Source organism: Leucopleurus acutus (genome assembly GCF_964270905.1).
Source record: "Leucopleurus acutus genome assembly, chromosome: 6".
Classification (NCBI taxonomy): Eukaryota; Metazoa; Chordata; class Mammalia; order Artiodactyla; family Delphinidae; genus Leucopleurus; species Leucopleurus acutus.
In genome coordinates this window covers 44,371,428-44,494,379 of record NC_139149.1, presented here as the reverse complement: position 1 = coordinate 44,494,379, position 122,952 = coordinate 44,371,428, and the positions used below count along the sequence as shown (strand labels likewise).

At 38.2% G+C, this 122,952-nt stretch overlaps 1 protein-coding gene across 1 annotated transcript; it reads right to left on the bottom strand.

Annotated features, from left to right (window-relative positions):
* Positions 1 to 6,134: 6,134 nt before the first annotated feature.
* Positions 6,135 to 101,453, bottom strand: GPD2 (glycerol-3-phosphate dehydrogenase 2). The gene is made up of 16 exons (XM_082841922.1): positions 101,161 to 101,453; positions 83,019 to 83,190; positions 70,350 to 70,474; positions 68,749 to 68,846; positions 67,577 to 67,740; positions 37,477 to 37,641; positions 36,504 to 36,648; positions 29,659 to 29,852; positions 20,416 to 20,550; positions 19,978 to 20,153; positions 19,280 to 19,411; positions 18,179 to 18,337; positions 9,872 to 9,984; positions 9,708 to 9,786; positions 9,414 to 9,512; positions 6,135 to 6,530 (listed from the first exon to the last, which is right to left on the bottom strand). Exons 1-16 carry the CDS (start codon positions 101,260 to 101,262, stop codon positions 6,405 to 6,407), a joined length of 2,184 nt encoding a protein of 727 aa, XP_082698048.1. The 5' UTR covers positions 101,263 to 101,453; the 3' UTR covers positions 6,135 to 6,404.
* Between the last annotated feature and the right edge of the window lie 21,499 nt (positions 101,454 to 122,952).

Genomic DNA, 122,952 nt, shown 5'->3' with positions numbered 1-122,952 from the left:
TTTGGAAGAAGCCATGATTTTTTAATAGTGTTCAAACACAGTGCAAAGCACACACCTTTCAGGACATAAATGACTACTTTGACATATGAAACCCAATGAAAATTATATACATTATTTAAAGAATTTGGCACTCTTCTCCTTTTGTTAGACTAGCAAATCACAGAATGTACTTTAATATCAAGCTATTTTTGAGTTATAAAACAGATGATATATTTTGTACGTGAATTAAATTCTTCACAGTACCAGAGGAATTAATTTGTGATGTTATGCAATTTTGATTAGCCTGCTGTAAAATCAGAATTGTTTACCACAAGTGTCTGCATTCTGACTCTTACAGTCTTTCCAAACAAATAATGAAATGAACTGGGGCCGAGGGTGCGGGGGTAGGGAGGGCAGAGTAATTTATGAAAACATGGTACACCATAATTTTGTCATTTTTCTGCAATAAGGATGGCAAATGATTCATGGGATAAAATGAAATATTTCTCACTGTCATTTCAACGGATCTAAGATTTACAGCTTCTTAACTTGGACAGGAAAAACTCTGTATGCATAAAAATGAATTGTAAATCAATTAATGATGAGGATGAAAAACAAAAAAAATTGATTTTAAGCAAAGAAGAGAAAATCTAACAAGCAACAAATTAAAAGGGAGAAGCAGCAGCTATTTACTCTAAGACCTTTGAAGGAAGGAGGGAGTGGAGAGGAAACTGCTTGCTTAAAAGAGGGCGTTAAGGTCAGGTTAAAGGAAAGTGATATGTTGATCGACTCATTACATTTACATCACTTAGACAAACAGAGGAAGGTAGCTTTTAAATCAAAATCAGATATGCCTACATTAGATTTTTAAAAGAAATCACCAAACAGTTAGAGCCAGTTTTATAGTATGAGGTTGGATAAAGAAATCCTATGACCATGAAGAAAAAGCAGCCTCCAATTCAAGATTCTCCTTTACCTACACTGTTTTTTAATAGGCACCAAGGCCAAAAGAAAAGGAAAAAAAATACTTTTCCACTTCCCAACTCCTTGAAACACCACACCGAAGGAAAGCTAGCAGCCAGTGAAGGAGCAAGCCCGGGCTTTACAGGAGTCACTGTACCTGGAGAATGAGAGCAGATTCTGCTTCAGACACAACAAGGTGGGCTTGAAGGGCTCAGAAGCGGGTGGAACCAGTTGCACCACGTGCCATGCTCTACTATCCAAGTGACACTCAATCCTCCCGTCTCTTCCACTGAAACATGATATATTATCTACGACTACAGGATGCGCACCTTAACCGACATAGTTGCAAACAACCCCAGTGTGAATGTGGGGAACTAACAGGGAACCGATGGTACGGTTTGCTAAGCGACGCATTTCGATGCCGCACGTGGAGAATGAAGATAGCCCTGATCCTTTTGCAAAAGTGGTATTTTGTTTAGATCAAATAAATTTTACTATTCTGGATCAAGCATTTAACAAAATGCCAGGGTACTTATTGATTTTTGACAAGGCCCCACCACCGCCTTAGCACAGGACCTGCAGGACTATCTCTGGTGTCATCATGGCTTACATACCTCACCTTGTGTGCACGTATTTCACAAGTGTGGTAGCTAATTAGACACCTAAAATACAAAGTACAAGCACGGAAGGCTCATCAACTCCACCTCCTATACAGAAATACTCTTGTTATGAGGGTGCCAGAACAATTTAAAACTTCTGTGGTCTGTTTCCTTCCTAAGTCAAATGTCATCAGGTGAAATCTGCCACCGATGATAATGCAGTGTTGACCAAGACTGCAAAATGTCGATGTGAGTATCCATTTCTCTTTCTTTGATTACCATAAATTCATTACCATAAATTTTGAAAACTGGCAGCAATGTATTTTGACAAATTTTATGTTGACAAATTTTAAAGTGCTATAAAATTTGATAAGCTAAATCAATGAACAATGTTTTGAGCTGCTATATATTTTTTTCCAGGCACTGAACAAACAGTTCATTGTTCCAGGTCTGTCTGGGGGCCAGTTCTCTGGGTTATTCTATACAATTTCAAAGAAACTTCAGAAGCTCACACAGGCCTTTGAGCACGCAAAACCAAGAGGCAGCGCTTCTAAACCACAAATGGAGACGATGTTCCATATACATGTGTAAATTAAAACATATAAAATAACATAGGCACTATAAAATTTATGTTAAAACTGGTAACAGCTTTACTGATTTACTGACAATGAAAATATATAGCATTTTTTCTGTCAGAGCATTTATCAACACTTGGCAACCCTACACTAACTTGACATGTAAGATGATCAAAATGGATTATGTAATCTTTCCCATTCATTTCTATTGATTTTACTTATGATAAAATTCATCAGTGTGCCTGCAAACGCTGAGGCTGAAAGGCTCTGCTTGACAAAAAAAAAAAAGAAAGAGAGGAAAAAAAGAATTCAACAGAGTTGAATAGGATGAATGTAATTTTAGAATAGGATTGCACAGATACAGAAGTCGTGCCCTAAAGCCTCCAGCAACAAATTAATACAAATAAACCTGGCAGTCTCATAAAATTGCATTGGTCTATGCAGGGATTCACTTTTGAGATAAAATTACAAAATTGCAAGTGAAAATAATTAATGTGTGAGTGCAATTAAAAATACAGTTTGTGAAGATATTTTCAAACTTTTTAAACTTCAACAGTAATCAAAGTTATTTCTCTGACTGCAAGTAACATCAAAATGCCAGTAATTGGCCCATTTTAATCAGTTTTATTGATTCATGCTTTCAGTTCTTATTCAGTTAAAAACAAGGCACATTAAATACATCCTCTTATTGCTCTATAAATGCATGCAGCTCATTCTGTATATCAAGAGTAATAAATAATGGTGATAAAACACCAAGACAGTTATAAAAATGACAACCCAGCCTCAAACATAGTATTTAAGAGTCCAATCTAGAACAATAACCCAACACAATACATAAAAAATGCCACATATGAAAACATGCAGTGTGTATATCGACTCCAGTACTGGGTTTATACTTGATATTCTTTAAAAGCACAGTAGGGCTCTTTTACTCCCTAAAAAGGATTGACAGAATGCAAAACAGTGCAAGTTATTAGCATCGTTGACTTCAATATTATTACATTCATATGCCAAAAATCTTTACAAATACATAAAAAAAGGAAATCAGATCAATGATCATTCTTACAGTATGTTTAGGAAAAGAATGAAATTTCTGTTGTACAAAGGAGTAAGCTACATATATTCTGAAAAAGACAAAACAAAGCTAGAAACTAAAGCAAAACAGGGAGCATGCATTTAGTAGTAGAAATCCTAAAGTTACACTCAGTAGAAATTGATTGAAAGCAAGAATGTTGCAGCAGCATGAAGGATATGAGGCAGACAACCCTGGCTTAACAAATAATCCAGCGGTATCACTATTGTTATGACTGTGGGAAGGGCTACTGAAGGGAGCATCCAGCTCTCCACCACAGATGGGGGTTCCTTCACCTGAATCCCCTTAATAAAGCCTCTTTAAATAAATCACTTGATAAAAGACAATCTCTACACACCTCACACCCAGCCCAACAGAATCAGCTGATACCATGTTTATACAAAAAGAAAATAATTCTTTTGTGCTTGGAATAGATTTTGAATCACACTCACACCTCCCCCCCCACCCCATTTCTTCTCTCCTTTTCTGAAATCAGGTAGAGAAGCTGCACAGGTTTAATTAAGAACTTACACAAAAATGCAGGGGTGCTTTATTCACAGTAAAGACTTGGAACCAGCTCGTTTCCAAGATGAGTCTCTGGGATCGGTGAAGGAGCGTATGTTTTAGAATTAGCAGATTTTAAGCAAAAGCAGATGTGCTCAAAAGAAGAAAAGTGCGTTTTTCTTTGTCCTTAAAGGAACTTCACTCATAAAAAAGCATGCAGAAACAAGGCCTCTTTTCAAATACAGCTCTGCCCAGGCCAGTCAGGTTATAAGCCTGGTCCCTACTGTAATGAATTCAGCGAGGATACAAGTCATCGTTGTCTTGATTTAACTAGAAAAGAAGAGAGAGAAAGAGAGAGAGCACAAATGTACAGTATTGTGGTACATCACCTCTGATGTTTTAAAGGACAGCTCTTCTATCTATTAAGGGTCACTGGGCTCTAAACAGTGAAGTTATTGTCTTGATAGAAAAACACTAAGTTACAAAGCCATGTGCTTCTATTATTAAAAAAGAAAGAAAGAAAGAAAGAAAAAAAGAGAGAGAGAGAGAGAGAGAGAGAGAGAGAGAGAGGGAGGGAGGGAGGGAGGGAGGGAGGAAAGAAGGAAGGAAGAAAGGAAGGAAGAAACCAGTGTAAAAAAAAAATTCACACCTTAAAAGAAAAAACTTCACAGTGATACCTGGGAGGTCACTTGCTCTGTTTTAGGTTTTCCTTTAGGAAGTGGCAAGTCTAAACTTCATTTAAAAGCAAAATGAGTTAAGGTGCTATCTTCACTGTTTATTTCAGAGGTAGGGGTAGGGGCTTAGGTGAGTGAACCTCCAGTGTGTGTATTGTGGCAGACAGGCTCATACCGCACGTGAATGAGGCATGAAGATATTCTACATTTGACATATATAGAAATATTTGTCAACATTTGACATATATAGAAATAATAGCACAAAATAATAGCACAAAAGTGTTTATGAACCAGTTTGAAAAATTAAGATCTCGAGTCTGCACAATGAAAACCTTACATTAAATAAAGGGTCACATTTCCTATTTCATACACAACGTGATCTTAAAAAAAAAAAAAGTAGGTAGTTAACTTCACAAGAGGAAGCACAATGAATAAACATTCAGATGACTGGCTAAAATGCCACCAAACTATTATAAAAGCATACCAAATTGGCCCTTTAAATTCAGTATATTACATATTTATTAAATTCTGGGCAGATTGATTTCTTTTAACATTTTTATTGGACTAAAATTGCTTTACAATGGTGTGTTAGTTTCTGCTTTATAACAATGTGAATCAGCTATACGTATACATATATCCCCATATCCCCTCCCTCTTGCACCTCCCTCCCACCCTCCCTATCCCACCCTTCTAGGTGGTCACAAAGCACGGACAGAGCTGATCTCCCTGTGCTATGTGGCTGCTTCCCACTAGCTATCTATTTTACATTTGGTAGTATATAGAGAATGGTATGCGCAGATTGATTTTTTTGTCTTGTTTTGTCTTTCTGTGAGTGTGTATGTGTATGATGGGAGAATGCGTGTGTGTGTGCTGAGTGTGGTTTTCTCTATTTCTTTTTGTTTGATTGAGAACTTTTCTGTTGAGTACAGAAGGAGAAAGGCTTTAAGCAATTAAAATGATCTTGAACACTGCAAGTTTGTGGCTTTTTATAAATAATTGTAACTAAAGTTAACTAAAGGCTATTCCTATCCTCTTTTACTATCCGTTTACAAATACTCCCCCAAATGATGCAATAACCTGAGCAAAATAGGTCATGTTTGACAGTATCACATGCTCCAAGATCTAGGATTTGGGGATTGAAAATTGTGCTATAATATGTGGATATATAAACACAGGTTTTTAATCCTTAAATTTATTACTACTGTAAAGATTTGAGAAATTTAGTCCCATGCCAATGTATCCAACTTGCCACTTAAATGCTGGTTTTAAAGTAAGAAAAGCAAGGATCTTCCTGGCAACTGTAATAGTCAAAGAAAAACCAGCAGTGACTGGGGAAAAAAAAAATGAATTGCTGAGATGAAACTATCACTGTAACTCCCAGCAAATGTCAATGCTATCCTTATATCTTGTACCTGTGATTCTGGAAGCTTTCAGAGTTTCTCTGAGATTTGCTCTTATAACCAGATCTAAACTTTTTCTTCCTTCTCCAGTTTTGCCAGTCACGCTCTAGATATAAAGTCTGGATGAGGAAGGCAGACAAGCTGGAGGAAGAAGGGGCTGAGGGGTCTCCAGAAACACTATCGTTTTAATAGGTCGCACCCCACTCAATTTCTTTTAAGAACAAATACTATTAACAAGCTTAATGTCCAGAGCTTTGTGCAAATCATGAAATATTTCCAGCTTCTTTTTTCAATTTCTGCCAAAATATTCTGCCTCTAAAACTGACTTAGACTAAATGAATAAACAAACAAAAAGGGAGCATGTCCAGTCTAACAGGTCACAGAATAAATGCAAAACATTAAACCAGTGTGCATTGAAAATGAGAAAAAAAAGATAAAATACACTTTTAAGAAGCTAGATTGAATGGCAAATACAAATAAAGGGTATACATTGACATCCTAAAGCTTTGGAATGTTTCCCAGTGTTAAAACAAGGCAGCTATCCATATCCACTGTTTTAGAGCGGTGTAAGTCGTCTCTGGTTTGATACATGATTATTTGTTGTTCCTGTTTATTGGCTGTGGATTTACTGCTCAGACTCACAGTCCTCCACAACTTCGGTCCACGGGGATGGGAACTCTTCTGTCGAGGTTCTCTTCTGCAGTTTTCATGAGTATAGCAAGCCGGCTTCCAGACACCCTTCCTTTTTGAACAGCACTCATCAGCTTAAAGAGAAAATAGGCAACAGATTCAGAAGGCCAGCCAGCTTCCTCCCTTCTCCATGGCATTTTAATGGTTACCTTTGCAGCAGGCAGGGGTAATTAAGTGCCCCCGTCGAAAACCGCAGCAGGTACTACAGCTCACTTAAGAAGAGTACAGTTTTCAAACATTTCAAAAAGGGGGAGAGGGGCAGGTATTTTGCCACGGCTGCAAAAACTACACCTATCTGGCGAATCAGCCTGCCTTTAAATGCAAATCGAATGCATCACTTTTTGCCCCTTAATGTGCTCAGAGCATATATTTTTTGGAGCAACTCAAATATTGAATCTTTAATTCCATTTTTAAATCTGAAAAGGGAATCTCAGGGATTGAACAAAGACAAACCGTGACCTATATTTAACTACTCTTTTTTAGTGTTACTGTACTTGACAACTTCAAGTCCCCCAAATCCAAATTCCTTAAAGACTTTTTAAAGTAATTTACATTTAAGTCCTTGAAAATGGACCCAGAGATCCACCTTAAGAATTAAAAGCACTCCACAGCCCAGATTTTAGCTAATTCATTTTTATCCAGTGGATAAAATCAGAATTAGTCTTGAAATTACATGCAGTCAGCAGGCAAACGCCTTTAATCTGGAAGGCACTGTGCAATTATCAGCACGGGGAATTTTTTTTTTTTCCTATTCAAGTTGATGTGGTTTTTACTATTTTCTTGATCTCACTTCCTCAATCTTTCTTATCTATTTGTTTTTTTTAAAGAACTGATTTAGTCATTCATCAGAAATATATATATATCTGTAAATCCTCAAAATATTTTTAGGGTTATAGTTTTTAGCCTAAAGAAATACATTTCTTAAAAAAGACTCTGAATAAGGGTCAGAGGCATCTGCCAAGGGGCTGGATCAGAATTTCATGACCTTATTAAAAAGCTGTTTCACAAGCTATTGCTTATTAGAGATGGACTCCTACATGCAGAAGTGTCATTAGAGCCCAAACCTAAAAATAAAGTCATGTAACCATACAGTATCTATAGAGATCCTTCCATGAGGATTATTAAAAAAAAGTCTATATTCAAAATGGTGTTTAATGGGATAAACATGGGCGCTTAATCTTCAGAGAAGGAAAATATCTTATGAAAAATGAAATAAAACCCTGAAAACATACTTTGCATCTGATGAATGGTGTAACAAAGAATGCTGATATCTACAGATGGAACAATTGATGGTTTATCGTCTTGCCTCTGATTCCATAAAGACTTTCAAAGTTTATCAGCGCTAACAAAACTGAGAGAGCTGGAGTTTTTTTTTCTTTATCCATAAACATTGTGCGATGTACCAGCCTTTAAAAACTCAAAGTCTTCTTCAAACATTACATGTATCTTGAAACCATATTACGAGAAAAAAATAGTATTTGGGTGTGAATATATCTCATAAGAAATATTGTCAGCATTTTTAAGTTGAAAATTACACTGTATATTTGTACTTAGTAGAAGCATGAATGATCTCTTTCATTTAGAATTGGACAAGAAATACTCAATTATTAAAAAGACTCTACAAGAAAGCCTGCAGATGGTTTAAATTATTTTCTACGTGTTTAACTCTACTGCACTCAAAATTACTTAACACCCAAACCACATAGCATATCCATAAAATTAGACTCATTGTTTCTAAGACCCCAGGTCCTTGAACCCTAAATGCTGTTGTTTATTTACAACGTATATGAAATGAAGCATTAACTATTTATCTTAAGAAAAGTTTTCTAAAATCCTGAGACAGACAAAAAAAATTTTCTCACAGAAAAAAACAGACAAAAAATGTATGAAATGTTTTTTTATTCCCAAGCATACGTTTTAAACTCAATTTCAAACGTCCACTTAGTTAAACAGTAAGCTAAAGAACTAAACATTCTTTTTTGTAATGCTGGACACAACCTGTGAAAATTTTCTGCATTTAGATTCAACAATGCTCTTATCTGCAGCTCATCTCCAGAGAGACAATTACCATTTCCTTTGCCTTGATCTTGTTTGTTTAACTTGACACAGTGAAGAAAGGGCTGACATTGACCAAAATCCCCAGCATTAATTTATTTCATGTTCAGCATTCATCATTGCCATGGTGCAAGCAAGACCTGGCATTCATTTGAAATACCTGCCCAAGAAGTAGTACGGAAAAAAACTGGCTGCTTGGAAACCAATACATTCTTCGTAAGAGCAGAGTCCTATGGACAGTTACAAATAATGTATGGGTTTGTTGAGTTTCTTTCTTTTAAGGAACTTTTAGGAATGATGTGTAGCATCCAGTATGAAGTTAAAGTAACAAAATTTACTTCCTTCCTGGTTATGATTAAACAACTGAGCCTTGAGCAAGTGGAAAATTAGAAATAGAAATGCTTGAATTACGTGGTCTTGACCCAGGAATATAGGTTTCCTTTCTTTTGCTTTTCAGGTTCATTCTAATGTAAGAATATAATCATCGCATGTTGGGGTCTCAAGTGAATATGATTCTCAAATGAATACAACTCTGATTTCTTTAAACTTCCTCGATTAAAAATATACTTTCCACATTAGAAGTAAAGAAGGGTCCGGTGGTGGTATCCCACGGCATACTCTTTATAAAGCACACTTCTGATTTAGTCCTTTAAGCCATCATTAACTTAGATTTAATCTAAATTGCCCAGCGCAACAGAATGTGTCTTATAAAAAGCAAGAGAACATGCACCACATAAAGCCTTATCCTTAAGGGCAGACATATCAACCTTTGCTGGCTTCAAGCTTTCTTCTTTTTCAGAATGAGGTGACAACTGTGTGGACTTCAAAATCCATTCCTGAATATAAACTGATGACCAATAGATAAAAAGCAAATACACTTGTTTCCTTTCACCACAACTCACCTGCAAAAACTCATTGAGTTCAACCTGTCCATTTTTATTCAAATCTACTTCATTCAGAATTTCATGTAGTGTATTTTCATCCATTTGGACACTGATACTCTAAGTAAAAGGAAAGCACAAAATAATGAAGTTTCATTAGAAATTATGCGTATCACTTTATCAATGTTACCAGCCTTTCAAAAATTCAGAGAGAAATATTACTTATAGAAAGCACTAGATGAGAAAAAAATTATCTAGCATAATCTTTACATTCTTCTGCTATCAAAGATGTTGAACCAAAAAAAAAAATATTACCTCTAATACACGCTGAACATCAACAATGGTAATAAAGCCTTTCTGGTCTGCATCAAACTTATGAAATCTCTTCTTGTACCTGGAACACAACATTGAATAATGGAAAAATATACTTAGATAAGTGAAGACAAAAAAAGAGAGATACAGAAACTTATTAGAAGTACCTGTCAATGTCCGAAGGCAGTAGGCTAATTTCAGAGTGATCTGTTAACTGTTCTGATCGAGATTTATAGCCCATTTCATAATACAGAAACTTCCTGGCTGTTTCAAGTTCTTCCTACAACACAGAGACACACAAAGTTCAAAGATTTATGGAAAGAATTATTGATTTTTTTCTTCCTTTTTTTTTTCCACTTGGTTTTCTAAAATGAAAGCTCATCTTCATTTTTCTGGCCAGGTCAATTTTTTATTTCCTCCAGTTTTACTGAAGTATAATTTTATTCAATAAAATTCACCTATTTTGGGTATGCAGTTTGATGTATATCCCACCACGATCAAGATATAGAACATTTCTATCCCCCTAAAAAGTTCCTTATTTCCCATTTGCAATTGATTCCTGCCCCTGACCTCTAGCCCCAGGCCACTGATTTGATTTTGTCACCAGAGTTTTGCTTTTTCTTGAATTTCATATGAAAGTGTTCGTATAGTTTGTAGTCTTCTGTGTTTGACTACTTTCATATAGCATGACAATTCTGAGATTCATGTTGCTGCATGTTTTAATATTCTGTTTCTTTTTACTGCTGAATATTCTTCCACAGTATTGACTAGCAAAATCTATGGGTGATTTGGTGACAAAAGAGCAATTAAAAAGTGAAGAAGGCATCCAGGACTTGAACAACGATTATAATGTGGCATGCGGTACCAAGACAGACATCATGACGTTAACTAATTCTAAAATGTTGTCACTAGGATGCTGGTAGTTGGGTGGAAGTTACAGAGTCAGGAGAAGAAACAAGCTATTCTATTGAATAGTTACTCTTCCTGTTTTCAATGATCTCGGCCACAACTGATACTACCTATTGCTGAGAACACTGTCTTCTTAGATTTCATCACGCCAGTCTCCAAACTAAGAACTTCCAAAATGACTCTATTGTGCTGTATATTGTTCACAAATATCTCTTTCCTCTCATAAACACACACACACACACACACACACACACACACACACACACACTTCTCCCCCCATAAGTATACTTCTCAAACCCATTGATGTGAGTCTGGACATGTGATTTACTTTGGCCAATGGCACATGAATGGATATAATATATGCCACTTTTGAGCAAAAGCTTTATACAAAATTGCAGTTTTGCTTAGCCTCTCTTGCTCCTGTACCATAAGAAGGGCATGAATCAGAGAGATCTGAAGCCAGTCTGAAATATGAAGAAGAGCCACAGCAGCTAACATGCAGCCTTCAGGTAATATGAGTGAAAAGTAAGTGCTTGCCATGGTAGACCAGTGAGCTTCTGAAATTGTTATACAGTATAACATAGACCATGTTTACGAACACAAGTCTTAAATTCCTCAGACTTCCCCTCAAAGGATCTGACTAAATCAATTTGTAGACCCAACTTCTGGCCTGCAGAATAGTGCCAGTGCCAAATGAAACAAGGAAAATAACACAATAGCACATACTCTTGCAGGAAATGTGTTTATATTTCTTTGTTTATGTCAGTGACAAGTCCCTTTGCTCCTTTTTCTTTGGCAGATAATTTTTTTCCTGAGATTATCCCCTTCCTGCTTTCCTTTCTCTTAGGAGACATATATATTTTAAAACATAAATATATATATATAATATATATATTAGCTGAGAGAACTTTTTAGCATTTCTAACTTTTCATTTTGCTACGTAAGAACATTAGGAATTTTATTTTATTATATATGTTTATTATATTACATATTTATTTTATTATATATAACATAAAATATTTATTTTATTACACATATACATGATATATAAGGTATACATAAAACTTGCCTTTGAAGTCACCAAGGGCATTCTTCACTGGCAGATTACTCTCTTCACACAGGAAAATCCAACAGTTATAAATAAAACTATTCTTCTATTGCACCAATTTTGCCCAGTCATTTTCTATAAAACTGGTTCAACGTTCATCTCCTTGGAAGTGGCATCTCTGATACTTCCCTCCAAGAACAAGCTGTTCCTCGAGTCATGTCCCTTTATTACCTATGTAATTTATCCATACTCCATATTAAGCAAGGAATCATGGAATTTAAAGCTGAAAGGGCTTTTTTCCCTAGAAGTCACCCAAAGTACCTCCCTAACCCCACATTTCCTTTACAACGTTCCAAAAATAGAAGCCTGAGGTCTCCATCTAAAGAAGAGCTCTAGCAATAGGGAGGTAACTCAATTCCACTGAATGCAGCCCATAAAGGGAAGACTCCAACTGCCAAAAATATTTATGCTGAGATTAAACCAATCTCTGCAATTCTTAGAATTTGTTTGGGATTAGTGCAACTTTCTTACAGTAATTTTTGTTTGTTTGTTTTTAAGTTGGGAGGGGTTGTTTTCAATGAAATTCCATGGAAGGAAAATGAGAGTTTATTTTTTTTAATTTTATTGATGTATAGTTGATTTACAATGTTGAGTTAATTTCTTCTGTACAGCAAAGTGACTCTGTTATACATATATATATATATATTTTTTTTTGTAGAGTAGGATCCAAGCTTTATCTTCAAGATACAGTATGTACATATATAAATATGTGGAAATGCAATGTAAGGACATGCAAAATGGTGGGGTAATACACAGTTTGTAATTTCTTCTTTATCTTTTTTTTAATATTTGAATTTTAATTTATTTTTTATACAGCAGGTTCTTATTAGTTATCTATTTTATACATATTAGTGTATATATGTCAATCCCAATCTCCCAATTCATCCCACCACCACCCCCTTCCCTTACAGTAATGTTTTATAAAGTCTAAGTTTTTTTTTCCTGTATCACACCACAACAAATATCTAAGGACAGAGCTTTCCTCTTTAAGAATTTTCTTTAAGTCTAGAACTACTCTCCTGCATGAGACATGATTTTAAATCCCATTACCATGCTGAATAATTTCTCCCAAACCACAACTAGTCTGTCATATAATAAAATGATCAGAACACAACATAATACTCCAGCAGAGATCTGGCAAGTACCTAGAAAGAAGTAACTCTCAGCTTCATCAATCTAGAGATATGATTTCTATTAGGCAGCCTAAGACTGTAATTGCATTTGGGGGCAGCCATGATCCACTGTTACCTGCTGTGCATTCACAGTTAACGAAAATCGTATTTCTTTTTTGCATGTGCTACTGTTAAAGTCTTGTCAAATCTATCATGAATGGATGGAGTTGTTTTTCTACCTAATGTAAGGTTTGCCAATTATGTCTATTATATTATACCTAATGTAATCTCCCCCATTGCTTCAAGTTGTCACCAAACATTCACTCTCCCTCCAGTTCCTTACAGGTACACCAAAGATGCATGCTGTCAATGTCGTAATCTAGGCACCTGAACCACAGTAGACTAGGTCAAGACCAAAGACAGAATCCTCATGACCTGCTATCAAAGCCCGCTTCTGAGGATAGTGATCATTTGGTTACAAATCCACCAATTTTAGAAGGTATCACACGCAGCTTCATAAAATGCTTCATGGAATCCGAATACATTATGTCTATAACATTTCCTCGATCTAACAAACTTGTTACTCTTTCTGAAAAGAAAATATGTCTGAAATGATTTCTTACTACCTTCCAGTGATCACTACTTCTTGCTAAATGCTGATAAAACAAACTTAAAATGCCATAACCTGGAAAACTGCCCAAGACCAATGCCAAGACCACTAATTTATAGGTTACAAACTATATTTCCCCCCCTTCTCCCTTTTTGGAATGAGGTACTACATTTGCCTACCTTCTGTCTTCTGGTGCTCTTCCTATTTGCCATATTGCCATAATCTTTTAAAGCTCAACAGTAGTTAAATAAATCCCACCTGCAAATTCTCTGAGTACCCTGAAGTATAACATTTCTGGGTTGGCGTACAAACTCATTTAGAGCAGCCTCCTATTTGAATGTCTGTTTCCTCTTACCAATATTTATTTTGTTCTTCTCACAATGAAAATCATTCTCCTTGACAAAAAAGGAAAAAAAGAAAAACAAATTGGTATTGAACTATGAGTTGAAAGGTTCTCTCCCTTCTCCGGCGGTCAAGGATTTGGTGCTAGTCACCTTGAGCAACGACCTAGGTTAGGCCTTACTTGCATTCTTTCCATTTTTACCAGTTATTTTTGGTGTTTTTAGTATTTTTGCCAACACTCAGCCAATTCCTGACACTGTTCATACACATCCTTATCAGTCCTGGATACCCCTTCATTGTTGAGTACGTATCTTCCATCTGTTTGATATTTGGTGCTTATTAGCTTGCTTTGTCCATAGTCACTCCATTTTTCACTTGCTTCCCCTTTATTCTCCTTGCTGGAATCAATTTTGAAATAATTTCTTATTGTGAGACACCCTCAATCTACTCGAGTGGTCTTCTCTTTAAAGTCTCTCAATGAAATGCATGTTTTGTCTGAGGGTTATAAAGTCTACCTTACCAAATAATATGGCAGCATTTCCCAAAATACATCCTAAAGCAATACTAGTTTCCCTTTCTACCAGCCCTTCCAACAAGTGAGAGTTGGGTCTGTCTCCAAATAAATTGCCTTTTGGAAACTGACAATGCACATAAGCATTTTAAAGGCACCAAATTATCTGCATTAAAGGAAATGGTTTCATTTGTTTAACTCAGAATTTCCCAAACTCTTTTGACCATGTAGTCATCTTTTCACTGATGTTATATATTGATATTTATTTATAATTATGTATTAATTTATATACTTGTGTAAAACACAACCTGACAATGACACATTCTCTAAATGTCTTCACCAACTCCTCTGTCAGTCCCCAAGTCCCCTAGACAACGCCTTCCTCCCTAACCATTTCTTCCAAGTTGGCTGCCTTTGGTCTTGAGTAACAGTTCTCTAAATCTTTCTATAAATTTTGGGAAATATACACACATTTCCGAGGTATATATGTGTTGTAACCACTCAATTAAATTTGAAGATCCCTGAAACTATGAGCTATTTATCATTCCCCTAAAATATTTGGTATAATGCTCAGTGTACAAGTCACTCATTAAGTACTGACCGGTAAAAACAACCACAATTCATCTGCAGAGAGTTATTTATCACCTTGTTCCTCTTTCACTTTCGCAGGTTAAGTAATCCCAATGCTTTTAACCTTTTCTCAGAAGTCCAGCTTTCTAACCTTTAATTCTTTTTTCCCTCTCCTTTGTTCTCTCTAGACTGTCCACAGTTCTCATTAATACTCCTATGTCTCAGATACTGAGTAATAACTCTAGGTCTTTTATTTCTGTTATTTTGTTTGTTAAGGGGAATGGGAGAATATTTCTGAGTACATAAATCTGCTCATAAAATCTAAACTGAAGTTAAATCTAGTTTCCTCGGGAGGGCTGAACACAAGCAGTTTACAGAATTTTCTTCCTCCTTCTTACCTCCTACAGCCTGAATTCCTGGCACAAAGTACCTTCCTGCATATTCAGATCATTTCAACCATAATTTTTACAGGAACACATTATCACCAGTCCTTCTATATGGTATAAATGATTGGCAGTAGCACAAGAGTAAGTTTCATTCTTGTGTTGCCTCAGTATAAAGCTTTATTTATTTATTTCATTTTTTTGGAATTTTATTTTATTTATACAGCAGGTTCTTATTAGTTACCTACTTTATACATATTAGTGTATATATGTCAATCCCAGTCTCCCAATTCTTCCCACCACCACCACTCCCCAGTATATAGCTTTAATTGGCCAAACCAAAACTCAAAACAGGAAGAGCTATAAACCAGTCCAGCCAATGCAAGAGGCAACAGGGTGGGGTGGGAAAACGGTATGTTCTGGGATCAGAAAACCTGGTTTCAATCCCAGTTCCACAACCTACTAGTTGTATGAACTCTCACGGGGACTTTCTCCCTAAGCCTGTTTCCTCAACTATAAAATGAGGGTAAAGGTTATGCCTGTCAGTGTTGTGATAGGATTAAGGAACTCTTTTCAAACAGTGATTTCTACCATCAGTACACTACATACATGGCATTAAAATTACTGGAGGAGAAAATTTTAAATGTAGGGCCATGGTTTCACCCCTGAAGACTCTGATAGTCAAGCCTTAAAATCTGCCTTTTTCCCTACCATTCCCAGGTGACAAATATGTAACCATCTTCAGGAATCTCCACCACATTGAAAACGCTTTAAGGACAAGACCTATGCCCGGTCCTTCCTTACACCTTCAGCATGTGACATACATGCTCAGTAATGTTCATTCACTCATTCAATACACATTATTTAGGGCCTTTTATATGCCAGGCACTGAGGGTACAGAAACAAAACAGATCACATCCCTTCCTTTGGGACGCTTACTTCCGGGAGGGGAGGCTGACAGTAAATAAACAAAATACATGGTATGTCAAGTGAGAATTGATGCTAAAGAGAAAAATAAAGGAAGGAGTAGAAGATGCCATTCGGATTGGGGGCTACTCTTTTATTCAGTCCAGTGAAGAGAGACATCCCTGGAGTGGAGACCAGGAGGAAGTGAGGGAGTAGGCCATGAGGACATCTAGGGAAGAGCATTCCAGGGAGAGGGATCAGTAGGGCTTGAATAAAGAAAAGCAACTCAACCTGTGGGTTGGAGAGAGTGAATAAATGGGAAGAAAAATGAGGGGGATCAGAAAGGTGGTGGCCAGATTACAGTGGGCTCCTGTCATAATAATCCATGTAAGAGGTGCTGATAGCCTGAATCAGGGTGACAGCAGTTAAGAAAGGGTTGAAGTCAAGCCATTATTTGAAGACAAGTATGATAAGGTTTGCTGATGGGCTTAGATCAAGTATGAAAATAAGATTTAGGCCCAAGCAACCAAAGAGTGGAATAGGTATTTACGACATGGAGAGGTCAGTAACGGCAGTAGTTTGAGGAAGGCAGGAGGAGATCTGAGAGAGATGGTGCTGTGGACTGAGTTGTATCCTCCTAAATTCATATGTTGACAGCCTAACCTCCAATGTGATGGGATTCGGAGATGGGGCTTTGGGGAGGTAACTAGCTTTAGATAAACCTCATTGGGATTAGCACCCTCAGCAAGAGCTCTCTCTGGCTCTCTGTGTCCCCCAGAAGGCATCTGTTTCAAAGCCAGGAGCAAGGCTCTCGCCAGAACCCAGCCATCTCACCTGGCACTCTGATCTCAGATTTCCAGGCTCCAGAAATGTGAGAAATAAATGTCTGTTATTTAAGCCACCCAGCCTGTGGTATCCTGTTATAGCAGCTTGAGTAGACTAAGACAGGTGGTGTTAAGGAAGGAGGGAGGAATCAGCTGTGTCAAGGCCACTAACTGGTTGCGTAAAAGGATGACGAGAGCTGACAAGCACGTTGAGCAACATGAAGGTGCCTGGGGAGTGTGACCAGAGCCACTACAGCAAAATGGCCACGAAAGAGCCTACACGGAATGGGTTCAAGAAAGACTTGGCGGGGGGGGGGGGGGAGGCAGGAACTAAACCAATGAACACAGAGTATTTTCTGAATAAATACATGAAAATGCCTCTGCGCATCACAACAGTTTGGTTTAATTAAAAATCATGACGGTCTTCTGTTTATCACAAGAAGCCCAGGGCTGTATATGTGGGCATCTGAGTATCGCTGGCTTTCTTTTTTTAATTTGGATATAAATATAAAATTTCAAATGACACAAATCAATAAGCATTTGGTGGTCAGGCCATAAAACCACAATTTCCTACCAAAGGCAACCTTGCAGGAGTGTGAATCTCACTGTAGAATATATTCTAAGAATGTTTTCAGTGAAAACCAGAAAAGGTTCTACCCACAATTGTTATTATCTTACTTTTTCAGGAATTACGACCACAAATTTGAGAACATTTTTCTATAAGGGATTTTCCAAAAACAACCAGGAAGAATATTTGGTTATAAGGATATTTGTTACAAGAATTTGTTAAAACAAGATATTTGTGACAAGAATAGCTTTCCAGTTTTCTAAGGCCTAGCAATATTAAACACACACACACAAAAACTGGCAGGCAATCTAAAGTCACCATCAAAAGCTATGCTAGCCGGGCTTCCCTGGTGGCGCAGTGGTTGAGAGTCCGCCTGCCGATGCAGGGGACACGGGTTCGTGCCCCGGTTCGGGAGGATCCCACATGCCACGGAGCGGCTGGGCCCGTGAGCCATGGCCGCTGAGCCTGTGCGTCCGGAGCCTGTGCTCCCCAATGGGAGAGGCCACAAGAGTGAGAGGCCCGCGTACCACAAAAAAAAAAAAAAAAAAAAAAACTATGCCAGCCTCTACCAACAGATTAAGACATTGCATGTCTATAATGGAAATTGGTTTTAAAGACTTCTATACAATACCTTTTTTTTAGAATCACCCCAGCTCAGTTCTCTGCCCATCAGTTCAACAATCCTGGGTAGGGCCTCCTCTGCTGCCTGGACATTTAGAAAGGCCAGGCGAGTACGACGTGAGATCATATCCACTGCAGTGCAGGCATACTCCTTAATCCCATATTTCACCTGAGTTTGAATTAAAGTAAAATGATTAATTTAGGCCTTTTTTAAAAAGGGGGAATAAAGCTTCACTTAAAATTCATGCTTAGGAATTCATGCTTTTTCTTTACATATCTGGTTCTTTAGCAGGCATGATACATAGTGACATCATACAAGTTCCCCATCTGCCTGCCAAGAAGATTTGGAAATTGGGACAATTTGGATAAGAGCTATTAATGCCTTCTCCTTGAATAGAACCTGGTGCAAACATGTATATTGCATCACTTTTCATTTACCATGCACAGTAATCACCTCGTTGTTCATACATGACATGGATGTTAATTTACATAGCTGAGTAGGGAGGAGATATGGGGATATACGTATGCATATAGCTGATTCACTTTGTTATACAGCAGAAACTAACACAACACTGTAAAGCAATCATAGTCCAATAAAGATATTTAAAAAAAAAGTTATGGTCTCATCTCTTTTGGCTATCCAAAGTTTTCTGTCTCAGAGTAATAAGATGACAGAAATCTTGCCTTCAATCAACAACAAAATGCTTACTTGGACACCCATGTTTTTAAAGTGTGGTGAATTATAAATGAATATAAAGTGTCAAGTCAAGATACGGCATCAGGCAGTGCGTAAGTGGTACAAACTTGAGGAGCTCCAAGTTCTCAAAAGGGGCAAACAACTGTGAACCGGTAAGATTTGAGATAGCTCCATGGAGGAGAAAGAAATCCATATTTTCTATTATTATTGTTACCACTATCAATATCACTTCAGAGTTGAAATTAAAATTTTGTAAATGAAAGGAACTGTGCTGGGCAGACGTTTTCCTCCAGGTTTTAGCGGATGTACGCACATTAAAACTCAGCTATATATTATTTCTAAAGAGGATGAAAAGTGAACAGATGAAAGGTATCCCCTGGCAGACAGGAAATTCCCATATGGCCATTCACGTACCTCTGCTTCAATGTATGGAAATTCTGACACAAGACGCACCCCAACAATGGGCCACCGCTTTCCCGTCACACTCGCCATTTTGGCCACCTCAAAAGCCTTGTCGCCATAGGTGGCAGCAAGATGCTGGGCCACCTAAGGAAACAAAACTGCATCAGGCAGGTCCTCTGAATATCAATAGCTTCTAGGTACAAAGCAAAACAATGTACATGCTTATCTTGTCAGTTTTTTTTTTTTTTTTTTACAGCCTGTAACTAAAAATCCTAGGAGAGTGTTAGATTTTGATTCCGTGGGAGGAAAATACTTTGGCTCCAAATGCTCAGGCCAGCACTAATGCTACTACACATGTGTTACTGTATCAGCGACTGATGAAGCTTCAGCTTCATTCTGCTGCAGACATCACATCTGAAGAACAGCCTTCCTTATGCTCGAGACAGAAAGGATTTGGGAGGTCCTGTCTGCTAGGAACAAGCCAAACAAACTCCAGATTCTAAAACAGAGACCAAAACGTGCATTGCTTTTTAGGTGACTAAAGCACCTAAAAAGTGCTTTTTCCCATTAGTTCACTCCCACAATACACAGACAGAAACAAACCCAGCAACAGGAAACTCGAAATCATGGAGGCCACATGGCTGCCGATTCTGTTACTGGCAATAGTGAGATTAGGTCAAGAGTAAGATGATGTGGCAATGCCTGCCCACCTCACTTTCAAGTCCATAATCCTGGACAAGCCTGATGTAGAGTGTAGGGCTCCAATCTTTGCCCCCTTGAAGGAAAAGCCCAACTGTTTTACTTGGTCCTGCTTTCAAATTGTGGGTCTTGACTGCAGCATTTATGGTATCTTCTGCCATAGATCGATAGGTTGTCCACTTTCCACCTACAAATACATTGATAAATAATTCATTAGGTTACCACCCCTTGTTTTTCTTATAATTAACCATTTATCAACTTATCAATATCAAAATTCACCAGTTTTTTATAACAAATGTGGCAAAGCAACGCATAAGATTTTACTCAGAATCATAAAAAAAAAAAAAAAGTCCCTGTTCTTTAGCATTAAAAGGGATTCTGGTATGAGAATTTAACTCAAGCTGCTTTAGATATAAAGCACACCCAAACAACAAGGTAATATGCCATACCTGCTATAGTGATGAGGCCGCTCTCACTGATATCCACGACGTGATTTCGGGAGATGGACTGTGTATCTGCAGACTTGGGATCTGTAACAAGTGGGCGAATACCACTCCATGCTGCCAGGACATCCCCTCTTCTTACTGGGAAGGATCAATGCCAAGGGTTAAGAGGATTACTCAAAGACGTCTCAACAAAACTAAAATGATTAGAGAGCAGAAAAGAGTTCAGTAAAAGGAACACATGAATATGTACTTTTAAAGGGAGGGAATATCGTTAAATATAAGAACTAAATGAGTGGGTAAGTTACAAGAAAAACTCAAAGAATTGTTTTGTTACAAAGATAACCTGGACGAAAAAAGTAAAGAACTGGAAAATCACTGACATGGGTCCCAAAGAGGAAACAAAAGAAAGAAATGTTAGCAACCCTCAGCTGGGACAATCTGCAGTAGTTACAAAGAACAACAACAAAGCAGAAACAAAATAAAAACAAACCAAAAGAGGGCCTCCCTGGTGGCGCAGTGGTTGAGAGTCCGCCTGCCGATGCAGGGGACACGGGTTCGTGCCCCGGTCCGGGAAAATCCCACGTGCCGCGGAGCGGCTTGGCCCGTGAGCCATGGCCGCTGAGCCTGCGCGTCCGGAGCCAGTGCTCCGCAACGGGAGAGGCCACAACAGTGAGAGGCCCGCGTACCGCAAAAAAAAAAAACCCCAAAGACATGACTTGTTACATTTCCCCCCTAGAGTATATCTTACTATCTCTTCTCAGGGAAGACAAAGATACTTATTAGCAGCAGAGGGCAGTCAGGATTTCAGATCCCACTCACCCCTTGGTCCTGTGTTCTTGTACAGCGAACCTCCTATACATTTAGACACAGCAGACTCTGAAAAGTACTTAAATATATATCTAGAGAAATCTCGTGTAAAGAGTCACAAAGACTCTTCGATGTGACTCGTATATTGGACTAGTCAAAAAAAAAAGAGAAAAGAGGAAAAAAAAGCACCTAAAAAGTACAGGGGAAAGATCCTAAAAACAAGTAATACTGCATGACAATCTCTCCATCTTGATCTCAAATGAAAAAAAGATTTCTGGTAAAGATAACTTCAACTAAGGTAATCTGACATATTTTAGCTTAGCTCCTTAAGGACCACACTCTAAACATGACTATAATCCGAAAGAAGAGGTACCCATACACCTCTATGGGAGTGTTTAATCAAACCCATATCCCAACACTGAATCTGAAACAAAGGGAGAGTAAACCTCATAAACTGGTGAGGAAAGCCTAAGGCTTGCAGTCCTGTTAACTGGTAACTCGATGTAGGGATTCCATCCCTAGATCTGCCCCTTTGAAGGGTGCATCCTCTTCAGTATTTTTAATTCTGATGGCCTCCATGGAATGGGGGTTAATTCTTGCTCCACACAATTCCACAAAAGTCTTGTAAAACCTCCACATAAATCATGCAATATTTTAATCTTTACAAAAAGCTTTACTAGGAAATTACCACTATTTTCCATTAGAGTTCAAATTGCCCTCAGAGTCAAAAATAAAACTTAGCCAACCACTTAGAACGTCATTGTGGTCACTGCGAAGTCTGCAGAGTGTGTTCTCTGAAATTCCTTAGGTAGCCACGCTGATCAGGAATTTGGTTTCAGTTCTTACAGCCTTCTGACTGATCTTAAAATTATTCTGTGGAAAACTAGACTTTCTAAATTTAAAGCACATGCAAATAATCTTTGTGGCAAATGCTTTACCTTTTCTGGTATAACAGGCAGAAAAATACATCTATGAAACTGTACTGTCTGAAATGAAAAGACCAAACTAAAACACTTGAGTTTTTCATTCATGGAGGAAAATTAAATAAAACATTATGTATACTGATACCATTTTTAATCCTTACTTTTGAAATTGCTACTCAAAACAAGAAAAGAAAACACTAACAGGAAGAGTTCATAACATGTCAGGAACCTTAATTTATTTTGCTTGATATCTTAGCTTTCAGCTTTTTAGCCTGAGAATTATATCAGATGAATGTTGGGATTATATTTATTTAAAAAGATTCATTTAAGGATAATCAAATTTTAAATCATATTTCAAGTATGAATCAGGCTTTATAGCCTGCAGCATTTTTATGTTATTAGACTAAACTGTGGTTGGATCAGGTGATCTATCATCTATCAGTTTTCTCCCAACCTTGAGATTTAATGATTTTTATGGATTATTCAAAATGCCATTTGCTGCTGAAGAATAAAAGCACTTTTTATCTCTCTACCATCCAAATTAAGTAATGACCAGTCAGGGCTATGGGTATAACCTAGACCCACAAGGCACAGCATAGCTAAACACATGAAACATGAATTCTAACCTCTTGTAGAAAAGACAGCAACAAACTAAACAGGTTTCTCTCTTTATTACTTATTCACACACAGTGGAAACCTTGTGTGCTGTTAAACTCTTATTCAAATTCTCTTCAGAAAGCGATTCAAAAGCAGTGGACAGATAGCATAGAGAACCTTCCAAAATTGCCAGGAACTGCTGCAGCCATATTGTAACCATGGGGGAAACAACCATAGCATGAAGCCTACCTGGGGGGGGGGCGGGGTGGAGTGAAGAGAAATAAGGGCCCTTCGCTAAAGACATTGCTCAATCACTAAATTAATCACCTCTTGAGGCTTCTTATATCCGGAGATCTTCTTTTACATGATAATACATTATTTATTTTATAATAACAAAAAATACAAATTCAATGACTCTAATAAATTGAGTGCTTCTCTAAATGTCTATGTAAATACCTCTAGCTTCTGTAAAGCAGCACTGTTCCATAGACTTTTCTGCAGTGATGGAAATGTTCTGTATCTAACCTGTCTGATTCACTAGCCACTAGCTGCATGAGGCTATTAAGCACTTGAAATGTGGTCCATGCAACTGAGAAACTGAATTTCAAATTTTATTTCATTTTAACTAAATTTAAATAGCCACATGATATGCACATGTGTAGGCTATAATATTGCATAAGGCAGTTCTAGAGTAAAACCACCAAGTGGTAGATCTCAGACTTGTCCTGGTTGATCATCAAGCTGGGTATTTCCCCCATGGCACCTTGCCCATGTCTTCAATGGAGCATCCTTTCAGTGAGATTTGACTGTGAGAATGTAATCTGCTGTAATAGTATGAGACACCCCACCTCAAAATACTTTATTGTCGTAACATGTTCCATATTTACCATTTCAAAGTATCCTCCTCTCCTACTAATCTCATCAATTCAAAGAAATGAAAATATTTGTACTAAATTAGGTACTCCTACCCTCAAGTTCTTACCCAGAAATCGGTTCTATCATTTAGGTTGTAGCCAAGAGTAGACAGTGAACATCACCTACTTTAACTCTCCATGGTATAACACGTGAAGAAAATAACTCAACTCAAGGATTTTATGCCTCAGAGCTCAAAGATTCATCTTGATTTTCCTGGTCCTCGTACCGTCAGGATGGCTAAACAAGATGGCATTACTGTTGCATCTTCCTCACCATGTTGAAAGTCTTCGGCAATATCAATTCTAGTATTTCTCAGTACCTCAAATACTGTATCAAGTAGGAGTCATGTATTGTGATCAATAAATATGAAATGGCATATTAAAACATTCTCTGAACTTTTTATATCAAACAAGAGCTGACATTACAAAATCAAAAGCAATAATATTTTGGCCTCTGAGTCAACATGCTAGACTTAAGGTGTCTAATGACTATATATTTAAACAATTGGATATCCTCTTTTAAAACAACTGAACACTTTAATAAAACAAGATGACAGGAAACAACACTACTATTAAAATTGAGAAAAATTCTCATTAAACACCACTTATGAGAATGGCTCACCCAGCTGATTTCTTTTTTGTTTAACATCTGTATTGGAGTATAATTGCTTTACAATGTTGTGTTAGTTTCTGCTGTATAACAAAGTGAATCAGCTATATGTATACATATATGTCCATATCCCCTCCCTCTTGCGTCTCCCTCCCACCCTCCCTATCCCACCCCTCTAGGGGGTCACAAAGCACTGAGCTGATCTCCCTGTGCTATGCAGCTGCTTCCCACTAGCTATCTATTTTACATTTGGTAGTGTATATAAATCCATGCCACTCTGATTTTTAAGCGCCAACTGCCCAGATGTTAAAAATCCCATGAGTACTACAGAATGTATAAAAGTACTGGTCGATATTTTCAGAAGGATAGTAAGGAAATAAAATAGTCCTTCTGCCATCATGTTTAAGAATTATTTTCATTACTACCCTGATAAATAATTCACTCAGGTTTTAGTGTATAAAATATATAAAGAATAAAATATAAATAGTAAAGTTGAATAGACATTTTTCACAGCTGGCTGAAAAGACTAAGTGCTGTGTAATTGTTTCCAATGATAATTAATATTTTTATTCTTAAAAACTTGGCAAGACAAGTGTTGGTTTTAAGTTAATAGAAAATGGAGCCCACAGGAAGTAACAATTAAGAGCTAAATGTGCACTTTTGCTTCCCATCAGTTATTTAGCCATACATTTTGGGGTGCTCTTTCTCCTGTTTGCCACTTTCAAAAAATCAATGAAAAGCATGTGAAAATATCTACGTGAACACAGGGGAAACAGTGTCAGAAATCAATACCTTCTCTACCAGCATGTTTAACCTGCAGAAATGAAGTGTTAATCACAGAAATAAGATACCATATTACATTTATAAACTAATGAAACTAGAAAAAGCAAAGCGCGTGACACTATAATTAAACAGCTGGAAGACATCCAAGCCTGTGTAAGTTGATAACCCTGGTACAATCTCTGGCAGTGAAAAGGCAGGTCTGCAGTGAGTTGATATGGCCAGCTCCGTTGTTAATTGAATAACAGGCAATCTATAAACACTACTAATTGCATATGTGAAAACCTGTGTACAACTAGAGAAGCTGCTTAGAGAAGCACTCCAGAAAAACTACATGGATAAAGCACTCTGCAAATCTTCTGTCTTCCTCAATCCCTTTAAGTCACAGCTTAGTTTCGCCACTGCGTCCTTCTGATTAACCTCTACACAGCGGACTTAATGATACATTTTTCAAAAGATCATTTTTCTTCCTAACCCAATACACACTGCACAACTATCAATTACCCGTTTCAGAAGAGAACAAACAAGTAATCTAGAAAATTCAGCCTGTGAATGGAAAGCTTTCTAAATCGTAAAAGAAGACATGGTCTTATTCCCAACAGGCAAAATGCTTTTCAGAATTGTTCCGATGCATTTTGCAGAAGTGTGGCAGCCGCTGCGAACAGCATGGAGTGTTAAGATTTGACACTTTTTTTCTTCTCAAGAATATAGCCATTTGGGGAGGCTCAGAAACTGTTGTCAGAATTTTACTTATTCATCCACTTAATAAATCCTTTAAAAATGATTGTTTCAACCCTGGTGAATACAAACCATTTCAAAAGTATTTCCTCTAGGATCTACACAAATTTTTTATTTTTAAAATCCGTAGCGAAGACTGCTTGGCCCAAGGGATTGGTTATGAGAAATGAAACCTCCTCTACTTTAACATTCAAATCCAAATAAGGCCAGTCGAGAGCAAAGGTCACTATCATTTTGAAGGTGTCTGGCAGCTTCCATGAAATGAACTGAGAGGCTTAATCCACTCCCTAGTGGATATAATATCACATCACGCGACAAACCCGGGACTACCAATTGAAATACTGCATAATAGTTAGAAGCACAAGTATTAGAGCTAGACTGACTTGCATTCAATATCATGGCTCCAACATGAATGGGCTATGGGAAGGAAACAAAATCACTGGGCCTCAGTTTCTTCATCTACAAAATGGGAATTACAAAATAAAACTAACAAGGTTGTTACGAGGAATCAGAGATAATATGAGCAATATGCTTAGCAGAGTGTGTAGCAAAAAAAGTGCTCAATAACAGTAGAGTTTTAAAAAATAAAGCATGCATAACCCACTGCAGACAAATGGAAAGATTAAAATATGTGTAGCAACAGCAGGTAGTCAAAAAAACTGAATGGTGCCTGAGGCCGAGTTTCTCTTTCACATTTCATCAGTATAGGAGAGAGTATTGGGTTTCACCTCAATTCCTTGGAAAAAATACAAATTTGAATGTCTTTATTTTAGATATAGACATACTCTAGCTAACTAGCACTCTACCAAGACTGAGGGTAATTCCTCATATACTCTGAGGCCTTCAGTCCAGTAGAAATAAGAATGAAAAGAAACCATAAAGAATCATTGCTGATTCAAAGGATAAGTTGATAAGTAAGAAAGGTGTGATAGAGGGTGAGCACAGGGAAATAAATGAAGTACATGAAAGAGCTGTCACTTCTGCTTTTACCCTGGATATTTGCTACGTGGAGAATTTGTAATCTCAAGAGTCCCGAGAGCACCAGAGGAAAAGCCTGATTTACAGTGTTCACATATTAATTTCAACCCACTTTTACCAAAAATCAAAACTGACAAAAACTCTTTGTTAGTTTCACCAATTAACCTGACTACCAAAAGGTATGTTAACCGAAAAGACCTCTATAGACCAAGTAGGTCCCAGCAGGTATTAACAAGTCTCCTACCTATTAATAAGCAGAATAAAAGTGATGGGTACAGGCTCAGTCTCTGTTCCAGTCCAAGGCTCATTTCACTGATGGAAATCCCCACCCACGATATGGACACAGCAGCCTTTTGGAACCTACACCTCTTCCCAGCACATCCCGTATAAGCAGTTAGATTTCTCGTTAGTGCATTTGAACTTTAAGAATTTGGAAACTGTCAACTATAGCTCTCTGCTGTTGAATTAATTTTATCTCTTGCTCTAACAATCTAAACTTCTTGTTCTTATGGCCCTATATAAACCCACTTTTAACAAATAGCATACCCAGGTAAATGTGAAATGAAGCAGGATTCATTAACAATAATCAATACATTAAAATACAATCATACCCAGATGAAGCTCCTCCTACTTTGCAAAAGGTGGGAAAAAAAGCTGAAATTGAAATGCATTTTGAGTACTTAAGTATGGATATTAAACAGGGCATGACTATTTCTTAAACAACTATGTTTGAGTATTGTGTGTGTGTGTGTGTGTGTGTGTGTGTGTGTGTCTGTGTGTGTGAAAGAGTATAAATTTAGCCACACAGATTTCAATTACGTACATTTAATACATTTATACTATTATAACTATCCAAAGAGAATCTACTCAAAATGAAATTACATCCATTATTTGAAATTAGAAGAAACTAAAACTATACAGTATGGATCAATCAATTAAACTAGGAGAATCCCCTAAACCATTTTTTAAAGCAGTTTGTTTGTAAATGTGTGATCACATAATGAAAAAAATTCTTTAGGGAAAAAGGACTCATAGATGCTACTGAGTCACCTTAAGACAAAAATTGTGTCTTTGCATGTCCTCCATTGAAGCCAACATTATAGGAGATTCCTGATAGAAACAGATGAAGACTCTTTTCAAAAAATCTTAAATTTTCTACCTTAATATAGAAAGATTTTCAAATTGCTACCAGCATCAAAAACCCTGAAAGCACCTATTACTAATTCATTTTGATTTAAAACAGTCATGAGTGGCATACCAGATATATAAAAAGCTTTGTAACTGAATAAAGAATCCTTACCTGTTAGGAGCTCCAAGTAAGAATATACCTTAGACTATTACCTATTGTATAATGTTGTGATATACTAGACCAGCATTCTAGGGGACTACGAAAGATATCTGGCTTCTGAAGTATAAATAGTATTTTGCCAAAATGAGAAGTTGGGGGAAAAGACATCCCAGAGCAAGACTTCAACCTAAGTAAACAAGGCATGAAGGTTTAAAAGTGCATGACCTGATTTGGAAATAGTAAGAAATGTAATATGATTAAACTATTGAATGCACATAAGTGGAGTAGTTGAATATAAACCTGCAAAGACAAGTCGTGGAAAGCCTTAGATTGCATATGAGATAGTTTAAAATTTTTCCTGAAGTTAATGATGAGATATCAAAGGGATATTTTTGTGCAAGGAAGTGATGATCAGAACTGTGTTTTAGAGAGTTCTGGTGGAAGGACCAGACTAGGTGGGGACAGAGACCTAACATATGGAAGGAAGTTAGGGGGCCAATGCAACTCTAAGTGAAAAGTGACACAGGTGTGACCCAGAGCAATGAAAGTGAGAGGGGATTTACAGGATACTTCAGAGTGAGCATTGATGGGAGTTGGACTGGATGTGGAAAGAGAAGGATCAGCAAAGACAAGCATGCCATTTCTAGGCTGGGTGACTAGTCGGCTGATGAGGCTATTAACTGAGATAGGAAATAATGTTGGGAAACTTCTGAAACTAGCACGGATAAAAAAAAATACATTATACCATCTATGTCCACTGGAGAAAATGCTATGGCATCCAAGTTAAAAGAAGGTACTATGGGGCTTCCCTGGTGGCGCAGTGGTTGAGAGTCTGCCTGACGATGCAAGGGACACGGGTTCGTGCCCTGATCCCGGAAGATCCCACGTGCCGCCGAGCGGCTGGGCCCGTGAGCCATGGCCGCCGAGCCTGCGCGTCCGGAGCCTGTGCTCCGCAACGGGGAGAGGCCACAGCAGTGTAAGGCCCATGTACAGCACAAAAAAAAAAAAAAAAAAAAAAAGAAGAAGAAGGTACTATGATATCCAAGTTAAAAGGAACCATGCTCAGGTTAGCACTGGAAAGAAGTAAACTTTGGCTTTTTCAATTAAAACAAGTATACTTATTCTTCTTAGCTAAATCCACTGTTAATACTCCAGTTTCCACATAATAACAGCTCACTAAATTTCTTAGAATACATAAACCTCTATCCTCTCATTTCTCTGATTAATTATTTCCTATGGATATCCTAGATCTGTAAATCAGATCTTCCCAAGCTCTAGAAATTAAATAGCGATGCAAACATTTCATACTCTTCTGGAAGAGCAAGGGTGTTTAAAGCTCCCATAATAGCACTCCAATCTTGCCATTAGAAAGGACCAGAAAAGGATGGTATGTGTTTCATGTGGATGTGGAAAGTAGAGGGAAAAAAGGCAACTTCTTCCTATTGTGTTATAATTTGGCCCTCATAAACCTTCTAGAAGAAGTGGTCAGCACATAAGAGTTAGAGGCGGCCAGGTGTGAAGATGAGTCAGACTGGACACATGGCAATTACCCAGTGAGAGCTGGAATGGTTTGGGAGATATAAAAGTGGGAGGGTAAACTTCGTAAGTTACCTTCAACGTCACAACTCAAGTAGTTACGCACTTCATTCAAAATGAAGTTGATGTCTTCTTCGGAAGGAATAGGATGGTGTGTGACGTCAGTTGGAGTGTCGGTAGTACCAGCGATAGTCATCTTTTGCCAGGGTAAGAAGAAAATAACTCGCCCATCACTGGTCGCTGGGTCAAGGAGTCCCATGCTCTCTGGGCTGGGATAAAAAGAAGGGTCATATATTTCTGAAATTAGCCGAAGTTTGCTCTTAATCTGCATTCTAAAAACTATTTTATTCCCTAATTCTCATATAAACAAACATGAACTGTTACTTTTATTGCCACTACCCTAATCTAGAAATTCCTAAAGGAAAAAATAATTCTGGTAACACAAAAGGAATGGGGCAAGTGTGACAATAATAATAATATTCCACAGCAGAACTCAGGCCCCCCAACTCAGTAATGCAAGGTAAATTAAGTAAGTGGACTTCAATTTCCAGTTGTTTGGGTTTTTATATCCCTTGGACCATTCACATCAGATAATGTCAGCAGGATAAATGTCTATAATTTCTTTCATGATGGTCAATGAAGGACAGCTCTTCAACCTTTTTTCAAGTCTATGAAAAGTATTTTCCTGGGCCATTTGACATCTGGCATGTCTTTCAGTTTAAGGTCTCAGAAGTACATGAGAAAAGTGAAGGGTCTAACTTTCTAGAAACTAAAATGTAATCAAAAAGTTCTTTACTCCGCTGTGCCTGAATAAGTTTGTACCACTTCACCAAATATGAGATTTCTTACTTTATTTCAATTTTACAGAAATCTCAAGAAGCGCATCCATGAGAAAAGGGCTCAGTTTTCTACTACTACCTAAATAATAGTGTACTGGGATATAAGGTCAAAAAGTAGAGTAATATCTTAGCAACGAAAATCTTTAAGTAGGCAGAAGATGCTGGTGTGCAATGCTGCTAAATCAAGGTTCAAGGACGCCTCTTCTGACAGACGATGTAAAACCTTCAAAAATATTAATCAAGAACTTTTCTAATACCTACTTAGTATTGTAAGACCAACTTGTGAAACACACTTGAAAGAACAGGCAAGTGTAAATAAACGTTAACAAAATCTGTTCAGCTATATTATTAAATCATTAGAAACTCTTGTTTTAATGTATCCATGAACCATTCTAAAATTGTGGAGGTCCTGCTAAAGCAGCAGAAGGAAACTGCAAGTGTCCCTTTCAGACAGCTGAACACTACTGATCTTCAGACAGCTGTTTCAATTTGACTGACCTCTCATAAGGAGCCAATGTTAAAGGTATTTTCTGTGAATATATTTTTAGCTTCTATTAATAACATTTCTTGAATAGGAAATATAATTCTATTTGGGTTCAAGAAATCCCTCTTAAACTCACATATTTTAAGGGACATACGGTCAACTATTTATGCTTATCATTCCCTTAAAATTGAAAAAAAAAAGAAACTCAGATTCAGATGTGTAAGGATGAGAGTCTAAATACTGTTTAAAAGCAAAACAAAACTGGCTTTTTTATGAAAAAGAAACCTACAGTCAGCTTAGCTCATGTATCTTCTTCATTTAAACCATAAAGAGTACTAATATTTCTTTGCAAAGACCCATCAGCCCCATGAAATGCCTGCCATGTCCACACAGCCTTGCAGAAAGAAATCACTATCTGCAGCCTACATGAGACACAGGAGAGAGTAGGCCTCAGTTATTCTATTTAGCACATGTAAAAAGCACCACAGAAGTGTGTCAATCATTTAAACCTTCAGCTAAGATCTCATCTTCACTCAGGGTTACTTACAGAAAATAATTTTACCTTTTAAAAATACATTGAAAACTACAAATATCGAGTATTTTCAGTCTCTGTATGCCTATATTTTTTTTCTTTGTATTTGCCATAAAACTCTCTAAAGATCTTAAAAGAAACTAGTTAAAATATGTTTTGTAAGCACCGAATTTGATCCTGGGTTGATATGCCCTTAGATTAAATAAGTCACTTTGTGATTAGAAATTAACTCACGAGTTCAAACTTTTAATTTGGTAAATAGTGCTATATTGAAACAAAAGGATAAATTCCATATTCTAATATTTAAGGAACAAATTCCATGTTGGTATATTTTATATATCATTATTTTATGGACCGGATATCATATTATGTGTCTAACTCAATGAACTTGATCAACATCAGCATAAAATTATAATATTCAGCAACTGAGACATGAAATGCTGTTAGAAAAGCACAACTACTGAATCCTTCAAAATCTTTCAGTGCAATAAAAAGCAGTTTAAAGGGTGAATGTGATGGTTACCAACACACACATAACTGGAACCTGTAGAGAATCAACTGCTTAAGTGAAGACATATGTGTCAAACATAAAATTAACAAGCACAGAGGGAAGCCAAAGCTATTAATGAATGGTATAAAAATTTAAGAATCCACTTGAAAATACCTCTCATCGGTTCTAAATTACCTAATTCATAACTCACCTTTAGGGAAAAGTTTGTTTTCTTACAAATGATTAATTCTGCAAGGTGGCACAAAAGTTTGAAAATGGCTATCAACTATAGTGATGGTATATACAATGCGGTGAGGCATAGGTCTTTTCTCAATATGTATAATTCACTTGACATCAGCAGGAAAAGCTGGCTGCTAATTTACGTGTGTGTCTAGGATTAGATCTAATGAACATTTTTCTCATGCAGACCATTGCCGTCCTGAAGTACCCTTACTTAAACTGAAATCAATTTATTGTTAACTACTTAGCAGTCAGTGTTGGAGCTAGCAGTATGCACACACGTTATAGAAAAAAAATTGACCTTTCGTCAGCAATAAAAAGCATCTGTAGGCTAAAAGGAGGAGATGATTATTTTCATGTATTTCAGTCATTTGGTGTATTGTTGCTGCTTTTGTAAGAGCATCTACCCACAACTCTGATGAAAATTCCAGATTTGCTCTTAATGCCTTCTTAATGTTCTTAGTACCTTCAAAAGTAAATGACTTCTGTGTGTTGTTTTATGAAATTAAAACAATCCAGAATGAGAGAAAGAGAGAGAGAGAGAAAGCTGCTACCATGGCACAAGATAATTCCACATGTGGAATGTTAGGGTCATAACAAACTTAATAAAGATACCCTGAAAATAGCCCAGCAGGATACACTGCATACCTGGTCCTCACTCTCCATTTAGCCACCTAAAGTCAATAAATCAGTGGCTCCTGACCTCATTGCATTGCCAAACTGATCAGGTTCTACTTGAAATGCTAGGCCCTAAGTTATTATCAGCTGGTTTATAGGGCAGCACCAGGTCTGACTCATCTCTGAGGACCTAGTAGAACCCTTGAGTTATAATTGTTGAATGAGATTGAGAAATCCAGAGAACCATTTCAGGCTGAGATCTCCTGACCCCAACCCACCCAAGAGAATGACCTGATATGGAAAGTAAAACATCCCTCTGGGACGCCAGCGATACAGCTGCCCAAGGTCAGTGCTGAAAGAGGGACCAAACGCTTAACCCAGGCTGTAATCTCAAACCAAGGGACTCATCTGAAACAGAGCCTGAACAGGAACTGGGCTGCCAGACCACTCCTCTAAGGTTTCCCACAGGATGTGTAGTGGTTGTAGTTCAAGGTGCTAAAGATGGAGATATTAATTTCTCCCAAAGTAGAATGAGATCACTTACTGCATCTTAGACTGAAATAGACCCAGCTGTGACTAACACTTGCATGACTTATGGGCAGGGGCCCGAAGCTAATGCCTAATTTTTAGGATTAAGAAAGGTATTCTGTTTTGAAAATACTATTATACATGCAGGTGATATATATTTATATTTCTTAAAAACCACCTATCATGGGCTTCCCTGGTGGCGCAGTGGTTGGGAGTCCGCCTGCCGATGCAAGGGACACGGGTTCGTGCCGCGGTCCGGGAAGATCCCACATGCCGCGGAGCGGCTGGGCCCGTGAGCCATGGCCGCTGAGCCTGCGCGTCCGGAGCCTGTGCTCTGCAGCGGGAGAGGCCACGGCACTGAGAGGCCCGCGTACCGCAAAAAAAAAAAAAAAAAAAAAACACCTATCTGCTCTGTTATTAGCATATTATAAAGCATAGTACAGGACATATGTGTAGCACGACTTCCTTCATGAAAAAAAACTTAAAAGGATATACATTTGTGCAAATATAAACACAAAATTTTATGGAAGGAATCAGAAGGAAGTGTGATCAAAAACTGAAGTTGGGGGCATGAAGAGAAGAGGGAGGCTTTCACTTTTCATTTTATGTCTTTCTATTTTTCTATAGTGATTATTTTTGTTTATTTTTGTCTACAGGGGTTATCTTGGCAGTAAAATGAAGAATCACATTTTGTTTTTATATTTTAATCTCTATATATTTAAAATTCCCTTATAAGTATTATATTAAAATTTTAATTAAAAAAAGCAACAATCTCAATTTGGGCAAGTTATCACAAAAAAGTTAGTAGGATTCATTCAAAAAATATTTACTGGTCATTATTATGCACCAGATAATATACCAGGAGCTGGGGATATAGAAGTCAAGAAAACAGATAAAAAGTAAATAAAGAATCATTGTCAAAATGTATACATATAGGTACTATCGTGAGATAAGGAACCAGACGCTGAAATGAACAGCTTCCCAAAGTCACAGAGTTAGCAAGAGGTAAAGTGATGAACAAACCAGGAAGTTCTTTACCAAGGTATCACCTGAAGTAACTCTTCATACTGTCTTTGTCTATGTACTGGAAACAGCAGAATGCCTTCCCATTTTAATGATAGGCAAACTAAGGTTTGCAGAATAAAATGGCTTGTCCCAAACAACGTCATTATTAAGTGGCAGAAATAACACAGGGAATAATACAGAATACTAGTAAGCGTCCTCTGACATCATGCGACAATAGTGAAGAAGATATGAAACAGAATGTACAGGAAAATATGTTGAATCTAGTAAGACCTAAACAAATATAAGGATTATGGTGATGTGTGTGTCTATAGTTTAGGTATTACATCTGTACTCTACGAAACGTTAAAAAAAACTCCAAAAAACTTACAAACTAGCTGGCCTTGCATATTTTTACCCAACACAAAATAAACGTATATAATTGGGTCTGGAACTATTTTTGAAAGCTTCTCTATATACAAGAAACATTTGCAACATGTACATATATTTACTTCTCTCCTTTTCATTTGAACTAAACTTCTGTTAGCAGTTTTTAAAACTCTATTAAGCACCATTGCATAAGTTTTTATTATTGAGACTGGAAGCACCTTGATTTCTCCAGTCCTAAGTGAAAATACTAATGACTGTCTACCAATTACACGCAGACATTTAGAAAATGACAAAGAAACCTTGGAAGCTGGTGGATAAGAAATTTCATTAATATTCCTCTTGGTAGAAGTGTAATATCTTTCTCATTAGAAGTGTGTTTGGTACAATTAGGTATATCTTGGACTCTCTTCAAGAAGACTTAGTTACTGGAGAACTGATAATTAATAAGGCAGTATCATCTATTACATAGCAGGATAGCATTCTAGAAGAATGCAGATATTAAATGAAATATCATGGATCTGTACATCTGTTTTATCAAACATGAAAAATGTATATATCTTTTATGGAAAGTTATTAAAATATGGAAGAGATAGCTCTCATCCTAAACACATTACCTAGAAATTACCTTTTTGCCCATAATTAAATCACCTAGAGATAATCCCCACTGGTATTTAACATATTTCTTTTAATCTCTTTTCTATGTACTTATACAATGCTTAGATCGTGTTACACATACAATCTTGTATCCTCCATTCTAAACTAACATTGTATCACTAGCATTTTCTTAGGACACTAATGTTATTTATAATTATAATTTTTAATGAACATATAATACTCCCTTGCGCAGGTACACCATAATTTACTTATCCATTCTCCTAAGGTTAGAAACTGAAGTGGTTCGTAATATTTCTCAACTACAAATAATGTCTTAATGAATACCTTGAGCATAAATCATTATTTCACAGAATTATGTACTAGTTTGCCTATTAGATTTACCATATGTGGAAATAAAAATGTTCCATACTCAGCATAGACACGCGAATTTTTCCCCAGATTCTTGAAATGTACATGAGGGGTAATAATTATCAATTTCTTAGTTAGGATCACATAAATGTTTCTTTTCTAATTTATTAAAAATAAAAAAATATTAAAAATTCAAACACACACAAAAATCTCATTTTCATGTGCCCATCACCTAACTTTTAAATGATTTTCAATTAATAGCTGTTCTTATTTCACCTCTATCTTTATCTGTTTCTCTACCTGTGATTATCTTTGTTAATTTGATAAATCAGAAATAATAACCGATTTTTACTTGCTATAGTATTTTTCAAAACACATTTCAAAAGTTATAAACAAGAATACTTGAGGGGGTCCTCATTTTCAGATTCTTCATAAGCAAATCTGGGTATTTTATAAAATTAACTTTTTAGTGTCTTAATGAAAATGTCCCTTATGGACATTTTTGAAAAATTATTTTTAGGGTTTTAATGAAAATTTAAATTCAAAAATAGTAAGGCTTAGCCTTTGACGATCAGTACACTGAAAACAGTACAAAAATAGATCCCAAATCACTAACTCATAGAAAGGAGTATTGCCATAAAAGCTAAGAAATACACAAGCCTGGTTTGTATTTTGTGCTTTGGAAGAGTTTTTTTTTTTTTACTCATTTCTTCTCATTTTGAACAGTGAGCTAGACCATCTATTAGTAAGAAAGGTGTGCTACAAGAATACATGTAGACCATTTCTTGCATCCCTCGTTCTCTGACGACGATGGCCAAGTGGGAACACAGGTACCTGTAATAACCAGGCATCACGATGTGGACGCCAGCACTGGGCTGGCAGATAGCTGCGGCATCCTTATCATCCATTTTGCGTACAGTGTCTGTGAAAGGTCCCGTGGCATTGATAACACACTTGGCTCTTACATCAAATTCCTCCCCTGTGAAAGAAAGCAGCGTCAATCACACACCCCGTTTGTTTCTCTGCTCACTGACGCTTTGGATTATTAATTCATCTCTTAACTTAACCTATGGTGGATTATACTGTATGCCACACTAAGTGACATGGGCAACCAGAGTCATTGAGAAGCCACACAAAAGGTTCGCATGTGAGTAAATTTATTGAAACCAAGTCCAAACCGCAGGAAGAAAAACATGCCACCTTTTCATTTCAGCTCTCATTCTAGTTTGCAAAATGCCCGGCATTAAAGTGCCAAATAGGAAGAAAGTGAGTAAATTAGCCGCTTTCTCCTTAAAACTCAAATGTGTGAGCAGTGTTGCTGTGAGATGATATATTTCACAGTGCTGGTTTTGAAGGAAATGATGTAATTTTGAAACTTTGCCCACACGGCCGTAGAACTGGACGGGCATGAAAATCTCACCAAAGTTAAAGTGATTGACTTTAACGACAGGTAAACGCACTGCTTATGTCACCTAAATGATACTTTGAAACTTGGCACATGAGTGAATTTTCTTAATAACATGTTTTTGTAAAGAAAACAGAATGCATTCATAGCTGTGGGAATTTTGTGGGCATTTATTATGATCATGATCATCATTATTGTTTAACACAAAGAAGAAAAATTGCCAGGTCCTACAAGGGAAAATTTTCACGTGAAACCAGTCATTGTTGACAATAAGGAATATAATTAATAGGACTCTGAAATCTCGCTTCAATAAAAGAGAAGTGACAGAAAAATTATCGTTCAGTCTTTATATAGACAAGGCACGATGCTAAGAAATCCCTCCCTGCCTGAGCCCTCGCATACCTGTGAGCACATCCTTGCACCGCGCACCGCGCACGCGCTCTTTCCCTGTCTCGGGGTCTGTCTTCTTGAGCAAGCTCATGACCTCCATGTAATTGGCCGTGGCAGCCCCATACCTGGCAGCAGTGAGAGCAATGGCAAGGTTCATCCGTGCGTCGTTGTGTTGTCCTGCAGCAAGGGAAAGCATCAGAGGAGGGACAGGAGTCACCTCGAGCCACAGACTGGTGGTACAGAAGTGTGTCACAACAGATATGTCACATCTGTCCCTGTCTCCCAGAATATACATGATGGCTGGTCAGCTCTATAGGGCATTATTTGAAAATACATGGGTGTTCTCGGTCAGGCATTTACCTGCCATTTCTGCAAGTGCAGTCTGTGTACCACAAAAGGATGAAAAATCTCCCTTTCCTACAGAGCTCACATCAGTTATTTGAAAGTTAAGAAATAAGTAATTATTCTCTCAGTTTGGGAACATATGTATATGTCAGACTTTCCCTAATACAGACAACCTGTATGCAAGAAAGTGAAGCAATTCAAAACTTCAGAATATTTGACACCCCAACTGGTGCGGATGAACAATTTTTATGAGTATGCGCTCTATCTAATATTCAAAATCAAGAGCTTAATCTTTCATAGAGAATCTCTCGGTATTCTATAAAAGGATTTTTCTTGGCTTGAATTTTGATCAGAGCCCCTTTAAAATGTAACACTTTTTTTAATCGTACATAAAAGGTAAGAAATTAAGCAGGGCAAAATTTAATTACAGAACAATTCCTACCTGTATTGTTAAAGATTTATTGCTGAAAAATCCTAGTTAAAGAAAACTAAGGGGGAGGCGAAGGGGGGAAAGATGATTAATCACTTTAAAATACTGGCATCACTAGAGACTTTTTCTATTTATTATTGCCAGTGGAGTTAACGCTGACCAGGAAGAATTACTCTACAGCACAGGGGCCAGGTTCTCTGTGCCCTGAATAATTAATTACCCAGGGCTAGATGTATTGAAGCAGCGTTCAAATTCCCACACATTGGGATCAGTTCTATCAAGATAATACTGATAAAGGGATGAATTTATAATGGATATTATTGTTGATTTATGTTGCCAGCATACCAAACATTTAGTATAAATGTTTTATGTAAAGTTTCTTCCTTGTGATTCAGTCTGCACAGGGCCAGAAGCACTACACAGGTAATCGGTTCCAGCTAAAAGGGCACAGTTACAAAGAGAGAATCAATGACAGGATTCTGCCACCCCTCCCCACAAACATCTTATTCTAGAACCGCTAAACTAACGCAATCAGCCAAGGACTTTTCCCTCAAAATTAAAGCCTCTATCAAGTGGAGAACGTACGTTAAAACTCAACCTGCAAAATAAGGAGTTATTTTATCCAAAAATTAATAGAATGAAAGTAGAAGAAAACAACAGCAGCAGCAGCTGAACTACAAGTGGGAAGAAAGAAGGGTAGCATTTCTATCAATTTCAACTCAGCACAACCCTAAAGATGATAATGGTCAGTAGGTACATTTAAAGTTAAGTTTAAGAAACTCTCTTTTATTCACGTAGGGCTCATTTAATATTGGAATATGCTTCACAAACAGTCCAAAGAAACAAAATAAAAACTCCATTATAGATCTTCTCTTTAAACTAAAGAGATTACACATCTAAACTGAAGGAAGTACTCATCCCACCCGATCTTCCTAGCGAATTTATGTACATAATAATGAAACACCCTACGGGTAGTACAAGAAATCCAAGTCATGTTCCTATGGTAGGGGAACTCTCACCCATCCAAGTGTGCCTTGATTTACACACAGGACGGTTCTCTGGAAAGTTATGTGAAAATCAACTATTTTAAATCTTATATGATGTCACTGTTCAAAGGAACCAGGCAGAAAGCCCACTTATTAAATGACAGATCCCTTTGTAAAGTGGTATTATCTATTCACATGATCATCTGGTAATGAAACTCTAACTTTTGAAAATACAAAATCTTTCTTTTAATACCTTTCTAAATTATAAAATCTCATTGGAGCAGTATTGGTCTAGTTCATCAAGCTCTACTGTTTCTGTACTAAGATATACCTCCCTAATTAGCTTCCAAGTCCCAATACTTCTGAAGGTAAACAAGATAAACCTCCGTTAAAAGTGTGAGGTGGAAACAACTTCCTTTGGTCCTTATTTTGCATGCCCATCCTGATACCTAGCAGCATCTGCCTTGACTTGAATCAAAAATGTTACTTATTTGTGAAGGTCCTGCCAAAATTCTTCTACTGCCTTTATTCTACTATATGGGGTTGTTAAATTATTTACAACTCCCTGAACGTCCATGTCACTTCACACCTTCTTGCCTTTGTCCACACTAATTCTTTTGGCTGGAAAACCATTCTGGAAGCTCTGGACAACCCCTATTCCTCTCTCATGAGCTGATTCAATATCTCCCATGAAGACTCTCCTTATCTGTGCTGCATCCCTCCAAGGCCAAGTTGTTCATTCCACCTTCTGCATCAACACTGGAACTTGTACATACCATTTTTATAGTCTTTATGATACTAGTCATCCCTGTACCCATCGACTTAAAAAAAATAATAAGCCTTGGTTATGAGTCAGGCACTGTAACAAATGCAAGGAACCCAGTGGTGAGAAAGACACAGGGAGATCTCGGTTCTCCTGGAAGTAGTATCCCACTGTAATTACTATATATATGATGTCCATGTCTCCTCAGCCTGGTCATGGGAAGGCAGGGTCTTACTTGTTCATCTTTTCCTTTCCTCATTAGTACCAAGCACAGAGCAGGAACCCAGTAAGTGTTAAGTTTAGCCAAATTCCATTCGATGTGTTAAATAAACAGGTTTACTTATAGTCTTCTAGATTTATAGAAATCTTACATAATTATATAAAATTTTATAGTCCTTATAGATTTATAGTATTATCTCTAACTATAGAATGGAATGCTTTGTCTCAAGTTAAAAACAAATTTCAGACATCAGTAAGTTGGTGGCAATAAATTTGAAGGGAGCAGGGAAACCCCAGAAATGTGTAAAATCTTAACTTAAACCCAAACTAGCCCTTATATAGAAGTTGAATAAGTGGGACAGAAATAGAAATGGATATGAATGATTCCCTCAAGACTTAACCCTCAAGTTGCCCTTTGCTCTGAAGGGGAATACAAACACAGTTATTATAAGCTCCTAAAAATTGAGGAGTTAAGTAATTTGACTTCCCTCTTGGCCCAGGAGCTCACACCTCTACCCAGAAGTCCCCTCTTTGCAGACATTCAGCTTAATTCATTTACCTGCTTGGATTCAGGGCAGACCTCTCCCTCCCCCTCCCCGACCCACATTAAATTCACCCTTTATCCTGAGATACCCAGATGCTCGCAGTGCATGCTTCCTGTGATAAGTGGTGTATTTTCACTATTCTTAACTAAATCCCCCCCAACTCCCTTTCCTGACATTTTGAAAGGTATCATCTATATGCCTCCTGTAATTTTATTTCTGGAGTAAAAAGGTTTTGACAACACTGCATGTCATTGGAATGCCATACAATAATCTCAACTCCCCCACCCAATTGATCTGCTTATTAAGTTTGGATTTTCAAATGCTTTAGAGCCAGGCAACATGATACTATTCACTGATCAGTGAATAGCTTTGCGTTGGCACTTACGCAAGGACCCAGACGGGGACTGTGAAAATCTGTTTCCTACTCTGTTCTCCTTTTGCACTTGAAATCTTACATATGTGCACGTACTGAACTTACAACTCAGACGAGAGGAAGCACATAGGAGGTGGAACTATAACTGTTTTCCCTTGTTTAGAAAAACAAAATATAAAATCTACCCACCAAAGAGATGAAGGTCAGTAGTGGCAGAGAAGGATTTTGCCGTAGTCTGCAATGGCCTTGCACCCAGGATGGTGAGAGATATTTTAAGTGAAAAACATTTTAAGATGTAATTTTCTATAAGATAGGCCTCAAATATAAATATTTTGGGGACAGAGCAATATAGTTCTCCTCAGAGGGTTTCAAAGTTTGACAAAAGTTAACATGCAAAATAGCTGAAAAAAGAGAAACAATCATTGAATGTATAAAAGGTATGAAGAATGAGTAAATATGAAAAAACCCTACGTAACAAATTAGCTGGCATTTTCCTGGTCCTTCAGATCTAAAATTCCATGATGCTCTGAAATCCTACATACAGTCTTCTTTTAATACAGCCTACTGTTAAATGGCCATTTACATAGATAGCCACAGACCAATCTATGGACCCAGAAACCATATAGAAAGTTTAATTGTTAGCAAAAAGTTAGTTCTTAATTAAAATAACACCATCCATAACTTTATCATCAATAAAAAGCTGCCACTGTGGAAATGCTGAGAGTATTTCCTTCTACCTCCCTGACCTGGGTCTTATGCAATCATGTGGTTACTTCTAGCAGAGGGAAAAAGGATGCTAGTGTGAAAGAATACCTCCCTAAAGCTTTAATCCCATTTCTCACAAAATTCACAGGGCATGCTTTATTGTCTCTGACTGACACTGAGCGACACAATGACCTCTCTGAAGCTTCTTAACAGTCTGGCAAAGGTAATTCAAAGGCTAACACACAAAACCCAAGCTGATTTAATATAACCATTATATTTAAAATGTTCCTTTCTCATGGGAAGAGTGCAGGTAGAGGCAGAGCAAAATAGGTGTGTGTGTGTGTGTGTGTGTGTGTGTGTGTGTGTGTGTGTGTCTTTGGGTAAGGGGATTACTAAATTCTGGTTTAAGTACATACGATGAGTAAGCTTGAAAAGGAAAAGTCAAATGAGAACATACTTTTCACGTAAATTATAACAGAATGCAATTTCCCCTAAAACTAACTTATTTATAAAAACGATTATTTGTGTGAGGAGTGGAAGGGATCAGGGAGACGCATGAAACAGTTTAGGGAGAATGTACCTTACAAGACACAGCTCTGGGCTTGGGATGATTGGGTCATAAGTTCTGAGTGAGTCACTAACCTGGTTGGGGGAATGGAAGTGATGCACTGCATTCCTCTGGGTTTCAGTGTCCTATAAACAGAGAGGAGCTGGGTGGGAGACCCTGAAATCATACAATGCATGTAATGGCTACTCTTCAATAGCTACCTCTCTCTTTCAAGATTTTACTTGCAATCTCTTCCTCATTTCTGATTTCTCTGACTTTGGCCCAGCATGTTTAAAAAAAAGATTGGGATTAATGAAGACCAAAAGATGGGTGCTTTGTAAAGGAAGTCAGAAAAATAAAATGAGAAATAATATTCTTCCATTAGACCTAGAATTATAATGAAATCTTGATTTGATTAGCTTTTATGAGCCACATACTCTACTGCAAAAATTGTCCCAATTCTTCACCCCTCCCTGTATCCATGCCCATTGCCAAGAGTCTTCACAGTGTAGGTTCCCACTTTGCCTCTGGACGCAGCCATGTGAAATTGTTTTGGTCAAGGGAACATTAGTAGATGTGATTTTAAAAGGAGGCTCTGCCAGTGCCATGAAAATGACATACCCAGGCTAGCCTGCTGGTACCAGGAGGGCAATGAGAGGCCTGTGGTGAATTGCCCCAGTCATCCCAGCCCGGGCAATCCTACATCAGCTGACAGACAGTGAGTCTCTGCTGAACCTCCAAACATGAGTCCACGTTCAGCGGAGACCAGAAGAATTGCTGAGCCAACCCCAGACAAGATCAGAAGAACCACCTAGATGAACACTCCAGTGCATGAGCAATAAATCCTAATTGTTTTCATGCTGCTTAGGTTTTATGGTTGTTATGTGGAATTGTGGCAACAGATAACTTATACAGGCAATGTAGCCAATTTTCTAATAACATCAGTCCCAGCTTACAAACAGGCTCTATCTTCGAGACTGCATTCTAAGATGGCTATTCAGAACACAATTAATTTTCCTATAGAAATGCTATAAATAGATGGTGGTAGGTGATTAAATTGTGGCACAAGAGCTATTTAGTGCATAGGGTACCTGAGTAAGGAAATTAATAATAGCCTCGATGCCCACCACCCTCTACATTCACCCTAAATCTCCAGGCTGACCAAAGAGCTCATCCTCGAATAAAACTCAGCTCTTTCACACCTCTTACTTTTCGCTCATGGAATCTCTACTCCATGGAACATCTTACCCTTCCTGGTAAACTATTCAAATGTTCATCTTTCTTTCATGAAACCTTCCCTGACTCCTCTCAGACACGACAGCCTTCTCTCCTCTGTGCTTCTATGGCACTATGTACATATCCTTATTACAGCACAAACTATTTTCTAAATAATTGCATTCAATACTCACTCATTTATTGAGCAAATATGTACTACATGCTTTTAAATGTGCCAGGGATTATTATGCTAGGAGCTGGATTTACAACAGACACCCAAACAGACATAGTTTCAGGCCTAGGGCACCTTGATTCTAATAACATGTTCCTAGAAGATAGAAGACATCTTATTCAATTTTGCTTTACCAGTGCCTAATATGGCATTTGCTACCTGGTAGACATTCAGATGTTTGATGAATGCGTGAATGAATGAATTATAGAACACAATCCCAGGTCAGAGATTGTTCAAATATGGGAAATGTGCTCAGGTCTTACAGATTCTAGGAACAACCCCTAACCCCTAACCCTACCCCCACGATAGCTGTGGTTTCCACTGAACCAAGGGACTATGGCCTCTCTACCTAGCTACCCAGCAGACAGTAGAAACAGGATGTCTTCTACCACAAACTTTTTGGTCAAAGTACAAGCAAAAGCAAAAGGCTAGTGATAAAGTTAAAGCAAGCAAGGGCTTGATGTATGATCAGAACAGCAAGTGGCGTATCCCTTTGACAAATATTGATTGAGGACATATTATGAGCCAGGCATGATGATAGGCATTAGGGATCCCACTGAGTAGGGAAAATAAGCTAACCCTGGTCTCTGCTCTATGGAACCACATTCTAATGGGGAAGACAGGTAAAGTCAAGTAAAACAAATTAAAGACAATTACAAATTGCAATAACGGCAACAGAAGGGAAAATAGGGGACAGGGACAGCAACAACCTGGGGAGTTAAGGAAGGCGGGGCAGTTAGAAAAAGTGGTCAAGATAAGCAAGAAGTAGAGAAAATGCAGGGAAGATTAAGTCCTAATAGCAAGACCACCACCTATAAACTTTAATCACTGCTAATGTGCAGTTATATCCAAAGCTTCTATGAAGCATAAACTATCAGAAATGTGACTATGGTATTAGCACAACTACATTTGATTAAACAGTGTCTGCAAAGTGATTTTTTGTCATTCATACTTTAAAGCAGTCACCTATAGTTTATGTATATCAATACTGATCATGAATTAGGTTTAGAAATCTTCCTGGGCTGATGTACATTTTTGCAGGAAATGTCTTCTAGTATAGACTGGTGATACTCAAAAGCATAATATTCAAAGTTTATGAATTGGAGTAATTTGCTGTCACTTATCCATACTACAGTTCTCAGGAAGGGACACCTGTTAGCCCTGAGCATGTAATCATTTTTATTATTAAATACAAAAGTACAATTAAATACAGGCACAGAATGTGACCTGCATCATAATTCTGCCCAGCCCTTCTCTTCACAATATCCTTTTCATTATCACAGGCCTTTTGTTCCTTCATCTTTCTTTTGTCTCCCCCTAAGTTTTCGAATAAGCTATTTACAACCTGAATAATTAGCAATCAGCGTGGATCTGTGGTCTCTGGCCCCGTGTAAACGGAAACACTGTGAAGGGCCTTGACATGACATATTTAAGCACATAAAAGTTTCTATACCCTCAGGGCTTTCCTTTCTTGAAAAAGTTTTAAATGAATCTAATGAAGAATAAGTTTTCTACTTTTCAGATACTTAGGAACCTAGCTACATTTTGAATGAAAATAAAACCACATTTAAACTTCAAACAACAGAATGCTTTGGGTATTCATTTTCTCTCATCTGTGCAAAAATGTCTATACATCAGTTTACGGTAAAGACCCCCCTCCCCTCCCATGCAGAACAATTAATTCTCTCTCTAGTACAAGTCAAAAATAGGTTTTTATACTTTTAAGGAAGAAAAAGGAAAAAGGAGCAATGTGACAAAAATTAAATGAAATGAAGTTGAAAAGTCAGGAAGCGTGACACACTATAGAGACTCTTTTACAGACCCTACATTTCTGTGGCCTAAAGCCACAGGTCATCCTCCTTAGTCGTTTGTGAGATGCACCAAAGTCACTGATAAGCACCTTTGAGGGTCAGGGTCTTCCTTTACTGAGAGCGGCCGTCTGGAATGCATGGCATCTTAACCCAAGATAACTGACCTGAGGATGCTTGAGATTTATTTCTTTAACAATTATATTTACTAAACACCTACTATGTGCCAGTCAGTGAGCTAAGTATCACTGTGGGGAGCAGATTGAAACAGACCGGCTCAGCTACCCCAGGACTCTGAGAACAAGAGCAAGTTTACAGTCCAACTTGGAAAGGTCGCAAGTTCCAAAAAGTCTCTCCATTTCTGAGCACTTTTCCTTTCTCTTTCCTCTGCAGTTTTCCTAAAATATCACCAAGCCTAGTGCTCCAGACATACCTCTTTTTCTCTCATGTTACAGGAAGAGCTGCAAGGCTTTGTTCATAGGAGTGTGGACTTAAGTTCAAGCCTCATCTCAGCCAACCGTGAAACCTCACGCTAGTTGCTTCATCGAAGGTGCTAGTCACTCATCTATACGGGGGAAATGACAATGGGATTGACAGAGGTCGAGGAGTGAGATAGGGAGTGTCTGTTCTGACATCATAGTTCTCAATAAACATTAACTATTATTATTAAAAGGTTAAAAAATGTACTGAAAAGTCAAGACCACTTTGTACCTTAATTAGAAGATATCACTACTGCCCCAAATACTTAAAAAATAAAAACAAAAAGAAAGCTCTGTACATTTTCTAGTTCTAAATGGTTTCTTGCTCATCAATCTGGCAAGCTTTTCCTGAAATGTGTTGACAACTAATCTCTAATCTCTGCACTTCCTGAACACTGCCTGCTCTTTTTTGTTTCTCTTTCTCTCTTTACGTTTTACCACTGATGCGCAAGGTATTCTTTTCTGTGTGCCATCGAGGATGGGAAGACAGGGGAGTGATTTTCAATCCGGAAGGAAAACAGCACTGACAGGATAACAGAGTGTTTGGAAATATCAGAATCACCAAGTCTTCTTCCAGAGGACTTCATTTTCTTTTAAAAATGGGGAGCCTCTGCCAGTTTCTACCAAGGAAATCAACACTTGCTATAAACTGGGAAAAGTCAAAAGATCCAAGTTCTGGGCTTCCCTGGTGGTGCAGTGGTTGAGAGTCTGCCTGCTGATGCAGGGGACACGGGTTCGTGCCCTGGTCCGGGAAGATCCCACATGCTGCAGAGTGGCTAGGCCCATGAGCTATGGCTGCTGAGCCTGCGTGTCCGGAGCCTGTGCTCTGCAAGGGGAGAGGCCACAACAGTGAGAGGCCCACGTACCACCAAAAAAAAAAAAAAAAAAAGATCCAAGTTCTAATGCCTCAGATAGCCACAAACTGGATGTGTTTCTGTAACAAATGACTGTCTGGGTTTTGTTTGTTTGTTTTTGCTTCCCAGCATCCCCCCTTCTCCCCATCACAAAAGCTTCGCAAGAGGTAGAGTCCACCTGTCCCCCGCACACGGACCTCTAACCCCACTCCGCCAATCAGATGCTCCCCACACAGACTTCAGTCTAGAGCTAGTGACCCAGAGAACCAGACACGGAGAATTCAAAGGTGGAGGCCTGAGAACAGCGGCACCACCCCGTACTAGGGGTATGGGGACAGACGTGTCAACAGCGATGGCAGAACGAGACACGAGGGGCGGCCATCAGCATTACGTCTCTGGTGCACCGGTTCTGGGATAGGATCGCGCCTGCGGCTTTGGACACTGCCATTATGTATATCGTCAGCAGCTTTCCCAGCATCGCTGCCTGTTGTTCAGGTCCTCTCAAAAAGGTTTTCTCTCCTTAAGTCACCAATTTATTTTTCTTTTGCCTGTGACTAAAAACCTGGGCCAGTCCCAAGCCCTGTGCTTCAGTTTCCTCGCTGCTGGAGCCACAGAGTGGAACTTCGTGATCTCTCTGGTTCCTTCCAGCTCTACCAATTTTATAAGCTGCCATCCCAAAATGTCAAATAAGCCAACTGAGAGTCGAATTCTATAACGAAGGAAAAGAAAGCCTTCAACGGGAAACAGTCGACCTCTCATAAAAGGACTGGCAAAAGTGAGCGATTCCTTTCACTTACCTAGGACCATCTCCCGGGCCCCGTCTCCTCATTTGTGTGTGAGTACATGCACACAACTTTTTACAAACCCACTGGAATGGCCCCACCTGTCCCAGGGGTGATTCTGAGTGTGAGCTACATAATAAATAACATGGAACCGTGTCCTAAGAACCAGCTGGGGAATCCTAACTGGAAGCAACCTTTTGAGAAGCTTTATCTGTTGCAAGTGAGTCCTGTATCTTATCAGATTTCTGTCTCTAATCACGGGAAGATTCTACACCTTATCAAGTTGTTATCAAATCAGTCTGACCAGAGCCCAATGTCCTGATTGAAAAGAATGTGTACTATCACATGAACAAGAAAAGCAGGCTCTCGGCCCAGGGAGAGCACTGCGCCTGGAGACTCAGAACGCCTGAGTCCAGGACACAGCAAGTCACAGACTGACTTGATGCTGGACGTATCCCTTTACCCGTCAGAGCCTGTTTCTTCACCTGCAAAGCAGAGTTAACACCAACTTCTTTGCCACTGAAATGATCAGGTTAGAGCGTACAAGGAAGCATTTGTAAACTGGGAAGCACTGTGAGAATGAAGCTATTATTGTCAACAAAGATTTCCTTCTACTAAGTTTACCTTCCCTCTCTCCTTTTGTCTGAGATAGTCTTTTACTTGCTATCCAAATCATAAGCGTTCCTCAGTTTTCAGAATAATACCTCTGAGCAACCCAGATTCAATGTTTATTTAGAAACTTAATTTGGGGCTTGAACTCCAAAACAGGAAGAAAAGTAAGAATTTAATTCTCTTTGTAATGACAAAAACAAAACTTTCAGATTCAATTTACAAATATATTTTTAACAGATATTGTTTCAAACTGTAGTAAAAAATATCCAATTGCTATTGCTTGAACTTGCTACTTACTAAATAAGCAAAATCCGGATCTTAATTTGGTCATTTAAATAGGTTTGCCCTGCTGGAAATTTTTTTTTTTAACAGCAATCATGAGTCATGGATGACTCACGTGAGCCACACGGATGTTTTGTTTCTCCCAGGAATTAATAAATTAAGGGCAGGGACTTAGTTCTACCCACTGCAACCATCACCACCACTGATTTACCTCCAGGAAGGACACAGTGCCAGGCATGTAGGAAGGTGCTAAAACATTTGTTGTCTAAAGTAATCAATTTATAATTCGATAGTCTGTGCATTCAGCTAACGCCCATCAATTTAGCAGAGCCTTATCACCCTGAGAGAAGTGAAAAAATAGATATTGTGAATGCTTACTGCCAAGATCACATGATGAGGCAGAAGACCAAGGTGCAAATACTGTGAGAACCAGCTTAATAGGGAGCTTCCTTTAATGTCACGACCTACCTGCGAACAGCTAGTAGAATATCTGACATCGCCAAGATAAAAAGAACAGGAACAGAAAGTTTATACACAATGTAGTTATCAATGAAATTATGTCAATATTGCAACCACACACATCAAACACTACACCAGATGCTCTAGCCATATTTTTAAAGCCAACAGATTTATTCTTCTGGAAAGATGAACACAACCAAGAAAAAAAAGACCAGACATAGTAAGAAAAAAAGATCTTCTACTTTGAGAAAGTAGCTTGAGTTGTAACTTAGTGATGACTCAGTATGACTGTTCCTGCTGTGCAGAAGACTAGAAAATAGATAACTGCATTCTATTATCTAATTTGAAAATGTTCATTTCTAAGTAAAAGAAAACAACCCATTTCCTGACACACGCATAAAAAAGTTTTGTTTCATTGCTCTAACCTTCAATGATACTTCTTCAACTTCTGGCTGGCCAATCTGCAACTCATAGAATTTGAATATGGACAGTGTATGAGATGACATTGAAAATTCTCTTTAATTTAGTTGGGTATAATAATGGCATGGTAGCTTTAAATTATTAAAAAAATAAAGAATAATCCTTATCAGTTAAATGTGCTTTCAAGTGTTCTAGGTGTGGGGATGGCACACTTTTTCTGTAAAGGCCATTCGATCTCTATTGACCTACTCAACTCTGCTGTTGGCAATACCTAAATGAATTAGCATGGCTGTGTTCCAATAAAACTCTATTTTACGGACACTGAAATCTAAATTTTATGTAATTTCGTGCCACAAAATTTAACCATTTAAAAATATAAAAACCATTCTCGCATACAAAATAAGAGGCAGGTAGGGATTTGACCTCTGCTCTAGGAGAAAAAAAAAAAAGAGAGGGGAGGGAAAGAGAGGGAGGGAGGGAATAGATAAAATAAGAGTACCCGTGAGTTGATAATTGTTATAGCTGGAGATGGTACACATCAGTTCAAAATCCTACTTTCCTTCATGTATGTTTGCAAGCTTTGATAATAAAAACTTAAAATTTTATAAATCAATGAAGGGAATACTTTCCCAATGTACCTCAAACCATCACATTATATACTTTTAAATATCTTACAATTTTATTTTTCAATTATACCTAAATAAAGCTGGGGGCGGGGAATTAAAGCTTTAAAATGGGAAAGAGGAAGGAAAGAAGCAGGGAGGAAAGATGGAGGGAAGGAAAGGAAGATTATTTTTGCTGCCACCATCACCATTATGCTTATGGGGCTCCCAATGACAAATGTATAGTTAATCTGGTTCATGTGAAGTTTCCTTTACCCTGCCACGTGTTGTCAAACTTTCCACACCAATAAAACATGGTTGTTTAGAACTCCCTCTCTGGGGGAAAATAAACTGACAATAGAGCTAATCAATGCCCCTGTACTAGAGAAAGACACTTCCAATATTCTACACAGTTTGACTGAAATCTGCACTCAATAAATATTTAAGAGTTTAAACAAGAAAAGATTCAATACATAGGCTATGGACTCATTTCTGATAAACTCTTACATAAATTAAAATTAAATAGTACCATTAAAACAAATTTTTCACCAAAAAGGTTTCAATGAATGTCAAAAAATGTTCCTTTTGTCTCTGAAATTCTGGAGCATGGTAACATGCAGCAAGACTCAAACGTAAAACACTAACTAAAAACAAACGAACAAAAACTAACCACACCCTCACATTGCTAATATTTCTTATAACATAAAAAAATAAAGTTAGATGCTACACAATGCCCCACCAAACTGAAAATACATTTATTAGTTTTACTTTCAACTCTTAAATACAAGGCTGGGACATACCGTAAGTATTAGTAATGTTTTCACTTTTTAAAGTTTTAAAATGAAAAGTAAAAACAATACCATGCTCCAGCGAGCAGAGTTTCTTTCCCATATTCCCAGCAATTCTCAAAGTCTTCCTGGAAATGCTAGTCAGTGGTTAATGTCAAAGAGAGATCATACTAGTTTCTATCTGAGATGGTCAAGGTACACTCACCCAGCTGTAATTACTGACAACCTTCAACTTGCAGGCTCAGCCCTAAGCAGTCCCTGAGTTAATCCTGATGGCACGTGACAATATACGAGGAGTCCCAGCCCTCCAGAATTAGAATCTGCCCACAAATTGTTACCTCCCTAGACAAGGGAATCCCTGGTGTTTACCAGGCTGCAGTCTCTCCTGCCATATACACCAAGCATTAGAGTCCCTGCCCAATATTGGACTTGCACTCTATGTTCCTACTTGGACTAGAACTCTGCTCTCATCTCAGCTTGCTTGACTAGAGCTCTGACATTCTGCCTTGCTCTTCCTTCAAGTACTGGCCCCTCTCTCTCTCCATTTCAAGGAGATGCCTAGTATCCTCCATAGATTCCATTCCCCCTTCTCCCAAAGAATCCCCAAAATGCTGCCATGCACTTGACTCCACGGAGCATCACTTCACTGAGAAAACTGCTTCCCTGCTCAGACCCACCATCAGTCTCCCGCACACTGATAGGACTGGGATGAGTCCTGGGGTTGCCAAGTCAGCTGAGACAGGTGGTTAGGACTGCTAGCCACTCCCCTTGGAAGACTGCTCATAGCCAGGCTACGCCTTGAGCCTGCCTGCTCCTGGTTCACTTCTCTGCTTCTACCAACCTGCCTTGGGAGAGCCCTGCCCTCAAAAGTTATTGAAGGGTGTCCATATGTTAAGGGTAAAAAACAGTTTAGCAGATCTAGCCACGGTTTAGTGCTGCCACATATAGCTATCTGTAAGAGTAGGTTCTGTGAACGTCTTACTGCCTTTAGAAAATACGAAAAAGAGTCACTCATCTATCCTTTATCGATACCATAGTTCAGGATACAAATTCAAAGTCAATTTTACTTTATGAGCTTTAAGTTCACCTGGTCACAAATAAAAAAGTTAAATGTCAAAAATATTGAATTCTAATTAAAAACCTAAGCCTAAGAATCAAAGACCCAAACAGACTATTCACCTTGAGGGGCCAGATTATAATACATTACTCCATTAAAATACAACTTAAAATGCAGCATATTAGTTCTTCAACTTAACATATGTCTCAAAACTTCTCAGGAGCACTGCACAAAGACGCTTTTGTAAAACAACCCCACAGCACTTTGATGTGACCGTATGTTCATTAAAAGGAAGTATTACTACTTACATACATAAGGTACATAATGAATTCAGTATGTGTCTAGAGTTGGCTAATGCTATTAAAGCACACGCCAAAAGCACAGACTATAAGTCAAAATGCGATTTGTCAAAGTAAGATCTTAATATGATACAGGTTAGAAATAAATAATGAAACCACTGATGTTCTGATACGGAATTAGTGAGGAGAGCTAAGCCCACACTGAGACCAGGTGGCAGGTGACATCCCTTTGTTCTATCTATAGCTTTGGCTATTCCTCTCTCTTTTCCACCTGGATAAGTACAAAATTAGCATGCACCAGGCATTCTTCACTCCCCCAAAGGGTTTATATCTCTAACACTGCTTTAAAGACTGATATTCTTTCCAAAATGTTGACATAAGCCAGTTGGGCAGTTACGGATTTTTTAAAGCCCACATTACTGAAGTTTTAAAAAATCTAGATTTCTCTTAAAACAGAATTTGTAAACCACTTGACACTAGTTTATTAACTCACTTCCAAACTGAGGACAATTTAACAAAAGACCAGAAAGGGCTGATGTATATAGTAAATAAAAAGGCCAAGCCACAAAGACAACTATCAAAAATATAAGAAAATCTAGTCAGTGAAAGTTGGAGTTGTCAAGGAACTGTGAGCAAAGAGACGGATACTGCTCCGTGTATTATGCCTTCTTTTTCCTACCTCTTCACCTCTCTTTCAGCCTGGGTTCCTTCAAATCAGCATAAAATCTCATCCAAGACTCTCCCATTAACCACCCAAATATGGTCCCTAGATTCTGAGTTCCCTGCATCAGATGCTGTTTTCATTCACTGATGCCCACTGCCTACAGAATTCAAACTTAACTCCTTAGCATAGTATCCTCCAGGATCCTGGCCCTGTTTGCCACTCCACACCTCTACATCACACTACATAGGGTGTGATGCTCACATTCTATACAACTGCTTCCTGTACTCCGTGTGCCTTCATGCCTTTGGCCACAATGTCCTTCCACATCCTCCCTCACTGACCTCACCTAGCTATACTACTCCATCTTAAAATTTGGTAAAGTATTGCTTCCTTACGGAAGCTTTTCTAGGTCTCCACAACCACCTTAGGTATATGCCTCTTGTAGAATTTCTCACATGTATGGCAAACCATTGATTTCAGTGTCTGTATCCCCCAAAGAGCTTTTGGAGGAAAAGAAACATTTTGCATTATTCTGTGTATCTCCAGGACCTATCAAGTTGCCTGGATTTTACATGGTGCTAATATATGGTTACTGAATAGATACATAAATAAATAAAATTGCTAGTCGTAGAAAAAAAAAAAAACTAAGAATACTATCCTCACTAGAAACATATGAATCTACACATTATTTCAACTTGCTACGCAAATCCCAAGACTAATACATTAAGGCCAATCTTGATGAAGAAAGTCAGAATTAATGAAAAGAAAACCTTAGAAAGGGCTGGTTCTCAGTTTTACAGCCTACACGGACGTGACAATCATACAGCTTAAGCCTAGACCTAGAGTAGGCACACTTCAACTCAGAGGTAACACATGTCAACATTCAGTCAGCTTCTTCCCAAGAATCAGAAATCAGGAAGTTCAGCAGTGTTTACGTGGAAATGTGTTTGTTTGTTATGTTTTTCCCATCTGAGTCCCGGATGGACTCAAAGGCTATGAGGTGAAACGTAGGCTGGTCAAGAAGCCCTGCAGGGCTTCCCTGGTGGCGCAGTGGTTGAGAGTCTGCCTGACGATGCAGGGGACACCGGTTCGTGCCCCGGTCCGGGAAGATCCCACGTGCCGTGGAGCAGCTGGGCCCGTGAGCCATGGCTGTTGAGCCTGCGCGTCCGGAGCCTGTGCTCCCCAATGGGAGAGGCCACAACAGTGAGAGGCCCACGTACAGAAAAAAAAAAAGAAGCCCTGCAGTTTTGGGAGGAGCAGCTTCAGCAGCAGAAACATGAGGCTGAAATTCAACTACTGCTTATAAGCCATTTTCCAACATTTCTTCAGAAGCTCTCACAGCTCATGCATTGATGGAAGATAAGGCTTTTCACGGTTTCCCTTTCATAGATTGATCAAACGTACATACAGAGACCACCCGGGTGGATCCAAGGGCTCCTCAGTGCTACAATGGTACAGAGTCTTCTGGAGGACCCCTGTTTTATTCTGGACACAAGGATCCTGGACATAAGGAAACCTGAAAGCCATGAGAGTGGTCAGAATCCACTGGACAAGGGAGAGAAGCACTCAGTGCTTCAGTGGCTGCTGCTTCCTCCAGCCCTTGGAAACGTCCCTCCCTGTGGAGCTGGAGGATGGATTTGAAGGTCTGGGGTAACTTAACCTCCCCAAGGCCGCCTTCAGCCCTCACACGCTGACGGAGATCTTCTCACTCAGACTGACTACCCTACACGCAGTGCCATAGGTCTCTCTGAGTTGCGAGTTAGGAAAACGTTCACGGCACCTGGTTTTAACATGTGCCTCTGCCCCATGCTAGACAAGGCACAATTTCTATATGAACTACGGGTAGTAGAGGTGGAGATCAGAGCATGTTTTTTCTCCCCAGCTCTCTACTACTCAGTAGACTTCTACGTTCCTGTCACTTTGCTGGTTCTGCTCCGCATTCCTGAGACTTGCTTTCACCTCGTTTCTGGGTGGCACTGCTCTCTGCTTTGTAGCTGCTGTTGCAGTCGGAAGAACAATTTCAATAAGCGCTGACAGGATCAGGCCCCTGTGGTGTCTCTAAAATTTCAAGTTCAGTTTCTGTGAAAAATGCTTACAATGCCATAATTCAAACAGAATTAAGAGGAGTAAATAGTCTGAAATTTGTAGCTCAAAATGTGCACACAGTGAGCAAAGACCACCTACTCACAATCGGATGGCCCGGGAGCACTGGGGGAGGGTGGCATCACGGAGAGCCACCCAGCACACAGAAGGCCCTCAGAAACAATCACATGCGCTCAAAGGCTTGAAGATACTTGAATAACAAAAAGGGGACCTAAGTTTACCCACCCCTCCTGCCATGAAATATAAGGAACCTGCAATGGAAAGACCCCAATAAAAATGACTGCTTTTATGTGTGGAAAAAAAAAAAGGGTGGGGGGGAGAAGGTAAGTTTCAGACAAAAGTCTAAATCGAAATGTATGGGGTAAGTTAATGAGGTTCACTTTTGTCGGGGTTGGAGAGGAGAAAGGGCCAAAGTTACGTTAAGCAGCAAATGTAGCAAATTAAAATAAACTTCAGAGAATTAGGCATTTAACTGCATCTAGGTATTTAGATATTTTAAATATTACTCTAAATTGTATGTTTTTTCCATTATATTTGTGTTAATAATGTTTACGCTTGGCTCCTTTTAAATAAGGTCTTTTGCTACTTAAAAAAATAGACATAATTGAGTGGCGAAATGTTCTTCTCTCTTTATTCATACTGAAGGATCGTGAAGACATGAGTTTTACCCAAAAGAGACAAGAAAAAGGAATATACAAATAGAAGATAGAGGGAAACGATAAAAATACATATTAATCTTGCTTTACACCACACATGTTTCTTATAACCCCCACGTACTGTTATTTATTTTTTTTTAATGTTTTTTGAAGAGGCAACTATTGAAAAGGATAATTTGGGTTTATATTATTCTCTTAAGGGGACAAGAGTAGTGAATTTGTCTGATTTGTAAATCCTGAGGGTATTCAGATTACTTTTTAAATAATAATGTATTCACACCCCTTCTTTTGCCAAAACAGATTTGAGTTAACTACTGAGGTACAATGTTTTGCGCACAAAAAATTATCGAGAGAGAGAGAGAGAGAGAGAGAGAGAGAGAGAGAGAGAGAAAACCCTCTGGAGCCTCTTCTCGGCTGACTTTCAGTCACAATTTGTCCTCTGTAAGGAAAGGGAAAACTGCATGAAATCCTAAGCCCACTCATTACTGTATTTCTCAGGTTAAAAATGAGAAGAATTTAAAACACCTGGGAAATAGGAAGTTTCTGGTTTACTGAGAGGCTTCGGAGTTACCTATCCCAAGTCAGTTCAGGGTTGTGTATTAATCATCTTTGACATAAAGACACAAAGTACAAGTTATTTGACTTGTTCTTAACCTGACAGCTGCTCATCTAATCCTTGTGCTCTTTTATCATTTTCTAATCAAAGACTTATTCTTCTGAATAGACAGTAAATTACACACTGGTAATACTTTTCCAGTGAATGCAAGACTACCTCTTTGGTCTGGGATAGTAGGGAAGCAGTAGTTATACAAGTTGTGTGGGAAGTCAGGTGTGTGTGTGTGTGTATTTAATGTGCAAAGCTGAGTTTGTTTTAAAGTAAGTGACTGTGTGGTTCATATCTTCTGTGGGTGGATATAATGATCTAAGGAGGGTTTTACTAATGTAAAGTGTGATATGAATAAGTATTAACAGTAATAATGAAACCAGTTTGAAATTTACATTCGAAAATAGTGGTTTATTTGGCACCAGAGAATATAATCTACCAAGGTTTCATTTATAAGAACTATGTACCAATGCCTTTTTTCAGTTTTTCTATATTACGTTACCAGGGCTTGGTTGTAGAATTTCTAGTTGAAACTAACATAGGGGGTTTTTAATTGAAGAGATGCTTTTATTACTGCTATTTCTTGCGAGGGTAGATACCAGCCTGGCCTTCTGTTACACTAAGAAAGCCGCTGTGTGTCATGTGCAGAGCAATTAAAAATGGATTTGACTCTTGTTTTTCTCTTTCTTCCTTTTTCTAAATGTTTATCTGTGCAAAGACTCTTGAACCCCTTGAAAGAATTCTAGAAAACATGCTAGAGTGGGTAGATCAGTGGGTACCTGGAGACTGTGCCGACAGATCCGTGAGGCGTTACAGTGTCATACAATAAAGTAGCAAGAAAAACAGCTCCTGAAGACCAATCACTATACCTTTATAATTTCCTATTTATTTCCCCATATTCCAATGGCAATTATTTCCTTCTCCCTTTCTTTCCAAAAATGATCTAAGAGACTATATTTCTGAAGGAGAACCACTTTGAGACAACTGTACTGGACAGTTACTTTAAGCTTTGATAAACATTTCTTGGGAGTCTGTTTTCCCAATGTCTCTAAAACAAAAGTAGAAAATCTCTCAAACTTTTAAGTCTTAACTGTAAACTGTGATTAATTAGTTTCATTTCTAAAATTTTTTTTAATTCACCATTAATATAAAGAATATAAAAATAAAATGTTACTAAGAAGTGTCTAATTTCATGTATTGGTATAAAACCGATCCATCTATTTAAAAGACTATAATTAACATGAATATTTAGTCTGAAGATTGGCTTTCGACCCAAGCAGATGATTATGTACTAGGTTTTTAGCAAGTTTAAACAAATCAGAGAATAATGACAATAATAGCATTTGAGACTCACAGCCTAATTTTAATCTCCCTATACAGGTAAAACGAGTAGATATGCCATTGTTTTGTGGTGTCCAAAGAAACAAAATAAATTTTCACTTGTAAAAAGAAAAATAACTTAAATATATGGTTTATTGATGGCTAAGGCTGTGACAATACATATATTTTGATCTAAGCAGCTAACATGACTATAAAATTTAACTCTATGAAATTTGGTTCCTGGATCTTTTTTTAAATTCACCTTTTCAAAACTTTGTGGCTCTTTATGTTACTAAGGAATGAAATACCCATTGTATTAGGTGAAAAGAGCAAGGTATTACTATTACCTAAGAAATGGAAGGGGGGGCAAATAAAAGGGTACATAAAATATACACATATGCATACACATGCACACACAATGAAAGGATATGCCAAAATTATATTTTTTAAAATGTTATCTTTAAGGAAAAAGAGGACATGTGGTGGAGTGAACAGGGAGAGAAGCTAGCCTCATTTGAATAGTCTTTGTTTTCATTTTGACTTTGAAGCCCTGTATTTTACATAAATTTTTCTTAAAAAGCCCAGCTTTAAAAAGGTAAATCCCTAAAGATCTAAAGCAAAATTAAAATGATTTTATGTACTGAGTTGATGGCATAACCACACTGAAAGACACTATGTAAAGTAGCTTTAAAAGACAGTAATTTATCTATATATTCCCATTGGCATATACTCTAAAACAATAATAACAACAACAAAAAACAAAAATCTTAAACTGGTTTCAGTAATAATATTTTTGGAGGTATGATTGAAGAGATTAAATAAAAGCCATGTACTCATGAATTTAAAGTATAATTATGTCTAAGAATTCATCATATTTTTCTTCTTTAAGCAAAAAACTTTTCTTAACTCTTTCTACAGAAAAACCTAGAAATGACCAATCAGTAGCAATGAACATCCGTAGGAAACAGATTATGGTCTCATTACCGTTCCCCACAGGAAGGAGTCAAAGCTTATTGGAGAAATGGCTGCTTCCAGGTCTAGGTCAGGAAAGTTACAAGATTAACCTAGATTATCTTGTCATAGCAGATAGCACAGAAGTCATCGTAGACCATTAACAGCTTATCAAAAAGGCCCAGGAGGGCTTCCCTGGTGGCGCAGTGGTTGAGAGTCCGCCTGCCGATGCAGGGGACACAGGTTCGTGCCCCGGTCTGGGAGGATCCCACATGCCGCGGAGCGGCTGGGCCCGTGAGCCATGGCCGCTGAGCCTGCGCATCCGGAGCCTGTGCTCCGCAACGGGAGAGGCCACAACAGTGAGAGGCCCGCGTACCGCAAAAAAAAAAAAAAGGCTCAGGAACCAATTTGAGATGGTGCCCATGGGCCAGAAAAGAGTAGTTTGAACATCAGTAACTCTAATAGATTGACACAAATCAAATATATTTAAAATCATGAGTTTAACTTATAATCAAAAAAATCTCATCACATTTGGAGGATAACAGAAAACTAACTCATTATTATTGAAAACTAGCATATAAATGGAAAGAATCAAGCATTTATCCAGAAATTTTATACAAAAATGTACCTCAAGGTAGGCAAAGAGTCGATACAGGGAAATTATAACTATTCCAACTAATAAATGAAGTTGGAATGACAGAGTTAGAGAAGTACCATTTTAACTCTTAACCTCTAATGACATACTGAAATTGATCTAGGCAATAATTATGACTGATTAAAAATAGAGGCAAGAAGACTTGTGATAGAAATTCACACCACCACCTATAAAATATTTTTGACAAAACAATTTGATCCAGCCTCCTTGTAACTTATCACTGAAGATGTCCCACCTCCTCCCCTTCCAATAAACTATGCTTCCTATTTTTCTTGCTTTTGTAATGTCCTGTCTCTTAAATCTGGGATGCCCCTGTGATTCACTTTAATTAACAGAATGTGGTAGAAATGACATTGTGTGACTTTCAAGTCTAGGTCAGAAGAAGCCTTGCATTTGAGACTTGGTCTCTTGGTACTCATTGGGGTAAGCCAGGCACCACATAAGAAGTCTATGTAAAAGTCCAACCCAGCTGTGTGGAAAAGCCACAGTGAGAGAGAGATGCAAGACCAGCCCCCAGCTATTCCAGCCTTCTCAGCCCAGGAGCCAGACATGTAGGTAAGAAAGCTTTCAGAAGACTCCAGCTTCAGCCACCAACTCACTGCAACGACAGGAGGGATCCCAGGTGAAAAAAAACCCAGCTAACCCCATCCATCCTCAAAACTCCGAGAGAGTCCGGACATTGATGTTTTAAGGCACTAAGTTTGGGTGTTGTTTCTTTTTTCAGCAACAGATTAATGGGACAAGCCTAACATGTACAGGAAATACAGGGGAACTGTTAAACAAAACCATGAGGAAACAAGGGAAGGGATGGGAAACCTATTATAAAAAGAATGAATTGGTATATATAAACCTTAACTAGGATTTTGTTTGTATTATGGGTTTATTTTTTAATCAGGAGCAAATTAAGGTAACGACACTATAGTTGACATGTGATCATGACCAGGTATTTGACCTTAAGGAATTACTGTTAAACATTTTAAGTGTGGTTGTATTTTAAAGAAACTTCTTAACTTTAAAGATACAGACCAAAATATCCATGGATGAAATATTTGTTATCTGGGGGCTGGAGGGTAGCAAATAGGAGTATAGATGAAATTAAGCCATGAGTTTATGTGTTGAAACTGGAAGTTCATTTTATTATTCTCATTACTTCTGCGTATGTCTTAGTAAAAATGCATATACTTTGTTGAACTATCAATATTTGGCTATTTTTTGTTAAAGCATATAATGGACTTAAAACCTAATGCTAGCTGAAAGAAGCCATGATGTTATAATCTTTAAAGTTTTTTTTTTTTTTAGCCAAGGAAAAAAATTACTTTCACATCCCCACATGTCCAAAATATTGATCTAGATATTTAACTTTGCTTCCCCTTCTCCTGGGAAATAGGGATCATGATATCTCATTCCAGTGTATATGCTGCGTTTGATCAACTAAGACAATTTATGGGAAAAAAATGTTTTGAAAACCATACTCTGCTACACAAATGCAAAACATTATTCGAAGTAAGGGTCATGTGTTCGGCCCAATATTTGGAATATATGCAGTGAACTCTCTCAAAACCTGAAAGCTAAGAACTCTGTCCTTAGTGCATTTAGCCCTAATACCAGGCAGAGTGCTTAGAAAATGGAAATTCCATAAAGATTTTTTGGATGAAGGCATAAACTGGAGGAAAGAGGGCATGGAGATTTTGGATACACTTGCTTTTGCCTTTGATCCTGCATCTTTTTAACAAGGGTCAACTGAGCAACAAGAGTGTGAGAGGTAAGTATCTTGCTGTGAACCCACCAGAACTATTTGTTCAAACACCATATACACTACATACCCTTCTACTGGTGAATTTTAGCTCTGTTTTTAAGCTTTTATATGCAGAGTACAATGTGAATTACTATCTCATACACTACACCTGATCAAATCTACTTTTGCATGCTTTTGATTTTCTTAAAAAAAAAACAACTAATTATAAGAGAATAAAAGCCTGGTATTTAATACATGCTGGTCAAGTGAGCAATAAACAATTGCAAACTTTCCTAGAGGCTATTTTGCCCCGTCTCATCATCAGGAAGCTAAAGCATATGTTGGATGTGAGCCTGGATGGACACAAATGTGTCCTATTTATTCAAGGTTTCCTTTGGAGCCACAATTTATAAGTTTTGTTTCTTAGGGGTACATGTCAAACTTCATTTAGCATTTGTCGGTATCCAGATACACTGAATAGCAAAAAGGCAGCATTCGGGGCTAAAATATATGCCTGCTATATGAGCAATAATGTCAGTTTCATTTATGTAACTCACAGAAAACAAGAGGAGAAATACAATGGAAAAGCTGACAGTAGGAAATCAAGATAAAAATTATTCACTTAACTTATAAGCGTAAAACTGCACGTGGACAGGGAAAATACTAAAACAAATAGGTTTCAAATCATGTCTAAGAAGTGGATAATTTTAGAGGAAGTTCTTTTAAAATGTGCTCTTTGACCCTTAAATTTCAAACATTATATACTTATGGGAAGCATGTTTGTATGCACAATATTTTCCTTTTTCCTGAGAATGTTTTGCAAATTTTCTGGAAGAATCTGCAAATTTTAAATATACAAGGGACATTCGTGGAACCGATGCTTCGCTTTAGAACGTTTCTGTGAAAAGTTGAAGTCTGATGGTCGATACAATATGCATAAAATTGACCCAGATAAAACAATTAAAATTTAAATAATTTTATACTTATAAAGTTATTTTACATTTATTATTCATTTGAAGCTCAAAACACTTCATGAGCAAAACATTATAAGCCTAAATTCATAGATGTGTAATGTGACTCAATAAAGTTTGCAATCCTAAGTCATCTACTTCCATATTATTGACTGCTTCCACTACACTACGGTACTCTGGAAAGCAGTTTCCAAGTATGACTGTGATGCTTACAACTGTGAGACAAGTTATCATGCCACTTTCAACATATCTTTTCTAAGACTGAACTCAGGATGAGTTCAGCTTAGCTTAGTTCATTCACTTTCAATGCTCTATTTTACTCCATTATGAGAATATACTATAGGTTACTTATTCGTCTCTTGATAGATATTTGAATTATTTCTCTTTTTGAAGTTATTCCCAGTGCTGCAATAAACTTTTTGTACATATCTCCTGGTTGCCACACATAAGAGTTTCTCTGGGACACAGACTTAAAATGATGATAAATTACTAACCCAGTGGTTCAAAAAAGAAAAATCAGGTTGAGTATTACAGAAGTAGAGTAAATGTCAGCATATAACTCCAATATGGTTATTTATTTATAAATTACTTACCTGTACTATTGTACTTACAGACGTTTAAACCATATGTAAAAACAGACATTTCTAAGGAATTTGCTAGAAACAGGTCTAAGGAAAAGTTCTAATATGTTCTTCCTACCCCCAGTGGATGGTCTTGTGCAACCCAGGAGGCTGCTCACACAACCACTTTAGAATCACCATAACAACCTCACAAGAACTGCATTAAGAAACACAGAGACGAACTTGCGTAATGGTACTGCTGTTTTGTTTGTAAGTCCACATTATTCAGTTATGTATTCAATCTATTTCTGTTCTGAAGAAATTAATGTGTCTGTCCAAATTTAAAGCAGATAATACCCAACTGTAGTTCAACGACTGTGTTTGCAAATAACGTAAATGAGGATTAAAGGCACCATCTTTATATCTGACTTATGTTCCAAGAACTCAATGGAAAAACAAAAATGAAAACATAAGACTAAAAAAAAAAAAAAAATCACCTTTATGTTATTGGGTAATTGATTTTTTTTAAGCTTTCAAAGTAGATAAAATCAACACCTTAAAAGACTTGTCTTTAACCCAGGCTTTCTTTTATTGACGTATATGGTTGCGGGTGCATGCCTAGAGGAATAATAGTTTGTTCCTAACAAAAGAGTCTGGATTCCACAATATGCCTTTTGCCAGAGGCCTCATTCCCCAAAGCTCACAGCTAACTGCATCTCCTGCTGTACCTGTAACAATTTAATTGTATAAGTCAGCCTAGTCAAGCATCTCCGGCTCATGACTGGGAGACATGAAATTCATTGTCATTATTGTCCCTGTCATTTTGGATCATTATATCCTGCTGCAGAATTTGCCTCACTTCAGTGCATTTTTACCTCCAGGAGCCAGGGATTATAGCTGAGGTTGGGGGGGGTGGGGGCAGGACCATGAGCTGCATTTACCTCAGGGGAGCCAGAGATTAAATTGGCTTTGCTCTCTCACGAGCTGAATTCATCTATTTGTATGCTGTGAGTTTTAGGTTGGAATAAACATGAATATTCTAGTGAAACCTGGGCTTTAATTCCCCCTTTGAAACATGGCTGTAACCAACTTCTATTTACACTAGGAAAGCCAATGTAATTTCTCGTAGGTTGCTATTTTCATATGTGCATAAGGAATACTTAAGGGCATCATCGGGTACGAAATAACAGACATCTCTCTCTGTCACCGCCTGGACTCTCAGAAGGAAGAATTTAAAGCTGTAATTTTGTTCTCCAGTTTCATCTTACAGAAGCTTAATGGGGGTATCTAATGGTTTTAAATATTTAATGATTTTTAATTATGTCTCATTTTCTGTGCACTGGATTGGATGACTGAAGTCCAACTAGAATGGCACCAAAGATCTTCTCTGGGAGCAGGGAGATTGAAGTAAAGTTGACGGAGGAAGCCCAAGTAAGTTTCTGAGGAAACTGGCTCGCCCTCCACAGCTGGCTCACATAACCTCACAGCCTGCCAAGTCACCCGAGCCTGTCGTGCCTTAAATACTTTTTGCTGACGTGGGAGAGTTGCACCAGTCACAACACTCTCTACGTGGAGACCCCCTGATCAGTGGTAATGGCCACGGACAGGGTCCAGCTGGTGGATCTCTGGTAGGATATGGAAAGGAGCAGAGAGGAAATACTAGGACACGTCTCAGGCAGAAAACCAGGGAGGCGACTATATTGCTTTCTCTAACAGAATATAAGAAGAAAAAATAACCTAGTGTGTCACTTCCTATCCCAACTTTCACTTCAAATGGATCTTACTGAGAAATTTGACATTTACTTTGTCTATACTGAAAAAAAATGGTAGTTATTCCTCCACATATGTGTGTTTGTTTCTCAGAGTTTAACAAAATATGGCAATGGATCGTACCTATGCCAAGCACAGAAGTGCCACTATAATTACTACATTTAAAAGTATGTGGTCAAAGACATAAACTTCTAGTTATAAGATAAATAAGTCCTGGGGATGTAATGTACAGCATAGTGACTATAGCTAATAATACTGTATGGTATATTGGAAAGTTGCTAAGAAATCTTAAAACCCCTCATCATATGAAAAAAAAAGTTTGTAATGATGTATGGTGATAGATGTTAACTAGACTTACTGTGGTGATCATTTGGCAATATACACAAATATTGAATCACTATGTTGTATACCCGAAACCAACATAATGTTATATGTAAATTATCCCTCAATAAAAAAAAAAGATAAAAAGTAAAAAAAAAATGTATGTGGAATTTATCTTATTCCCTTTGTGGACTTTTGTGGAGGAAAAGACTTTGCCTTAATCCTATGCAATGATCATCACTATTTTTTTAGCATAAACTGTTTGCATGAATAATTAAGAAAAATTTTTTGACCTTTGTACATTTTGTACTTCAGAGGGAATATCTTACAGACCTAACATCTCAGTTTTGAGAGAATCTTAAAGATGGACTCAGTCACTGGTCCCTCCATGTTAATGGTGATGTTTAGTAGTCTGTCTGACTATATTTTCACACCATTATTTTTTCATTTTTCACCGGTACTGAAGTAACTGTGTGATGGATAACTAATCAGAGTTGTTAATTGGCAAAATTTCTTGTAGATTTTAAAAGTTCATTTAGTTACTTGTGCCACTTTTTCATTATGATCAAGATTCTCCCAAGGTGGGAATTATACAAATTATTATTTCTGTTCACTTTTAAATGGTTAAATTTATGTTATGTAAATTTCACCTCAATAAATTATTTTTTTAAGTTAAAAAAAGTTATTTTGTGTAGCCCAAATGCATTTTGAAATCATTTGGGAGACTGTTACTACATTCTCATAATGATTATTTAAGAAGAAGAGTATTTGTTGCTGTTGGAATATTTAATTCCTTACTATATGTAGTATATAGTATGTAGTATATAGTATGTAGTATATAGTATATAGTAAGGAATATTTAATTCCTTACTATATGTTCCTTTCTACCTTATTTCTATATTGGTATTTAATTTGTTCATCACACCATTAGCTTTAACAAGAGTTGCCCTATCTGTGAATACAGCTGTGAAACCATAGAACTACACTGTTTCACATTGTTGTTTTGTCTTGCCTCAGGCATGACATAGTTGGACCTGCATCATTTCAGAACAAGATTTAAAAAGAAATTATTTCCAGTGACTAGAATTATTTTTACTTTTTCAAGACTTGGGCTTCACAATCAATTTTCAAATATCAAACTGAAATTATTTTAAATAATAATTTTTAACTTTTCAATAGCTAAACTCCTAATTTTGCAACCGGTAACAAGCTATAAAAGCCAATTCTAAATAAAAGAAATTCTTCTTCCTCTTGATTCTAATAGGATAGTGTTTCTCCTGCAGTATATGACATAGATTTCCCTTGGTTTCTCCATGTAGAATTGTTAAGAATCTATAATTCATAACAATATCAAACCAACATAACACAGATGGCACAAATTCAGATATGACAGCCACTAATATTCCTCTCAAGGAGGTTCAGATATGCACAAGCTAAAAACATAAAAGTAACAAATAAAAGTAGTTCGTGTTCAATATATCACATGGTAGAGAAAATGGCCAAGTTCTTGAGAGAGCTTGCAAGGGAGGGATTGAAACTAAGAGGCAAAGGGCACAAACACTTTCAGGTCAGGATGGGCAGGGGGCCATTTGCAGAATGCCTTTTTATTCCTCCTGGATCAAAAACCTCTTTAATATAGTCACCCAACAAACTACAGTGGATTAACATTAAGGGTCTGAAGCAGAGAAAGAATACTCACAGTTAAGATTGTCCCTTAACATGTAGGCTCAATCAGGGGCACCAAAAAAGTAGTTAAGTGCCCCCCACCCCGTGGTGTTTAGATGCTGGAAGGCACTGTAAACTGTGAATTTTCTAGCTTTTAATGTTTGTCTAAGACCCTTAACATTTTTCTAATATTGTTGCTCCTAACACATCTTCTTGGGTTTATCCCCGTTGCCCCATCTGCACGTACACATTTTGCATTCATATATGAAAGCCTGAAAGACAGCTAAATTGATTCAGAAACCTAACACTGAGAAGAAGAAAACAAGGTAGGGGTAGCCTTAAGGATATCCCATGTTATGAAGTATAAATATCAAAGTCTCCTGGAAAAACAAAACAACAAAAACACTTCTTCATGTTAAGAGTTTAGATATCTAACACTAAATACAAAAGATCACATAGTAGGGGTAAAAAACCCTCACTGACCCTATAGGGCCTTTGTGCCACAAAATTTCTAAGACTTTTTGAACATGTATAATTATCTGTGTCCAGCTATTTCTTTATAAATAGACATCCTTGGACTACTTTTAAAATCCATTCACCCTTTAAAACTATAGTAAAACTTCACAAATGGCTTTTCCTGTGTTGTTTTGTATTGTATTGTGGTCCATCTGGAGATATATTAAGTGGTTAGTTCCTTCAAATAAAAGTGTACAAAATTGTGTTGTCCACACACAAACACAAAGAATGAACATTGAACACGTGGCAAATGGGTACTAGATAATGTCACTGTTAGAAAACATCTAACAACAATACAATAAGCATTAAAACCTGAGGGACTGGTTTAACAGATGCAATGTTCATCTACCTTCTCACATAAATTATATGTTCAAGAATTGTGCCCTGTGCGAAATACAAACATGTCAATTTCAGCCCGGGGGGCATTTTTCTCTAGGTTTATAACCCCTTGAAAATAGAGGTTTCATCTAGAAAACCTAACAGATCCTCAGCTGCTTTCAACATTATAATATATTCATAAGGCAAGTGTTCACTGGCAAACATAACAAATTAAATGGCATGAAGGTGGTGACCAAATACATAATGATGGAAAATGGACCAAACCAACCATGAGATACAAAGTCGAAATCAAAGAAGAAAAGGAATATGCAAAAACAAGCAATATTAAAAGCAAAACACTATGTGGAGTGTGCGCACGTACGTTTGTGTGTTGTGTAAGATTAACATTAATTAGGATGCAAAACTGTCTCGTTCAGAATATGCTGTAAGGGTCACGAGTGGGAGAAAAGTATCTTGTCAAAAAAAAAAAAAATCACATACCATCATAGTAGACAATTGCTCCTACCAGTTTATCCTTCTGGAGCATTGGGAAATGCTCAAGGGCTCTTGATTTGCTGAGGACGTAACTGCTTTTCAGGCAATTACTTCCAGCAACCAGATCATACAGCTTGATTCCCACCCAGTAGTAAGGTAACTGCCACCACCTACAGCATAAATAGGGGAAAAGGTTTCTTTAGAAACAGAGTATAACATTAAAGAATGTCACTTTAAGATACAAGACGCTTTTTATTAAGAAAAGCAAAGTATACCTAGAAGTGTACTGCAAAAGAAACAAGAGAAGGGCCTGCCTGTTCTGACACCAGCCCAGCTGAATTATAAAAGTAAATGGATCATCTCTAAGGCAGTGGTTCTGGACCTGACTGCATATAAGATTTTCTGGGGAGCATCAAAAATAAATATAGATGCCTGGGCCTCGTGCTTCTAGGGATCAATTTAACTAGACTAGGGCAAAGATCAGAGTGACTCTAATGTACACCCAGGGTAGAGAATCATTGGCTTAAGATGTCCTAAGAAATCTACGATAAAATATAGACAAAAATTATAAAATCTGCTTCCAGGCCCCACAAGACTCATGCAGCTAGCAGAGTTACATAATTCTGTATTTCCTACCACCTGTATTCCATCTTAAGTCAACTTGATGGATAGCTCTAACAACATTTAGAAAATTGGGTTTAATAATTTTTGATTATTTGACACCTCCAAACCAAATTTCAGTTTTGGTTAACTCGGAAATTTAAAATGACACAAAATGGCTTAGGGTTTGGAGTTGATATATGTCAGTTCAGATTTTGCAGCAGGATTCTTTCTGGCTCTGCATTTTAGTCTGCAAATGACCCTCTTATGTTCCCCAGTGCAAATGTAGTCGCTCCTGTATATACTCTCAGAAACTGGAGTAAAAAACTACTAATTATAAGTACAGAACACAACATCCTTTGCCTTCAAGAGCTAGCCCTTAGAGGTGGGTCAGCAGAGACTAATATAGGAAAAGTCACACTTTTTAAAATGCAACAAAGGAAAATATTTTAAAAGGATGAAAGATTTGGACTAATTAAAACTACATTAAGAAATACACATCGAGGAACTATTTTCATTGAAACTTTGTTCTATTGACCTCAGATAAGCAAAGAGTATACAGATACCAAAAGGCTTACTTGTAAATTGGGAGCATTATAGGCAACGGAGCTGATAAATGGGGAGCAATTTCTAGTAGGTTGGCACGCTCATGAAGGGCTTCTTTTACCATCCCGTACTGAAAAGCAAAACAGAGAAAATTAGTTTGGCAATAACAGATCATAATATTTTCAAATGGCAAATAGACACCCTGCCAACTGATTGATACACAGAAACCTCTCTACCTCTGAGCAAGGATAGCTCCCTCCTAATCAAATTTCTAATAATACATCATGCTGTCAACCTGAAAGATTTTTTAGAAACCTTAAGCTGTATTTGCATAGGAGAAAAACATGCTGTCAGAGTTCCCAGGTGTAAGATATTTTCCTGACTTGAGTTACAAGATTATTGTAACAATTTATCTTGCATTCTCTGTATTGTCCCTTTTCTCAGTCCCCCATTATATTTTCTCATGTAAGAGATAACAGATTGTTCAGATGCATGTTAAACGTTTCCTTCTTGCCTCCACTAGCCCGAGCAGAGATGATACTTAAGAGTTGCACAGTATTTTACAGACTATCATTAAAAAGCTTTTGTCTTTAGCCCTCATTACATCTCTCTGAAGGCCCAGCATTACTATCATAATACTAATTTTACAAAGAAGAAAACCAAGGCTCATAGAAATTAAATAAATAAGCTGAAACACATCACAAGTCATCTGATTCTAAACCCTATGCTCTTTTCTTCACATCCATCATGATGCTAAACAGACACATAAGAAAAGGGGACAGATTCAAAAGTGACAATGTCAAGTAAGTGCTGCTGTGTTTTTCATGTACGAAAAGCAGATAGGGAGTTCAGTTGATTTTTTTTTTTTTTTTTTTTTACTCCTCTGGGAAATGTCATCTTCCACACTGCCTTGGCAGTTTTCAAATGGTGGCAGACTGGACACAACAGAGTGTGACATAAAAAAAAGCATGACTCAGATCATCTTTTCCTTAAGAATATGTCAGTGACAATATGCAGTATGATTGCATCTGCAGTTAAGAGGAGCAGTTTAATATTCCTCATGTATTACAACACAGTTCCCTTGAAACTGCTTGGGAAGTAGCAATTTGGTGGCCATTGGTGGGGAAAACAACAAAACAAAACAATCACAATTGTTAAAAGTAACACATCCAGGGCTTCCCTGGTGGCGCAGTGGTTGGGAGTCCGCCTGCCGATGCAGGGGACACGGGTTCGTGCCCAGGTCCGGGAAGATCCCACGTGCCGCGGAGCGGCTGGGCCCGTGAGCCATGGCCGCTGAGCCTGCGCGTCCGGAGCTTGTGCTCCGCAACGGGAGAGGCCGCGGCAGCGAGAGGCCCGCGTACCGCGAAAAAAAAGTAACACATCCGAAAGTGATTTTGTAAATCTGCTACTGTGACATGCCTGTGTAGAAAAAGCCCCTGATTACCCATAAACATAATGCTACAGGAAAAAAAATGGCACACCTCTCCTGAAAGACACTCCAGCAGAATACACTAAATAGGTATTTCCAATAGGAAGGAATGTTAAAAGCCATAAAAAAAAAAAAAAACTGATTTAATTGGGTAGAAAAAAGCACAGTCGCAATTTTTGTTTAACAACTAGCATACACAATTACCTGCTCAATATCCAACTTCATGATAGCCTTCTGAAGATATCTCACACCACCATGGATCAATTTAGTGCTTCTGCTGCTGGTCCCTGATGAGAAATCATCTCTTTCTACAAGGGCTGTTTTTAGTCCTGTGTAACCAGAAAACCAAATTAACTTCTTAAATTACACAATTTGTATGTAATTCATTAAAGGCACTTCTCCAGGGTAGAGACAGTCACAAGAAAAATTACTCCGAACATGGATAAATTTGTATTCCAAGTGCAGTACGCTGTCTATATTATAATGAAGAGATTTTAGTCTCTTCCTGGGGGAAAAGTCAAACCAGAACTAGAAGCATATTAAACTGTGAATGAATCACAGCTAGAAAATATTACAGTGCAATTTCAGGGCAGTAACATACACTGGTGTGTTTCGAGGGTCGAAGGGGAGTCTGGCACCCATCTTTAACCATGTAGAGTTAACTCAGTATTGTTACCGATGCCTTCTGGAACTCACATTCATCCCTCACTACGAGAGTCCAGACATGTGCCAGCCTTTCAACTCCAGTCAACTCTGATGCAGCGACTGTGAATCTAGACTAGCCCTCTATGTGCCGGTTCCTATTTCTGGAGTGGTGTGAAAGTGGGTATAAAATGGGAAAAGAGATCAAAGATATCGAAACAGAAGAAGAAAGAAGAGAATAACCTCTGATGCTGAGGAGTTTACAGTCTAACTGAAGACACGCAAGCACAATATTGTAGAACTACAAAGAAAAACACAAGCCAGGACAAATGAACCCAGTACAGAGTATCCGTGAGTAAAGAAAAGACAATATTCTTGGTAAAGGTGAGGCTGAACAAAGACAAGTCAGTTCTAAAAATCATCCCTCCCAACCTGGCTTTCTTTGAGGGTTGCAATAAATCTCTTGGGAATGAAATCAGTTTTGTTTTGTTTTGTTTTCTTGCAGAGACACCCCTGCCTCTTCAGGACTGGGAGGACCAACATGACTACAAGTTCCATACACTAGTTAGATATGAAATCCAAAATTTCAAAAGACCCGAAGTATACATCAGCACCAAGCCAGAAGAAATTTCCATGGCCTGCCATACTCTTGGGGGATGAGAGAATGTCATAGAATCCAATTACAATGAGAATATGTAACTGGAGCAGTTTGGGCTCACAAAGCTCATATAAGAGAACTTGTGCATGTATTCAATTCAGAGCCATTTATTACATTTAATACCAAAGGGTCGTTTTTATAACTTCTAACAGTTTAAATATCGTACCCAAATGTCATCATAAAATCAGGGCAATTCCCTTGACTCAAAAGGACAAAATATTTGGAAACTGTGGAGAGAAAAGTAGAGAACTTTGATTCAAGAGCAAAAACTGCTAATGCTCTAATGAACTAGCAAAATAACACAGAAATTACAGATATCAGAGACCCAGGTCACTCTTTTTAAGCATTTATGCCAGAAAAAGATGTGTAAAATTCTCAACTATGAAAACTCTAGCAATGCTTAGTAAATTTAGTACAGGATGTATTAAACACACAGAAAAATATATCATATTCGTGCATATTTTTTGAGAGCCTAAGTGCCAGGTAAAGTGCTGGTGTTAGAAATGAAATAGACATAGACCAAGCTGTCAAGCAGCTCCCAACCCAAAGAGAGGCAAGTGAACAAAATGAAGCAAAGTTTCATAGGTGCTGCATTTGAAAATGCAGAGGACTCTTTATCCTAAAGTGAGTCAAAAATTAAATTCAGGATATAAACCCCAAATTGCTTAGTCGAGATTACATTTGCAATCTCTCTTACAATGCACTGTCTTGGTGAGCTCTATCACCTTTTCTTAGTAAGTCCGACACAGAGAGTTCTTCTTCCAGTACTAAAATATACCATTTTTCTTCAGTTGAAGATCAGATGAGGAAGTTGACTTTCAAATGGCATTTAAGAGCTGAATTATTTAGAACACACCTCTCTTCCAGTCTTGGAATCAGTCATGGCATTAAGATGCCCACACCATTCGAGGCAGGGACATAAAACTGAGAGGGGATGAGCAGCTTTCCCATCCAGCCTATGGCTCCTACCTGCCCAAAGGTACCCACAGGCTGTGGGAGAAGATGCCTTAGTGCCCAGTTAGCCCCACCTCCTAGTATGTATCCCCTACCCTGGAGCGTGGGCTTAGCTAGTGCCTTGCTTCTAACCAACAGAATACAGCCACGATGGTGGCAGGCCACGTCCATGGTTAGGTTACAAGAGACTGCGACTTCCTCCCGGATAAAGCAACCTGTCTTGTTCTGAGTCAAGGAACCAACAGAGCCCCTGGGCAACAGGTCACGAGGAACTGAGGCCTCAGTCCAGTAACTTGTGAGGATCTGAATCCTGCCAACCTCCATGTGAGTTGCTAGGAAGCACTGCAGCTTGTGAGAGACTGTGACACAATTCCCTGTGTGAACAATAACTACAGCCAAGGTAGTTATTTTAATTGTATCTGGGATGGGGTCTTGGAGAAAGGCTGAGTCAACAGAGGAGGATGTGTTCGGATGGGTAGAGGGCAGGAGCAAGGGAATTATCACTGGCAAAGATCAGCTTAAGCAAGAGAAGGCAAATGACTGAAATGGCCCAGCTTATTTAGGGTCTGCTTGTCACTCAGGGGCTGGAGCGTGGGGAGACCTTCTAGGGGAACCACACAGCGTGAGGGGGGCGATAGAGAGTCTAGCCTCAGAAGGCAGAAGACGGTAATTGGAGAGTGATATGAAGAGAGAATTTTATGGGTGTGTGTTATCAGGATGGGTTTTTTTTTCTTTCCCAAACTGACACAGTGTGAGGCAGGCAACTACTCTAGGAATTAGCAAGCCATCTCAGGAGGATATTTCAGGATAGTTAAGTGAGAGCTAACACTTTAAAGCCTCAAAACTGCTTTTGCAAGAATTGGACATTTAAAAAAGTTATTCACATGTACTTATGTGAAAAACCTTAGTGAATACCAACAAAAGTTAAAATGGGCTTCTCTGTCAAACCAGGCTGTTTCTTCTCGTCCCATTATTTCCAGTGTCATATCGTCAAGCTACCCACCAGAATTTCTGAAGGGAAATGATACTGCTCCTTCCAGAGCAAAATAAAAAATAAAAATTTAGTCTCTAAATTTATGGCTAAATTGATATATTAAAGTACCATGTAACCTAAAAGTATTACCAAAAGTTTTTGAAACCTTAAACAGAAAACATGTAAAAAATTTCAACTGCTTTTATGCTAAACGTTCTGGATTTCTCGTTTTTGTTGGATGAGAGTATAATGGAATGAGGGAGGAGGAAAGTAATGCCAAATCAAGGCATTATTAGAAGTTACAACCGCTTTTGCCTTAACTGATTAACCGACTACAGCAAAGACAATGAAACTGTTTAAAGTCTTATAATGATCTTGCATGATTCCGTTACCTAAGATGTTCCTTCCTGTTTCACCTCTCAAAAAATCCAAACTTTTTTTCCACCTCCAGTCTGAAGATAAGAGTTTAGTTTGTTTTGTTTTGTTTCAGTATAAAGCAAGGAAGTGAAGGGAGAGCACTGTTTTATCTTCTCAAAGAGAATGAAGAGTACTTTTTAAAAATTTTTATTGGAGTATAGCTGATTTACAATGTTGTGTTAGTTTCAGGTGTACAGCAAAGTGAATCAGTTGTAGATATACATACATCCACTCTTTTTTAGATTCTTTTCCATAGAGTACTCTGCACTCCCTTACAGAGTATTGAGTAGAGTTCTCTGTGCTATATAGTAGGAGGTCCTTATTAGTTATCTATTTTATATATAGTAGTGTGTATATGTCAATCTCAGTGTCCCAATTTATCCCTCCCCCATCCCTTTCCCGCCTGGTAACCATAAGATTGTTTTCTACAGCTGTGACTCTCTTTCTGTTTTGTAAATAAGTTTATTTTTACCATTTTTTTTAGATTCCACATATAGGCAATATCATACGATATTTGTCTTTGAACAGTATTTTTAAGTGACATTCAATGCTAACATTTTGCATCTTAGGTAAAATAATTAAATTTGAAGGAGACCGAAAATAATGCATCCAGACTTCCAGCAACTGTGCCTAGCTGGATGTGAGGCACTGGGGAAGATCCTTCCTCAGAGTGGAAAGAATGACCTCCCCACATGCCCACCAGTGAAGGGCTGGCCTCTGTACATGTATGATAATTCACTAAACTTGTTCAAGATTTTATAAGGAATAGCTTTTGCTTGTTTCTTTTCTTTTCAGAAGTTACTTTTTATGGAAAGCAATATGTTCTATCACTGCTGAGATGAACCAGAACATTTGGGAGTGGTATGATTATTTGATTTTTTGTTTTTATAATTGATTGCTTTTAGTAGTTACTCTCATGAATTTCACTGCAGTGGTAAAGTATTAATATTTGGAGTGAGATTACTCTGAAATTCTTTGGTGGAAGAACAAGATTAGTTATAGCAGAAGAAGAGAGTCAACTTGAAATCTACCTTTCAGTCATACTCAGCCCATCTCTGAAGTTACAGTTGTACCTTTTGGGTGGGGTCAGGGATGTGAATGAAATACAGCTCTTCACAGACTTGCCTTTTCTGTCCTGAGTGGGAATGTCTAGCTGCCAGGCACTTCCAACTAAACCAATTCATGTATCAAGACAGTTGGATGAATACAGAGGGATAATTACTATCTAAGGGGAGGAATGGCACGACATTTAACTTTTACAACATGAAATAGAACGGAAGCATAGTTTAATACCCTTTACTGATTATTTTATGCATGCAAACACACTCAACATAATAAATGCAGAGAAGTAAAGAGAACAAAATAAAACCCTCCTGTAACCACACTACTCAGAGATAACCACAGTTGACATTTGGGTGTTTAAATGTTCACATTTTCTGTGCATGTATGTAATCACATACGCACATTTTTACCAAAATAGGATCATACGATACATTCCATTTTTTTCATTTAACATTATTTATTGTAAACATCTCTCCAATGTCAATACATATTTTTCTATAATTTCACTTTTAATGTGTGCATAGTAATACATTAAATATTTACAATGATTTATTTATTCAATTCCCTGTTTTTGAACATTTGGGTTATTTCCTACCTTCGCTATCACAGTACTACAAGATTGTATTTTTATTTAAACTCTCTGCATCTTTATTTCATTATAATCAATTTTCAGATATGGCATTATTTAACTATTTTTAAATAGGAAGGGCAGAGTAATAGCTATGAAATAACTACCAGAGGCACCCAGGTAATAACACACAAATCAAAAAGTTTAGACACTCTGTACATTAGTACCAATTTCTCTAAAAAATAACACGCCTGTAAAGCTGCAAAGCAACCCTGGCTTGTTAACCCTCATGATCAGGATTCTTTGCTTTAAGCCTAGTATTTTCTAACAGTGAATGTTAACATTTTACAGAACTATATAATATTGGATTGGTTATTATACCTATTTCTATTTTTCTATTAGAAACATATAAACCATTAATGGAGATACTATGCTAAGTTAGAACATATCATTAACGTACTTTGAGTCCCTTAAGTTCACACATGATTATGGAGGCACAAAAATGTATTAAGCCATAACACTAATTATAGTAATAGAGTTTCAGGGGAATAAGGAAGTTGCCGTTGTTGCTTTCTCTTTTTACTATTTTACTATTTACTTTTTTACTATTTTACTTTTTATTATTTTATAATAAAAACAGCCAGTATTCAGAGAGAAGGAATATCCAAACAATGTAAAATGATGAAAAGAGAGAATAATATACTCCAGACATAACCAAGTTTAACTATTAAAAATGTCCCATATATTCTACCAGAAACTTTTTATGCTGATAAACCTGTGTACTTTTTTGCTTCAAAAACAAATACAATTAACAAACTCATTCTTCACAACTTGTTTTTCAATTTACAATACATTTTAGCCATTATCCCTGTAAATACTTATAAACCTCTCTGAATAACTGAATGGACCCAATTTATTAAACCATACCACACTCTTTTTGCTATTATAAATATTGCTTATAGGTAAAATTTTGACCAATATGCCACTGTGAGTTCAGCTTTAAACTCTTCCTCTCCAAACACAGAGAAAATTATATATGTGTGTGTGTATATATATATATATATATATATTTGCTTTTTACATGTATATATATATATATGTACATACATACCTATGTACACACATACATATATATATTTTAAGGCATGGTTGATTCAAAAATAAACACCTCATGGACCAGAAATGTAGTAGAAACTCAGAGCACAGTAGTTAGGCCCAAAGCCTCTGTCTTGGTGGAATCTGGGTCTAGAAACAGGCAAAGGTAACCAAGATTTCAGTTCCTGAAGGGCAAGAGATAGGGAGAGGTGAAGAAGACAGACCAGTACTGGAATCCAGGGATTGAAGAAGGGTGGAAAAGCTTCTGCTGACCACTGTCTGGGGCTGTGGACTATTTGCTGGGACATGCCCAGGAGGCAGGAAGATGGACCCAGCCTGGAGAGCAGTACCTGCGCCAGGGAACCACCAGCTGGCTGGCCAAGATCAACACAGGGCAGGAGCCTCGATTTGGTTTTGAGAAAAGTCTCTGATGGGACTTGAAGGTGGCAGCAACTGTATCCATAGAGTTTAATGTATGGCAACAGAGAGTGATACAAAGCTGATTTAATATGGAGGAAAGGAAGAAGGAAATGGAGCAAAGTAAAAAAAGATGTAAGGTAAAAAATACAAAATAAAAGCACATGGCATCCAAATAAATGGAGATGGACCAAATTCACCTGTTGAAAGACAGATTCCATCTATCAAGTGTTAAAAAAAAAGAATCCAGCTACTTGTGTTTCATCATAGACATATTAAAACAAAAGGATATAGAAAAGTTGAAAACAATATGAAACAAATCCTGTCTGATATGTTATTTTTCCAACTTCACAGGTGTTTATTATATTTCTGCCATAGATAAATTTCAATTTTTATGAAATCAAATTTAACAGGATTTGCCAAAAGGAAAATGACTTTATTGATGTCATGCTTAAAAACACCTGTCTTACTCCATGTTTTTAAATTTCCATATACTTTCTTCTAATAGGTTTGTGGTGTTTTATTGTTAAATCCTTGATCCACAGAGAGCATGATAAACAGAATATAAATAGACATAATATATACAAATATAAATTTGGGAAAGTGGATACTTCAACGTCGCTTATTAAACAACCAATAATGACAAATATGAAATGCTTTTACCCTATCCTAAATTTTATGCATTCAGATCTATTTCTAGCCTCTTACTTTTGCTCCGCTAATCTCTCCGTTCCTTTAGCAAACTATTTTAATTAAAGTAGCTTTAGAATACACTTCAATATTGATAGAGCTCTATCTGCTTTATCATTATTCTTTTTCAAAATTAATCTAGTAAATCTCAAAGGCTGATTTTTCCAGATAACTTTGGCACAGTTTCTCTAACCCTCCCCACCCTACTCCTGCCAAAGACAGTCACTATAACATAATCACTAAATTACATCAAATTTCCAGATTAATTTTAGTAGCAATTTGCAACCTAGTCTAATTAGCAGTGTCCAGTAAGTAGCAAACTTTCATCTGCTGCAATTCTACTGTCCTGAAATAGGATTTTCTCTACCCTCATGGTGGAAGAGGGGCAGTGGTAGAAGGGGGTGGAGATCTGTAATTCCCAAAATGCACTATCTTCCATGGCTCTCCCTTTTCTGCAGTTTTTAACGCAATTAAAAATGCGTTAAAAACACACACCTGCTCCTTTTCACAAACCTTTATTTATGCAGAAGTGTTGTTGTTATCCTCCGCTATGTCTGAGAACCTTGAGGCTCTCTGTAAGGTCAGAACACTTATTGAAGCTCATGGACCTAGTGAGTGATGAAGCTGACTGATCCCACTTGGTTCTCATTTCATAGCCTGTGTCCTTACTCGTTATGCTATACTGTCTTAGACTCGAAGGAACAGTGGTGAGAATTCAGGAATTACTAGCCAGGCACCATTCATAAACTAGAAGTACATATACATTTTTAAACAAGAGAACTACAATTAATGTTTTCTTCTAGCAAGAAGCAGTCTTCTCTGGAATTTTGAAGCCATAAAGTTTAAGTTTATAAATAAGATTTTAAACCAAAATTGTACTGATTAACCCCTGATACATACAGGTAAATCACATAAAATAACAAAAAAGAACTGAAAAAAACATCTTGAAGCCCCCTGAGGGAGTGACTATATTTATCAGAGTCTCTTCATTCCAGCTCTCTTTTTGGGGCAAAGTGCCTCCTATATCATCGTGCTTCGAGGCTGGGGACTGGCCACAGAGGTTTTAACCAGAGAAGCAATTCCTATTGATCCTAGAGACCTACAGGAGAACGTGAGGAGAGCTGTGCATATTATGTTTATATAATAATATTCCCAAATGAAACAAATGAAAAACTGATTCCCAAGAAAATGCAGATGGTAAGAATGCAAATAAATGTTCATTATGAAAACTTCATGACTTTTTCTCTTCCTTCTACGGTCTTTGTTTATCCATTACCAAAATTGCATTTAGGCACAATATTTCATCAAAAACCTTGTGAAAACATTTTTATACGAGCCTTTTAACATCTAGCAGTTCCCCCAAAACTTTGATGTCCTGAAAAATCTAATTATTACTGGTAACTTTAAAAGATCACAGTAATTTATTTTTGTCAAATGTGACTAAAGATTAATGGATACAGTCAGGAATAATTTGGTAAAAACATATCAAACGCAGAGAAAGCAAAATTTGTTGTTAAGTGAAGCATCAAATATAATAAAAGAGCAAATTCCATGAATGAACAGCAACAATGCACAATTCATTAACCAAATGCCCATGATTATTTCACACTTCAGAGGGCTACTGATATGATCAGAAATTGTAGTAAAAGGATAAATATAGATTAACTTCAGCATCTCTATACATTTTAATTATAAATGCTACCCTCAGAGGGCTACCAGCATAATAAAGGAAATACAAACTATGGTTTATCCATCCTTTTTATAAATCGTAACTCCGTATACATCAAATAAGACAGTCAGTCAATTATTTTAAAAGACAGCAATTGAAATGCCAGGAGATACTGCAAGTACATCATTTTCTTAGCTGTTACTAACTGTAAGTATTAAAAATCTTGTCAACATTCTGGCTCTGAAAACTCTTATCTTTTCAAAATCATCATCACTGTCATCACCCACAATCGTCTGCTAATGTACTAGGTAACATTCTTTACTGCCCAAAGGAAAAATGTTTGTTCAGCAAATATTAATAAACTATAAGCTCCTCGAGGGCAAGGCCACATCTTATTAGTCTTTATATTCCCAGAGCTGTTTCAGCAGTTGACTCTCAAGTAGTATTATTTTAAACAGCAGAATGAAACAAAACAAAAAACTGGAAACCACCTAAAGAGTCATTAAAAAGAACGTCTTTGGGATGAATTTTTCAGCCATGAAAAACAATGAATACCATATACATGTAAAGATTGATTAACTACACTGTTATTTGAAAGTAACACACTGCAAAGTAATGACTACAGTATGATCTTATCTATGTTTTTAAAAAGATATCTAAAAAATGCACAAAAGCAAATATAGGTGAGACTTTTCAAAAGGAGAAAAGGAATAAAAGGCACTTAATCAGTAGTTGCCTTTTTGCTACTGCAATCACGGTCCTAACTCTTTGAGGGAAAGCTGGCTTTCCAACTCCCCTTTCCTCCCCCTACCAGTCCTAAGTTTCCATTTAAACAACTTCTTGCCTTCATGGAATCTTTTCTCATTTTCTCCTTCTGTCATTGATACCTAGTCAGTTCTCAATTTGGGATTCTACCCTATCGTGTATTTTCTCTGCCCCAACTCTGAGCAATATTAGACACACATGGGGACACACACACACACACACACACACACACACACACAGATATCCTTTTCTAACCAGAGCAAAGCAATCCCTATTCCTATCACATTCTCTAAATCTTTTCTACATCCAAGTCCCTACTCCTATCCATAAGTAGCACATCTCACTTCTTTTTGAGTGTTTAAGAATAGCTCTTCAGAGTCACACAGACTCCCTCTTTTATGCCTTAGAATCTTTACACTTTGTATTCGTCTCTGAGAAATGTCTCTTCTTGCCCTGCCAAAGCTAAGATACATCTTTGATATCCCATGCCGCGTATTTTCCCGAGAGCTTGTTCCACATGCAGCCTTCTATTATTTGCATGTTAAGGCTCTCCTCTGAGTCTACAGAAATATTCAGATGGCTCCTATCTTAAAAAGAAAAGAAAGAAGAAACAATTCTTGCACATATTGCCTCCCTTATTCATATCCTACTACACCAGCAAGTTACGTCCTTTCTGTTTTATTTGTCTCTAGATCTCTTAAAAGTTTAGCCCCTTCTTCTTCCTTATTGCCTATCCTTTCCTCATCACGAATGCTCTTCACTGTCTCAGAGGGCCTGTTCAGTAAAGTCCAAAGGCCTTTCCCCGGTATCCCAGGCCCAGCCCTGCCTTTGCACTCCTCTCATATCCTCCCCAGCACAGCCTGGGTGATCCCAACTGAAACACGGGTTGTTTCCCACACACACTGTTCCTCTCACATGCTCCCTCAGATTGGCATACTTCCAGCAAGCAATGTTTGCCTACTAAAATTCTCCCCGTGCTAAATAGCAGCTTGCTTTCTCCAGACCATTCTATGCAGATATAACAATGCCCCCAAGCCTCCTGAAAGGCACATATTCTCTATAGGGTAACTCAGTCTACTACAGAACTACAGAACTTGGAGCAACCTAAGGGTGGAGCCTGGATCAAACATCTTTGTATTCTCATGTAGTACTTTGAATATTGCCATGCATAAAGCAGGCACTCAGCCAATATTTGTTGAAATGAAAGAAAAAGAACTGCTGTATACTTCAGTACATAGCATGAACATAAGTGGAGATAGCAAGAAATATTTTTCTGAACGCTACTGGGGAAGCGATCCTCTTGGACATAGAAAATTGTCATCTGGTAACTTCTAAGCCCTGGGGTAGTCCCAGGACAATTGGGGCAGTCCCAAACGAGACCTCCCATTACACTGCCTATGTGTCTTCTCTTGACACTCTCTTTCCCAGGACTCCAGGGAAGAGTGTTGAATTCAAACACCTTGAGGTAACTTCAACTCTTCTTTCCATCTGACTTAGTATGTCCCAGGATAATGCAGCTTAAATTATAAACTATGGATGGAGACAAAATTATATAAATATTAGGGTGTGCCAGGAAACTGAGTATGTTCCAGGACTTATTATTGTGAATTTACCATTATTTGGAATTGACAGAAAGGACCTAGGCTGTGATGTCTACATGGATCAAAACTCAAGTGGGGGTCCTGTGCAATCACAGTAAATCTAGTGTACTTTTTGGCTTATGTGTGCCTAATCTCACGAAATTTATTTCATTTCTGTAAAACTAAAATCTACCAGATATGCAAAGTAACTAAGTCTAGGGTGGGTGTGGTAGTAACTTAATCTGAGAAAAATTATTCCATGTAATAAACTATTACCACTGAATATGAAACTGCAATGAATACTGAACCTTATAGAGTAACTAAAATAATTTGGAGTCAAAATTCCTTGCAGCAGTACCCAGTCCAATGTGATATATCTAAAAATAATCACAAAGGATGATTTCTCCAGGACAATTGGTTCTAAAAGTCTTTTGCCTTCATGTTATTAATGGCAGCTATAATACTATCTACAATTTATTGAGTTTCTACTTTGTGTGACAAGCACTGTTTTAAATCCTCTTCATGATTATGCATTTAATCCTCATAACAATCATTAACGGAAGATATTTCTTTCCTTATTTGAAAGATGAGGGACCTTAGAGAAATTAAGTAACTTGCTTAAGTGTGTGTGCGTGTGTGTGTATATACACATACATACATCTGATACAGCAGCTCAGCCAGGATATGTACTCAGATTTCTTTGATTCCAAACTCCACACTAATAACCACAGGCAAAAGAAGCAAATCATTAAATATATCATATGTAAGAGCCTTGGTGTTCCATACTAAAATTTCTTTCTTTATATATCCTGTTGCCATTTTGAAAGAACTTCTCATAATATCTTTCCCGAAGCTGACTAATAGAGTGAGACAGAACTACAGGTTAGCAAGTCTTTTCCATTATTCAGTCACCTGAACTAGAGTTTCCCAAACTGTAGTCTGTATTTCATTGGAAGAGATTATTTTAATAGAGAAACAAAAAGAATTATTTTAATAGATTAATTCATTTTAATAAATCTTTTTATTAAAGATAAATCACTGACATAAATGTGATTTTAGGTGATACACAAATAATTTTATTTCACATAAATGTACTTTACTGTGTATTAAAAAAACTAACCAGAACATCAAATCAATGAATTCACAGGAATATAAAGTTTTCTTTTAAATAAATTCATTTCAGTGTAAAAGACAAACTATACTTCATTTCAAAATTGTGCAAGTACCTACATTTTAACAACGGGAAGGTGCTTCACAAAGAATGGAAAATTAAGCAATGCAACAGAAACGTGACTTCCCAGCACGGAGCGCACACTGTGTGTTTATATCAGAAGGACAGATGAAACCTTTACCTGTGTTACATCCACCCACACCAGGACTCACCTCTGGTGACTGCATCTAGGGCACAGCCACTTCCTGTTGCTCCTCCTCCAATGACAAGTACATCGAATTCAGACGTGTTTTTCAAAGTCAGTATCTGAGCTTCTCTGGACGGAGGCTCCCTGTTAACAGGTTCTGAGACGTAGTCTGCTGCTTCAACAAAGGCCAGGTTCACCTGAGGTAAAAGACCATTTTCAAATGTTTGTCTGGAATGCCAATTTAATACATTTTACAATGTACTAAAAAAAGATTTGCAATGGAGATAAGGATAACCAGAGCTAGACCGGAGTCTACAGTCCACATGGAGTGAATGATAGAACCAACTGCCTTGGAGAAAAAAAAAGTCCTTAAAATTCTGTGTTTTTTTTTTTTTTTTCCATGAATCATAACTATTTAACCGTGGAACACCTGGTTTCAGATTCAATATCTCAACTGATCGTTTTGGTTTCATATACAACCAAGTTCAATTAATTCCCACACTGTACAGCAATTCCCAAATACCTTGTCTAAGACAATTTATAGGAGAACATAAGGAAATGTTTTACCCGGTAGCAGCCATTCATTCAGATAACATTTAAAAGTGTGGAAAGGAGGAGGAAAAAGCACTTTATGCCTTTCCGCAATTTCTTAAAAGTGTATGTTCTTCATTCGTTAATTCCCCTGACAAAAATATATTCTTGAGTCAGTACAATTAAAAAGAATCTGTTCACAACAGACGTTATTATCCAGTTTAAAATCAGCTCTGGCCAATGGGAATAATATTATATAAAGATTTTAGTCAGAGGCTTCCCCATTCAACGTTTTAACAGAAAATTATAGATTTTATATATTTAATACACGCTATTTCAATTTGTGAAAGCTTTAACAATAATATAATTAAAGCCAGCCATAGTCCCCTAAATGATAATGACCTTCCTTATTTCTAGTTCTTTCATTAGAATATAAGTTATCATCCTAAATCAAAAATGATGCTAGTCTTTATATTAAAAAAAGTAGTAAGTCAGAGTCAAAAGCTTAGAAAAACAGATATGTATCTGTTTTTTCTCCAAAATGCGAATACCAGGTTCGTTCACTATACTGAACAGTGCTGGTCACTATTGCTCTAACAGTTAGTATTCCACAGATATGTGGCTTCTATTTTCTTTTCTTTAAATCACAGCATTAGCACAATCCACAGGGGCAGCATTCTTCCCATTCTGCTGAAGGGCCATGTCTGAAGCTCTGAACCACAAGGCCAAGCTTCTTCCAGAAAAGGTGGTCTTAGCTCTGACCAAGAGATTGTTCTGATAAGTGATTTTTTACTCATTTAAATAAAATAGACCAAAGTGCTCCTTATAATTGGATTTCTATTTTAAAAAACCTAAAAGCCATAGAGCACATTGAAAGAAACCTGGATTAGAATCAGAGGGTCCTGGCTTATATCTTAGCACTTGTGTTTACTAGTAAAGGGACTTTGGACCGATTATCTCTCTGGCTTTTGTTTCTTCATTTGCAACGTGGGATAAAACCCCTGTGATGTCTCTATCTCTTTATCTTTGGGTTACCCTCAGTAAGGGAATAATGATATGAAAGTAGGTAGTAAACTATTAATTACACCAAAGAGGAGTTGTATTATTGTTAAATAATTTGATTCCTTAATAGCAGGGAACAGGAAACTTTCAAAACATATTTTACTAAGTATCATAAATACAAAACGTTATAATCTGGTACCATAATTTTTCAGACTATTAATTCAGATTCCAAACCACAAAAATCTTGCGCTTCCTTATATAACTCCTCCTAATTGTCTGCTAATAACCATTTCCCCATGTTCATATTTACATGCATTTAAGGTAACAAGCTAAATAAATGTAACTGGCTAGGTGCTGTGGAGAATATAAGACGCCTTTCAGTCATGGTCTTTGTTTTCCATCATCTAAGGAGAAGAATGAAAAAAACCACACACACACACACACACACACACACACACGGTAAACACATACAAGAACAAATGCCAAAATAGAGGAAAAAAAAAAAAGCACCAAGCTATGACCATTCAGATTAGAGAGGGAGAGTCTTTCATCTGAGGCTTTCAACTGGGCCATGACAGATGGATAAGACATGAACATGAGACTGACAAGTGACTAAACGCCAGAGCATTTTCACACATCAAAAGAATTGTGCTGACATTTGCTGCTTGGTAAGTTCTCTAGAAATAGTTGAAAATAAATGTAAGGACGGTACTATGGTAGAGTTCATTAGAACTTGGCAATACTAACAGACCCCATTCTACTCTGCTCACAGGTTGCAACCATGGAGATTAAACTCAGCAGAACCTCTTCTTCAGCAAGTACACCAGATCTGATGGGCATTTCTCATGCCTTTTGTGCATCTCTCCACTGACTACGCTGTTTCTCCTGCCCTCATCCCCTGACTCATACTTCTCATCGGTACGCTCTAACCTGTCTCATCCTAACAAACAGTAAAAAAAATGTCTCTTACATATGTTTCTAACAATCAGCATGAAAATTCTTGAAGTAACTGTATACCCTTGCTTTTCTACTGCCTCACCTCCTATTCACTCCCCAACTCAAGTTTAATATGGATTTTCACACACACCAGCACCACCACCATGACCAGACCACCAACACTGACCAATGTCCACTATGCTGCCAAACCCAGTGAGCACTTTTCATCCTCATTTCAGTTGTCATCTCAGCACATTCACTCACCTCAGCATCTGGAAGATGTCAGTCTGAAATGACGACCTCTCTCTCTCTCTCTCTCTCTCTCTCTCTCTCTCTCTCTCTCTCTCCCTCCAGCCTCTTGAACTCACTCTCTAGTTTCCTTTGGATGTCTGTCTGCTGTCCAACATTAATCACTGAGGTTCCTCTTGAGTTTGTCCTATTCACTCTTCTCAGATGACTAAAAACTCTCTCTAGGGAACATCATCTTCCTCCATATTATCAGATATCTTTCATACCACCCTGACCCTCAATTATGCTCCCCTATTCCAGAACCTGGATATCAAACTTCCTACTTCATTTCGATGTCTCACGTTATCTCAAAATTCTACTGATAACTTTATCTCCCCAAACTTTTTTCCCTATAAATTTTCCTCATTTCAGTGAAGGTACTATTATATATCTAGTTGCTTGTGCCACTCTCTTAAGTCTCCTCTCTGGTCAGTCATTGAGTTCTATAAATTCCACCACCTAAAAAAATTCTCACATCTAGTCACATCATCTTCACTGCCTTTCAAGTCCAGGTATCTTCCCTTTCCTCTATATTAAAATGATATCCTCCTTCAGGTCTTCACACAGTTACTATTCGTTCTTCCAAGTCATTCTCCATACTGAAGCTGGGGTAATCATGTAAAAACCCAAATAATGTCATTTCCACGTGTAAAACCCTTCAAGAGCTTTTGACCTAATACAACATAAAGGTAAGCATCTTTAGTTTCTAAGGTGCGTCATAGTTTTTCAGAGTAGCTTAAATCTAACAAAGAAATGGACAATACCAAGTGCTGGTGGTGATACAACACAATTGGAACTCTCTTATATTGCTGATGGAAATGCAAAATAATCCAGCTATTTTGGAAAACAATTTGAGAGTTCTAATAAAGGTGAACATACACTTACCATACAGTGGCCCCCCCCCAGGTGATTTACTCAAGAGAAATCAAAACCTGTGTTCACACAAAAACCTGTAGGCAAATATTTACAGTGGCTTTATTTATAATTGCCAAAAATTATTAAAAACTCGAACATCCTTCAACTGGTGAATGACTAAACAAACTCTCATGCACCCATGCACTGGAATAATAATTGGCAATAAAAAGAACAAATTACTGATAGTCACAACAACATGAATGGATCTCAAAAGCATCATGCTAAGTCACAGGTTGAAAAATTATGGCTTTCCACCCAAATCTGGCTGCTACCTATTTTAATAAAGTTTTATTGCAACACAGCCACACCCAATCATTCATGCCTAGTACACGACTGCAGTAGCAGAGAGGAGTAGTTGCAACAGAGAAGGTATGGTCTGCAAGCCTAAAACATGTACTGCTGGGCCCTTTAGAGAAAAGTTTGCCAATCCCTGTGCCAAGTGAGAGAAGAAAGACTCAGGAGTCTACATAGGGCATGATTCCATTTACATGATGTTCTGCAAAAGCAAAAGTATATGGTCAGAAAACAGATCAGTGATGGTCAGGGTCTGGAGATGTGGTGGGGAGGAATGACCACAGAGAACATGAGAGCTTTTGAGGATGACAGAAATGTTCTATATCTTGACTGTGGTGGTGGTTATATGACCATATGCTCTTGTCAAAACTCACAGAACTGTACGTCATAAAGGGTGAATTTTACTGCATGTAAATTACACCCCAAATCATACCTCAATAAACTTGACTTAAAAAATAATAAGGGGCTTCCCTGGTGGCGCAGTGGTTGAGAGTCTGCCTGCCGGTGCAGGGGACATGGGTTCGAGCCCTGGTCTGGGAAGATCCCACATGCCGCGGAGCAACTAGGCCCGTGAGCCACAACTGCTGAGCCTGCGCAACTGGAGCTTGTGCTCCGCAACAAGAGAGGCCACGACAGTGAGAGGCCCGCACACCGCGATGAAGAGTGGCCCCCGCTTGCCGCCACTAGAGAAAGCCCACGCACAGAAACGAAGACCCAATACAGCCAATCAATCAATCAATCAATCAATAGAAATACTGTAGAATTATTTTTAAAATAATAATAAGTAACCATATACACAGCAATTATGCGCCAGGCATTATTATTAGGGTTTTCCTTTTTTCACTCACTTGATCCTCACAGTGACTCTGTGAGTTAGGTACTACTATGATTTCCATTTTACAGAAGGAGTAACTGAGACACAGAAGTTAAGCACTTGGCCTGTGATTACACAGCTGGTATATGGTAGAGCTAGGAATTGAACTAATGCAGCCTGGTGACACAGACTAAGTTTTACATCACTACAACATACTGATTCTACGTATAATTTGAGAAAAATTAAGAAACAGACTAAATCGTTATAATAGGATGAGATATCACCAGTTATCAAATGCAGAAAGTTTGGGGGGTTTTTTGTGGTATGGTTCTGTCGTGGGGGTTTTGCTGAACAATCCTTCCCAAAATATTTTTTTTTAAATATACGGCACTATTGAGGGTAATTTATTTAATTTCTGACACTACATTTAAAACAACACTTTATTTTTGTTTATTTTTTTCATAAAAGCTGGAAAGTGTTGCAACTGAGAAGCTAAGCACAAGTTTATTTTAGAGGCAGTAAACACAGCCTAAGGCCCTCCTTATAATTATGACAAGAGAAAGACTCATTTGGGCTTCATATGGCTTTGAGTCACAGAAACACATCTGCACTCTACCTTCCCTAGAATATGTCGATTGAGGAGAAATAAAAGAAAAGCAGTAGGAATAAAACAGTAGTGGTAAGTAACAGCACGCTTTAAGAAAGGGGACCTTTGTGCTCCAAATCTTCCCAGACCTGCTAATCAAACTTCGCAGACAAATTAATCAAGGCAGTTGATTGAACAGGAATCTGGACTGATCCAGAGATTCTGGGAGAAGGTTTGGAAAGGCAACATGCCCTAAGTCACCTAAGAAGACACCTCACGCACCACTGCACTTCCTCATCCAGTGGAGGCCCTCAACGATTCTACAGACTGGAGGACAAAACAAAAAGATAAAGAGGAAATTATCATATTGCTTAACAGGTGGATTAAAGATAGAGAAGAAGCTATAAGAGCCATGGGAGGCAGGAGCCAGACCTGAGAAGGTTTCCTGGAAACCACAGCTAAATCAGGTCAAGAAAGACTAATAGGCATTAGCTGGGTGAAAATGCCAGGAAAGGAAGTTGGCACAGCATGTGCTAAAACCAGAAGTCATTGTAGTGAATTGGTCAGCATACTACTTTCTTAAAAACGTGAGTTACACATCCAATATTTAAAAATTGTTCTCCATATCTGTGAGTCTATTTCTGTTTTGTAACATTTGTTCACGTTTTTCAGATTTCACATATAACTAAAAACATAGAGTATTTGTCTTTATCTGACGAATTTCAATTAGCATAATACCCTCCAGGTCTATCCATGTTGTCACAAATGGGAAGATTTCACTCTTTTTTTTATGGCTAATATTCATCGCATATATATACCACATCTTCTTTATCTATTCATCTGTCAGTGGATACAGGTTGCTTCCATATTTGCCTATTGTAAATAACGCAGCAATGAACACTGGGGTGCATGTATCTTATTGAATTAATGTTTTTATTTTCTTCAGGTAAATACCCAGGTCACCAGCGGGGAGAGGGTGGGAGGATGGGAGAAATAGGTAAAGGGAATTAAGAGGTACAAACTACCAGTTATAAAATAAATAAGTCACAGGGATGTAATGTACACCACAGGGAATGTAGTCATTAATACTATACTAACTTTGGTGCATAATCTATAAAAATATCAAATCACTATGTTGTACACCTGGAACTAATATAACATTGTGAGTTGACTATACTTCAACTTAAAAAAAATATAAATAAGTACCATAAATTGCTATATTTCACATAAAAATTAGGATTTCTATCTGAGATCTGCTGAAACTGAACAGCAGCTGCTGCCCTTAGGCAGGGCTGTGCACCCTTGTTAGCCCAGGATTCCCACTCACTGGCTTCACACTTTTATCATCCCAGCCTGGCCCCTGCAGGCATGTAAGTTTGCTAAGCCTGGACTAAAGACAGGACAAGTCCAGCACTATCAGATTCAGGATCTATTACCTAATTCAGCCACTGACGTCAGAAGAAAGGAGAGCCCAAGACACAAAGCAAACTGCCTTGTGCCTAGCATAAGTCCAAGCACAGATCCAAAACAAAAAATTCTTATCTTGGTAGAATTAGGAGAATACCTAATATTTAATATTACTTTGATGTTGTTATTTCTGATTATATTTAATTATCGTGAGCTGTGGGGAAGTAGGTGGGTTTTTTTTAACTTGTAAGCAAAGGTTCCTCTACATTTTAAAAACATAAAATTCCTCCAGCATTCTGATAGCAAACATATGGCTTTTGTCAAGAGATTGGCACATAAAACACCTATACAGAATTGAAAGCCGAGTTCATAATCTTTGAGAGTTTACATCCCAGAGAACAAAATGGGATTCAGAATGAGATCAGTTTTACTATGTCTGTACACCATTAGACTTGCAAATTTAAAAAAATATATATCCTGGACATTTGCAACTTCAGGTGAGACCGAAAACAAGACCTAGTAATTAGTGTCTATTTCTGAAAGAAATGCATACTTAAAGACCACATGCAATTAACAACCAGGCTGTCCTGTAATCATGTAGAGTGATAACTGGAGAATAAAGTAGGGTTTCATGCAAATCACTTCTTACTGCAACTATCACTCTCTCTCTCTCTCTTTCTCTCATTATGTGATTGAATCATATATATTGATAATGGAATCATTAGATTTAAGGGGAATGGCTTCATGTTTTGTTGTCACTGAAAAATACCATATTCCATATTCCTGGAAAGGAAATGCAATAAGCATCTCCTTAGAATGAATCCTAAGATGTTTTAATGACCTTTCACCTCCTGAATCACTTTGATTCTAAACAATGGTGTTTCTTCTTATACTTACAGGACAGTAAGCAACATTTCTCAATATAAACGTACTGGCTGAGGGATTCATGATTATTCAGTAGGAAGACTGGCTAATAGGTGGACCGTCATCTCCACTGGGGACCAGACAAGAGAAAATAAAACAAGTCCATCTTTCTAGGGTGGCTAAGAAACGAGCTCTAGCTCACCTTGAAGGTGCTATCGCGCCTTTAAGTGGTTGTGATTCCTTTAAGAAATCGCAAGGAAGCTCTTTTAATACCAATCACAACATAGCCAAATCATTAAATTATACAACTTTTTTATAGCTGAAAAATAGGAAAAACCCTTTGGCTTTGTCTGAATCTACTTCAAATAAAATCACATAACTACGTGATCTGAGGTTTGAGGGATACGTTTTACCAGTTTTCAAATAAGTATTTGAAAGACATAGAATATGTGTTTGGAGGTGTCTAAACTTGATATTGCTCTTCTATTCCAATAGTGTGCTGAGAATGAAAGGATCTAGAGAGGGAGCCTGAGAGCAGGGAGTGCAGAGAGGGAAGAAGAGCTGCTGCTAGCCCACACAATAACAAGTCAGGTCCCTTGGGTCTTACCATGACACCGAAGTGGGGCTTCCCTGGTGGTGCTGGTTGAGAATCTGCCTGCTAATGCAGGGGACACAGGTTCGAGCCCTGGTCTGGGAGGATCCCACATGCCACGGAGCAACTAGGCCCGTGTGCCACAACTACTGAGCCTGCGCGTCTGGAGCCTGTGCTCCGCAACAAGAGAGGCCGCGATAGTTAGAGGCCCACGCACTGCGATGAAGAGTGGCCCCCGCTTGCCAAAACTAGAGAAAGCCCGCGCACAGAAACGAAGACCCAACACAGCAAAAATAAATAATAATTTAAAAAAAAAGGAGGGAGTCATCCTTTGACCAGTGAGGAAACGGAGTTTTGTTATTCTTTGGGCAAGTAACTGAGAGAATCAGAATCTGATCCCTGGTTTGACTCCAAATCCCATGTCCTCAGCTCTGCTAGGTTATCTTTCCCTGTATGTGTGGGTTACCTAGGGCTCTAGGTCCACCCGCCTTGCAGGCACCAGCGTTGCAGGGAACAGCTGATGGCAGCCAGTGGAATCAGAAGTCTGAGAGAACCTGCTTTGCCCATGGCCAGACACCCCAGGCAGTGACACCGAGGGTTCCACGAAATAGCACTTTTCCTTAAAAACCTCCCTAACACATACATTTGGAAATGGATACAGAACTGAAATGGGACTCACTTTCCCCCCCCAATCCCTCTCAGGTGAATAAAATGCTGACCCATTGAGCCAAAGGACCATTTCCAAGTTTCTCAATCCAGATGGCCCTTGGCTGCATTTTAATTTTAAGTTCAAAATAGTTTGGGGTATAATTTGTGATGCACGTTTTCCATTTCCCGGTGAATTATTTCATCAAATATATACACATTTATACTTTTTCTAGTTTATACTCACAAGCATATAATTGGATCTCAGAACTTCTTTGTTGAAAAATCACAAATTTTGAAATAAAGCATGTAAAATTATTTTGCCTAACATTGTCTAACATCTTAAAGCATCTATTTTCTTAATTTGCAAACTCTACCAAAAGGGGGCCTACCTAGCATTAACACAATGTAACTATTAAGCTGGAGAGGGAAGCTAGTAGACTTTTCCCAAAGCATTTCTAGAAAGTTTCCTCAGTCCCACAATATCCCTAAAAAGTTTCTTAAGGAGGCCTTAAAATGGATAAATAGTTGAAAGTGAAATGCAAAGTCAAATCAAAATGAATGTCAATGTTGCTCAGTTAGCAACAGCCTACAAGCTCACCAGCTGTCAACGCTAATCATAGCTCAGTCGTTGACTCACTGTGTGACCTATCGCAGTACAGTTAACCTCGCGGATTTTGTATGCCAGCAATAAAATAGCATCACAAACTCCTCGAAGGCCTGATGTGAGTTATAACTCAAAGATACTGCCATGGCCCCACTTTGGGAGCGAAGTGTTAAATAAAAACCAAAATTATAAGGAAAATGATAGGATGCACTTCAAAGAACATTTCCAGCTCTGTCTGCATAATTTCAGTACTTTCATGAAACAAGCCTCTGAGAAACGGTTAACCATATAGAGTTAGTTTCAACTCGCCTTCTGGAAAATACAATGTGTTCAGAATCCTCATCGAGCTTTAGATATCAGACACAGCCCCAACATATTTAGTTGTGTTTCTAGGAGAAAAACAATTCTTCCAGGAATCTAGGCACAGCGTTCTAAACAAGAGAAGAAAATGAATTATACAGTCTTTGGCATAAGCTCTAACAGTAAAACTGTTATCAAAAAAATGCAGCTTATTTGTCAAACTGATTAGAAATTAAAGTCAGGACACAGATTTAATGGCTGGATGCTTAAAACTTTTTCTCTTCTTCCAGAGAACACTGCTGGATTACACTTCCCACCCTCCCTTACAGCTGGCTAGAAAGGATCCAGTGGGTCAAAAAGCTATAAAACATGGAGAAGCCACTAGAATAAAGGGACATAGGTCCGTGAATGACTACAAGAAACAATTCCCCACCTAGTCACACTGAAGTGTAATGTGAGTAAGGAAGAAACCTTCATTATAAGCCACTGAGCTCTGGGAGCTGCTTATTACACCAATTAGCTTACTCCACTTGATACACAAATAGTAGATATATTTAGCATTACAACCCAAGATTTGCAATTCCCATACTTTGTATACAGTCCAGAATCTTCCACTGACGGGTTAGACCCCACCATATATAGAAAAATAAATCCATAGAGATAAAGCTCCAAAAGGACAGATAATCAAATGCAAACCATGGTGCAGAGACATTTCTTCCTTCACGTTTAACGTAATGCTGATGCTGACAGCTCTCTAAGCAGGCAGATGAACCTTGAAGCCTATTATTCAACCACTAGTCCTTTCTCCTCCTAAATATACATTCTTCATGGGGTCTCTAACACTACAGTTCCCACCTAAACATTAAAATCAACAGAAATGAAGATTGTTCGAGAACAGTTCCTGTTACAGCACTTTTATAAGATGTTTTTAAGAGAAATGCTGTTTATGAACCTACGAAAAATGCCTCTGGAGATGTAAGACTGTTTACTCAGAGAGGACAAACGAGTCTGGTAGCCAGAACTACCTCACAAAGTTAAAAGCAATCTGGTAAGCAGAAAGCCAACGTGTCAGGTGATAATTTCAGCTACATTAGTGCTCGGGAAGATTTCTACCGATTTCAGACCCACAGATACCCTTTAGCTTAGGAGCCAGAAGAATGTTTACAACTGAGGTTAAATTCTTCAAGATACTAAGTGCATTCAAAAAATAAATAGTTATATTCAATCAAAGATACTATTGAAAAGTGATACTTAAGTAGAATTTTTACAATTGAAATTTTCTCAGCTGACACCTTGTCCTAGATGTTATGCTTATGATTTTAAGTATAACTTAAAAAAAATTTAAAGCACTTTTAGTTTTACAAAAAAAATTGAGAGGACATTCCAGAGATTTCCCATATACCTCCTGCCCCACATACAGCTTCCCCCATTATCAACATCACTCACCAGAGTGGCACATTTTTTCCCAAAGATGAACCTACACTGATACATCATAATCACCCAAAGGCCGTAGTTTACTCAAGGGTTCACTCTTGATGTTGGACATTCTGTGGTTTTGGACAATGTATCATCACGACAGTATCACACAAAGTATTTTCATTGCCCTAAAAATCCTCTGTGATCTGCCTATTCATCTCCCTGCATACATCCCTGGCAACCACTGATCTTTTTACCGTCTCCAAAGTTTTGCCCTTTCTGGAATGTCATATGGCTGGATTCATACAGTGTGCAGCCCTTTCAGATTGGCTTCTTTCACTGAGTCATACGCATTAAGGTTCCTCCATGTCTCCTCACGGCTTGATGGCTCATTTCTTTTTAGTGCTGAATGATGTTCCATTGTGTGGATGGACCACAGTTTATTTATTCATTCGCCTACTGAAGCCCATTTTGATTGATTCCAAGTTTTGGCAATTACGAATAAAGCTGCTACAAATATCCATGTGCAGGTTTTTGTGTGGACATAAGTTTTCAGCTTCTTTGGGTAAATATCAATAGGTGTGACTGCTGGATCATATGGTGAGAATATGGTTAGTTTTGTAAGACACCACCCAACTATGGCATTCCAAAGTGGCTGTGTCATTTTGCATTCCCACCAACAATGAATGAGGGTTCCTGTAGCTCCACATCCTCACTAGTATTTAGTGTGCTTATGATTTTGATTGGTTGTGCTTATAATTTTTTTAAAATTTATTTATTTATTTTTGGCTGTGTTGGGTCTTCGTTTCTGTGCGTGGGCTTTCTCTAGCTGCAGCTAGTGGGGGCCACTATTCATCGCGGTGCGCGGGCCTCTCACTGTCGCGGCCTCTCGTTGCAGAGCTCAGGTTCCAGACGCGCAGGCTCAGTAGTTGTGGCTCACGGGCCTAGTTGCTCCGCGGCATGTGGGATCTTCCCGGACCAGGGCTCGAACCCGTGTCCCCTGCATCGGCAGACAGATTCTCAACCACTGTGCCACCAGGGAAGCCCTGTGCTTATAATTTTGATTTCTCTTTGATTGCTATTCATCTTAAGGTTTCTCTAACCTCTACCAGTTTCTCTGGCCAGCAGTTAATGTAAGCAGCATTATGCCAATAAAAAGCTCAGCTATTTAAAGAAACCTGGTGCTGTATCTCTCTTATTACGCCAAACAAGGCTAGGTCTATTTCAAATATTTTATATCCTGTATGGGGGTGGGGGGGAAAGAAAGAGGTATAATAGATACTAAAGACCTGCTAATGTGTCAGGTACTGTGATCATTATCTTGTATATTCTGAACTGGTTAGTGCTTGGCAGGGGAGAAAAGCCTGGGAGTAAAGTGACAGTATCCTTACCTTATAAAGAAACTAGAGTTCTGGAAACTTTCATAACCTGTGCACAGTAACAAGCTCACCAAAACCCGGCCACACTTGCTCAACAGACACATTCAGGGAGCTAAATATCTTTTCATTTGAGGATCCATTAAAATAACCCCCAAAGTAGATCTTACTTTGACTAGATATAATCATTCCATTATTTTTTTGCTGCTGCACCAATCCTATCTTTTGAATTTGGGGTCATTGGTACTACCAATCAAAAGACCCTTGTTTACTAGGATCTCTTACAAATAATGTATTGAGAGGGAGAGACTGAGAGTAAAACAATGTTCTCAAAATTCCTATGGATTTTAACTTTCATACTTCACTTTGCCTCGCATTAGCATAAGTATTTTTCCTCACAAAGGTGGTATATAGGTTTACTTACAATTCAACTCACCTAATCCTATCAACTCACTAACATCACCACTATCATGGTTGTCATGTTCCCTTCATTACCATGCATAACAAAGTAAACTATAGCCTTTAGTAATCCACTCAAGGTACAGGCTGTCTCTTACAAAGTGAGAGGCTATTTTGCAAAGCATGAAGATCCTGTCGTTAACAAATATTACTACATCATTGGCTTTAGGAAAGAATAAGTTTAATTGTATTCCCCTTCAAGCTAAATTCTGATTTACCCTCAAAAACCAGGTTTACACCCCCCCCAAAAACAGAGCTTTCTAAATTGTTTCACCATAGAATTACAACAAATAGTGTTGTACTATATATTCATTAATTTATCAAAAAGACTATATTCACATAACTTTTTAGGAACATATCACCATATAAATCAAGTCTGCCGTAAATTATATAAGCTTAAATAGAAAAAAAAAAACCACAGTGGGAACTTCAAGGAACTTATTACTTACAACAGGAAGAAAGTTTAAGCCAGTAATTGGTGTTGTCTACCTTGTTATTGGCTCATCTTCAGATCAGGAATCAAGTAGAAGAGAAAACAGAAGGGTGTTTGTGTGACCGTTTGTAGCCATTCTCCTACAAGCTCAGATGAAGGACAGGCCATTTGCTACTAAACCTCTAAGTCTTAACACGGTATCCCTGAACCCAAGGGTCTCCAAAGATGAGAGCAACTTTCGTGCTCACTATATATTCATATAGTTATTCACACTTTATGTTCATATCACCTGGGAATAACTAACACTTTTGGCAAGTTTACTATATTCCAGGAATTCTCCCAGGCTTTACTGCTCATCAACAGTCCTATGAGGGAAGTAGCACTGTTCCCCCCATCTTGCAGATGGGGGAAAAATGAGGCCTAGAGAATTTAAGAAAATTGCCCATAGTCACTCAGCTGTTCAGAAGCAGAGCTGGGTGTCAGATTCAGACAGTCTGCAAAGACGCTCCAAAGATCGTGTTCTCGTCCTTTCTGTTACGTTGCTATGAACAGAACATCGATGAGAATCTCTCATTTCCTTGATTCTAATAATATCACTCCTTGCACTGAAGAGAGATTCCCTGCCTATGCATGGTGCAGAAAAGAAGAAAAAACCATTCACATCTGGGCTTTGAGAAAGCTCTCTGTGGTTCTCAGGCTTCACCTCAGAGCTGGCTCACAGAGCCCACCACACCTCCAGAGTGGGTAATGGAAGGAACACTTTGAGCACGTGGTACGTGAGAGGCCCACCCTCAGCCCTAAAGAGATCTTTGTTACATCAACCACACCGCTGGGGTTAAAAAGGAGCCCACACTGTTACACCAGTTTCCAGCTAGGAACTAGAAGGTATGAAAGAATTGTGGAGTTTAAAATTTTTTGAAGTTTCCAAAAAAAGGCCTTCAGTGTCTAATGAAAAGACAAAAGCCCGAGGCAGCCCTCAGTTAAAAGTTTAAAATCCTACCCTAGTTTTGCCCCCATTCTTCCCACCCCCCTGAGGAACCCTCCTGCAGCCCTGACTGTAACGCTCTCCACCACTGTTCCTTGCTAAGGTTTACCGCCTCCGAAGCTACCCAGGGCCCTCTCTCCTAATTTAAACTCCATTCTCCCACCACCTTGGAATTAGAAAAGGAAGCTGTCCCATGAAGTAACACTTCCCTTTCACTAGACAGTAAGGACACCCAAGAAAAGCAAACTGTCCCGAGAGGAAGACTGGATGTCTTCTAGGTCCCTTCCAATGAAAAGTTTATTATTAAACAGACCTATACTAAACAGTGAATGACAAATACCTTACTCTTGAAAATCTGCACACCACTGCAGGGGTGTTTGCTTGCTACATCCCTGGTGGGATTTAAGATAGTGCTGGGGAGTTTATATCCCACTACACGGCCTCCTGTTCCTTGGCATACAGCTGGTCTGGGGAAAGGAAAAATCAAGAAGGCTTTGAGGAAACTTAGTCACCTACATGTGGGTGAGGAAATAAAAAGAGAGAGAAAATGGAATGAATAGGAAGCCTTTCCAAGACTACTCAAAAAAATCCTACATGTATCACTGGAGGGGGCCTGGAGTGTGGATGCCATTTGTGGTCACAAACCTCCTTCCCTGCAGGTGGACACAGTCAAAAGAGGCCAACATTCCATTCATCTTTCCCCCATCAGCTTCCTCGCTGGAATTGAAGATTTAGGTTGCCCAGCTCCAAAATATAATAATAATAACAACAACAATAACAACAGCTCTCTCCTTAGGCCATGATCTCCATCCTTTCTAAATCTGACCTTATCTCCAAAGAAAAAAAAATCTCTAGGCCTCACTTGGGTCAACAGTGGAGACTCTTCACCACTGAAAAACATAACATAAATGTTAATAGTATGCTTGCATGAAGAAAAGCCACGCCATGAAGTAAAGTGGAACAAAAAAATCTTTGCTATCACCTCTAACCTCCAACCTGCCCACAAGAAATGCCAGTCTTCACAAATGTCTCCATTTCCTCACCTACGGTAGCTTTTATTCAAGCAACTGAGTAAAAGGTAAGTGAACCACATCTTAGTGGATTTCATTGTGTTTTCCATTTAATTAATCAAGAAAGTATATACAATAGTTTTCCTTTTATTCTTTTCCCTGCAAATACAAGCTAATTTAAAAGGGTTTTGTGAGCTGACCTAGCAGCTAAACACTTACAGCACTATCCCGTCACCAAAGGTGCTGAAACAACTGACCAACTTTTACAATCAACCCGTTTGTATTTGGAATACGACCTCTGCCTGTATTTTAGGAAGGAAGCTTTGCACCAGGAATATCAAATGAGCACAAGCTAGGGGCCAGGGGATGCAGAGCTTCGAGTGCAGGAATGCCAGCAAAATGTGCCTCAGCTTAAAAGTCAGCAGACAGTTTTCTCGGCCATCAGTACCTGGGGCTTTCAAAACCAACTTATTCTTAAAGGAGGACAGTTTATCGGTTGCAATCATTTCATAAAACTGGAAAAAAGATAAAAACACAAGCCAATACTTTAAGCATTGCTCTCAAGAAAAACAGAGCGTGCCTAGTCACATTTAAGGTCACAGCTTCTGTAAAATGTAGCCAAATAATGGGTGTCAAGGGGCAGGTTTTTTCTTGACTATTGAAGTCGGGAAAATTTCCTCCCCTAGAATGGCTCTGATTGGCAGATATTCTCTGAGAGAGGACAGCTGAGGCCTGTGGTCATTTTATGTCAATGGCTCAACTGAGATGGTCTCCTCCCCCCTCCTCACACACCCCTCTCTTTTTTTGCCAATCCCTATGGTTACATCCAAAACTGCTACCCAAAATATGCTCACGGCAGTGGCTTAAAGGGACAGGAATCACTGCAAAAAGAATACACACACTTGGGCATATGTCTTATGCAACTCATTGATTGAATATGCCTATGGTGATTTTTCTCAAAAGAACTTGTCAGATTACAATTATAAATGACTTGAAACTGCTGGTATCTGTTTCGTTTGGCTATTAGGGTGGTCAGGATGTCTAACTTAGGAAGGAGAAAATGACAAAATGTCCCAGGAATCAACAGACCTTCATTTTGCTTGATTTTACTGACTAAAATTAACCCCTAACTTGATGGATGGGAGGCAGTATCAACTGCTTATTCTATTCTGTGAAGAAGAAGAGAAGTCAAACAACAATGACAACAAAATATATTTCTGAAACAGTATTCCCTAGGTACAAAGTTAAGTTATAAACTCGGAAATAGAACATGCTTACTGTTGTTAACAGACATGAACCATGTACAAATTTAGCAACAACTTACCATACTAGACATCGTGACCTTTGGCACTGGCACTATCCAATATCGTTTCAGATACCACTGGTAAAAGATGGCAGAAGTAATCTAATCTGTTAAAGTCCATGTCCCAAACAGAACTGCACTTCTAAAATAGCCTGAGCAAAAACAACATCTTTTCACACTTACTTTTAAGGAACCAAGGAAACATTTTAAAAGAAATAGTGCATCAAGCATGTTCAGCAGGTGAGAATTAGCTTCAACAGCAAGTCAGTAATACCTGCAACATGTATACCTAGGGAAACCTTAAGAGTAATGTGCTCACAGTTAAGAATGAAAAAAACCAGCACAACCTGTTCAATATCGTCCATCTTTAGGAGGTAGCACTAGAAATTAGCTTCTTTTTTATTTATAAGCCAGCAAATTGATTCTTCTTAATATGTGTTTTTAACGTGGTATTTCCCATTCAGGACATGGGACTCCAAGCAACGTGGCTGGCTCCACCACCATGTAGCACAAAGAAACAGAAACAACATGTACAAGACAGCCCAGGCAGGGCTTAAAGGTTCTCACAAAAATGTGGGATGTGAGTAGTTCATAGAGAGCCCAGCTACAAATAGCTTCCCAAATTCCTTCACCTCCATCTTTGAATTGGGAATGCACCAACCAACTGGCATCACAAAATGCCCTAATGACATAGGGAAGGGGGAACAGGAGATTAATACTAACTACTGAGGTTAGTATTTCAAGCCTGAAAAGAACAAAACCATTCACCAAAGTTATTTCCTGGCATCAATTTGAACTATGGGAAGGCATAGTTGTAGTGCAAAGGGGAAAAAAAAAACAAAATGAAAATAAACTGAACACTTTAAATTATTTGGAAACTTCATACCAATCTCATTTTCATAGCTTTCTCCCACTAAAAATTTTACCCAATATAAAGTAATAATACTACATAAGTAACTAAACCTTTCAGAAATAAACCCAAGATTCCGAGTTGAGCCTTTTGTATAGGCTCTTTCTTTTCCATTTCCTTTCTCAGCTGCCTGCCTTCTAATAAGACAAACTCTTGGCAGGAGCATAGAAGGTATCCAGACATTTGGATGAACTAGACAAGGAAAGTATAAATGAATAAACCCTGGCACTCTGAAATGAAGCAGTCTTTCAAAACCAAAGAGCCAAAACAGAGGCTAAATAATATAATGCTTTCTGACAAAGAAATTTACTTTTTAAAAAATGAGATATACACAGTTCTCAAGGATCATTAAGGCAGTATTCTAAATTAGTGTCTTTTTCAGATCAAGCTGAGACAGTAATTTCTAAACAATACCATTAGCCTACACACGCCCCATACACAGTTCTTTAACAGATTTGTTTCATATTATAATCAATACATGTACAGTTACTTACTTGCTTCCTTTTGTAATGAGCAAACTGAGAAAGGCCTAGAACAGTTGCAAGAGCACCTCCTCCAACAAGAATAGTCCCTTTCACTGCCTTTTGAAATGCCATTTCTTAGCCTACAGAGACAAAAAAAGAAACAAAAAAGTTATTTGGGATTTTTATCACACAATAATCCAATAACAAAAAGAGACTGCCTAGATTATGAAATTATGTTAAACTAGAAAAGAAAACACACAATAAGGAATTTGTTAACATACCAATTTGTATACCACACTTCAAAAACAATACACAAAAAAACCAAGAAACTGACTTTATAAAATGACCATCCAATAGGAATTAAAGAAAGAAAAATTCAGAGACAACTGAGGTTATTTACATGGTATAAAGTCAAGAGAGCGGTGAAAAGAAATGTGTACCTGACAAAACTGCATGCTGTACTTGCAAATTTGTTCCACCACTAATCCCCTCCACAAAAAGAACTGGTGGAAGTCTTCTGTCACTCAACAGGACAATGAACCTCATGCCTGCTTTGGGTTCTCTGGCAAGTGTTGAATTCCACTCTGGTAACAACTCCCTTCCTGAGTTTTCCCCTTCAGAAAGAAGCTCTCGCTAAAACCAAAAGCCAACACATTTACATTTCTATCCCTGGAAGAGTCTACACTTTACAGATAAAAAGTAAAAGAAAACCATGCCATGATCCTTCTACAAAATGACAGATATAACACTGCTATCATTCCTTTCATTAAGGGAACTTAAAAAAAAAAAAAAAAAGGTTTCTTCTAGCCAGAGTTGCATGGCACCAAAATTTCAAGGGGAAACCCAGATCAAGCACTCCTTCGTGCTCACTGTATATTTCTAAATAAAGTCTTGTACTGTGTTAGCTCTTGACTTTCTTTCTTCTCACTTGTTAAAAAAAAAAAAAAAATTCCACTATTGGATTGATGGAATTTCTTAATTTTTTTTTTTGAGGACTTAAATAGTCTAATTTTTTCAGAAGCCAAAAAAAATAAAATAAATAAAAAATTAAAATTCCAACGAAAAACATCTTACTACCTTTTATTCTGATAAACAAAAACAAAAAAACGATAACACTGTGTGATCACCTAAAAACAATTCTAACTTAGAGTTGATATTTAGCAATTTGACCTGCCTAAGTCTTTCACTTACAAAAGCAGCTGGCACACCCATGTGTTACAGGGAAGCCACTACCCTACTTTCCTGAATGGGTGGAGTTCTGACCTGTCTGGACAACATACCTTATGCTTTACAGATATCTCACAACTCAAATTATTTAATATGAAGTCAATTTTAACCTAGGATAGTAAAAAACATATAGTATCTCAACGTAAATTATGATACAGTTAAAATGTTTGAGTTCAGGGACTTCCCTGGTTGCACAGTAGTTAAGAATCCACCTGCCAATGCAGGTGGAGGGACACGGGTTCGATTCCTGGTCTGGGAAGATCCCACATGCCGTGGAGCAACTCAGCCTGTGTGCCACAACTACTGAGCCTGCCCTCTAGAGCCCGCGAGCCATAACTACTGAGCCCCTGTGCCGCAACTACTGAAGCCCGCGCACCTAGAGCCCGTGCTCCGCAACAAGAGAAGCCACCGCAGTGAGATGCCTGCGCACCGCAACGAAAAGCAGCCCCCACTCGCCATAACTAGAGGAAGCCCACATGCAGCAATGCAGACCCAACACAGCCAAAAATAAATAAATAAATTTATATATTTAAAAAAAAAAGTTTGAGTTCATGTTGACTGAATAGAATCTATTAGCATAACTATCCTAAATCAAAGAATTTCAAGTGCAGTTGGTAACTCTGACTCTACAGAAAATCCATTTTGGAATACTATAAATTATATACTAAAATAAAAGCTGGCATTTCTTAAAATTTTATTTTTCTTCTGATCTCATTCTTTTCTGACAAACTCCTAAATTCTAAGACTCATCTTTATTTTTAAGATTCTCACCAGAAAAATATTTCACATGCGTATGTTCTTTACTGCTGGAGGTCTCGTCTTTCCCATCCCTTCTCTGAATCAACCATCCCCTCTCTCCCAAGTTATGCAAAAGAGTTGGTGTATGTTGGCTGGGGCTTCCATTCATCATTCAGTCAACCCTAAGAAAAACCTAACGTCCACGATTGTTCTGATGGTGAAAACCGCAATTGAGCCAACTTGGAAGGCACCCCTTTGTCACAGCTCAGCATCACTATTCCTAGTACTGCTATAAATGTTCATATGGGTGCCTATCGCACAACAGAAACCCTAGCAGCCCAGAGACAGCATGCTATCCCCTGGCTAACTGGGCTTCCCTGACAATTAGAGACAGAGAATAGAGACCTAGTTCTAATTACCTGAACAATGCCTGTGCCCACCCCAAATAGATGGTAGCCTGGCAATCCCTTGGATGTGAGTTTTGTAGGTGGTTGACTTTAGCTCAGTATCATTGCTTCTGTCTTGTTGATGTCATTGATGACCTCACAAAGGACACCACACATCAGTATAGCTAACTGAGGGATGTCATACAACACAGTCATAAAGTGTCTCAGCAGAGGTGTTCATTCAGCCAGTTAAGTTTGGAGCTAGTTTTTCCAATTGTGTAGCTCCCTACATTCCCTGCTCACCTTATTACATTGCCTCAATTTGATTTTCCTGAAACCAAAACTTGCTAAGGAGGATATCTTCATGGATTTTCTCAATGAGCCACAAATACTATGGAAGAACTGCATTGACATATTATTTTGCAGAGTTATTGATAATATTGGCTATATAAAGTTTCTTTTTTCAGTATTTTCATAAAATAACCTATGCTTAAATATTATTATTTCTATTGTGATCAAATTTATCCACAAGATAATCTAGCTGGTTGTAACGAATAAATCACTCTTACAAAAGCACAGAATCAGTCAGCTTCACCTGACTCTCCCAAGATGACGATGATAATGATCATCATCATCATTAATGTTATAATGACAATAGTTGCCATTTATTGAGTTATTTGCTAGGTAATGGGTACCATGCTTTTAATTCTTTATATATATCAGCTCATATCACCCTCACAACATCCTAATTTCATAAAAGAGGCACTTGCGGTTCAAAGAGAGTAGGAGATTTGTCCTAGGTCATTCCCTAGTAAGTGACAAAGCCACAGCTTAGTCTTTGCTCCTAATCACTAGGTGGTTCTGCCCTGCCTTTGCTCTGAAAATCCAACCTCTCCCCAAGAGCCACACCATATTTTGCTATTACTCCCAAAAGAAAGCCCTATTCACAAGCAGTCACCCAAAGTGTACAGTCCCTTGGCATTAGGTTTCTCTAAGGCAATGAGGAAGACTCTGACAAAATATCTGCTAGTAACCTTCTGCCAGATGATGTAAAAACTTTGTTCTAATGTTGACAGAAAGAAATGTAAAACCAGATTAACGTTAAACTATGTGCTGTGAACTACTTATACCCACTTACATTCCATTATAAGGAAAAAAGTTTTCACAATGATGACAAAGAGGAAAAGATTGCTTCCTTCTACATAAAAGCTGCAACCAGGAAGTTAGCAAAGACTGGGAATAAAAATGTCAATAAATCTTTACCTTTTGCAACTAAAAGTATGAGAAAGTCAGAGGTAGAAGAGAAAACCAGAGGTAGAAAAGGAAACCGGAGGTAGAAAAATCAACTAAAAGTAAAATTAGCTTAGTTATCATAGCCTGATGTCTATGTTAAATAGCCTGTGAATAAATCACGTATACATTGACTCAGGACTGGCTCCTGCATTTGCACAGACCAATGCCAGCCCTCTAATTCTTGCAAGGAGAACACCAGGCAACTAAATAAAACCTTAAACAAAGTTAGTCAATTAAATATATCTGTGAGTTTATCAACTGCTCTCAAGGGGTTTGCAATCAATTTGGAGGATTAAATATCAAAGTCTGTCTTATAACTGTCTTATAACTAGTTGTGCTACACTGAATGTTACTAATACTCTGATAGACAGAAGACCCTGAATAGCCAAAGCAATCTTGAGAAAGAAGAACAAAGCTGGAGGCATCTCAATTCCTGACTTCAAACTATATTACAAAGCTACCATAATTAAAACAATATGATACTGCCATAAACACAGATACATAGATAAATAGAACAGAATAGAGAGCCCAGAAATAAACCCATGCATACATGGTCAATTAATTTTCAACAAAGGAGCCAACAATATACACTGGAAAAATGACAGTCTCTTCAATAAACGGTGATGAGAAAACTGGACCAGCCACATGCAAAAGAATGAAACTAGACCACTTTCTTATACCATACAAAAAAACAACTTAAAATGGATTAAAGACTTAAATGATAAGACCTGAAACCATAAAACTCCTAGAATAAAGCATAGAGGGTAAGCACCTTAACATTGGTCTTGGCGATGATTTTTTTTTAAATTTGATACTAAAAGCAAAGACAACAAAAGCAAAAAAAAAAAAAAATGAGTGGGACTACATCAAACTAAAAAGCTTCTGTACAGCAAAGAAAACCATTAACAAAATGAAAAGGCAACCTAATGAATGGAATAAAATATTTGCAAAACATATATTTAATAAAGGGTTAATATCCAAAATATATAAAGAATTCATACAACTCAATAGCAAAAAAAAAATTCAATTTAAAATCAGGCAGAATGACTAAGTAGACATTTTTACAAAGAAGACATACAAATAGCCAATAGGTACATGAAAAGGTGCTCAACATCAATAATCATCAGGGAAATGCACATCAAAATCACAATGAGATACCACCTCACACACGCACATGCACACAAAGTGAGGTAAGTGTTGGCAAGGATGTAGAGAAAAGGGAACCCTTTTGCACTGTTGATGGGGATGTAATTAATGTAGCCACTATGTGAAAACAGTATGGAGGTTCCTCAAAAAATTAAAAATAGAACCACCATATAATCCAGCAATTCCACTTCTGGGTGTATATACAAAAGAAACAAGATCACTATCTCAAGGAACTATCTGTACCCCCATGTTCATTCCAGCATTATTTGTAATAGCCGAGACATGGAAACAATCTAGGTGTCCATCAATGGATGAATTGATAATGAAAATGTGATACACACACACACACACACACACACCAACACATACACACACACACAGAAGAATATTATTCAACCGTGAAAAAAGAAGGAAACCCTGCTATTTGCAATAATATGGATGAAACTTGAGGGCATTATGCTAAGTGAAATAAGACACACAGGGAAAGACAAATACAGTATGATCTTACTTACATGTAGAATCTAAAAAACCCCAACTCACAGAAACAGAGAAGAAATTGGTGGTTGCCAGAGACAGGGGGTGGGAGGTGAGAGAAATGGGTGAAGGTGGTCAGAATGTACAAACTTTCAGTTATAAGATAAATAAGTTCTGGGGATGTAATGTACAGCAGTTGCTAAGAGAAGAAATCTTCAAATTGCTCATCACAAGGAAAAGAAATCATAACTATGTGAGGTGATGGATGTTAACTAAACTTACTATGATAATCATTTCATTTTATATATATATACACATATATAATGTTATATATGTTATATAATCATTATGTTTTATGTTATATAATCATTATATAATCATTATAATGTTATATAATCATTGTTTTATGTCTTAAACTAATACAATGTTATGTGTCAATTTTATCTCAATAAACCTGGAAGAAAAAAAAAAACATTTAAATTACAGCCAAAAGAAAGAAATAGCTCAAAGTGGAGATAGGGAATCACGGTAAAGCACTATCTGATAACCATTTTCATCAACCAGAAGATATAGCACAGAATAAAACTAAGATGCTATTTCTCCTTTGTTCTATTCTAACTCAAGCACTGAGTTATCATGCCCTCAAAGAAAGAAAGGAATCACTAAATGGACAGTGATTATACTTCACCTGAATTTCTGTGACTTGGGTTCCCTCAAAATGAGTGGAAGGGCTGGAAGGGTTTATAAATAAAGCAGGCTGTTAAATTACATTACTTACTAAACCATGTCAATATCAAATTGAAAAAAAAAAATCGGTGACTATCCAGTCAAGATGGCACAGTGAATTTATGCTTCTGCTCATCCTGTATGCTCTAAATGCACGGTAATGACAAAATAGGAAAAAAAAAAAACATACACACAAACATAGATGCACATACATGCTCTGATAGAAAAGAAAACAAGGTACTATATCATTGCAGTGAAAAGAGATTAATTCTCACTAAAAGAATTAAAGAAGGTTTCAGAAGACAGGATACTTGAAAAGCCTCTTGAAGAAAAAAGGATTTGGAGGGGAGTGAGTACGGGCAGGTCTGGATTGAGAAAGATTTGGAGGAGAAAGAGAACATCATGGTAATGTTCAGGAGGCATGCAAGTTGTTATCTGGTTTGGCAGGAGACGATGTTCATTTGAAAATGAGGTTTAAAAAGAAGTCCAGGGCAAGAGATAAGAACATTCTGTACATGTGAAATAAGATATTTTTCTATGATATTCTGTTGGCCATGAGAGCTGAGATTCCAGATGAAAGAAACAAGCTGCTTCATCTCATGACTTATGAAGAATGTTCAAGTAGGTTTTGGTGTTGAAGCTTATGATGAAGACTGAGGGACCAACTGGAAAGCAATAAAAGAGTCCCCACATGAGAAGACGAAAGCCTGGTTTAGGACAACACTGAAAAGTACTAATGCAGACATTGATGCTTTGCAGAAATCTCTAATGACAGCACTCAATTCAAGACCATTACAGAATCTGACAAGTGATTACAGAAGGAAACAGGAAGAGACTGAAAGTCATAAGGGGCTTTAGCCTGGGTAACTGGGGATTTGCCCCAACATTACAACATTAAGAATCAGAAAGAGAAGCAAGTTTAAGGGAGGAGAGGAGTTCATTTGGAAGCAAAAATATTTAAGATCTTGACAGAACACCTACAGAGAGAAAACAGCAAACATATAGATAGGAGGGTCTTAAACTCACAAGAGTCATCATAGCTAAAGCTATGGTGTGAGGAATTTTCTGCCTAAAACTGACAGATGTACCTGCTCACAGTAAAATGTACTTATTGCCAGCAAAACAAAAACTGGACTTGCCACTTCTCAAAGTTTGCTGACCCATGCTTCTAGCTAATCCTGCAACTTATCTGGCTCCACAGGATTCTTGGCTGTCCTTTTAGGACTCTCATTATAGATAGAGTGACTTCGACAATGAAGACAACCGTTCAGACCCTATCTTAAATAGTTCCTGAGCGCTCACCACTTCTGCCGTCCTCCTACTCATTGGTAAGGCTACGCTAACAGTTAAATCATGCATTTAGATGACTTAACCACACACTTGAGAATTTAAAACAAGAAATAACCACCCACTGGAAACGGCTGGGGTTCCCCTTGGCAACTACTCATAAGCAAATTTATTCCAGAACAAAAGCACACTTCCTGGCCCCGGAATTCTCAAAATAGAGTCCTCAAACTCCTCTCCCTGTCTTGCAGTCCTAGCTTCTCTCTTAATTCAGCATAAATAAAAATCTATCCAAAGAGATTTATCACTCCTCTGTGGAAGGATCCCTTCATTTCTACAAAAACTCTCCTATCCTCTGATCTCTTGCATAGAATCAGCTATTTCCATTTTAACCTCCAGGCTCTCCATTAATTTAAGAAAAATTGAGACTTCTCAGGGTTTTGAGTCTTATGCCAGCACAGATGCAAACATATTTCTTTCCATCCCTCACAAGAATTATCGGTGTGGGTGCTGGGGAGGAAGGAGGATAGCTCAAAGATAATTTTCAGAAGAGTCATTTCAACCACAAGCCTTGTCCCTGGAACATGTGTTCTCTAGCAAGATATAAAGGCATTCCATGACCCTCTGATCACCTACACTGAGAACCCAAGATGAACAAGGCATTTAAAACATAAAACTCCCAGAATGTAACCTAGATGTAGCATGTGCTACTTCACTCAGCCCTTTACCTAAGCAGATGCAGGTCCAAAGGTAGGAAGACACTCCTTACCCTTCAGTTGTGCAGCCACCCCCCTTGTGGCTGTGCATGGAAAGCCTCCCCCTCATCTATTTTGAGTCATGACACTCCGTCAAACCCACAGATGGCACAAGTCAGAGCGCAGGGCCTCAAGATCCACCTGCACACAAATTCAGTGACTTAAGGGAGAAAGTTGCATGAATCTTACTAAATAAGGGTGCAGGGCCTCATCAGAGGAAATCCTACCCAGAAAGTCATGGAACTTGACAGCAAGTTCACAGCAAAATGGAAGAACAGGGAGTGAACGCAAAAGCACCTTCCCACCCAACTAGTTTTAACTATAAAAGTCAAGGTTTTGGGGGTGCTTTGAACTAGGCATGTTTCAACAAAGCAAACCCTTTATTCTTCCAATTGATGTGATAGCAAATGTTATGCATACTTTCCTATAAGAAAGAACATCACAGTTTAGGCACACCGAGCCTAAGCCTGATCACGTGCTTACACAAACAAGTACCGATCAAAGCACACCAAGTACTACTGCCTCTTTCCCCGAGGTTGACTTTATAGAGGGGAGAATGATTAGCGCTCTGCCTACAAACGCATCCTCTCCAGCCAAGCAGAGAGGAACTTCTGCACACATACATCTTACACAGCAGCATGTGATCCCTACAGAAACACAGAATGAGCCCTCAAGCATGCTTTTTGAAAGCTGTCAGACATAAATGAACAAAACAGTCAACATCAGAGGCCCGTCAGCCTGTTCTCTGCAAACAGAGAGGAGCCCTAGTCCATAAACTGAAATTGAATCATTCTTTTTTTCAGTTGCTTTAAACATTTTTGAAAAGGATTTAGACCAAGTCCCGATAGAAAATGGACCTAAGGGTCATCCACAAAAGATTATCCCCATGGAAATAACTGAATGTATCAAATCCTGAAAACACAGGAGACGCTTAAAAGTGTCTTCACCTTCCCTAGGCCTTCCTCTGTTGTGTGCATATATATATATATATATATATATATATATATATATATATATATATACACACATACATACATACATATATATTTTTTCCCTAAGCCACAAACACCATAATAACATGATAACAATTTACAGCCTACAGTTGTAAAAATTACATACACTGAACAGGATATCAAAGGACAAACAAAAAGATTTTTCTGAAATCATTGAGAAAAGCATTCTCCTGAAAAACAAGATAAATGAAAGGACCATGTAAAAGTCAGCACAAAACTTATAAATGTAATGAGTCCGCAGACTCTGGATGCCCCAAATTTTGGCCTGTGGCTGATGAGGAAGCTCAGCAACGTAATCACACATGGCTGGCACAGCATCCAAACCCTAGCTTGGTCCCTGTCTTCCACACCCTATCCAAAAGCCACACTGCTTTAGGGAAGGGTTCCATTTCCAATCAATTTCCCCAGGAAATCCCTTGCCTGAAGGGCCCAACCCAAAAGATAGAAAAAAAAATCTCAATGACTGGAGAGCACTTTAAGAAAGACAAAAGAGACAGACTCGGGGCAACAAAGAGAAAAATGAAAGAAGACAAACACTATATTTGTATTGGTCCACATAGCTTCAAGCCAGAAGGTAGTTTGGAAATGATTCCTACTAGTCACTCTGGGGCACCTTTAGGTCAATTATATCATTTTAGAACAAACACAACACACAGCTACAGATGATGGAGAGAGAGGTTAGCCCAGGACCATCCCTCAGGCTCAAAGGACAGCAGGCGCCTGGAAGCTTGACAGAAGGAGTTGGCACAGAAAAGGGCTGCGCTGGTTTCAGAGGTTCAAATCAGACTTTAAGAAATGTAAGCACAAGGCACCCCCCCCAAAAAAAAGAGGAGAAAATAAAGTCAACCATTTAAAATGAGCCAGTTAGAAGCCTCTGTTTATAAAAATTCAACTCAAACATTATCACATGAATTCTTTTGGTGTAATTTTTTTTTAATTTAATATGCAATGCCACAACCAATTAAAGCATTTACTTCACAAAATCCTCCAAAATGAAAACATATCAAAAGGGAAGAAGGTCCCAGAGGAACAAGAGGATACATGCTCACACTCTAACTGTCATTTATTATGTAAGACTCAATTTTAAAAAAATAAATAGGGTTGCCAAGGTAACTTCCGTATTATGTATTTATGTTTTCTGCCATTTCTAAAATGCATACCAATACTATAAAGTCCCAGATTTGACCCTTTTCTCTTATTTTCATAAGGCTCACTCTAGAATTACAAGAAATCAATGAAGCCCATCTCAACTAATAATAGATTTATATTCATTAAATGCAAATGATCATAGTTTAATTCATAATGGAATGATTTCCACTGTATTTGCTCTCCATAGAATTGCTATTAAAAATCATGAAGAACTATAATTAGTTCATGCAGGTGAACTTGTATTCCATTTTAAAATCATTTTAAAACTGAAATTAATATATATTCTCTATCATCTTAGATATGTTAATGGGTTTTTGTTTAAAGTTGTAAAATCCTATCAGTGATTTTCCATAAAAATATATGTCTGCCTTCTTTGTTTACCATATGTAATTTAAGCTAATCCTGAGAGGCATAAAATAAAATGCCCCTTATAAGAGAAACTCTGGAGCATTCCTTCCCCAAAATGCCCACCCCTTATAAAGACACAAGTCAGGTTAAGGAATTGAGTGGACAGCATGCCAACTATGAAATAATAAACTTGCATTTATGTATCAACTAATAAGAAATGCCTCACTTAAAAAGAATACAGCAGACAATGAAAAAAGCTTTAATTCTGTCTTGAAGAAGAAGAAATGTTACCAGTGAATCACACACAAAAATAATTCTTTAGGCAAACAGACCACACTAGTGCCGTGATTTTTTTTTTTTTTTTTTTTTGGCTGCGTTGGGTCTTCTTTGCTTTCTCTAGTTGTGGCGAGCGGAGGCCACCCTTCGTTGTGGTGCGCGGGCTTCGCCTGTTGCAAAGCACAGGCTCTAGGCACGCGGGCTTCAGTAGTTGTGGCACACAGGCTCAGTAGCTGTGGCTCGCAGGCTCTACAGCGCAGGTTCAGTAGTTGTGGCGCACAGGTTTAGTTGTTCCGCGGCATGTGAGATCTTCCGGGACCAGGGATTGAACCCATGTCCCCTGCATTGGCAGGCGGATTCTTAACCACTGCGCCATCAGGGAAGTTCCAGTCCTGGGCTTCTTGCAGTCTTTCTGCCCCTTTACTAACCCTATTGTTGGGTTAGGAAAACGGCTCACATTCTTCTAGCAGCATAAACCCCCTTTTTTTAGATTTTACATTCTGTTATAGAGTCTACTTCAGTAATTAAGACAAGAAAAAACCCTTTACTTTGTTATAGAATAAACTGCAAATCAAATAACAGAGCTCAAAATATCTGCCTTTACACTAAAATATATCAAGCCTCTCCTCCGGATTTATTATAAACATAACAAACCCTTATAAAGTAATAACAATCATGGCTGTTGACTACACATCCTAAAATGTTCCATAAGAAAACATCTACTTCATTATATAAAAAGGGTTTGGGTGCTATAAAATAGTGCGCAGGCACTGTGAATCAAATGAAAAGGTTTTTAACACATATAGATGATAATGAACTTTAGTCAAAAGAAATATACCCTAAGAAAATTTCAATTAATTTAGCATGTTCAGAAAAGGAAGTGTTTAAGATAATTAAGCTTCTATTTGCCTGGATCTTAATCAGAGATCTGTTTTGTTGTTATCCAATATCGTATATTTTTAAGAAATATGGCATTATGAATTAGGAAAAACTATCTACTAAATATAGGAATTATTTTTTAAGGCTCAAAAAAATCTTAAAGAGAAAAGATCATTTTTCCAAAATCTCTTTTTTTTTGAATAGCACAGATGTAGAAGGTTAGAGAATCTGCCTTAGAATGTTATAAGCACAAACAAAACTTTGAAAAACTGGCTTTTTTTTTTTTACTTCAAAATGCTGATGCCAGTTGAGTTAACTCAGCTTTATTCGTTATTTTTATCACCAAATACAAGGAAAATGTACCAATTCTTTCAAAAGTTCCAGTAGCAATTGCATTATATATGTCATTAAAAATGCATTTTAGGAAATACTTGTTGAAGATAGTTTATGAAATCTGGGCTCATAAAAAACTATGATATAATTTTTATGATAATTAGTTATAGCACAATAATTTCAGTTAATTTAATTTACTTACATTGTAAATAAAAAAGTTCTAAATTTAATTACAGCTCTATTACAGCTCTATTAATGCATAAGACATCGTTGGGAGTTATAACAGAGACCAAAAAGTATATGGGGTGGGGAGACCATTTATTCTGCTTCCTTGAGCTGGAGAAGATCCCCAGGAAATAAAGCTAACCACTTTTTACATCCTGTAACCACTTTCCCCCTACAGCCTGCTGAAATTTGCATTTAAAATTCACTCCCCTACATATCTAATAATCCATTGCATGTATAAATCTAACTATCAACAAAGGGTCAAATTACACACAAAAAGCATAGATGCAAAGAAAATCTAAGATGTACTACAACAAAATAATCATATTTTATATTATTTAGCTTAGTGATGACACTCCCTAAAAATGTCTCACCCTTAAGGAAGTAAGAATCAAACAACAGGAGAGAAAGACTGCAGTAATTCATATTTCTAACAAAACTTTCTTTCAAAATTATGGAATACATATCATACAACAGTTGGTAAATGCTCCATTCCCTGGCCCCTCAGAAAGGAGAAGAAAAGATAGTAGGGTCTTCACCTATGCAAAAGTAATAAACAAAGCTGTATTTCCATCTCAGTCATCTTGGCTGAACAGTCTTGGTCATAAGATCTTATTCTCCCCACTTGAATGAGGCATCCTCTCCAAGCCTCTCCTTTTTAGATTTTTCTTTTTTTCTTTAAAAGGACGGGCACACACCCTAAGTGGAAAGCTTTCAAGTACTAGACTATAAACAAGTCTAGTCACTGTGCATGAGATACTGTGTACCGACATGACACAGCTAATACCCTAGCATCTGACGGTCTAAAATTGAAATAGCATGCACAGATCAAGGGTTCTACTCAATATTCTTGCTAAAACTGTCACCCCCCAAACAAAGTACACACACACCAAAAACCTCTATATTCTTTTAATTCTTGAAATACCATATTAAAAAAGAAAATCACCCGTGGGTATTCTAGAAGGAGAGATTAAGGAGACTCGCCTTGTAATTCCATCTATACTACTAACTTGCTTTGTGATTTCAGGCAAATCATTTGAATTTGCTGATCTTCACTCCACCTATAAATGAAGCATCTTTGAAAATGTCCAGATCTATTTTAACTTTAAGTTTGTATTATTTTATGGTTTTTCTTCATTCAATAGGTGCAGGGGGAAAAAAAAAACCTTCTGCACTAAGCTTGGTATTACCTTAATATCCTATTTATTTAGCAATGTTGGATGATTAAGGCTTGCATTCATTCTTTCATTCAATAATTACTTACTAATCATTTAACATATGCCAGGCACTAAACATACAACTGAGAACAAACATAACAAAAATCCCTGCCTTCTAAGAGCTTACATTTGAATGGAGTTTATAGTTTTTTTTTTAAAAGTCTAAACTATTTTGAATTTAAATATTTCAAAAGTACAAATCACACTTTGTCTTCTTAAAAATATTAACCAGGAATTCAATTATTGATGACTTGGAGCCATCCTTATATACATTAGACTATGCTGCTAGGGTAATGTCCTCAGGAACAGTTGAATACTATTACTTCTTTACTCAGTGGCTCCAAACCACACTGTTCCCATTTGAATTCTTCCTGTATCTGCTTTATAAAGTTTTCCTGGTCCTTCAAACTATCGGGCTGATGGTAAATTTCCCTTTTGATCTTTGGGCTCTCCAGATCACTTCTAACTTGTTACCACTGTGGTCAGAAAAGTGAGAGCCAACTTAGCTAAAACTGTGTTTAAAACACAAATAAACAGGGTTTCCCTAGTGGCGCAGTGGTTGAGAGTCCATCTGCCGATGCAGAGGACACGGGTTCGTGCCCCGGCCCGGGAAGATCCCACATGCCGCCGAGCGGCTGGGCCTGTGAGCCATGGCCGCTGAGCCTGCGCGTCCAGAGCCTCCGCAACAGGAGAGGCCACAGCAGTGAGAGGCCCGCATACCGCAAAAAAACCCAAAAACAAATAACTCTGAGCAAGGCAAAAGGAGCAACTCATTAGCATTCTAGCTTTTGGATTTTCACATTCTGGCTGTATTTATTCAAGGGCCTTTTTCTCCCTTCCTTCCTTTGTTCTAGGTCAGTGGATCTTCCCAGATGTCTTACCAGAAGTTTATGGTACACAGCGTGGATGAAACAAACTACACAGGTCTCCGATGAAGATTAAGAATTTCAAGCCAGATACAAGCACATAGTCCAAGATAAGAAAAAGAAAATTCTTATTTCATTTCTGCCTCATCTGAACAAATTCACATTACATATATGAAAAAAATATGGCAAAGCTGTATGCTTCTGCTCTAGAAACAACTAGAACCTTTTTTCTGTGCTCTCTTGGATTTAAGGAAAATATTACAGATAAATGGGCCAAAAAAGAAGCTATCTGCCACTCTTAAAAAACTTCAAAATTCATTGTTGGAAACTGGTTTATGAAAAATGCACTTACCATTGGTGAGGGAGAGATTAAAATTGTACACTCTAAGAAAATAATGAAAGCAACAGTTCAACAAAACTCAGGGAAGTATCACTGAAGGAACTACTCAACTAAGGAAGATGAAAAGAGGAGCGTTCATTCCTACAACACAGATTCAACTCGGATTGACTGAATGTCTGCTATATCCTCAGCATTGTTCTAGGGGCTGGCAAGTTCTCTGCTCTCATGGATTGGGAGAAACAAAAAATAAACCTATAAACAAATTTAAAAATTGAGTACTTTGAAACTGACAAGTGCTACGAAGAACAAAATTAGGTTGGAGAGTGACTGGGGGCAGGAGGGATCTACTTTAGATAGAAAGTCCAGGCAGGTTATTTGGCACAAATGTAATTGAGGAGGAAAAGCCAGCCACACAGGGATCTAAGAGAAGGGCCTTCTACACAGAGGGGACAGGCATACACAGACACACAGCAGGTGTACGCCTGGCCTCCACTGGACACTGTAGGGGCAGCACAGTGAATCATGTGGGCAGTGGGTTCCAGATCAGGTCAGAGAGCCAGACATGTGCCAAGTCACGTATGACTTCCTTCTAGCAAGGTGTTTATTCTGACAAGATAGAGATAGAAAATCAGTGGAAGGTCCTAATCAGTGCGATGATGCAATGGAATTTATACAGAGGGAGGGAGGAAAGAAGATCGACCCCAGCTACAGCGTAGAGGATGCTTTCCAAGGAAATAAGAGTAAAAGCAGTTGCTTTTTCTTAAGGACGCCATTAGCCCTGTTCACAATGAGTAGATGAAAGTATGAAAAAAGGATGTAATGGGGAGAGAGAGAGGAAGAGTTAATAAATCATATGAGAAAATACTAAAAAAATGTAAACCACAGTCAAAAATAGGATTCTGTAATAGGAAAACAAACACTTCAGAGATAATCTTGAATATAAATGTCTGCTGAACTTACACACTTGAAAGACTGTTCCAGCCCATTCAGTCTAACAAGCTGGTAACAGAGTGTCAACTGAGAGAGCCTCTCAAATGCCAACAGCAGAGGTCTTTCTTATACTTCTATTCCCCCTTGGGCTAGGGTATGTTGCAGGTGACTTTCCCCCCCCAGCAACTCATGATATCTTGAACTGATTTTGAACTCATATTGGAAAATAACCCTAGGTCACATCTCAACAAGCTGAGGCACTCAGAACATTCCCCACCAACCACACAGGCAGGGCGCTAAAGAGCTGTGTGAAACTTACTGACACACTGAGTATAGAGGTAATAGACAAGAGGGACTGCATATGATTAATTACAGTTATTTATATTTATGGGTTTGAATCTTGAGGATGCCTAGCCTCTCCCTATTTTATTTCATAATTTTCCCCCTGCTGGAGACTGAAGAGCAAAAGTCAATTGCCTGAGTGTTGGCATCACATCGGAAACTAAAGGGCCATGCATTTCAATTCCAGCTCAAGGAACACTCTGGCTGAGCAGATGTAATTCACCAGACCCCAGTGGGCTAGGCTCGCACTGTTGTCAGTCAAATCACATAGCTGGTGGAAATCAGCAGAGCACATTAGCAATTTATACTCAACAGCCTCTTTTCAACCATAAATTCTGAGATAATGTTAAGTGAAACCCAAAGTTAATCCAAAAAATTTAGCCCATAGTCGAGCCTGTGATTTTACCACGAGGCCGTCAGCACTTAAAAAATGACTTACAAAATGGTATTTCTAATAGGACTCCTGTCAAAATGCCAGGTTCCAACATCCACGCAGCGACCTTCAGACATGACCTCACCCAGTGCACTTGTGCCTACTTCCTTGGTCATTAGTTTGGCAGCAGCAAGAGCACGGTTTGTTTTTCAGGCTGTATCTTGAGGCTCTGCAGCGATCACAGACAGGCAGTCAGCAACCAGAGCCAGACCCCCACCCTGCGACAATCTCAGCCTCAACAAAGCCACCTGAGTTTTCTGGACTTCAGATTCCTCACATAAAAGATTGAGATCATCTAGACATTTCCTTTTTCATGCATTGCTAGACCCCATAATCTTGGCTCTCTGCTCTCCAGAGTCTCCTGCCATTTTTCCCATCCAAACTGAACCACAAGGGTAGGTCACTCACCAGGCCAAAATGACTGCCATCCTCTTACCCAACTCTGACTTGAAAAAGCAACATTTTTATGCTGGTAATAATTATAAATATCTAGAAATAAGCGGACAGCCTTAAGTAAGTTACACATTCTAGAATTTCTTGACTGCTTAGGAATTAATTCTTTCTGGGTTAATTACACTCTGGATAGAGATGGGGTAATGGGCAATAGAAAATTAATTATGAAGAGAACAAAAGTAGATAAAATAGTATCTGTGTGTGTTTCTGTTTTAAAGTATATGTGCATACACAGACACACACACACACACACACACACACACACACACACACAAAGGCTAGAAGGACATACCCCAAAATATTTAAAATCTCATCTTTGAATAGTAGGGTTGAAAGTCATTTTTATTATCTTCCTTGTGTGTATCTTTTTAAATTTCTAAAATGATCACGTTATTCTTGTAATAAGAAAAAAAAAGAAAAAACCAATCTATGTGCGTGTATGTGTGAGTGAGAGAAAAGAGAGAGAGAGAAAAAAAAAGAGCTCTAAAGAGCACAGTGCAGATAGATGGCTGACATTTGACTAAATCCCATATCATTTGACCACTACTTGAGTGATTTTCCTGTTACACAACTTTTCTCATCTTTAATGAACTAGATAGAGTAAAAGACCCACACAGAGAAGGAAAAGGGTATTTTGCCTTTAGAATTTATTAGGACTCTTGGAAGAAGAACTAGAAAATGTCACAGAATTATCTACCTTATTCTGAAGAACAGTCTCTACCCTAACTGGGATGAATTTGCCTTGAGCATCTGACACAATAACTATTTAAGCCTGAGTTAAGCTACCCCTAAACTAGTCTTGAATTTCTAGTTATTTCAGATTACATCGTCTCAGGGATTTAAAGTTTAACATAACATCAGAAATCCCAACAACTAATCAAACCAGTGACTGCAAACCTGATCGAACTTACTGGCATTTAGTGTTCCCCAGGATTCAACTCCATAAACATAGAAACTCTTCAGCCAACAACACACCCAGGGGACCCCTCCACAGTGCCAGCCCTGAAGGAAGCCACAGGTACACGGAGAAAGCACAGACCATCCTAGACGGAGGCCAACACGCTCTCCCTTCCCTGCCCCATGACAATTCAGAGCTTACACACAGGAACACAGCTACTCCCCTAGGCATAACTGGGATCCTTCCGTCATAGGGTGCTGTCCTTGGCATATTCAAACCACACCACTGACCGGTCAACAGAACATTCTCTGCAGGAGGTAGCCAGTGTAGAGGTCATCAGAGACCCCACCTGGATTGAATTCCAACTCAGTCACTTACTAGCTGTGTGACTGACTGTGAGCTTTCGTCTTCTCATGCATAAAACCTCATCTGTTTCGCAACTTACGTTGAAAATTTGAGATAATGTAGGTGAAGTGCAGAAGTATATCTGCTGTCAACAACTCCCATTACTCATACGTAACCTGCAATGGGTCCCCACACATGCAGTGCTGAACAGGGCGATACAGATTGTGGTTAGAGAGAACAAAGGCAGCCGTAACCTAGCTTTAGCCCAAGCAGCACTTGGCTCTGACCAAGCAAGTGCACTTAAGACTCCCAGGTTGGGGAAATGAATCCTGCCAGTCATTTCCCTTGGAAAAAAAATAGTAGGCAGGTCTCTCCAGCATTTCTCTAGCATCTCTCCCCCAAATAAACATTCTTTTCCACAGAACGGATACCATTATTTGTGGAGCGTTCTATCAAAAATAAAAACCCTGGACTTCCCTGGTGGCACAGTGGTTGAGAATCTGCCTGCTAATGCAGGGGACACGGGTTCGAGCCCTGGTCTGGGAGGATCCCACGTGCCGCGGAGCAACTAGGCCCGTGAGCCACAACTACTGAGCCTGTGCGTCTGGAGCTTGTGCTCCGCAACAAGAGAGGCCACGACAGTGAGAGGTCCGCGCACCGCAATGAAGAGTGACCCCCACTCGCCGCAACTAGAGAAAGTCCTCGCACAGAAACGAAGACCCAACGCAGCAAAAATAAATAAATTAATTAATAAACTCCTACCCCCAACATCTTCTTTAAAAAATAATAATAATAAAATAAATAAAAACCCTGTAAAGCCCAGCATCTAACGCAGATCTGACTCCAAGCCACAGGTTAGCTGTTCCAGAGGTCACAGGACGCAGCAGGCTCTTTCGCTTCAGGTTAGACTCTGAGCGCATGGAATCCAATGTTTACAGTCTATCTCCAGTAGCTCAATTAGTCAGCGGATTTAAAACCGTCTCTGTAAGAGGCTTGATGTAAGGTTTGTGTCCTGAGTTAACCCAAGTCACTGGGAAAACTTTGACCCATAAGAGTGGTTTTTTGCCCTCTATTCAGAATATTTCCTGGTATTTATTGTTAGTTCAGAGAGGGTGAGGAATTGCTTTCTGGCTCTATCACAAACCTTGAACACCCTCTACCTTGGAAAAAAAATACTAATATAAAAACAAAATGCTACCAAAACAGTCAACTCTATGAGTCAATGTATTTTTAAAGAAACTGAGATATTTCTCAAGAATGTGTCCCTTCTTAGGATCATGCCCTTATCCCAAGATGTAAAAACATACACCATGACTCTGACTAACTACATAGCAAGAACCTAGGAACAAGAGTCATTTAAGTGCCCAAAGAGTCTTGTTTGGCCGTTCATTCAGTGCATGCCAACCACTAGCCAACAGTCTATTGTATCCTCCAAACCACCTTTACCCATGTCCACACAATCCCGCCCGCTCCCCACAGACACGTCCATCACCCCTCAACCCACCTTTGCCCTCTGACTGCCACTCTTAGTCCACTGACAACAAGAAGTGACTCACTCCTGCCACCTCATCTCACATTTGCTCTTCCCACCCTTTTCTGACTGGATTCTGATTGCTGATGTCTGATTTACATTATCTCAAATTTTTTTTTTTTTTAGAAGATGTTGGGGTAGGAGTTCATTAATTAATTTATTTATTTTTGCTGTGTTGGGTCTCCGTTTCTGTGCGAGGGCTTTCTCTAGTTGTGGCAAGAGGGGGCCACTCTTCATCGCGGTGCGCAGGCCTCTCACTATCGCGGCCTCTCTTGTTGCGGAGCACAGGCTCCAGACGCGCAGGCTCAGTAGTTGTGGCTCACGGGCCTAGTTGCTCCGCGGTAGGTGGGATCTTCCCAGACCAGGGCTCGAACCCATGTCCCCTGCAATGGCAGGCAGATTCTCAACCACTGCGCCACCTGGGAAGCTCTCAATTCTTTGTTAAATATAATTAATCAGTTCATAGGATCAAGGGAACCAAGGTCTGAAGAGACCTAAAAGGAATTGAACATCTTGACCAAGGTTCTCAAAGACTCCAAACCTGCAACTGTAAGCGGGCACTGGAAACCACCCGGTCAAGCATACCGAACCAACACCAGAAACCCACATTTGTCTGAGGTTCTTTGGGGGTATAACTGCAAAAGTTAATGATTACAACTCAACATAAAGCAATGACGATGGTGAACAAAATCACTGGATAACTCAAATAAAAGTCACTCGGTAAAAGAAAAAGAACACAGGACTAAGTCTGCCTACTCACTAACTACATGGTCACCGATTTTCCTCTGCTTCGTCCTCTGCTTCGTCCGAAAATTTGCCTCCACTATTAAAGAAAAAGATGGGGGCTTCCCTGGTGGCGCAGTGGTTGAGAGTCCGCCTGCTGATGCAGGGGACACGGGTTCGTGCTCTGGTCCGGGAGGATCCCACATGCCGCGGAGCGGCTGGGCCCGTGAGCCATGGCCACTGAGCCTGCGCGTCCAGAGCCTGTGCTCCGCAACAGGAGAGGCCACAGCAGTGAGAGGCCTGCGTACCGCAAAAAAGAAAAAAGAAAAAGATGGTACACAAAATATAGTTTATATTTTATAACACAGAGGCAATATGTAAACTTAGATATGTATTGAGTTTTCCTTTATTCAACATATTCATTCAGCACCTACTGTGTTAAGACTGTGAGTAAACAAATGTGAATAATTTATAGTTTCTGTCTTTAAGGAAGTCACAACTTGGAGAAGAAGATTCTAAAACAAATATGAGTGATACAAATAAGGCTTGGACTAGGGGCTAAGGGAGTAATTACCCATGGGGGTAATTAAGGGGAGGTAGGAAACATCATCAGGGCAGATTTGTAGAGAAAGCAATAATTAATCAAATGTTGAAGGTTCAACAGTTCCAAGTGAACATGAGCAAAGACATGACTGTATGAATGAATATTGCATTTTCAAGAACAAGGGGGTGTAATATGTATGTCAAGAGAGCAGGATGGTATGCAATAGTTATAAGTGAGGAGGGGAGGAGGCTGAACAGGCAAGCAAGGGTAAAATCTCTGGAGATCTTAGGTGCCAATCAAAGGATTTGGGTCTTTCTCCAGTAAGCAATGGATCACCAAAGAAAGCTTTTAAGCATATTTGTTGGCTACACACTGTGTTACAAGGACCGTGCTAGTCGGTTGATACACGTTATATTAATCCTCACAACATTCCTAGTAGGACGGATAGACACATTTGAATTTAAAGACCATCCTCCCCACTTCCCACTACCAGAAGCAGTGCTGGGAGATAAATTAAAAGCACACGCATCTGGGAGAAGGGAAATCAGGAGACTGGTTGTAAACATCCCAGCCCAAACTCCTAAGGGTTCATATACTAAGTCAATGACAGTAACAAGAATGGAGAGCACACAGTCTAAACACGTTTGACTCTGATTATGGTCCCCAGAAGCAGCACTCCTTAGCTTCTGCCAAACAGGAGAAAGCACCTCCCCCAGGGGTTGCACCACCATTTTGGCTGAGAAAGAGGCCCTCAGAGCACCTGGCGCTCCTGGCCACTTGAGAGCAGTCCCCAAGGAGGCCTTTATACTCCAGTTGGCCACCAAGCCATCAGGAGATGCCCTAGGGCTACAGGTATTCTGAGGAGGCTTTTGCTCACCCTTGGCCACCACATCAACAGGAGCTGCCAGATGTCTGCAACCAGCTCCCCGCAGGGCATCACAGGACTAA

Coding starts and splice junctions, on each gene's coding strand:
- GPD2 (XM_082841922.1), bottom strand. CDS start 101,262: ATGGCATTTCAAAAGGCAGTGAAAGGGACTATTCTTGTTGGAGGAGGT. Junction 68,847..70,349: donor TGAAGTTGGATATTGAGCAG/GTAATTGTGTAT, acceptor TTTGCTTTTCAG/TACGGGATGGTAAAAGAAGC. Junction 9,985..18,178: donor GGGGTGATTCTAAAAAAAAG/GTATTGTATAGA, acceptor TCTGTGTTGTAG/GAAGAACTTGAAACAGCCAG.